Source organism: Lygodium microphyllum, chromosome 21, assembly GCF_053477565.2.
Source record: "Lygodium microphyllum isolate KBCC chromosome 21, Lygodium_microphyllum_v1.1.10, whole genome shotgun sequence".
Classification (NCBI taxonomy): domain Eukaryota; kingdom Viridiplantae; phylum Streptophyta; class Polypodiopsida; order Schizaeales; family Lygodiaceae; genus Lygodium; species Lygodium microphyllum.
In genome coordinates, this window is record NC_141155.1 from 114476002 (window position 1) to 114620180 (window position 144179).

At 41.6% G+C, this 144179-nt stretch overlaps 2 protein-coding genes across 2 annotated transcripts; both read right to left on the reverse strand.

Annotated features, from left to right (window-relative positions):
* Positions 1 to 36910: 36910 nt before the first annotated feature.
* LOC148018456 (GRF1-interacting factor 2-like) lies at positions 36911 to 79798 on the reverse strand. The gene is made up of 4 exons (XM_087662057.1): positions 79716 to 79798; positions 79479 to 79555; positions 38270 to 38354; positions 36911 to 38186 (listed from the first exon to the last, which is right to left on the reverse strand). Exons 1-4 carry the CDS (start codon positions 79761 to 79763, stop codon positions 37815 to 37817), a joined length of 582 nt encoding a protein of 193 aa, XP_087518183.1. The 5' UTR covers positions 79764 to 79798; the 3' UTR covers positions 36911 to 37814.
* Positions 79799 to 115862: 36064 nt separating this feature from the next.
* LOC148018457 (uncharacterized) lies at positions 115863 to 118824 on the reverse strand. The gene is made up of 3 exons (XM_087662173.1): positions 117171 to 118824; positions 116825 to 116979; positions 115863 to 116617 (listed from the first exon to the last, which is right to left on the reverse strand). The coding sequence occupies exons 1-3, from the start codon at positions 118165 to 118167 to the stop codon at positions 116249 to 116251; spliced, it is 1521 nt and encodes a 506-aa protein (XP_087518299.1). The 5' UTR covers positions 118168 to 118824; the 3' UTR covers positions 115863 to 116248.
* Between the last annotated feature and the right edge of the window lie 25355 nt (positions 118825 to 144179).

Here is a 144179-nt window from a genome sequence, read left to right on the forward strand (position 1 = left end):
CGACGTGCTATCAAAACAACAGAGTATGACCCCACCTACGTTGCGCCGACATCTTATGGAGTATTAACCATGTTGTGAGGCTGTCCTATAGAAGACCACATCAAGGGATACCCCTACCTCAGCCGCCTGTTGACTGAAGAAGAGTTACACATCGCTAGCTGAGTCAACTCGAGCAACTTCCTAACTGATGTTCTCACATACATCACTCAAGTGGGGATTAAACCCTCCGACCTGGACCGCGAAGTCCATCTCGAATACAACCCCAATTTCTATACCTGGCTCCTTCACAAGTAGCCGACCATTCCAAAATACCTACACCTTCTAACCCTCATCCTAGGAAGGATTCTTCTCATACTAAAAGGGAAAGGGTAAGGTGAATCAGATCAGAAGTAATAAAGCAAATCAAATCCATGAAGTATGTAGACATGCATTGGGAAAAACAGAGGGGGTAGGAAAGAGGACACAAAAACTTTGGATTAAAAGGCAAAAAGTCAAAATCTCAAAAGCAAACCTACACTAGACTTTAATAAGTTCATTCAGAAGCATAAAGTTTTTTCTATTTTAGCGATTACTATATCGTAAGCACTAAAGAAAATTACGGTTATGATAGGAACAAAAGATGTCACGCAAGACCGAGCCCACCGACTCCCCTTCACAGAGGAAGAAAGAACGCGGTACAACATCAACCTGGAGAACCGCACCTATAATCAGCTGAAATTCTAGGCTATCCACAATTTGGAAGAATTAGTGGCCAAAGAAGAAGCGGCCAGGAGCATTGTGGAAAGTTGCAACCTTAAAAAGTACCTGGAAAGCTTCTCACGAGAACCTAATCACACGAGCTGCATGGAATTCCTCAGGACCTACAATCCCGATGGAGAGAGCGGCACTGTCACAGTGGGGAGGGGACAAAATGCTAAGCAGGTGCTGGTCCATCTAACCCCGGCCTTGGTGGAGAAGGCACTGGGACTGGAACCGAAGGTGGAGAAGAAGTAAAAGAGGGACGTGTATGCCATGCTGGGGATGAGGAAGGAGGAGGTATTGACGAACGATGGCATCAGCATCCAGGACATCCCCAACACAAAGACCAGACTACAAGCGAAGCTCGTACACGCGCTCTTCTCCAGCCAGGGCTATAATGCGCTGATGCACAGGATCAGCGTACCAATCCTGGAAAACGTAGCGGCCTAGACCCTGCACGAAGTCGACTGGAACAGCTATGTGTGCAAGACTATCGATCAGGTAGCCCAAGCTCTGGTATTAGGAAGCCTGCCAGCAGGAGGAGAATCACGAATGTCGAAGGCTGCAGAAAGAAAAAGGGCTTCCTCCAAAGCATCATTCTTTGCATATGGGGACATTTTAACGCCCCTTATCCAAGAGGCCGTAAAGGAAGTAGAAGAGGGGGAGGGAGAAACACCCGACTGATGCCCCATCAACACCAGGACAGGTCTAGCGATAGGACACAGACAGAGGAAGAAGGGGAAGAACAAATAAGCAAAAAGAAGGGTAGGGAGACTAAGAAGAGATCAGTGCAGAAGAACAAGAAACAGGATGGAGGCCGTAGAAAGGAGAGGGAGGACCTGGAGAAAGCGAAATGACAATCCCTCAAGGAGGTTGAGGAGAGAGAAAGGAAGAAGAAGCAGGAAGAAGAAGAGACAACGGAACAAGTAAGGCAGGCTAAAAAGGTGTCTAAGCGGGAAGACGAAAGGAAAAGAAAAGAAGAGCAGAAGGAAAAATACAAACTAGAGGAAGAATGCAAAAAGGCCGAGGAGGAAAGAAAAAGAAGAGTCGTGGAGGAGGACGAGGAGTTATGAAGAAAGGAGGAGGAGGACCTGGAAGAAGCTACCCGCCGGTCAATCGAGCAGCAGTGCAAGGCAAATGACCCCGAAGCTTGGAATTAGCCTAGGGAAGAGAGGCCTAACTCCAGCATGCAGGCCCCAGAACCCACGCCCCCTGCAGCTTCAAAAGGCAAAGGCAAAGCACCCCTGCATCCCATCCCCACCCTCATGGCGCCTCCTGCTAAAACTGCTACGCCCACCCCTAGCATCCCCACCAGCTTGGAAGTGTCCAACCTGGTGGCCTGGATGCAATACTTCATCAGCAAGGAATGGCCCAGGGGAAAAGCACGAAGACGATGACCATGGGACCAAAAAGGCCAGCTGCAGATGTTGAATCAAGGCACGATCAAAAGCGCCCGCGCATGGAGGCCTCAACCACCCCCACCCACACAACAATGACACCACCAGCCAGTTACGACGAATACGTTGCTGAGCTGCTCTCCCAACTGGAGAGGGCCAAGGAGGAGAAAAGAATGGCTGTGGGGCTGAGTTGATGGCCAAATCTTTGAACTCAAGCAAGAGCTGAAGGCCAAAGAAAATAAGGAAGAGAGTTACAAGCAGCAGCTGGAGGACGAGAACCAGGAACTCGTACAGATGCAGTGGGAGTATAAACTCCTGCTGATGCAATACAAGGAACTAGAGTCGAAGTATAAGGAACTGGAGTCAAAGACTGCTACCATTGAGCAGATGATGGGAGAGCTGAACGCCAAGGAAGAGGAGAGGAGCCAAGAGAGGGAGTAGCAACAAAAGAAGATCAAGTCTATCTCCGATCAGCTACGTCTCGAGAAGACAGCACAAGACAACATGTGCAGAGAGCTCAAGGCCCAGGAGCAGAAGCTCGTAACCCTAGCTCAGAAGCAGGGGGAGAGCATGGAATGCATAAGCAAAAGGGCCGAGGAATGGGCTGCACAGAACGAGGCGCGGATGAAGGCTCTGGTGTGGCGCCTCACCTTAGTGGAGAAGGAAAAAATCTTGGCAAAAAGCAAAGCAGGCGCCATCCAGACAGCCTTCACCGCCCAACAACAAGCCTTCCTCAATACACTACTGGATACAACTCAACCAGAGGAAGCGGAGCCATTGGAGGTGGTAAATAAGAAATTAAGCATCGCACGCAAAGCTCTTCACGCGGGGCTGCAGATGCCACCCCAACCTGCGGAGGTAAGGCTGGGCCTAGAGGAGCAGCGAAAGTATCTACTACTGGCCGGCCTCACCCCCTAGGAGGCAGACGCCCTCGGCTTTGAGGAAAGAACACTACCAAAAAACCGGCAGGGGGAGGAAGTCGAATTCAGAATTAACATGAACAAGTTCAGCGAAGATGTAATCCCGCAACCCCCCTCGCCACACGAACAAGATCAACAACAACCCAGACAGACAGGCCATCCTTAAAGAGCGGCGGAAGAAGCTCGTGGAAGAGGCCAGAAAACGGCTGAAGGCCAAGCCCGTCATGCAGCCATCCACTCCCTTCCCACCATGCCCCGAAGACCTACCTATGCAATTCCATGCCGAACTGGTGGTTTGGGAATGGGAAGAACTGGAAAAGGACCCCTTCTCCTTCAGTTTCCTTATGCCTGATAGTTTGAGAAGGGTCCTGTTGATCAAGGTGATGGAGGAGGTGATAGCGGCTAGCAGTCGACTAGGCCAAAGATGGTTGGAGGACAAAGCAAAAACCCCCACCTTGTGGGGCACGAAAGAGACCGAGTTCTGGCAAGATAAGATATACGAGGTACCACACACCGTGAGGGGCTACGAATGCCAAGCCCTCTGGAGGAGGCGAATATGTAATACCAACATGTTCGCTTGGATGGCTTTTTGTAACACCCTACCCCACAAGCGGAACGACCCCACGTTTATCACATATCCCCGTAGGGTAGGTGTGGATTTTGTCACCACCCTCCATGGGAGGCACAACTTCCCCGTTATCTACAATGCCAACACCACTTCCTTTGAAAACGCTCTACTCTTTGACCTAGGAAGCCTACCTGCCTCCATGACACGTTTTCTTGTGGAGTTCTCCTCCTGTCCAGATCCCGCATTCATAACCACTTGTAATTACCTTAGGCTCCTTAAACTCTTACTTAAACAAGACTCGGCACCGCAAGAAAGCGGCTTGCCTCCTCTCTTTTTTAATCCTAACGCTATCGATAGTTGCGCCATGACCCGTTTAATGATGCGGGCTAGCCTTCTACCTTCATTTTGCCTAGTGCTCCTAGAGGATATGAGCGACAGCCAATTCACTAGGTGCAGCCATCCCTTCCTATCCACCACCTCTCTCCATGTCTGCATGAACCTGAAAGGGTACATGCAGAGCCATCAATTTTTACGCAAATCTATCCGCCCACCCTCCCCTCCTCATTCTGACGACAAAAGCTAGCCTTGACTATCCTGCTCCTCATGTAATACTATCCCGCAATGTGGCAAAAAAAAAAAAAACTGTACCTAGGGATCCTTAAGTTAGGCGTGTCCAGTGACCTTGGTCAACTAGCTCCACTCCTAACCCCCTAGCCCTTTTGATTCCCCCACGTCACGCTTAGGGCCCATCAACGGCACGACACACCTAGGGAAGTAACACTTCCTTATGGTTCGACCTGTCACCCTAAGCCACTAGCACCACTGTCCCTTGGCATAAATGGGGTCCTCGAGTGTGGGACATCACCCGACTTCCCCATTTCACTAGCACGAGCACACCGCACCAACCCACTGACGACAGCCACCCCTCTAAGTAGAGCACTACCCCTTCTTCTTCAAGTACAACACTCCCGCCCAACTACCAACTTCGGAGGCCCTCGTTCACCCATGCAGTCCACTGCGCGGCTTTGACGACCATCGTACATGAGTTGTGACAAATCCCTGAGTCTCCATGCTACCCTTAACCTTACACCCATGCCAAAAGTGCCATGGGACTGGCACCCGTCTAGGAGGGGGGTAATGTTAACCCCAAGTCAAGATGGCGAAGCCAAGATGGCAAAAAATGGAGAAAGAAGATGAAGAAAAAGAGCGAAGACATGCAAGCGGCCCCTAAAGATGGACTGGGGCAAAAAGAGCAACCATAAAAGAAAAGGCACCTCAAAAACTCGAAAAATATTTGTAAAAGAGCGCCAAGCTCCCTCCTGTGCCCATTGTAAAATATCAGATGGGTGTAGGCTAGAGGCACATGGCTAAAAGAGGAAAATGGAAAAAGGACCTTGCCACAATGGTCGGTCATGTAAAAAAGGGCTTGGTGCCCATGGGATTTTAGGGTTTGTATATATAAAGTTCAAAAAGTGAATAAGAGATCATTCTTTGGTGTGTGGCAAAAGGAGTCTTCTTCCTCTTCTCTCCTTCTCACCTTCTTGCTTGAGTGTGCTCTTGAGAGAGGGAGTGTGAGAGTGTGAGGGAGTGAGTGTGTGTGAGAGTGAGGGATCAAGAGGGTGAAGCTCTTCACCATCTCCTCTTCTTCTTCTCCTCCTCCCTTCTCTCTTCTTGCGTGCACAGCTATGGAGGATGGAGCTTGGAGGTGGAGGAGGCTTGAGGATGCTTGAGCTAGCATCTAGGATCGTGGAGCTACCGGTGTGTAAAAGAGAGGGAAAACTCACATCAGCACTAAGGTAAGCTCACTATACTCATAGGATCGACGGCGCGTTGGCTAGGTGAGAGATAGCCATTAGAGCTCGCTTGGAATGCTTGAAACAATAAGTGGTCCGTGGGTCTTGGCAGTTGAGCAAAAGCTCCCACAATGCATATGTGTTTTGCCTCAGTCAAGACCGTGCAATCCTAGATCTCTATACTTCCCATCAATACAACCCTGACTTCTTCAACTGGTTTCATCCAAGCCTATATGAGAGGGACCCTAAACCGTCTCCTGGTTCTACACAAGAGTCACCCGAACCTCCAGAGCAAGAGAAAAATATCTCTAAACACAATACCCTCTCTGATAAGAAGTAATGGAGGCATGTTCCAATGGGTAAGGGCAAGAGCCTAGAGAAAACGCCCCCTAACCAAGAGCAACTACCAATGCAATCGGATGAGGGGCTAAACGAAAGAGAATTGGCCAGCCTATACACAAAGAGAGGCACTTGTACCCTCACAACCTAGCAAGGCTGTTCAGTAGGCCACACCTATGTCCCATGAGGACACACTAGAAAAAGAGAATGTTGAGGCCCAACCAAACACATCAACAGTTGACCTAGTTCACGGTCCCGAGTCTTCAAAGGATACACCTCCATTGCCCAAGAAGAAGAGGAGAAAACAATGAAAACAAAGGCATTACAAGTGGTTGTAGATGCCAAGAAAATTTAGACCAAGAGTGCTGAAGAGCGAAGGAATAAAGCATCGAGTCCATCAACGAATGAACCCATTGCCATCTCTCCTAACAAGGGTGAAACCTCATACACATCCATGTGTTCCGATAAGTCAAAGTAGCAACTACCATCAATGGTTTCTTGCAACACTCAATCCACTGACAATAGAACTTGCATTGACCAATAGAGAGTGGATACAACACTGTCACCACAGGTTGACAAAACCATACCATTCACATCCGAGGAGAACCATGACACAATAACGGAAAGCCTCACCAGAAACATGAAAACCTTGAGGACATAAGCAACCCTAGCATTGACCAATCTTGCTCATCTAGGCCTGAGCCCCCAGCTATGCTAAAGCCTATGGAAACTCCTATATGAGATAGCAACCGAGCAAGCATTCATGGAACATAGAAGGTTCACACATAGTGCTTGACTGAGTTGGATGCTAAACTCAAATTATTCGTATGTGTCTAGTCCTTGCAAACATGGGCACATACCCTAGGGAGCAGCTTGAGGAATACTTGCCATATCTACTATCCTGGGAAGAGCAAGAATATCTTAAGGAGCACTATGACAAGCTTATACATGAACGCATGCAACTCAACTCTGACGAGGAGGCCCATGAACTATGCTTAATTGTGACATTCAACGATTTGCTTTGCCAACCAGATCTCTTAGAGATAGAGCAGCTAAAGCAACAATCAAAGGGTCAAGTCAATTTGAAAAATGTTGGTTTGAAAATCGTGCTACAATGGCTAAACTTGGAGCCCAGATTGTAATATCTCAAAGAAGCGATTGGCCAAATGGGAATCTCAAAGAGACCCAACCTATGTGGCGCCAACATCCTTTCAAGTAGTATTGATTGTTGTTCAGGATAAGGACTTAGCCAGAACTAGCCAAGAAAACTCTTTGATTGATAAAAATCTCACTGAGGAGGAGCTACATGTTGCAAGTAGACTCGGTCAAGGTACCATGCTACTCGATGTTGCAAAATATATATTGTTATTGAGTAGGCTACCATGAGTATTGGATGTGTGTGACACACTCCAGCACAATCCTGAGTTCTACAATTGGTTTTTATCCTCACGAAGTGACATGGATTCATAAATGTATACATAAATAAACAATGAGTTTTGTGATTGTGTATAGATAATACCAAAAAAGTCAGCACACACATAAGCAATGATAATCAAGCGCAGGAAGAAAATTTTGGGCTTGACAAACTAAGCTCCTCAGGTCCTCCTCTCACCACTCGTCTAGAAGTCGCGTGACCATTTCCCGCCACCTCAGGGCAGCAACTAACCATTTCTGCCTCTAGGTGGAGGGCATGCAGCCCTTATTGCCGCCATTGGAAGCCCTAGCCAACACCTCTAAGGGTGTGCATGTGGGGCACTATCCCCTCCTACAGGCTTTCTCCCTTTTCGATCTATTCCTCTGGGGGGATGAGACCTGCTCCATTCAATCACAGCCAATCCACACAACTTGGCATGAGCAAAGATCTACTACCGACTGGCATCCATCCCACACTTAAGGCAAGACGGGTATCATCGCAAGGGTCGTCCCCTCTACAACAAATACTCCATGCCTCGCCTCACCCCTCCTCGTCATATGTGCATGTTAACCCGCTATTTCATCTCTCTCATGCAGGTAGCTCTGTTTTACCTCAAGGTCTAACCTTTGGTTCACATTTTGCAGGTTCCTCAACAGTGGCCAGTCATGGAGTACCCCATGCCACTGGAGTGCAAGAAAGCTCTCCTCCGCAGAAGGGAGCACGTGGCACAAGCTCTACCACTGGAATGCTATGTGCCCACCCTGAAGAAGTATTTGCCAAGATGAGGCCCAAAGCGGAAACGCCCAGGATGTAAGCCGAATGTAAGAACTCCTCCCCAAACCAAGAAGAGGAAGGTTCACAGGAATGCCTAGAGGGTAGCGATCCATGATGTGCGGACCTTCCACAGATGCTCAAGAACCAGATGATCGAAACAAGAAAAAGAAGCAAAAATCAAATATGAAATTGCTAAACAGTTCAAGAGCATTCTTAATATACTGCAACAGCTAGGGACTACACCATTTGATTCCAACCGACGATAGAAGCCCACCACCAACAATAACTCAAGGAAACCCCTCCAGAAGGGTTAACATAATGGGTCAACTAGATAGCAACCCTCATGGCATCATCTCCAATAGCTCTCAGGATAACCCGAATCAAGATGCGTAGCTCTCCCCAACTACTTCACTCTAGTTCCTCGCATGATGGATCAGGATGATGGTTCGCATGCAATACCTCAATCATCTGGTCACCCGAACTCACCCCGCCTCATACAAGTGGAATAGCCTCAATTTTGTATAAGATACTTACCAAGTGGCTATCTTACCTCAATCATTTGGTCACCCGAACTCACCCCACCTCATACAAGTGGAATAGCCCCAATTTTGTATAAGATGCTTACCAAGTGGCTATCTTGCCATGACTTTTAGTCTTTAGGTGGTTAAAAGGGGTAGGTTCCCCAAATGTACAAACTTTTCTTACCTACTTCTAATACATTTCACGTATTTAACGAAAAAGATAATCAAGCGCAGATGCTATGCATCGAAGTCACCACCATGGGATTCAAATAAGTGATGTCTCTTTGAGTTGCACATGTTCATTATAGTTGAAGCATATGACTTGCATGCACTCTCATGAGTTGTCAAGTGGATACTAGAGGTCTCTGTACGAAAGCGTTCAATGTCCATGTTACCACAAGACCACCAACCCCACCAAGAGCCATTACAGAAAGAGCAACAAAAATACCAAGAACAAAGAGCCATAATGGAAGCCCCACAACTAGAAGAGAAAATTACCCCTACAAAAAGCATACATTGCATTTGAGAACGGCCCAAAGCATAGTCATTGGCTACTCTCCCTTTCTTAGCCAGACTCTACATTCGGCTTGCTACAGTTGCTATCTCAATTGTTTCGATGTCTCACAAGTTACAAAGAGCCTTTGGATCTCGACATTTCTTAGTCCAAATGAAAGGTTGATAGCCTCAATGTGTTGCATTGGTTGTATTCATTTTATCCCACCAAAAAAAAAAAGATAAAAAAGAAAAAAAGAGAAATCAACAAATGAGAAAACAAAAAGAAAAGAAAAGAAATGAATGAATGAATGAAAAAAAAAAAACACTCACGATCATGGCACACCACCTAGGGGCCCTCCAATTAGGTACATCCAAGGACCTTGGTCGGTCCTTAGTTCCCTAGCCCTTTACACATCCCCCACAATGGTTCAAGGCACATCAAGGGTAGGACATACCTAGGAAGCTTGTCTCACCTATGGTTAGACTTGTCACCCTGAACTATTTGCACAATTCTTTTTTTCACTCCATCTCAATAGTACCATTGCAATCAATAATGGTAAGAAAGGCTCGAAAGACCATGGAAAGTACACCGTACTCTTCAAACAATACAAGTAGCCACCAGCTCTATGAATAGCTCAAGCATCAATGAGCTCAATTATGCTACATCGTGTTGTCAAAATCACAAATGATGTCTCAAGAAGCCTTCGTGTGTACTTCTCCTCAACATCGACAATTTTTTCCATCCATCGAACCCTTGCTTCCTCCATACATTGCTACGAGGAACCAAACCAACAGTCTTCTAACTACGTAATATCTACATATGCACGTGTACTCACATAGTATCTGCACCACCATCTATACACATTTTGGGTCCTCAAGTGCAGGATATTACTCTCGGCTTGTTGCCTAGAGTTCATCAACCTATCTCCCAAACTAAAACTATGTCTTGTGCATAATAAGAAGACTAGGAGGTTTTTCAATTGGAGGTATTGAAGACTCCAACTACAATACCATTAGCTCTTCATCAAAACTCAACTCTGAACTCTTGTCCTTTATCATCATGCAAGCCCACCGTTGCCCGCAAAATCCCTAGAACATCAACACCTGTGCCAACCCATGAGTGCAACTCCCAACAAAAACCAGCCCTATCACCAACTTCAACAACCATATCACCAACCAAGTGTCACCACTCACCTTCATCCACACCACCACCAAAACTTCTCCAAGGCAAACCACAACAGTCCCTTCCGCCCACGTCTTCGATGCATGCCCAAGCCTACTACCTACGATAGTGAGTGCCATGGGACTGGCACTCATTTAGCAGGGGAATAATATTAATCCTCAGACAAACAAGGTGGAAAATCCAGAAAATCTAAAGCAGAAGATAAGACCAAGGCAAAAGTGAAATGGAAAACGAAGGCGCACCAAGAAGAATCTAGAAACACAAGAAGTGTAGAAAATTCCTAAATCAAGGAAAAATGTGCACAAGAAAAGGCACAGGTCAACACTTTTGTAAAAAAAGTGCAAGGCGCACCATGATTTATTTTAAGAGCATCAAGCTCTCACTCGTGCAATTTGTAAAGGTAGATGGGCAGTAGGAAGGAAGTTAGGAAGTTAGAAGGACAATAGGAAAAAGGGGATAAGGGAATGACCGCCCAAAAGGGATTTAGGGTTTTGTATATAAAGTTAAAAAGTGAATGAGAAGCTCATTCTTGTGTGTGGCCAAAAGTAGCTTTCTTCTTCTTATTCTTCTTCTTCTTACTTTCTTGAGCTTGTACTTGAGAGAGGGAGTATGTGTGAGGGTAAGGGACCATGGTGGAGAAGCTCTCCATCTTCTCCTCTCTATTTCTCTTCTCTTCTCTTGTCTTGCTCACGATAATGAAGCTTGGAGCATGGAGCTTGAGGATAGAGCTTGCTTGAAGCTTGCACTTGGATCGTGGAGTTACCGGAGTCCTCGGGGAGAGAAGGCAACTTGATTAGGCATGGAGGTAAGCTCACTACACTCGTAGAGATGGATAGCGCATTGACTATGTGAGAGATAGCCATTAGTGCTCAGCTTGGAATGCTTGAAACAATAAGCAATTTGTGGATCTTGATGGTTGATCGCCCTTACACCCATGCATGCTCAAAATAGGCTCAACAAAGCCTTGTTATCTATTAGTTACTTAGGGCTACATGTCCATGTAACAACCATTGGGGATTGAAAGATTAGAGGTACTCCTATGATAGTTGGTTTAAAACTTACCTAGAGGAATAGTTTCCTAGTTTCTAGTGGCTTGAGGAGGATTTGACCCATGAGTTCCCTCTAACAAAGCCTTGTTATCTATTAGTTACTTGGGGCTATATGTCCATAAAACAACCATTGGGGATTGAAAAAATAGAGGTACTCCTATGATAGTTGGTTTGAAACCTGCCTCAAGGAATACTTGGCCAGTTTCTAGTGGCTTGAGGAGGATTTGACCCACGAATGCTCAAAATAGGCTCATTAGCTCTAAAAAAAAGTCTTCCCAATCTCATAAGTGCTATGTGGTATCCCTTTCTTTCCAATAATACATGACCAAGGATTATTGTTTGATGGCTCAAAAGACTGTTTGTCTCTACTCTCTTTATCTACCATTTGTGTTACCATCTGTGGGAGCTTTCACTCAACCGCCGAGACCCTTGGATCTCTTATTCTTTCAAGCGTTTCAAGCAAGCTCCAATGGCTATCTCTCACCTAGGCGACGCGTCGTCGATTCTCCGAGTGTAGTGAGCTTACCTTGATGCTCGATCGAGTGCCCTCCTCCCTCTTGCACTCCGGTAGCTCCACGATCCTAAATGCTAGCTCAAGCATCCTCAAGCCTCCTCCATCTCCAAGCTCCATCCTCCATAGCCGCGCGCGCAAGAGAAGAGAAGAGGAAGGAGGAGAAGAAGGGGAGAGGAGAGGGTGAAGAGCTTCACCCTCTTGATCCCTCACTCTCTCACACATACTCACTCCCTCACACTCTCACACTCCCTCTCTCAAGAGCACACACAAGCAAGAAGAAGAGAAGAAGAGAGGAAGAAGAAGACTTCCTTTGCCACACACCAAAGAATGAGCTTCTCATTTACTTTTCAACTTTATATACAAAACCCTAAATCCCCTTTTGGGCGGTCATTCCTTTTTCCCCTTTTTACATGGCCGGCCATAGCCTAGGCCCTTTTTCCCATTGTCCTTCTATCTTTCTAGCTTCCTTTTTACCGCCCATCTACATTTACAAATTGCACGGGTGAGAGACCGGCGCTCTTTTACAAGATTTTAGGGTACGCCTTTTTATTTAAAAATGCGCCTTTCCCCTTTTGTATTTGCCTTGGACTTTTAAGGTTGTCCTTTTCTCATTTTCTTTCTTCAGTCGGACTACCTTTTTTCCTCCTTTGCCCTGCGCCTTTTCCACTTCCTTTTGCTTTCTTCGTGTTGGGGTTAACATTACCCCCTCCTAGACAAGTGCCAGTCCCATGGCACTCATTGTCGTAGGTGGCAAGTGGTAGCATGCACCGAAGACGTGGGTGACAAGGACGCTTGTGGTGTTCGTGGGGTCTGCATTGGTGGCTGGCACACATGTTGGTTTGTTGGGGATTCCGCACATGACTATTCTTTCCGGGTTTGTTGGATAGTGAGGGGTAAGCAGTCAGAGTTGGGTGTTGATGAAGAACGAATGACACTTCCGTTGTGGTCTTCAATACCTACAATTGAAAACCTCTCAGGTGGTCTCTCCCTAAGGGTAGTGCTAGTCTTCTCGATTGTGCACAATACATATTTGATTAGTTTGGGAGGAAGGTCGAACTCTAAGCAAGCTGAGAGTATTGTCCTGCACTTGAGGACCCAAACTGTGAATATACTTCAGTGCAGGCATTATGTGAGTGGTTGTGCATACTTAGATATTATTTAGTTAGAAGACTCTCGGCCTGGTTCCTTGTATAGTGAGGGGTCGGTGAAGCAAGGGGCTAAGTTGATGGAAAAATGTGTCAATGAAAACGGGGAGTACACTTGAAGATTGCTGGAGACGTCATTATGGTCTTTCCATTGTCTTTCAAACCTTGCTTACCATGGTGGGTTGTAATGGCATTGAGATGAGTGCAAAAGACTATCATGGGCGAGGCGAGCTCCCTAGGTATGTCCTGCCCTTAATGTACCCTCGATAATTGCGGGGGATGTATGAAAGGGCTAGGGGATTAGGGACGGAGCCAGCCGACCAAGGTTGCTAGACGTACCTAATTTGAGGACCCCTAGGTGCGGTGTTGTGATTGTGTGTGCTTTTTCTTTCTTTCGTTCTTTCTTTCTTTTTTTGTAGCATGAGGGGGCGTATACATGAAGGCAATGGTAGAAGGTCATGACAGGAGTTTACTCCTCGTCATCTGAATAGTGGGTAGGGGTTGGTGGAGAGTGGGGGGCCTTGTTAAGGAATTTTCGACTCAAGAAGTAGCCTTTGATGTGGAGGCAGGTTTTAAGGGTGATGGTAGAAAGAAAGGGGTGGTTGCACTGGGTGAATTTGCTGTCGTTCATGTATTCAAGTAGTGCACCACAGAAAGAGGGCAAAAGAGAAGCACGCATCATGAGGCGAGTCATGGTGTTGCTGTCTATGGCGTTGGGGTCAAAATAGAGGGGTGGGAGGTGGCGTTCTTGGGGTGCGGGCTCTTGGTGGACTAGGATCCTAATTAACCTAAGATAATTACAAGTGGTGATGAATGTGGGGTCGGGGCAAGAGGTGAATTCGCTAAGAAATTTGTCTATAGAGCTATACAAGTCGGGGAGGGTGAAAAGGAGGGCGTTTCTATGGGAGGTGCTATTGGTATTATAGATGACGGGGAAATCGAACCTGCCATGGATGGACGGATTGAAGTCCACTCCTACCCTTCGAGAATACGGCATGAAAGTGGGGTCGTTTCTCTCTGAAAGGAGGGTGTTGCAAAATGCCATCCACGCTTCCAGGTTGACGTCAAAAATGCGTCTCCTCCAGGTGGGTTGGCAATTATAGCCTTCCACTGATTTAGGCACCTGGAGGACTTTATCTTGCCAAAACTCGCGGTCCTAGGCTCCCCAAGCAGTTGGGTGAGCCTCACACTCCGCTAACCATTTGGCTTTGAGCCTGGCCCCCATGGCAATGACATCATCCACCAGCTGAATGGGCAGTACCCTATTCAAGGCAGTGGAAAACTCAAAGTGTATGTCGAAGGGGTCACGGTTATACTCATGTTGTTCCCAGATAATCAATTCGGCATGGAATTCAGCAGGGGAATCTTGGGTGCGCAGTAGGAGAGGGGCAGGCTGTCTCTGGACAGGTCTGGCATTCAGCTTTCTTCTTGCCTTCTCCACCATCTCTTTCCTACGGTTGGTTTGGGCCGCTCTTCGCTCGGCAGATGTTTCAAGGGACTGTACTTCGGCTTGTTGTGGTTGAGGGGGTGGTGGGACATATTCCTCCTCCTGAGGTCCCAGATCGAGCTCCGGTTGGTGCCCTTCTTGTCAAGATTGTGGGAGAGAAGGAAGGAGTCTCACTTGAAGCTTTCTTGCTTGCACAATGGGGGAATACACACAAGGGTGGAGGCTGAAAACAGTTTTCCTCTTCTTAGTTGTGTAAGCCAAAAAAAACTCACATACAAAGAAATAGAAGAACCCTATATATGGGTCTCAAACCAAACTCAACTAACTAAGGTGGCATACTAACTGAGCCACGAACTAGAGTAGATAAGGATAGCTATCATGTAGCTATTATTCATGGGCGGTGTACCAACCGCGTCTGCAACTAACAAGTCGGTGACATAAATACACAACGGTCACCCTGGCGTATCACGAGTGGAGCTCGATATCTCAACACTTCTGCTTGCTCATCTTCTTGTGTTTTCTCCTCTGTGAAACCGAGGTCGTCTATCTCCTGTGCCGTCAGGCCTACCTGTGCAAGATATCTTCTCTGCTCTTCTAGGCTCTGCGGCGGGCCTCCTAACTGCAGCGGCACATGCAGGCCTGCTGTCAGAGCTCTGCGCGCAATGGTTAGTTTCCTTTGCAGCTGATCATTGGCTTCATCTCCTTCTGGTCTGGTGGCGTGGAGCAGCGTATTGAGAAAGGTGTGCTGTTGAGCTATCATGGAGAGCTGGGCTGCTTCTATCTGATTCTCAGCCAGCACCTTGTCTCCTTCAGCCTTGGCTAGCCGGCATGCTAAGTCCCGTACTCTATGCTCGTTATGATCGGACCATTCTTTTGCCATTCTCTCCATATCTTCAAGGCTCTCCTCCTGATGGAGGATCATTGCCATGAGTTGTTGCTGATGGGCCCCGAGCTCACGGTGCAAGTGGGACTGCTCCCGGCGTTCCTTGCGATTTGCGCATTGAGCTGGTCCAGCTTCACCTGCATCCTTCGCACCAGTTTTGCCCTTAATTGATCCAGCTCTGCAGCCTCCTGTCTGATTTTGACAAGCTGGCTTTACGCTTCCAGGTTGGTTGCAGATAACTGATCATTCTTGTGTCGAAGGTGGGCATTCGTTTCCCTCTCCCTGTTGAGACACTCCATCAGGATTTTCCTTCTTCCCTCCCAGGCAACGTCGCGTTCCTTCAAGGCTCTTAGTTCTTCTACCTCCTTAGTGCTGGCTTCCTCCCTGAGCACAGCGATTTCCTTTTGATATTCTATTATCTGCTTCACTCTGTCCAGCTAGAGGGCGGCTTGTGATTCTCGTTCCATTGCCAGCTCCTCCACGGCTATCTTCATTTCCTGTCTAGCTCTTTGCAACTGTGCAAGCAGCTCCTTCACATACTCGTCGTAGTGGCCTACTGGAGGTGGGGAGTGGGGCATGGTTGTAGTGGTGGCAACCTCTTCTAATTTTTGCCTTTTCAATTCCGACCCTGACTCCAGTTCGATCGTGGCTGCCCTTTTGGCTCCTGAAGCTGGGGTGGCCACGGCCGCTTCCCTTGCCAGCTCCCTTTCCACCAAAAACTGCAACCAGGTGACCACGTTGCTCTCATCGACCTTTGGGGTGTGCCCCCGGGTGGCGATGGCAGGGGGTGTCACCATGATAGGGGTGGCTTGCATGGGTGGCGTGAGGAGAGGGGAGGCTGGCCTGATTGGGTCCTTTCCTTTTCCTTCTGCAGGAGGCAGGTGTACAATTTCCGACACACCAGTGCTGGGACCGGGTGCCTCAGGTTGGTGCGGACCCCCTGCTCCTTCCACGTCTCTTCTTCGATGTTCCTCAATGGAGTGACGGGTCGCCAGCTCCAAATCTTCCTCTTCCCTCTTTCTCAGCTCCTCCTCGGCCCTCTTTTTTCTTTCCACCTCTTCCCTTACCGACTCCCTTTGGGCCCATTCGAGCTCTTCCTTCTCTTTCCTCCTTCGCTCCTCCTCTCTTTTTCCGTGTAGGGCCTTAGTCCGTTGTTCCGCCTTCCTTTTTGGTGTAGCCTGGGGTTCTCCCTCCTCGTCAGTGTCCATTTCCGTTTCATCAGACTACTCTTCCGCATGAGGCTGGGACTGCGATGGCGATTCGCCACTTTTCTCGCCACCTTCATGTTTGTCTTCTCCTGCTGGTCCCTGCCCTATCGCTTCGTGGATGATTGCGGTAAGGGCACCTCCAAACCCTATGGTGGAGGCCTTGGAGGATGAGGCTTTGCGGATCGATCGGGGTGAACGGGATTCTCCTTCCATGGCTCTTCCTCCTGTCGCCAGGGCCTTTGCCGAAGCCTCAACTGTCTTCCTTACGAACCCATTGAGGTTCACCTCGTCTAGCGATTGCACAGCGATGCTTTCGAGCAGAGATACATTCATTCTGGACATAATGCTGTTGTATCGTTGGCTCGAGAATAGGGCATGCATCATCTTCGCCTGCAGCTGAATCTCTTGATTGGGGATGTCTGCCAGGCTAATTCCGTCATTGGTGTGGACCTTCACTTTATCCATCCCCAACATGGCATAGACGTCTCTTTTTGGTTTCCTCTCCACCTTGTTTGGCAGCCCTAGTGTCCTTTCTACCAGCTCGGGGGTTAGCTGGCAACCTGCACTTGTCTGGTGGCTTCCCTGTCCCGCACCGTGACGGTGCCCCTATTTCTGTTAAAGGTACGCAAGAACTCAGCGCACAGGGTGTAGTTTATCCTCTGGCCCACTGCGTACAGGTACCTCTGTAGGTGGCACTGCTCTATAATTTGACGTACCACCGGTTCTTCGATGACTACGTCTTCTAGGTTGGATATGTGGCCGAACTTCAGCTGGTTGAACGCTCTTGTTTCCATGGTGAGGCCGTACTTCACTTGTTCTTCCTCTGAGAAGGGGAGCTTGCCTGCTTTGTCTTGGCTTGCCATGGTCGCCACCTGCACATTTAGCCAATTCCCTTTTTAGTATTTTGTGGCAACTAATTTGCTGGACGACCAAAAGTATAACAAATTTTATTGCTTATAGCCCTAACTTTTCCTTTCAGACTTCTATCACCTCCTTTTATATTTCAACTTTGAGCCCTTCACACTTGGTTTCCTTTTTAGATTTAACTTCGTTTATCACCTTACTTTTTAGATTTAACTTCGTTTATCCCCTTACTGCCCCTTCCCCCTTTGAAAGAAGAATCCGTCCCAGGATTGGGGGTTGTGAGGCCAAGGCGTTCATGTTTATTTGTGTAGGAGCCAAACATAGAAGTTGGGGTTATATTCCAGGTGTGCAGCGTAGTCCAGGTCACAGGGTCGAATGCCTACATGTGTGATGTACGTGAGGACAACTGTGAGCAAATCACCGGAGTCGACTCGACTTGCGATGTGGAGCTCTTCCTCTGTTAAGAGGCGGTCGAGATAGGGGTGCCCTGAGATATGATCGTCCATGGACCAACCTCGAAGAGTGGTTAACACTCTATACGAGGTAGGCGCGACGTAGGTGGGATCATACTCGGCCGTTTTGATGGCTCGGCGTTGGTCATTATGCGGCATCCATCGACTTCCCATTTCAACCTAAGAGCATACCACTACTTCAAGAAGGTTGATCCCGTATCCGCCAAGTGGGATAACCTTGCGCTCTCTTGGTCAGTGATGGCAGACGTTGTCCGTGGGTCAAATGATGTGATGAGGCGTTGCTTAACGGCTTGCTCTCTAGAGACCTCGCTAGCAAGCAACTCAGTGGCAGAGCGAGAAGCCTGTGCAAAGGCGAATTCAAAAGTCTCCCAAGAGCAAGGCATATTGCGCACGTCTGTTGCAAAGGGTTCTGCTAATAGTCCCAAGTCCAGGCGATCATAACTGAGGGCCAGTGCAACAAAGGTGGCATCGAGCTGTTTGATGCAGTCCACCACATCAATTCCAATGTCCTCTGCAAGGTTGGCGGCCAGCGTTAGAAATGACTTTCGTTCGTAGGAGGGCTTAAGGCTGGCGGGTGGTTGGGGTTTGCTGGAGCTAGAGGTTCTGACAGTGCAGAGCTGCGGCGGCTGGGGGTCCGTTTGAGTCGGCAACTTGGGTGTTGGCAAGGTGGATGGGTCGGGTTTGATCTCAGGGGCTATGCTGCTACAGTCAGCTAGGCTGCGGAGCGGCGGGTTGAGTTGGTTGGATGATGCCACTTGTGGTGATGGCCGTTGTTTGGGCTGATAGGCGTGTGCGGCACTCTTGGGTTGACGCGTAGAGGGGTCGGATGAGTGGGGTGAGCCCTGCGATTCATGGTCTTGAGGCATCAGGGGACAAGGACTGATTAGACTTGAGGTCGACGTAAAACTAGTGCGTTTGACAGTTGGGATTTTAGGGATCCACAACGAGGCATTCCCCTCATAGTAGCCTTGTGCATGCAGGAGGGTTTTAGGGACCCATATTTGTTTAATCATGCGGCACTTGCGATGATGGCGTCTTGGTTTCCTAGGTTTAGATTTGTAGGTCTTCTGTAGGCATTTGCGTCTAGTTCTAGGCGGTTCTCAAGGCTGCTTAGGTACCCATTGAAAGTGAGGCTGTTGGGGTTTTGCTTTGGGTGCTACGGGTTGCAGTTTATGGGGATTTGGGTGTGGTAGATATGCATGGCCCCCCTCCTTAGTCCTAGCTACGGCTATTTCTATCGGTGGCCCTGTGAGCGGTGATAGGGTTACGAGGCCCTTGCTCAAAGTCGTGACAATACGCATGTTGCCGATCGTTAAGTGGATGCGTTGCGACTCATAATCAACATTGCAGTGGGTCTGCATTTTAAAGGTTCGCTCGAGCAATGACTCTGTGCTTGCATCCATGGTACTTGGCAACACGTAAAACAGCATGGGGATAGTTTCAGACTCGATAGAAACGGCGACTCGGCATGTGCCGAGGATCGGGTAGGATTGAGCCCCGTATGGGCTTAATTTGGCTGTTGTGGGATGAAGTATTGGCGTACCAAGTTGGATCCAATGCTCTGCGTTAAAACGTTAAAATCCATCCCCTCATCAATCAGGGCGTCGAAGGAGCACGTTTGCTTGGCAGTGACCATGACACGGAGGTAGGCGGGTTCTACAGGTTCCTCCTCATTCTCGCAGATTTCCGTAATTGTGGCTACTCATATTTTGACGGGTGGTTCTACCATTGGTGGCTCATGCAAGGGATGAGTGGGCGGATAGTACTTCTTGACCCGGCTACCATTGAAGAAGCTCATCCCTTCACCATCCAGTGTTTCCAACTCGACATTACCAGTTCGGCTGATTGCCCGGACCTTGAAGGGTCCGAGACCTCTGAATTTCATCTTTCGCTTATGTCCTTTAACTGAGTAGAGGAGCACTAGGTCACCCTACTTGAACTCCCGTTGTTTGACATGTTTGTCAAACCAGCTTTTGCATCAGGCTTTCTCGCAGATAAGTGCATGGGTGGCTAGAAGACGGACCTCTAACGTTCTAGCTCAACCAAGCGTTGCGTCCATGCTTCCTTCCCTTCCCATCGTTCTTGGAGCGCTATCCTCAGGCTAGGGACGAAGAATTCTAATGGGAGAATGGCTTCAGTCCCATAGGTTAGCCTAAAAGGTATTTGATCGACGGCCGTTTTATAAGCTGTTCGATAGGCCCACAAGGCTACCATCAACTTGTTATCCCAGTCGCTTCGCAAGGCTGAGACCACTTTAGTTAGGACATTGATGAGAATTTTGTTGGTTGATTCCACCTGGCCATTAGCCTGAGGGTAGTATGGTGAGGATTTGGGATGGATGATGAGAAAGGTGGACAGGAGATGGGCTATCACTTCGTTGATGAAGTGCGTCCCCTGGTCGCTAACTAGTTCGATAGGGCAACCAAAATGCGAGATTACTTGCTCCCATAAGAACTTGGCAGTCGTCCTAGCATCGTTTCTCCGCGTGGCTCTCGTCTCCGCCCACTTGGTGAGGTAATCCGTGGCCACCACGATGTACCTGGCTTGTGAGTATTGTGCCGCGGGGCTGATGGGTCCTATGAAGTCAATCCCCCATTTTTTGAAGGGTTGGCGAGCAATAACAGGGGTTAACTCCATCTGATCTTTACGAACCGGGACTTTTGTCCGTTGGCACTCGTCACAATGCTTGACGAATTGTGTAGCATCACGGAAAAGTGTGGACCACCATAGCTAGGACTGCAGCACCTTCCGTGCTGTCGTGTCTCCGCTAAAGTGTCCTCCTGCAATACCGTTGTGCGCCTCTGAGAGCACATCGTGCATTTGCTCACATACGCACCTACGTAGCAACCCATCTTGCCCCAACCTATAGAGTTGGTCTGCAACAATCAGCTAGTAGGGCTGGATTTTCAAGATTAAGCGCCTAAGCCGTGCCTGTTCTATTGGTCATTCGGGCAGCCCATGCTCGAGCACTTGGACTATGTCGTCTGCCCAGTATGGTGTCAGATCGACCCTGAATAGGTCTCCCTTGCTGGACAGATGGAATAAGTGGCTATCCGGTAACTCGTCCATGATGCCTTGTCCAGCAGCTTCTCCTGTGGGTATACGGGACAAATGATCATCCATGTAATGTTGTTTTCCCTTCCGCACCACCACGGAGAAGTCGAACTCTAGGAGCATGAGAAGCCATCGAGCTATACGTCCTATAGCACAAGGTTTGTTCACTAAATAGAGCAGGGCTTAATGGTCTACGAAGAAGGTGAAGGGGGTGGCCATTAGGTAATGCCGGAACTTCTTCACGACGAACACCATGGCTAATCCCTCCCTTTCCGTTGTCGAATAATTCATCTCCATCTCAATGAGTTGCCTGCTAGCAAAACTCACTGGGTAATCTAGGTTATGCTCACCAGGTTGGCACAACACTGCCCCCACGGCAAACTTAGAGGCCTCAATGTGTACGTGGAAAGTAATGGTCCAGTCTGGGGCTCGTAGAATAGGTGCCGTTGTTAGAGCCTTTTTCAATTCTTCGTACGCCCGTTGGCATGCTTCAGTCCACTCGAAGACAATTAGCAGTTTGTACAATGGCCTAGCAATCATCGCGTAGTTCAGTACAAACCGTCGATAGTATCCTGTGTGACCTAAGAAGCATTGAACTCCCTTGTAATTACCTGGGGGTGGAAGGTCCACAATAACTTTGACCTTCAAGAAGTCCGTGGCAATGCCATTCTTTGACACCACGTGTCCTAAGATACATCTGTACTTCACCCAAAACTGACATTTCAAGGGGTTCAGGGAGAGACGGTATAAGCGACACCGTTCAAAAACCGCACGGAGTTTGTCTAGATGGTCGATCCAGGTCGAAAAGACCGCACGGAGTTTGTCTAGATGGTCGATCCAGGTCGAATGGACACATAGGTCATCGACAAAGACCTCTAACTCCTTGCGAAGCATGTCCTTGAATATGGTGCACATGAGGTGTTGAAAGGTGGCAAGGGCATTGGTTAACCCGAAGGGCATGACTGCGTACGCAAAGATGCCCCACTCAGTGGCGAAGGCGGTCTTGTGCCTATCTGCAGGATGTACTTGCACCTGATTGTACCCCGAGAAGCCATCCAGGAAACTGTAGGCTTCCTTGCCTGCCACTCTCTCAAGCATGTGCTCAGTGTACGGTAAGGGGTAGTTGTCTCTCTTTAAAGCGGCGTTCACCTTCTTGTAATTGACGCACACTCGAATCTTGCCGTTTTTCTTCATCACAATGACTATGGGTGACACCCAATTTGTGTGCTCAATTTCATAAATGAATCCAGCTCTCATCAGCTTGTCGATTTCCTCCTTGACAACATGAGCGTGCTTTCGATTCATGGGGTACGGTCGCTGCTTGGCCGGCGTTGCTTCCGTTGTCATGGGTATGTTGTGAGTCACAACACTCAGATCTACCCCTCGTAGCTCATCTAAGGACCAAGCAAATACGTCCATGTACTCCCGCAAAAGAGTGACAAGACTGGACTCTTCTTCAGTGGTCAAGTCCTCAACAATGAACACTGGTCGGGGTACTTCCCCTTCCAGGGCTAGGTTTATCTCCTTGACCTTGGCTGGCCCTTCGATTGGTTCGCTGGTTTGCCCTTGGCGCTTGGCACTTAGCAGAACCACTACCCTGTCCCCTCTTTTGAATTTAGAAAAGCGTTTAGGGAGGTCTTGCGGCTTCCTTTGTTCCTCTGATCGTGCATCCTTGGGACGCTTAGCCTCATCCTGCCACAACCGTCTGCGCCTCAGGTGGATAGGTAAGTCCCCTTTGGTGCGTCTGGTCATGGGTGGCCTAGGTATTTCTGGGTCACTATCTGAAGTAACTTCCAACTCAGAGTTAAACCCCCCATTTTCACTAGAGGAGGTGGTCTCCCCTGGCGGCCGCAGTTCAGATGGCGATTCGGTTCTAAGCAGTGCTGTCGTTCCTGGTTGGGCTAGGCCGGCTTGCTCAAGGTCTACTGCTCCCATCCGTTCCAACCAAGCACGATCACATTTCGTACACATAACTCCTTGGTCCACTCTAAGGGCATGTCTCTTCTGTGGCTTAGCATCTGCCAGAATTTGCTCGATTTCTCGCCCTTTGGTGTCATATTCTATGGTATCTACCTCACCCTCACTTTCATCATCGAAGGATTGGCAATCTTCGTATTCATCACAGGAATCTTTATCGCTCGACTGCTCATCGTCCCCCAAGGCCTGCTCTGCCTCATCTTGTTGGTCGGGAACCAAAGCCCAGTTATACCTGAGGTTTAGTTCATGTACCCTGGTCCACTTCCACTCGGACTCTTCCAAGAGGTCCTGGAGTGGCTTGAGATTGGCGGCTGCGTTGCCCACAGTCGGTCCGTTAAGTGCTCCAGTATTCCCTGGAGTTCCCTCTTGTTGGTGGGCACTTGGAAGATGACAGGCTTAGGCCCTTCATGGAGGCTTGTTGCCATCATGTAGACAGGTGTAGGGAGTGTTTCTTTTGGCTTGCCAATGGTTTTGACCGCCTGCTCGTACGCCTCATGGTCTGAAAATGGCAGGTCAAGTGTAGCGAGATCGTGCATCCAATCCCGCTCGTCCTCTGGGCATGGGATATACTTAGTTAAGGACCCATAGGGTTCCTTGTTCTGAGTGTTCCCCTTGAGCATAGTAGAGATGGCGTCTAGGTCGACTAGCGAGGTCTTCCAAGTGTCCATCTCTATTCTCACAGCGTCAGTTCGGTTGCCAAGGAAGATCAGGCTGTTACCCCAATCTTCGATAACTCTAGCATTGCGCATCCAGGGTCGACCCAATAGGATATCATAGTCCACTCCCTTCATGACTATAAAGTTGGCAAAGAACTGGACTCCTGCAATCTTTACTGGCCAATTTTTCAAGACCCCGAATGGCTTCACTCGCATACCGTTTGCTAGCGTGACATTCAACCGCGCAACTTCGACAGGCGGGTTTCCCCATGTCTGCAGCACTGCGTGGCTAAGCACACTAACCCCAACTCCTATGTCCACAATTCCCTTCCTCGTTGCGTCTCCCAGGGCTAGGACCAGCAGGACTGCGTGCATCTCCGAGCCCTCCCAGAAGGCGTTGATGTGCAAGGATTTAGGCCCGAAGTGTAGCGTCAGACTCGGCAATTGTGTTTCCGCATCCTGGTCTTGAGGATCTGCCAGGGCCAGCTCTTGAGGTCCCTCGACCCACTGCTTGAGGTCTTGCCATAGGGTAGGGTGATGCTTAAGCAGATCTCCCAGGCCAAACGTCACCAGGGTGGTCACTAGCGTGGTCAGGAGATTGCTAAACACTCGTCCTTCCTTTAGTCTAGATTGTCCAGGCCAATGGCCATGGCTGATCTGCGGCTCTGTTGCGTCTAGGCTTGGCCTCAATGGCATTGCCTGTGGCATAGTAGCCTCGGCCGTCTTAGGTTGAGGCGGTGATATTGGCGTGCTTATGCTGGAGAGATCATCGATCTCGTCCTCCGTGATGGGTTCAATATCCTTGAGGTGCTGTTGAGCCTCCCTCACGCATTCCTTCACCTTCTCTATGGCCTCTAATTGCCGCTTGGGGTGTGAGTATTCCCCTACCTTAACACTTCCCCTTTGGGCTGTTTTAGGGGCTAAAGTCTCTGCCTCCGCGTCTGAGACTTTCTTCCCATGAGGTAAGGTCGTCATACTGTCGGTTTTTAGTGCGACCTTAGCCTCCGGTCTCTTCTTCTTCCGCCTATGGCTTTTCTTTCCTACTGAGGTTGCGTCAAGATTGCTAGGTCCTGGCAGAGAGATGCTCGCCTGCTTCGTTTGTGCTCGGGTCATAACTCGCAAGGGAATAGGTGTGGCCTCCTCATCAGGGTTTTCAACACCGAACAGCTCTAATGGGACCGATGGCAAATTAGCTGAACTAGAGGGCGACTTTCGTTTTGGGCAGTCTATGAAAAGATGGGTGATTCCGCACTCTGCACACCTTTGGTCAGCTTTGTCCCTATTTTGATGCTCTCTTTCAAGGCAGCACAATGAGACATGGCCGGGATGTCCACAAGTCCAACAAGTGACCGGATCCTGTGGCTGCCCTAATGCCATCACCGGCACAGGTCGGTAATCCATGAGGACCGCATTGCCCTCGTCGTCATGCGAGATGTAAGGGTATAGGTAGGTTTCTTTGTCACTGGGCTCCTCCACGTAGTGTACGGGAGCATCGCTCGGTGGGTGGGTCACATAGGGACCAGGTGGCCTCGGAATGCCAGTGGGATTTATGTCCAACCTAGGGACAGCTGGTTTCATATCGTTAGGCGCAGGTAGGGCTAGCGGGGCTCCCCATCCGAAGAATGGCTACGGCCTATTAGCCGGATAAGGTTGGTCGTAAGGTTGCGCGTATGGTAGTCTACAGTGTGCGGCATCATGGCCGAACCTACCGCAGTTAGCGCAGGGTCTTGACACTCTGCCTAGTAAGTGGTTTCCTCCACAGTACACGCACTGGACGTGCGGACGCGTCGGTCGCCTCAACATGTCTTGTATTTTGGCCAATTCCGTCTTAACCTCAGCTAAGCCGTGGTCCGTCTCGGTGGCCTTTCCCTTATCTTGGGATGATGGGTTTGATCACTCGCTAGAGGTTGACGTTCGCTCTAAAGTCCGTGAGTTGGTTTCTTCTAGGTTTGAGCTCCTGGAGCTCCGCTCTTCGGTCATCGACCCTGATGGCTTCCTCAAAAACCCTAGCCACCACGTCTCATTGCAAGCTTGAGTTGCTTGCCAGTGCCTTGTACAATTCCTCATCTCGAATCCTGCTGATGAATACGATCGATATTGCCCTGTCAGTCTGTCTCTCGCCTAAGGGGATTCTTTTAAGGAGGCTTCTCACGTGGGTCACATAGTCGCGGATGCCCTCCTTCTCCTTCTGCTTGATGTTCATCAGGCATACTACCAGGTTGTCAAAGTATCCGGGTTTGGCAAACCTCTTGACAAAAAGGTCCTTGAGGTTATTGAAGTTGGCTCGTTCTATGGCGTCCAGGCTTGTATACCACGTCCTACCCTTATCGCTTAAGCAAAGTCCGAATGCTTGCGAACGTTGAGCCTGGTCGTTGAGGCAATTGGCCTCGCAGACTTGCTCAAACTGCTCGACAAAGCTGTACGGGTCGTCAGGTGGCTGGTACTTGTCGAGTTGCTTGGTGACAATAGGTATTTTGGCTTGGCTCTTTGAGCCCTGGTTTGCCCCCAGCCCTGCAAGTAGCGATGTTGCTAACGCAGTGGCACTCTGTTCTACCGCGGTGTTATCGAGCAGCTATTTCATGAGGAGCTCGCCCAACGTCAGGTCTTCCTCTAGTGCTCTTTCCTTGTCTGTCCGGTTCCGACCAGCCAAGTTCAGCACTCGCTGCACCTCATGCAGCTCCATGCTTTGCCTTAGGCTCCTGGCTTGTTGGTCCCTATTATACTCAGCTATGCCCTACAATACCTTGCGGGCTAGCATTCTCTCCTTCTCTAGGTCCGCAATGATTGCATCTGCCGTCCTGCCATGGTACTCGTACCAGGCATGCGCATCATAACTGCTCACCATCTGCTGTATAGCGTCTAGGAATGCGCTCACATTGAGCTCCCCTGTAAACCGATGTCTAAGCCTCCCTCTGTCATGGTTGAATTCTTGCACCCGGTCGTGAGTCAGATCCTTGTCATTGACGCTTCTTGCTTGATCCTACCCTGCGCTTCGCGCGTTTTCCTATACCTTGGGTCTTCTCCTAATGATGGATTTTTTTGAGCGATTTATCTGAGTGAGTTCCTTTAATTTTTGAATGCAGTGCTCAACTTATGGTCACTCGTGAGTGCGTGTTGTTCCTTGTGCACTTGTGCTCAATCAGGCTTTCAGCTTTCCTAAGTGTACTTCAAGTGTGGAAATTCAACATGAGTGCTGCGAGCGATTCCCCGATGTCTCACTCACTCTCGCTCGTTTCAGGCCTGATAGGCTTGCTATTCCAGTCCTAGCCGTTCTAACGGGTTCTAGGGTCTTGTGCTGCTTCCTTTTTTTCTCGCGGGGGTGGGTCACTGGGGAGTGCCCCAGTGTGTCCCTGGATGGGTCAGATTTTGTTTTGGTTTGACTCTGGGAATCGGACATCCGATTTACCAGTGGTCCGATTTTGGGAATCGGACCAGGTGTATCAGGGCTGAGTGGCAGTCTTAAGGTCCGAGTGTCCGATTCTCAAAAATCGGATAGGCAAGTGTTCGATGAATCGAACAAGGGGGGTCCGATTCTGGGCTAGTCCGATTCGTCCGAAGGGTCCGATCGGACAAGGTGGTCCGATTTCTAGAATCGGGCAGACTAGTCCGAGTGTCCGATCCTAGTGGTCCGATTGTGGGCGTGTTCGATTCTGGGGATCGGACCAGGCAGGTGGTCCGATTGGTGACGTGTATTAATTCGTCCGATCGGACAGGGTGGGTCCGAGTCAAAGCATCTGAGTCGGACGGGTTGGTCCGATTTCTAGTAGTCGGACAGGTTGGTCCGAGCGTCCGATTCTGGGAATCGGACACTAGGTCAGACGTCCGAGTCCGTTGGTCCGATGGCTTGCGCACACGGATTCGCCCAAATATCTCCAAATGTCTATTACTATTGACCACGAAATTCACCAGCGATGGAGTTGGAGTGGTGAGGGGGAGATCGGTTACCTCGGGATCGCCGAACGCAGTGTCCTCCATGCCCTAGTCGGTCGGATGGTTGCCAAACTCGCTCTCTCTCTTTCTCTCTCTCTCTCACTCTCCGTTGGTTGAAAATGGGGGTTCTCTTGCTCTCAGAATTTATACCCTGCTGGTTCTTCCCTAAACACTACAGATCCCTTTCCTGGCGTTTCCTACGCAGTCACCTTTGCATTTACTCTATTTTCCCCCTGTTTTCTACGATTTTCTCCCTGTTTCACAGCATCAACCCTTCTGCCTCTTCGTGTGTGGTTTCCTACTGTTAATCTACCCTAAACACAACATAAATCGAAAGCAAAACACTGAACTAGTTTCTCCATGTTTTCCAATCATCAACAACCAGAATATACAAAAATACTTACATGTTCTGAAGATCGAAAACACCCAACCTCCTACCTATCTCAAGCTCCGTTTCGGGGATGAATACCCTACTTCGATGCTCGATATGAGGCGCGCAGGTGCTCAAGCTTGAATCCGTTGGTCCTGGCAACGGAACCAAAATGTGGAAGCTTTCACAAAACCGCTGAGACCCTCGGACCGCTTATTCTTTCAAGCGTTTCAAGCAAGCTCCAATGGCTATCTCTCACCTAGGCGACGCGCCGTCGATTCTACGAGTGTAGTGAGCTTACCTTGATGCTCGATCGAGTACCCTCCTCCCTCTTGCACTCCGGTAGCTCCACGATCCTAAATGCTAGCTCAAGCATCCTCAAGCCTCCTCCATCTCCAAGCTCCATCCTCCATAGCCGCACGCGCAAGAGAAGAGAAGAGGAAGGAGGAGAAGAAGGGGAGAGGAGAGGGTGAAGAGCTTCACCCTCTTGATCCCTCACTCTCTCACACACACTCACTCCCTCACACTCTCACACTCCCTCTCTCAAGAGCACACACAAGCAAGAAGAAGAGAAGAAGAGAGGAAAAAGAAGACTTCCTTTGCCACACACCAAAGAATGAGCTTCTCATTTACTTTTCAACTTTATATACAAAACCCTAAATCCCCTTTTGGGCGGTCATTCCCTTTTCCCCTTTTTACATGGCCGCCATAGCCTAGGCCCTTTTCCCCATTGTCCTTCTATCTTTCTAGCTTCCTTTTTACCGCCCATCTACATTTACAAATTGCACAGGTGAGAGCCCGGCGCTCTTTTACAAGATTTTAGGGTGCGCCTTTTTATTTAAAAATGCGCCTTTCCCCTTTTGTATTTGCCTTGGACTTTTAAGGTTGCCCTTTTCTCCTTTTCTTTCTTCAGTCAAGCTACCTTTTTTCCTCCTTTGCCTTGCGTCTTTTCCACTTCCTTTTGCTTTCTTTGTGTTGGGGTTAACACCATCAGTATAGAAAACTTAGAGCTAAGTTTGTCCAAAGAATCCTTAGTAGAAGAGGCAAACTTGTCCAAACAATCCTTAGTATATTGATCCATATGCTCCATGACTTCCTTGGTCTACATGTTTGATCGAACCAACTATTCAACCACCTGATCCAATTTAGATACCAATGCCATGTGTGTGGCAATGCCTAGTCTCATGGCTACAAAGAGTGATATTAAGAGTATTATAAGCAATATATTATTGTGAATCTTCCTCATCTTGATGTGCCTCAAGTATTGCCTCATGTACTTCTCTAATGTGTTGCTAAACATCATCATTATTAGGCTTGTTCTTTCCCTTGTTTTCCAACCATTTCTTCTCACTAGTATAGTACAGTAGTCCTAGTAAACCCCCTGTTATAAATATGGATATAAATTTTGATCTCATATTAGAATCAAGAACTTTTTAATGGAAATCAAAGCCCACAAATAGCTCTTCAAGATGAGATATAGTACTCAAATTTAGAATCAAAATAGAATATTCTTAAAATATTTTTTTACTATCCAAAGCAGTCCTGCACCCTATATAAACATTGTTTTAGTGTATCCATCTCTTCCCAAGTCAAAGATAAGGTCTTCCAACCCTACAATACCCTGTATATGACTTGTAGGAGCTAAATGCACCCTACAATACCTTGTAGAGGTCCTACACTTGTAACCAAGTAAAAGTCTTTCAAAAGTGATCCCAAATCACTATTTGAGTGTATTGCCATGTGTAAAAAAAGTAATTAACGTGAAATGACTTGTAACACCTTTGCATGATTGAAATTTTAGCCAAATGAAGGCCCAAATTCCTAGCCTCCAATGAATGTCCCTTGCTCTAGGGAGTAGAATGGCTAAAATTCCTCATGTACCAAACCTATAATAACCTGTATAATCCTTGTGGCTGATCAATGGAGTCCCAAACAATGTTATCCAGTTGAGATCTTTGTCTTCAAGAACTCCACTCATGGTACCTGTGGTAAGGGATATAACGACATGACAGGCTCCCTACACGGACTCTGAATCACCAAGAGGTTGGCAAAGTTCCCCCCATGTCTGTTGATTGCACCCCTTTGGGATCTTTAATAATGGGGAAGGGCCGCCTCTCTATTATCCCACTATCTCCCCTCGCATCCACCTTTTTTCTCGGTGAGAATATTAGCATGGCAGTAGCATTCTAATTAATTAGTTAAGGATGAAATGCATAACTGAAATTTTCTTTCAACCTTCCATGATATACATGATTGATCAATGAAAGAATGGAATGAAGAAATGAGTGTTGGTTGAGGGTCTTACCAATGCAATTCAATGACTCATTAATTGCTAGTACTTACTCTTTACAATATTTCAATCTTGGGTAAAGAAAATCAAACAATCAAATTAGGATTATGCACCAAGACATTATAGATGATACCTATGATGAAATAAGATTGAAATGCATGTTGAAATTCAATGTAATAGGATATGATCAATGAGAAGAGTGCTAATCTTTGATCTATTAATCAATTGAGAGAATTAATTGACTAAAAATCTCCCATCAACAAGTGGAAAAAGCTTAAAGCAAGTGGATATTGGGAGAGTTTAGAGATTAAGTGAAATACCTTGATCAAGCTTGAAGAAGATGATTGATGGAAGCTTCACTCCAATTATTGGAAGAATCTTTCATAATCCACCATTAATCCATCATGAAGCTCCAAGATCCATAAAGCAGCCCATACATGCTTGAATAAGATTGAATTCGTAAAGAATCGATACTTCGAGCTTGCTTGAATACTTGAATGTTGAAGATTCAAGCTTCTTGAAGAAAATCCCCAAAATAATACTTCAATACGAGCTTCAAGAGACTCATTATGTTGACATTTCTTCAATTCTTCAATCTTCCACCCCAATGCTTGTTGGAGTAATGTCCTTTGGCCTAAATGAAAGCTTTCTCGAGTAATCTTAAGAGATCAAAATATTTTTAGTAGTAACTTACTATCCATAGCCATTACAAGGTAAGGAAGAGACAAAGGAATGAGTCAATCTTGCTACCATTTATGCTCCATAACCAAATAGAAGGCCTTAGTAGGAAGAAGATGCATAATCTTGTGGGATTTGTCAAGATTTTTGACCAATGAAGCTACTACCTTGTTTTGACATAGCTAGGCCCACATACTAATGTACACAAGCTTGATGGGACACCAACATCAACCTCACAAAATAGATGTCTTATTCAATTAATCCATGATAAGCACATCTTTTGTCATCTTTGAGCTACCACCATCCAAAGTCCCCAAAGATGTTTCCTATTTCTTTGGCCATACTGGTTACGATAGATGCTTTGTTGAACTATGCAACCATAATGAGACCTTTGTATAGGCTCTTAGAATGAACATAAGAATGCCAAAAAGCATACAAACCCCTCAAGAAGGTTCTAATTACTATACTTATCCTACACGACTAAGTTTAGAAAGGGATATTCCATGTGCATATTAATGCATAAAAGTTTGTAATCGAAGTGGTACTTTCCTAGCTTGGTAAGCACAACATTGATTTTTCATTGAGTTTTGATAGCAAGGAAACTCATGGAAACCAAGATGAATTATTCAGCAACATGATAAGAAGGGCTAAATATAGTGTATGCCATAATGTAATTTTCATATTTTTTGCTCTCTACCCCCTTCATCTTCTTCATAAACCATCAAGCCCCCTGTTGCACTTTGTGAACAAACCTTATGCCACTAGCTAGATAGCAAGATGGCTACTTCTATCATTGGAATTCAAATTCAATGTGGCAATGACCAAGGAAAAGCAACATTACAATATTGACCATATGTCCTGTGTAATAAGTGGAGAAAAGACAATTGGAATCAATGATTACCTTCTCTATTCCAACTTATTCATGGTGCATAAGAGGCCCAACATTTTAAGGCCGATTTGACAACCTATTGTGTAGATGACATCATGCAAATGCTTGAACATGGAATGGTTGAATGCCCAATAGAAATCTAGATTCACAGGCCTCACTCTCAAGGTTGGGCCCTACTAATTGCTTGTGCAAGTTAATAATGTAAATTGGGATAATATGGTTTATTGAGGAGATGCATCTGTGATCTTGAATTTGAAGATGTGCTACAAGATGCACATGAATGCATAGTGGGGGACCATTTCAATGCCAATACCATGGCTCCAAAAGTGCTACAATCTCAACCATGGTGGCCAACCCTCTTCAAATATATCTTTCATTTTATCAAGCATTGCAACAAATGCAAATGTATCAAAGTGCCTACAAGGAAATACAAAATGGAGCTCGCAACTATATTGGCTTGTCAACCGTTTAAAAAATGAAATATTGACTTCATGGATCCAATCAGCTCTATATGCAAATATTCCTCCTAGGCCTAGTACATTACATATATAGCAAACTACATAATTAAAGGGGCCGGAGTGAGAGCTATGTGCCAAAACAATGCTAGAATCCCATTGAAATCATCAATGACTAAGGGACCCATTTTATGAAATAAATAAAGTTGTAGAACACTTACTTTTCACCTTTATGGTTATCAACTCCTTATTACTCACAAGCTAACAATCGAGCTCAATTGATTAAAAAAGTCTAATTATCATCTTAACAAAGATAAATTGTAGACCACCGATAAACTAGTATACTAACATGTGGTTGCACTCTAGGCATACAAAAGAGCATATCGATTGGCCATGTGTCAAACACCATTTAGGTTAACCTATGTCAATGATGCCATAATGCCCATTGAGTTTTTGATCCCTTGTCTATGCATAGCACTGTAAAGTGGTGCAAAGGAAATAAATCCTAGATCAATTACTTCAACGAATTTAAAGTTTATCTAAATAATTACAACCTGGCAACATGCCTCAAGGATTAAAAAAAGTAAATGAGTGATCACATTTGCTTCACATTTCTTATCACATATTTAAAAAATGAATTCATATTTACTCATATAAGACTAATTATGTGGAATAAAAGTGTAGATACTCTAGTAACGACAAAGAACTCTTATGAAAATACCAAATCCTAAATTATGTAAGCTTGCTAATTTTAAAAGAGAGCTCCACAAAATGCACATCAATCTTTATATAATCTAAGAACTATAATTCCTTTATCTCTATAATATACCAAACATGTATTGCTCTTATATCCATCTAACAGTAATAAAATTGCAAGCAAAGCTATATATAAGAAATCTTAACAATAAAATCTCTCTTTTTAAAGTGTATCTAAATAATTGCAAACTCACAACATGCCTTAGGATACAAAATAAAATGACTACATTTGTTTTGCATTTATTAAAATGTACTCAAAAGAGTTAACTTGATCTACATGGGTAAATATGAATTTATCTCTACTCATACAAAACTAATCACAAAATAAAAACATGAACTCTCTAGTAAAGAAAAAGTACTCAATAAGGATACCAAATGAACAAGTATGTAAACTTGTTAATTTTAAAAGAGAGGTCCATGAAATGCACATAAATGTTTATGGTATCTAAGATGTATATTTTATCTCTGTAATACACTAGACATGTCTTACTCTTGTGTTCCTATGGATAATGAAATTATCAACAAATCTCTATACAAGGAATCCACACATACTTGCACTGCACATTGTTCAAAAGATCCATTTAAATAGAAAATAATAAATAGAGCATGGATTCTCTACAACTACCCTAAAGGGTGTATAAAACTTCTACACACATAATTAGTTAGTATGGATATCAGAGAATCAACTAAAAGTGAAAATCATCCACGTTTATGCTAACATATGTAATCTCCCAAAAAGGATAAGCATCCCCGTCAACTTTTCACTCAAGGGAAAACTATTTGGCCATCAACCCTACAAGCATACCTCGATATCCAGGGATAACCGTCTAAGACCATTATTCCCTTGACGATACCTATAAAAGAGAACCATTTAAGGTCATCATTCCCTTGTGTAGGTGCCTACTAGCAAACAATTTGCCCATAGGGTGGTATAGAAAATATCCATAACTACCATACTAGATATATAGATAGAAAATACAAAATAAGAGCTAAGAATTAACAAATTCAAAGTTTAGATATTGATATGGGAGGGATGGAGAAAAATACATTGTGAGAAAATATATAAAGAGGAAGAAACTTTGAAAATTTTGAAAGAAAATAAATATTAAACTAACAATGCATATAAGAATACAATTAGATTATGAATACATGGAAGGTTAAAAGTCTTTGACAATGTAGAATGCCTAGATAGTGAGTAGGAAATGTATTCACAAATGTGCAAATAAAATAATTTGCATTGTCAACAAGGGTAAACCACAAAAGGTTGAACATATTACAAATGGCATATATGAAAGATAAGAGAGCCTATGACTCAAGCAAATTAATATGTTCAAGTATATATAGTTTTTCATGGCTAGAAAATGCATGCTCAACAAAGCATTAAATGCCCTATGATGACTAAATTAATGTTCATAATCTATTATGAACCACAAACTCATAAATTAATATAGATTAAGATTGAACAAAAGAAAAAATAGATATAAATGCAATAAGAATAACACCATGCAAATTAGAAGGAAGCTTTTCCCCATGCATTGAGAAGACTCTTCCCAATGCACGTTTTTTAATATTTTTATTGATCTTGTGCCCAAAATAGCATATTGCATCCATACTTTATTCTCTTTTATGAATAGCTCCCATTTCCGTAACATTTAGAAAATATCCAAAAATCATATAATATCTTGGACTCAAAATTAATAATAATACCTAACCTTATGAGCTTGCAATGAAAATGTCTAATGCTTCAAGTGTACAAATGTATTATTATACCAAGACTAATTATTCGCACTCCATCCAAAGATTTTAAATTCCATAACCTTCCTCAATTTCTAAATCTAAATATTTATCTACTAACATCACAAAACACATTAATCTTCATGAAGTCCACCTTACACAATGTGACCAGTGCTACATGTCTACACTTACAACAAGTCAAGATTGTGCGACAAATCAACAAAAAACAAAATCCATGTAAACTATAAAAATACACTCACTTTAATTCAATAATTAGTTAATCAAATTAATATGCACAACATAGTAGAGAAGATAAAAAGCAACCCTCAATTGACAAGTTAAAGAAACAAGGATGATCAACCAGATACAAGTGCTATCTCATGTGACAAATTGGTACTAAGTCAACCAAAAACTAACAAAGAAATAAATCCTAATAATTTAGTGATACTGATAATGAAAGCATGCACTATTAGGTAATGAATCAACAAAAGTAAAAGTTACCATATTATAAGCATTGCCTCATCCAATGTATAGATATTTGATTAAAAACTTCAACATATTTATGAGTAATAAACAAAAAACAAATAATCATAAGTGAAAAAAATGATATTTTAAGAATGATTCCTAGATTTGATTAAACAATGTTGATACTCATGACCAATACATATAATAGTTCTATTATGGTCAAGAATGATTTCATAGATTAATATCTTAGTATCTTCCTCAAGCAATGGTGTCAAATCATCAATCACCATAGTAATAGGTGGATTACCTTTAAATAGTATTAATAAACTAATATTTAAAATTTATGGATTTACCAATGAGGTGGATTTCTTATTTGAAAAGCATTATCTTTAATCTTATGAATAATTCTAGAAGGCCCACAATATCTCAAAACAAGTTTAAATTTGGGATTCGCCTTAATAGATTTTATTTTATTTTTCTAAATTTAAAGCCATACCAAATAATTTCCTTTAAATATCATAGCTTTACAATGTTGATTTGCTTGAGCAATATATCATAGTTGTGATTTGCACATGTTATCAATGACTTCATCAAAGATGTTCATGTGACCATTGACTATTGAGTCAACTATAGATGCATCAATGGTGGATATAATGACCATGGATGTAAGCAATTTCTTGTCATATACAACCTCAAAAGATGCATGACTAATAACTAAATGAGACATTCTTATAAGCAAGTTGAAGGACAAGGTATTAATCCCAATTAGTAAGACAATCAATAGTGTAAAACCTAAGAAGATCAAGGATCATGCTATTGGTTGCTTCAACTTGGATGTCGCTGTCAAGGTGGAAAGCATTGTGAAACTAATGCTAAATAAAACTCACCCATAAACTAACTAATAAAACTAGCTAAAAACCAACTAAATAAAACTAATACTAAAAGCGAGCTAAAAGGATAAAACCAATTCTAAATTAAACTATCCTAAAAAATAATACTAGTGTAAAACTAACACTAACAATGAAACCAATGTTAAAAACCTAAAAATCAAGCATAAAGAGATTGATATTGTACTAATAAATATCACTTACATCCAATTAATCAAGATCCTAGCTAATTTAACGACAAAGACATTCTTGCCACGCCCCTTTTATCAACCTTCTCCATCATACATATTCCAATACCACCAAGCTCTTTACACTATGTTACTCCATTTTACTTCCTACTTGACCCTTTAGAATAAGAGATTGTCCTAGCCTCCCATACCTCTTTAAGTACCAAGATTCTAAGAGTGAAATCTCATCAATCTAAGCTTTCCACGAACCATACATTCATTTAAAAAAACAAGACTTTGTACTTTTTGAATTGACTTGCCGGTACATCAAGATCTTTTGTATCAGCATATCGTAAATCCCATAGATAATACCAATGTTGAATTTCTTTTTGATACAAACCATACATCTGAGCTTCCTACAAATCATACTATCTAGCCAAATCCCTTTTATCAAGCTTTTCAATCATACATGCCATACTCCAATACCACCAAGCTCTTTGTTCTATTTTACTCCGCTCTACTTCCTACTTGATCCCTTCAAATAAGACCTTGTTCCTATCCTTCCATATCTCTTTCAATACCAAAATTCTAAGGGTTGGAACCCCATCAATCTAAGCTCCCCATGAACCATACTTTCATCAAAAAAACAAGAATGCATACTTTTCGGATTGACTTCCTAGCACATCACGATCCTTCATTTTAGAACATACCCTAAATTTTAAAGATCATGCCAATGTTGAATTCCCTTTTGATCAAAGCATATGGCATCTTTGGGTTTACTTTGATTGGGATAAGACCTTTCATGTAAGCAACACCCTACAACCAAAGGACTTTCAATGAAGAGTCATCAATAAGTGCCACCTCAAAAGCCTTTAATTGTACCTTCATTCCTTGACAAAAGAAAACATGGTAAGAAACACCATTGATAGGGGTCAGACTTTCGACACTCTTTGGCACCAAATTAATAACACCTTGATTGACATGTTTCAAGATAACCACCCTAGTTTCTCTTACTTTGTTGGCATATATGCAACAAAGATCACTTCGACCATAAGACTAGAATTTAGTATGAAATTCAAGGCAAAACCCATCAAGGCCTACAACTTTACCTATTTTCATGAAGTACCTTTCATTTAGGTGGGTGGAGTCTCAAATCAGATACCACCACCATTCTCCACAAGCACTGTGGACTTGACCAACCCTCGCGGTCCCTGCAATTCTGGGGTTGTGGACACTTCCGGAGACGATAATGCCGAGTTGGGCAATCTCCGAGTTCGAAAACCATTAAGCGAGAGAGTGAACAGGCCAATAGCTGTTTAACGAGGTTTGATAAAAAACCCTTCACGCGTGTTTCACTAACAGTAGTAGTATGACGACTAGCAACACATAAATAAGCGGTTCTTTCAACACAGGGCAGTGCTTCGAAGAAACTAGTATTTTACTTCCATTTTTGTCTGTGCGCACTGGAGCTGTAGTGGGTGAGTGATCTAGAACACAAAACGAAAAAGGCGGGGGAGGGGGAGGACAAGACACCCATCCATCCCAACTGCATAACTCCATAAACGTCTGTGACTATGAAAAATCGCGCCTTCCAAGATCGACGACGACCAGCGGAGTCGGAGGGCAAGAAGTGCATATAAAAGGCCAAGCGTGCAAGCAACGATTGGGCAGGCTATATGTTTAAACAAACTGTCACAAAACAACCAACCCACCCGAAGAAAGAGCAGCGCAGCTACAGCAAGCAGGCTGCCGAAGCTTGCTGAGAATGGGAGGTCACAACTTCAGTTTCCTTCATCTTCAGAGGCCTTCAGATAAGAAGGTTCGGGCTCATCAGCTGACTGAGAACCATGCATTGCATCACTGCCTGCCAACTTGTTTCCACGTAAATCCTCCCCTGTGTTTCCCATCCTACTCAAGTCAGGGAACCCGCCCATGCCTCCCGGTCCAGATGGAATGCCAGGCAGGTTGCTGTTTCCAACTGAATGCATTCCATGCTGCATTGACATGGCCTGGTATTGCTGCTGTTGTGATGATTGTTGTGAAAACTGAAAAGGATTTCTCGCAGCCATGAGTGACTGTTGCACCATCTGTTGCTGAACTTGTTGTTGAGCCATGTAGTGATAGGCCATTGGTGAGACTGTGGCTGGAGGAGCCTGCAGCAGTACACAAAGGATGGTCCATGCTGTCAAGTCACAGCCACATAGCAGCAGGTGCAAATAAGTCATAAGACGCATACCTGTGGTATGTTAGGAGAAAGTTGAGGCTGGGAATCCGCAATCGCTGCCAAGTACATTAGATTAGCCTGCAACCTTGCCTGGTATCTGTGTCAAAGGAAAAGATGAGCATGAGTGTATGATGTGATGTTTGACTGTTTGATTATTTTAATTAAACCAAGCCCTGAGGGCACACGCAAGGTGCTGGGTTGGTACTCTCATACGAAGTGAACCTTTCAACCATTTGACTGGCCATTCTTATCTGCCATGTGTTTGGCTGCTTGGGATCCCCAATCAACCAAGCTAAATACATCGATTTTTCATCCTGGTCTCTAGAACTTTCATGCTCCAGCACCTCCTATAAGGCTTCTAAGCTTAAAAACTTTGCCCGCTCCTCAAAATCATGTTGCCACCACCTCTAGCTCTACAATGGTTACATGGCTTGAAACACTCGATATGCCCCCTCTGTCTATTTTGCATTTGAGACTTCCACTTGAGGCTTAGTCGGACCGTTCCCATGAGTAAGGATTTGAACTCTGAAGAAAGACCAACATAGCTTACATAATTACTGGCTAATTACTGGCTAGATATTACAGAGAGTACACCTGGGGTTTTACACAATTAGGTTTTAGAACTGCTGTATGGGTCAAGCATCTTCCCACGGCCTTGCCTCCTGTGCTCTCTCCGACCTCATTCATCATCACTTCCTCTCATCATTGCCCTCTTGTCCTTTCATGCTCTCCAACTGCTGCTCGATTCATTCCTTCCCTGCTTCCTATGCTTTATTTTAACTCATTCGTCATTTTTGTAGGCTCCTCTCGTCATCGTTCCCACCCGTGTGGCATAAAAGTAAGGAGCTTGCTCAAATCGTCATGGCATTCCTAATCGAGAGGCTATCTAATGTCAAAAAATTCCTTACCTTCTTCTCTAGTGGGTCTTTCAACATCTAACTTTCAGCTAAACATAGTTTCCTCATCATGTTGATTACCAAAGTGGTCATCTTGTTCTTACATGCTCACCAGCAGCTCCTCGATGCAATCCGTATAATCTTCAAAACAGGTTCTATCCTTACAAACCTCCTGAACATGTTAAGCAATACTGGCACATATTCCATTATCATCTAAGCCTAGCGAAGGTTCCAGTGACAGATTTAATTTTTCCTAAGCTTCTGAATATCCTCCTCTACCATCCTTGAAGAATGATATGTAATGATGAGAGCAATCACGATCAACAAGATGAAGCATATGCCCCCACGTTCTTTTTCTCTAGAAAACAATCTCTGTCAAAATGAAACATGGACACTAAGCTTGCCCGTCTCAACTATTTCTCTGATAATTCATACCTCAAGTAAGAAAATACCTCAAATCTGACGCATAATGTTCAACAACAAAATTCCCCCTAGCCAATGATGCTTTCAAACAGTAAGGATATGAATCATTGATTCCCAAACTTTTTCAGTTGGTTGTAGCTTCCAGCTGTCAAAAGCCACAACATGTCCTCAATTCAAAATTGCATCTGTTGGTTATAACTTCCAGCTCTCGAAAGCCACCACATGTCCTTCATTCAAAATTGCATCTATCCAATCACTAGAAGTGTCACAAAGAACTTCGAAGGATTTCTGAAGATCTGATGTGATCAAAATTAATAGTGGCAAGTCATTTCATATCCACTGAAGATAATGTCTCCTTTTCAGTCCACTTAAAATTGCGCATTCTCTTTGTGGAGCCATGCACTCCTTACAGAGTTCCAGGTGATCCAATTAAACTCTGAGTATCATGCATGCAATAAACCAGACCGCTGTACCATTTGCCTTGACTTATCAAGATCTATCTGAAAAATGTACCTATAAAACTTTCAATCTTCTTTCATTTTACCCATTCTTAAACAACATTTTAACTGCCTCATCATCCATGTTGTAATAAGCAATGATGTCATTGAAAAATGTACTTGCATGCTTCTGATGTGGTCAAAAAAACTGATTCACCATCCTTCTGAGAGTAAACATTTGGGAGACCAAATGCATCACAACACTCGATACAAAAGCAAATGTTGTCCAAAAGGCTATCTTGCATATTACTTCCAGACCTTACAAATTGCTGAAAACACGTGCCTCCTGTAGGCAATCTAACAAATAATGGAGATTAATTGTTGTCATTGTATTTTTATGAACTGCTTGGAATCCAACCAGTATTGTATGATATTTTGGCCTTTCAAAAGGTTATTTTGCTAGAAGTACATCTGTAGGTTAATCAACAAAGTTCTTCAAAAAGCTCATCTATGCTCATCAAGAGAACTTCTGGTTCTGTGGGCACATGCTAATTAGTTCCATCCTGACCTTTTCTTTAAAAAAGACCAAGTGCAAACAAAAGATTCATTCATTGCTTCTTAAATGTTTACATGACTTACATCCAAGATGGAATTATTACACATCAAATGCTATCTTCCTGCCCTTACAAGTCAAAATCAACTGATCCTTAGCATAATCTGGTAGCACTTCAGCTGCTTCAATCCCCAAAGGATAAAAAAGGTCATGGAATGCTATCTAATAATTCTATCACAATGAACAGTACCTGTGGTGACAAATTCCAAATAATCTAGATAATCTCCAAGATCTATCCAACTGATAAGCCTACAGGGAACACCCTGTTAAGCCACTCCAAATTAACCTCAAACTTAAACTCGTTTTATTGGCTAAATTCCTTCGGCTCTCATACAGCCCCAAAATAAATTCCTGAATTGAAATAAATAAAAACGAGCTACTATTTTGATATGACAACCTCAGAAAGTTCTGGAGAATGAACCCGTAGACATTGCTACTTTCCTCCCCCATTATTTGACTTCTCCTCGAATCACCATACATCCCTTACTGACTACAATCCTTCAGCTCTCATACAGCCCCAAAATAAATTCCAAATTAAATCAAATCTAGAGCTTTGGTAGGACAATGGGCTCAGTAAGTTCTATAGAATGGACTGATGGGCATTGCCAATTTCATCCCCCCTTATTTGACTTCTTCTCGAATTACCATTTTCCCTTATTTGTTGGCTAAATTATTTGGCCTCTCGTACAGCCCAATGTATTCCAAAATCAAATAAAAATAGAACAAATCTAGACTTTTGGTAGGACAATTGGCTCAAAAGTTGAGATGCACTTGGCTATGGAGGGGAGAGAAACGAGAGAAAGTGAACAATAGATAAGTGTGAGGTCAAGAGAGTGTATGAGCTCAAGATTGCATGACAAAGAATGAAAGTACAAAATACAACTAAGGCCTAAGGTTGACCTTACCAAACTCCCACGCCCTAACTAGAGTTGGATTAACTTTAACTCTAGAGCCTAGTGTCACCAAGTCCTAGACACACCACACTTTGACACTTTAATAAGTGTCCACACCACAAAAATTACAATGGGCAATACCTAGAATTAACAAATTCTAACACCCCCCTATGGTGCCAATGTGGTGAAGTACAAGGAACAATCACCAAAGGGTGATAAGATCAAGGACTTGCAAAAAGCCTCTCCTTGGCCTCTGGCTTCTTCTTCTTCCCTCTACCTATACTTGCAATAAATGCCTTGGTTTAGCCAAAACTACAGGCCCAAACCTATCACTTGTCGTGCTCCAAGACAAGCAGTGAAAGCTCCTCCCATAAGAGTGTCTCGTGGATCCTCGATGTGATAAGGCTAGTATAGAAGACATCAAACCCGAGGAGATGGCAATAGAGTCAAAAGGATCATAGCCATGTCTTCAAAAGATATAATCTGACCAAGAGAGACAAGCTCACCTCTCATGTCCTCCATCTTTATGATGTGCTCCTTCATGAAGGAGGAATCATCAAGATTGAGCATCCGCAACTTCTTCTCCAAGGAAATCTTGTGGGCAAATGTCTTATGCTAATACAAAGACGCAAGCTTCTTCCACACTTCCACCATGGTCTTCAACCTACGTGTTGAAAAATGATAGCCACCTATAGAGGAGAGAAAAAAAAATGACAATGTGAGTGTGCTAAAGCAAAAGAGTAGAGTGTACTTGCTAAACTAAAAAAATGAGAATGAAAGGTACAAGATAAGTCTAAGATAGACCTAGCTCTAACTTAACTAGACTTAACTAACTCTAACTCTAACTCTACGAGTGGTGACACAACTTATAACTTTAGTTGTGCTCACACTAAAAACTAAAAAAGAACTAAAGACTAAAACACTAGGCACTACCGTAGAATTGGAAAATTCTAACACCCCCTTGCAATGCCAATGTGGTAAAGTACAGGAATGATCAATCACCAAAGGGTGGCAAGTTCAAGGACTTGCGAAAAGCCTCAAACTTCTCACATTTCATACTGTATTGCATCCTCCACTACATGTGGCAAACCGTCATCAATACCATGTTGTTCATGTGCATATGGTGCACCAACTTGTTGTATTTTACAACATGCACGGACTCCAAAGAAGGTGGCAAGAGATCCTCAAAGACATCACCAATGTCATGGGTGGCTAGCATTTGAAACCGATCATGTGAAAATGCAACATTTTCAGCAAATATGACATCCCTACTGACAAAAACTTTATTTGTGCATGGGTCATACAAGCGATAGCCCTTGCTTTCCGAACTATAGCCAATGAATATGAATTTTACAACCTTGTCATCAAGCGTCTCATGAAGCTCTTTCGGAACATGTGCATAGGCTATGTAACCAAATACCCGAAAGTAATCAACCTTGGGTTTCTTGCCATGCCAAGCTTCAAACGTGGTGATCGTCTTTAGTGCCTTAGTGGATGCACAATTCAACACCTAATTTGCATACTTAAGACTTTCTAACCAGAATTTATGAGGTAAACCCTTGCTTTTAAGCATACAACGAGTCATCTCCATAAGAGTGCGATTCTTCCTTTTAGCAACACCATTCTGCTGAGGAGTCGTTCTAACAATGGCTTGATACGTAATGCCATGACATCTATATAGCCCCCTCACCTCTCACCCCAAAAAAGATGATAATCTCCCCCCCTCACTCTTCACTCAAATTCACTCACCTTTTCCACTCTAATATTTGGTGGGAGGCTCCAAGCCGCTTAACCATGCCCAAGCGTGACGCATAATAGCCCCTTGCCGCAATGCACCTTGGAGAGCCAAGCCTTGAGTACGGTACCTCCTATATACCCTATCCCTCTACAAAACACTCAAAGCTCACTTCGAGTTGCGGAACTAAGATAATGATATTTACAAGGCTATGTCAAAAGATGACATACCAGCAAGACAGTAGAGTTTGCGGGGAGGAACATGGAGTGAACTTGACAAACATGGAGAAGAGAAGAGAAGAGAGAAGAAACTCAGATGAATGGAATTATAAAGTTCCGAATCATGGAGTAAATGTGATACAAGGAACCAAGGGTGCCATAGCACAAGGAAGATGATGAAGACAGCCACGAACCACGAACCGCAATGTCCTCCTGAAGGGGTGTGAGGGTAGTGGAGAGGCTGGAGAGAAGAGGTGACGGATTGAATGAATCGATCGTGAAATGAATAAGAGAGTGGCCTATAAATAGCATAGTCAATCTAGGATGGCACCCCTTTTTAGGGCTGCAAGCCCTAAACGCAAACCCTAAACACAAAACGCAAAAACCCAAAAACGCAAACTGCAAGTGAAGGGTGAAGGGTTTCTCAACACCCCCTCTCAGTCCCAAAAAGGAAAACAAGAGAAGAATGAGGTGAAAATGCAATGCTTATGCAACAGGTGCCACTTGGACAATGTCCCTCATGGGAAAATTGTTCACTTGCCCAAGCGCCCTAGTACAAAGATGATGAAAACATGCAATGCATAGGAGGAATATTGGACTTTGTGTGGTGCCGAGAACCATAAGGATATGCCCATACTCGATCTCGGGAGGTGGCTCCAGGCTGACCAAGTGACCAAGGCAAGAAGAAGAAGAGGAGAAAGAAGATGTAGAGGATATCTAAGATCCAAGATTTCCACCGGAAAGGGAACCTGCAGTAAAGAACAGTAGATAGAGTGAACTGGAGAAACCGAAACTCAACCTCAGAAGAGAAGCCACTAGCTCTATACATCCATGCTGGAAGGAATACGAAGGCCTCGTCACCAAGTCGCAGCTGAACCTTCGAGGTCCCGATCTAGGTGGTACCTGAAGATCTTGGGTAACAGTAGAAGAGATGATTGATTGAAGACAACCACTGAAGAACTTCATGTGGAGTAGATACCCCCTCTGAGATGGGAGGTGAAGGTGTCCCCCGCTGAAGTCGAAGAAGAAGTAGATGCCCCCTTTGAGGGCAAAGAAATAACATCCCCCTCTGAAGTAGATAGCGAATCCAAAAACTCATGGATCGCGGACTTCGAAATGTCTAATGACGAAGAAAGTGTCGTCGATCGTGCTGAAGAAGGTATCTGGGGTGCCAAAGAGCTCCTAGAGGCAACCTCTTGAACCTGAGTAGTCGAGGATGGGAAAGGGTGGGGCTCAGAATGACCAAGAGGTAGGTAACAGTCATTGTCTCTTAGTGGAGCAGACTGGGTAGCCGAAGAAGAGCAAGGAGTCGAGCAGCCGCCGCTGTCTCTTGACGGGGCAGACTAACGAGGAGACAATATCAAACAATCACTGTCTCTCAATGGAGTGGACTGCAGATCCGTATGTCATGGAAGCCATTGTAGTCGTTGTCTCTTAGTAGAGCAAACTGGGTAGCCGAAGAAGAGGAAGGAGTCGAGCAGCCGCTGTCTCTCGACAAGGCAGATTGACAAGGAGACAATATCAAACAATCACTATCTCTCAATGGAGCAAACTGCAAATCCGTAGGTCGTGGAAGCCATTGTACCTGAAAATAGGTGGGAGAAGACTGGCGCTGGCATTGCGACGATCTCCAGGAGATCGTAGCGCCCATCGATCCTCCATGTGCTGGAAAGGACTTAGTACGCATCGAATGCGTCTTATTGCCTTGAGCATAGTACTCTGATAGCCAATGCAGAACAATCTCTGTGGCCCAAAAAGGAGAGGTGGCACAAGGAGTGCCTGGTGGAAAACGCATGTACTCCGGAGGGATGGGGAGCAAAGGTCGATGTCGACAATCTTCAATGGGATGACCATTCGTGCCACAGTAAGAACACCTTGTAGACTGGTCATCTATTGGTAAAGAAGCCATGGATATCAGTGTGCCTTGTTGAAGAAGGAAGAGATGGAAGAGATCAACCACCATGAACCACGAACCGCAATGTCCGCCTCAAGGGGTGTGAGGGCAGTGTGAAGCACGAACCGCAATGTCCGCCTCAAGGGATGGAAGGATAGTGGAAGGGCTGAAAGTGAGCTGCCAATGGAAGGAGGATATGACCAGCAGTAAGAGTTTGCAACCAATAGAAAAACGCAAGTGAGGAGAGAGAAAAACTAAAAACGCAGACAACAGATGAGAGAAAGACTAAAAACACATGCAAAACAGTCTGCAGGAGAGAGAAAGACTAAAAACGCAAGCAGCAGGACTATGATGACGCGGTAGGCTGTATGCCAGCAGGTCTGCACAGGAATAGCAGTCGCCTGGCTGGAATCAACTCCAAACTGTGCGAAGAGGGTTGGAAATCAGGCGCCAATTGATGGAGACAGCAACGGACAGCTTCAGCTCAGATGTCCTCCACGAAAGGCGTGTGGGCAGCAAGTTGAAACACTTAAAATTTGCAAAAACGAGATGTTGATGCAACGGAAGAAGAAAAGAAGTGGATGCCGAACCCGCCACCGATCTTTGCCTTCACTAGAGTGGAGGATCTTCGCTGCTAGGTAAGCAGATCTAGCTTTGATACTATGTCAAAAGATGACGTATCAGCGAGACAGTAGGGTTTGCGGGAAGGAACATGGAGTGAACTCGACAAACATGGAGAGGAGAAGAGAAGAGAGAAGAAACACTGATGAATGAAATAATGAAGTTCCGAATCATGGAGTGAATGTGATACAAGAGACCAAGGGTGCCATAGCACAAGGAAGATGATGAAAACAGCCATCCACGAACCGCAATGTCCTCCTGAAGGGATGTGAGGGTGGTGGAGAGGCAAGAGAGAAGAGGTGACGGACTGAATGAATCAGCCGTGAGGAATGAATGAGAGAGTGGCTTATAAATAGGCATAGTCAATCTAGGATGGCGCCCCTTTTTGGGACTGCAAAACTAAACGCAAACCCTAAACGCAAAACGCAAAAACGCAAAAACATAAACTACAGGTGAAGGGTAAAGGGTTTCTCAACAGGCTAACCCCAATACTCGTAGTGTGATTCAAAAAGTTGACTATACATGTAAAGGTGCCCCTACTTAGATATGCTCTCAAAAGGGCTATGTACATTTTGTACAAGTAGCCCAAGGAGTGCGCCTTTAGTCCCTCTTGAAACAGGGTCCCAAATGACTTGAGTGCATAATCCATCTCCCTGTCTCTGACAATGCATTTGTCATCCTCAAAGATGACCTAAAAGCCATGCTTATTAAAAGTAGAGATAGACAACAAGTTCTTTGTAATGCAAGCACAAACAAGACATCTAAAAACATGAAGTTAAAACCATCTACAACAATAATAGTGACTATCCCAATGCCACAAACATCATAACTACTGCTGTTCACACATGTAACACCCTTCTCAGCAAGGGTTGAATGCAAAGAGAAAAAACAAACAACTTCCTAAAAGTGATGTGCTTTGAAGCTCCACTATCAAAGTACCATGTTTGCTGCATTTCAACAACATTAAATGCTGAATCAACTATCGAAGAATCATAACTGCAACTCTGAAATGCATAGTCCTCCTCCACAAAGTTGGCTGAAGCATCACCATCAGTAGATTTGTTGGCTGATGTCTCTTGGACAACCAAACCAGAATTCTTTTAATTCTCTTTGGCTAATCTCTCATGGCATTCGTCAATATACTGACCTAGTTTCTTGCAATAATGACATTTCCCCTTGTTTTCAAACTTTTCTATGTCTTGGACACCCCTTATTTGATGGCTGTCCTGTTAGAGAATCATTTCCTGGACAGCACAAGAGTGCCACATCAACAGGCAATACAGTACAGACAGTGCAAAGTGCCACGTTAGTAAGCAGTAGAGTCAGAAAAGTGCCACGTCAGCACAGTCAGATAGGGGCAAGAGCAATCGGACTGTTTTATGCAACTGACCTGTTTTTAATCATTTTTGTGGCATTTTTCCACTGCTATTTATAGCAGTTTCAATCCAGCATTTTGATCACATTCTAATCTGACATCTAACAGAGACGGCCTGCTGAGACTGACAGCGTGCAGGCTGACAGAGATTGAGGTTCTCAAGGCGAAGACACACGCAGATATTTTCTCTGCACCCGTGTGTATTTCTGCACTCCTATACACCATACTACACTACAGATTTTTTGAGTTTCACTATCTCCTCTCTCTCTCTCTCTTCTCTCTATGTTCACTCTCTCTGTCTTTGTCCTACGCTTCCACATCGCTGCACTCTGACATGGTATCAAAGTGGTGAAATCGGACTGACTGATTGAAGAACTTACCTAAAGAGGAGATTTCAACGTGACACAAGGCTGTGTTTTCAGCATTCGAGGGCAAGCGGAAGGGCTGCGCATCGGAACAAGGCTAAAGCGAGTGTGGGCGTGTGGGAAAGGAGTCCAGTTGGCGAATTTGCTGCAAGTTATTGCTATTCGAAGGCAAGGAAGGCTGTGTTTTAGCCCTTCCACTGCAGATTTTACCTTTTCATCGCCTCCGACGGCTGGAGAAGGTTAAAGAAGCAAAGGAGATAGACCTAAGAGGCTAGGTTTACACAATCAAAGAAGGCTGCTTTTGCGTTTGTGCAAGCATTGCAGGTGAACATGTCTATAGAGACTAATTTGGAGTTCCAAGCGATCATGGACAGGAAGGTGCCTGTCCTACCGGCTCTTCCATCCGATCAAAAGCTTGATGATGACAATTATTGCATCTGGCGGGTGATGATGTTGGCCATTCTGGAGTCTTATGATTTGGAGAAGCTTGTGATGGAGGAGATTACTAGGCCCTCAATGAGAGATGAGTCCAAACTCTTCCAATGCTCGTGCGGAGTTGACCAAGGCCTAGTCTCATTGGGACAAACTGAATGCCAAGATTCATTCTTTTCTTTTTCTTGTCTTATACTACAGTCGTGATAATTCATATCGACCACTTGACGATGGCTCGAGAGATATGGCTACAGCTCAACCAAATGTATAACCGGATGACCTTGATGAAGAGGGTTTCTTTGGAGATGCAAATGTGGACCTTGTCCGAGAATAAGTCTTTTTCGCTTCGAAAACACATTAACAAGCTTCGACAAGTTCAGATGCAAGTTCAAAATGTGGGGAAGCCTATTTCCTCCGAAGATATGGCAATCACTTTGTTGCCCCAGTTACCGCCACAATTCAGTACCTTTTATTCCGCTCTTATTGCCTCAAGGCGGGAGTGGACTCTTCGATGGGAAGAGTTGGTTCCTATGGTTTTGGACCAGGAGGAACAGTTGAAGGGACAAAATGCTTCCAAATCGGAGGCTTAGGTTGGTCAAGCCTCTCAAAAGAAGGAAAAGGACCAAAAGAACAACAACAACAACAACAAATCCAAGAAGGACAAGGAGAAGGAATTGACTTGCCACATTTGTGGTACGACCGGTCATTGGAAAAAGAATTGCCTTGACAAAGACAAAAAGGACACCAAGAAGAGGACACAAAGGATTCTGGAGCGGTGGCTGCACCCTCATCAGCTACTTCTCTACACTTAGCAATCATTGAGGACTCTTCACCGAAGAATTCTGATCATAGTAACATGGAACGAGGAAAGGGAACGGGGACGGGGATGAGGTCGAGGACCGCTAAAAGCAAGGAATGGGGACAAGGGGTGGGACGCGGGAGGGAATGGCATACATAAATAGCATTTGAAACTGTATGCATATGATGTGGTGGATGGATGTGTAGGCATAGTAATAAGGGATGCCCATTTTGTAGCTTCCCGTCCCAGTCCCATCCCCATGTTAGAGCCCCTCTCATGGTAATAGGGGATGGCAATTTATTATTCTTGTCCCTGTGGGCCCGTCCCTATTTCCATCCCTATTCTCAAAACCGGTCCCATATTACTGTGTGTGTGGGTGAATGTATACTACCAAAGAACATGCAAAAAAACCACCCCCTAAAAGACACCTACTCCAAAAAAAACAAAACTTTTAAAAACGTCCCCTAATAGGACACATGACAAGGGGACGGCCAGGATAGGGGAAAGGGACAGGGAACATCCCCATCCCATTTTGGCGTCCCTATTCGTCCCATCTGTTCGGGATGGCGTTCTTGCGTTCCGAGGCCTCAAGACAATCGTTCCCTGTTACTATGCTTTTGATGCTATGATGACAGCTCCCCAAGCTTGAGAGTGGATCGTGGACAATGGTGCCTCACGGCACATGACTCTTTCTCCCGTTGGTATTGCCCATTTGCGACCTTTGCGTAGGCACATTCTCATTGGAGACATCTCTTCTGTCTATTGCTGCATGGCTCAAGAGATTGAAGGCTCAAGGGACTAAAATCAGCAGCTGATAATTGAAGGTTATCAAGGGATTTCAGGAGCCAGTCCATCCCGAATTGATTTAGGGCAGCATTTGCTAGCCAAGGGTCAAATTGGAGAAGAAGTCCTGGGTGAAACAAGGGGCAAATGACCTAAAAGGCTTGCTGGACATTTATGACAGCAAGAGCAATTGGTTAGCAGGAGGAGATTGAAGAATCTCAAGTTTTACTCCTTCCAATTGAATGAAAGTTGTACTCCTTCCAATTGGTTAGCAGGAGGAGATTGAAGAATCTCAAGTTGTACTCCTTCCAATTGAATGAAAGAGGCGCCAATTTTGGGGCCACCAGGGTGTCTATTATCCAAGAATGTTATGATAAAGTGTGTATTTCATTTTATGTGCATTTATTTATTGCTGTAATTAACTCTTAAATCAGGTTATCACCACCCATTCCAAGAAGGAAGGCTGGTTTCAGTGCTCCTCACACACCTCTGTGGCCGGAACTTCCATGAACCGTACATCTTGGCTCATGTAGATATTCCGCTTGACAGGATAAAACAGACGACAACCTTGGGACTGGGAACTGTAGCCAACAAAAACTTGCTGTCGAGAAGCCGTCTCGAACTTGTCACGCTACGTCTTCGGGATGTGCTTAGTCCCAAAGTAAGCCTCAAAAGATGTCATCCTATCAACGGTCGAAGTGGGTGATCAATTGAGGATGTGAGCTGCAAAAGTCACGGCCTCGACCCGCAGAAACTGGGGTGTCTATCGGTGCTCCATCATGGTGCGCACCATATCAATGACACTTCTGTTCTTCCACTCCAAAATGCCATTCTCTTGAGTGTTGGTGTTAGCAAACTCTTGGTGAATGCCCCTATCTGCACAAAAACAAGCAAACTCATTAGACATAAATTCACCGTCCTTGTTTGAACGCAAGGTCTTTAGTGGCCGGCCAAATCGCTTCTTCTCAAAGAGAAGCCAATTCTTGAAGTGAAAGAAAGCCTTCAACTTCAATGTCAAGAAATAGGCCCATGCATCCTACCGTAGTCATCTATGATCAACATGAAGTCTTCCTCTACGTGCCCTTGCTGTCCTTCTTCGGAGCATTCAAAAATCGGGTGAACTAAGGATCCTTTGCAAATTCAGCAAAGAGATTTACTGCTGTCCTCATCCGATTCTTGAATTGGTCATCAAATTCCTCTTCACTTTGTTGGTCATCTACCTCATGACAGCTTGAAGGCCCTGCATCTTGCCCACCAGCAACATTTTCAACTTGTTGTCCATCATGAGAGCCTTGTCTAAGATTAGGCATTGCATTTTCTTCATTCCCACGAGAATGTCCATACTGAGAGGCATCATCACTGCTTGATTCCATCTCACTGTATGAAGACATGTTGCTGTAATTTCTCAGCTGAGAACAAAAATTAGCACTAGCACAAAGCTTTGGCTTGCAATCAGGTGCCTCGGGCCCACCAAATCAAGAGATTTGATGTATCCCGGCAATGAAACCATGAAACCAGCCTTCCTTCTTGGAATGGGTGGTGATAACCTGATTTAAGAGTTAATTACAGCAATAAATAAATGCACGTAAAATGAAATACACACTTTACCATAACATTCTTGGACAGTAGACACCCTGTTGGCCCCAAAATTGGTGCCCCTTGCGGTATTTCTTTAGCTTTCATTCAATTGGAAGTACAACTTGAGATTCTTCAATCTCCTCCTACTAACCAATTGCTCTTGCTGTCATAAATGTCCAGCAAGCCTTTTAGGTCATTTGCCCCTTGTTTCACCCAGGACTTCTTCTCCAATTTGACCCTTGGCTGGCCAAATGCTGCCCCAAATCAATTCGAGATGGGCTGGCTTCTGAAACCCCTTGATAACATTCAATTATCAGCTGCTGATTTTAGTCCCTTGAGCCTTCAATCTCTGGCACAGATCCCAAGGTGGCTACTAAACCCTAATTTCTGCTATGAATTAGGGTTTACTACAAAAATTACAAATCAGCCCACCAAAAATGGCTGAGATCTCCTCCGAATGGCTGAGAATTGCTGAGAATGGCTGAGCATAGGCTGAAGGATATGAGAGAATGCTGTAGAGAGAGAAAATTTTGAGATTTAACGCGAACTGATCAAAATCAGCTGATGCCCTGCTGTACCAGCCCCAAACGGATACACCAACAACAATAGGAGCATCAAAGACTGTGATCTTCAAGAGAAAGTGCATCAGCAGCAATTGTCAGCTTCCCAAGGTCAAGAATATGCAATCTCCATCATCAAAATGGTCTCCAATGGCTGGGAATTGGCCCCAAAAGCTAGCAGCAACAGTCCAACACCTCTTTCCAACAGCTCCAAAATGAAAAAACGAGATTTCCCTCTCCCTTTAGCCCTATTTAGCCTTTCCCCCACTTGCATGGAAAAGTTTTGCCAAGTGGCAGCTTTCTTAATCCATTTTCAACAATTTCCAGCCATTTAATTTTCAGAATTAATTAATTCAGCCCTTAATCCATGCCCAGAAAATTGACCTTGCCCATCCAAAAATTAATTGGCTATGCCATTTGCAACCCAAAGTGGTCCCATGCATTAATTGACCTTGGACAAGCATTAATCCATTAATTAATGCCTAGTCCCTAGTATCAACACTGACATTTAATGGCCAATTAATGATCTTAGGGGCAAACTGACACCAAAATTCACCTAAAATCTAACAAGTGTAACTTGTTATAACTTTTACCTTTGGCACTCATCTTTTTCACAGGATCCTTCTGTCTTCAACTGTGAGAAAGTAGCTTGCACCTTACATGTGCAACACAAGTGCATCTTTTAATTGCACATTTAATTAATCCTTTAATCAAATGTCAATTAAACATAAGCAAAGCATCAAATTTTCACGTCCTCATGACAAGCACCCTATCCTTGGAGATCTAGGGGAGAGTTGGGCTCCCGAGACAGTTGCTTTGAAGCCAGAGCCTCTTGATGAAGATTCTTCTTCTGATTCAGAGTCTTCCCTTCCACCAGCCACCCTAGTGGAGCTTTCGCCGGTGGATGTTCCCGAGTCTTTAGCGAATGGAGAGCGATAGGGAAAGGTCTGGCCTCCTCCTCGTTGGGCCCGTGACACACTCCGAGTTTGAAGGATCGAGGGGATCCCTAAGGAGTGGGAACCACAGGATGGACCGCAAAGGTCACGAAGGAATCAGGCACATTCTACGAAGCTTGTTTGCTCTAACTATTGTTTGATGACTCAAGACCCCACTTCCGTAAAAGAGGCTTTGCAATCTGATCATTAGCGAAAAGCTATGAAAGCCGAGTTGGAGGCTATTGAGAGGAATGCACTTGGTCCCTTGTGCCTCGTTCCTCTCACAAGAAGGTGATTGGCGTCAAGTGGGTCTTCAAGACCAAGTACCTTGGTGATGGTTCTTTAGACAAGCACAAGGCTCGCCTTGTTGCTAAAGGTTTTGCTCAACGCCCAAGCATTGACTTCCACGATACTTTTGCCCCCACTACTCGTATGGCAACTATTCAAGTTGTTCTTGCCTTGGCTGGCCATAGGAGATGGCTTGTCTATCAATTGGATGTGAAGTCGGCCTTTCTCAATGGTGACTTGCAAGAGGAGATCTATGTTGAGCAGCCTCTTGGCTTTGGATCCTCGGATGGGAAAGTTTACAGGTTGAAGAAGGCCTTGTATGGCCTCAAGCAAGCATCACATGCACGGAATGAGAAGATTAACTCGTTTCTTCAGTCAAAGTTGGGATATCAGCGCTCCAAGGCTGATTCGAAGCTTTATGTGCACACTTCCGCGGCTCGTCGTGTGTTGTTTGTGTTGTATCTTGATGATTTGATTCTGATAGGCGATCATGCACAAAAGGTCCAAGAGACCAAGACAGCTTTACATCAGATGTTCAAGATGATGGATTTGGAGCTTCTTTATTTCTTTTTGGGTCACTAGATTTATCAATCTCAGAGGGGGATTTTCATCTCTCAGTAGAGATACATTCAGAAGCTCTTGGTGACTTTTGAGATGGAGACTTATCGGACCATTTCTACTCCTATGGATCCGAGCTGGAAGGTCACTTCACACTTTGATTCTCCCTTGACAAATGCTTTCGACTACCGTCAGTTGATTGGATCCTTGATTTGGCTACTCAACACTCGTGTTGATCTTTGTTTTGCTATGGGTCTTTTAGCAGGGTTTATGAGTGAACCCAAATAGGTGCATTGACAGGTTGCCCTGAGGATTCTTCGGTATTTGAGGGGGACCTCAGACTTAGGGATTTCGTATCCCATAAATACAGATACTTCCGATCTTGTTCTTGCAGGTTGGAGCGACTTGGATTGGGCTGGCGATGTGGACCACCGTAGGTCTACTATAGGCTATTGTTTTACCTTGGATCCAGGTGTTATCTCTTGGAGTAGCAAGAAGCAGCCCATGGAAGTCCTTTCTTCTACTGAGGCATAGTATCCAGCCACATCTTCCACCACATGTGAGATTGTGTGGCTTCGGAGATTATTGGAGAAGCTTGGCTGCCCCCAAACTTGTCCTACTCTTCTACAGTGCAACAATGAGAGTTGCATTGCCTTGGTACAGAATCCTGTATTCCATGCGCCGACGAAGCACATTGAGATCCAGTATCACTTCATTTGGGAGAAGCTTCTAGATGAGACCATTGATGTGAAGTATTGCAACATGGAGGATAATCTTGCAAATTTGTTCACGAAAGCGTTTTCCCACGCTCTTCTTCGGAGACATGCCAGATCCCTTAATCATTTGACGTGTCCAAGCTCTGAGAGGGGGTGTTAGAGAGTCATTTCTTGGATAGCCCAGAGTGCCATATCAACAAGCAGTACAATACTACGAACAGCGCAGAGTGCCACGTCAATAGACAGTACAGTCAGACAGGTGCCGTGTCAATAGAGTCAGACAAGGGCAATAGCAATCAGACTCTTTTATGCAACCGATCTGCTTTTAATCATTTTCGTGGCATTTTTTCATTGCTATTTATAGCAGTTTCAGTCCAATATTTTGATCACATTCTAATTTGACATCTGACAAAGATGGCCTACTAAGACTGACAGCGTGCAAACTGACGAAGATCGAGGTTCTCAAGGGGGAGACACACACAAATATTTTCTATGCACCCATGTATATTTCTACACTCCTAGTACAACATACTACATTGCAGATTTTCTGTGTTTCATTGTCTCCTCTCTGTGTTCACTCTCTCTCAATCTTTGTCCATCGATGCACTTTGACATGTCCCACATCACCCTTTTGCTGATTTTTTGTATTTTTCTTGACTTTTCCTTTGCTTTTGAACTTGGAGAGCATAGCCACATCTCCTGAACGCAATGCAACATTCTTTCAAGTCTATTCCTCTTGCAACAAGACGCCTTCAACTCCACAAATGTAAGGGGTTGTTGCCCCCCTTTAAAGACAACATCAAAGAGGTATGGAAACCAAGCTACGACTCTAAAAAAGAGTTCAATATAATATTTGCCAATTCAACATCCTAAATGATTTCTGTAATATTTTCACACAATTAAAAATTAATTGGTCGGTTCGAAAGTTAGTCAATTAATAAGTTAGTAAGATTACTAACTAACGACTAACTAAAGTAAAAACTAACATTAATAAATAACGATGTTTATTTAATTAAAAATATATGTTTTTAAAAAACCGAGAGTCATAATCCAATATTTTTCTTAGATTGATAAGGATCATAGCCATCCTTCACGGAAGTTACAACGTGAACGAGAGTTATGAGCCATATTAATCACTAATATTAATATGTATAGTATGGATGGTCCAAAAATATTAGATTTTTTGGTAAAACTAACATATCTTAGATATTTTAGATATTGTCCTAAAAAGATATAGAGATTTCTAAAACTGGATATCATTTAAAAAAAAAGACAAGTGATGTTTTAGTTGTTTTTTGAGATTTTATAAAAAAAAAAAAAAAAGATTAGCAAAATCGCCTACGCCGCAATCGCAATTTGCAAGCAATAGACAACACTTCGAATAGGGAGAAAAATCAGTGATTTGAAAGATTTCTAGTTAAGTGTCTTGGAGTTTTACCCCCCTTTCGGAGCCAATGAAACCATCCGATTTATGATTTGAGTATTAGATTACTAATTTTTCCAAGATCCCCTCCACAAAGAGCTCTTCTCTCAATCACAATCCTTCTTCTTCTATTTAGCTATAAATATGAGACATGGAAGACACAAGAAAACACAAGGGGACCTCGAGAGGCTGTGAGAGAGAGATAGAAGGATATCTCTCCAAGAGATCTCGAGAAGGAGCTTGAGAGAGAGAGAGAGAGGAAGAGAGAGGAGTTACCCCGAGAGGCTGCAAGGGAGAGAGTTAACTCAATTCTCTCTATCTCGCGATCTTCAACTAAGCCATCTTTTCTTACGCTCTTTCATCTCAAAATCCATTTCTTCCTTATCTCTCGAATCTACTTACGGACGATGGCCTCCAAGCGAAGAATGCCGCATGTGGATGGCAATCCTACAGCCAGCAACGAAGCTGTGAGCAAAGACATCATTGTCAATCCAACTGTGGTACCGATCGTAAGCAATGTATTTTCAAATTGATAGATGTTTACTTTGAGTCTCGTATGAGATACGTTAGGCCTCATACTATGATGTATGAGTATAGGTTATCAAAAAGGATAACTTTTATCTCACATATTTGAAAGATGAAGCTTGCAAAGTGCATGTATCAAGGGAAGTTAATTGTGCCTAGTTGCATATGGCTTATTCATTGATAGAGCAATTACAAGGAAGAATCGATCAAGGGTTATGCATGGCATAATCGTAAAAAGAATGACATTAGAAATTGTGCATACAAGTGTTAAGTAAATTTTACATAGAATCGCTCTTTGATCCCAAGGATGAGAGCCAATAAACCATAGAATTGTTATCGCGTCTATTCTTGTATTGTTTGGAAAAAATACAATTGATTTTTGTGGGTTGATCGAACAACTCCCTAAATGCTTGTACATATTGTTGGATTGTGGTTTGGAATGATTACTCCAAGTACTTGTGATTGATGGTAAATTCATGGCAGAGAGATCTGTGATGACAAATTGCCATGGGAAATAAATGAATGTTTTCTGGGAAGATGATATTAGGTTGATTGCCTTGATTATGCTTGCTTCTTAATTGGATTAATTAAGAAAGGTTATTTGCACAGGTGGATCATCTCCAAGGTCACGCCGCGGTTCAACTCGAGAGGGCACTGTTGAATTCATGGACCAAAGGTTGAGTGGTGAAAAGGCCAACCACGCAAATGTGTCTCACTCTTAGATCACTCGGGATCAGTGGAGTTGTGGACACCCCTTGCCCAGTCGAGGAGAGAGTTATAGACTGCTATGAGCCCAACGTCCGAGACATTGGAAGATCTTATTCTAGATAATGGATGGAAATTATGATGCCATGTGATTTGGACCGAGTACTTCTGTTGTACAGAAGGAATATATAATTTCTCCTATATGGGCAAGAGGCAAAGATTAACTTGAAGATAAATTAAGGAACTTGTTTGTCAAATTGCTATGTATTCATTTCAGTGCCATAAATTACACAAATGAACCACGTCTCCTAAAAGGCCTAATTAAGAAAGCTCATTTTAAATGTCACACATAAATGTGATATGACCTAATTACATAACTAAAGAACGCCTATTGAGAAAAGCGAGTGGACGGAACCCCCAATGGGTCTGTCCTATGACAAGGTGGTCCCAGAGAACTGGGAGGCTTTTTACAAGGTTTTACCAACATTCGACCTTTAGGTATGGTTAGGTTAGAATCCCAATTCATGCAATTTTAGGAGACCGAAATGGGACTATGCCCTACACAGAGAGAGGTTGAGTGGCACATCCCTCTCGTTTTTCATTCTCTTTGAACCAAGTGCGGCATGGATCTCCTTCAGCTTAGATATCTCTACATAAAGTAGGATATCCAAGACCTAACGCTAGAAGGCTGTCATGAGACCTTGTCCACTAGAAACCCAAATTTCAAGTCGATCCTAGTGGGTTCAATCAAGAACGTTCCGTTGTGAGGCGAACTCGGGACACCCTAGGCGACAAAACCCGTAACATTCCATAGGAGTGCCAAGTGGCAAGGCTTAGATTCGTCTCTCGATGAACCGCTAAAAACGTGCCTGGACAATCGATAGACGAACACATTACAGTTGGTATCAGAGCGAAACTTCGTAATGATATGGAATTGACTTATGTATGGTTTGTAGATATATCCTAAACAAAATAACCTAAGTGGTATGACTTGACTATCAAGCACCTTTTGCATACATGAATGCTAACATACAAGAGAAAAAATTCATTCTCAAGCAAATTAAGTCACCCGAGTTTGATGAAGAAAGGATAGACGTTGCAACCGAGAAGGAGATATGGATTGAGTTGATGGATGATTATTTCTCTGCCGCGAAAACCGCCTCTACCAATCAAGCAATAATAGCCAAACTTAAGTTAGTTGGTTAGGCTCGAATATGGTGAAAGCAATGGTGCAAAGATCAAGGTGTTTCTGAAGCCGCTGTGACTTGGGCTCAACTGAAAGATATTGTACACGGACAATACCTTCCACCAACCTACTAGACTTTGAGGATTAATGAATTCTTCAAGCTCAAGCAGCTGGAATTAACCTTGGAAGCCTACTACTCAAAGTTTATAACCCTACTAAAATATGCATCATCTATGGATATTGCGCAACAAGTATCCAAGTTTTGCCATTGCCTAAACACTCCTCTGAACCACCATCTTGAAGCAATGCGTCCCACAAACTTGCAAGATGCATTACTTCGAGCAAAGCCAATCGTTCAAGAACTTAAACCAGGCCATTGTAACAAAGATGATCCTCGAGATCAGGGCAAGAGACGCTATATGTGCGGAGAGATAGGGCACATCCGTAGGAGATGTTTCTACCGCGAATGCTTCCTTAGAGTACCAAAAATCCCCTCGGGATTAAACAACAAGTACCAAACAGTCACACAAATGCCAAGATGTATCAAATTTGACCCAGATCAACACTCAACTAAGAAATAACAATAATGCACTATTATACCATACCTACCTCATAATGCATACCCTTTAAAGTACAAATTATAGCAACTTAATACCAATTCTTACTAAAATTTACTGAATTTCTTAAAAAATTTCTGCTCAATCTAATTATAACAACAATTAAATATTATTGTATCACTTGTTTTATTTCTTCCTAAAATATCAAAGAAATTAAAGAAATTAAAGAAATTTATATCTTACAGCTTGAATTTCTACAATAATGTCACCTCGGGGTGCATGCCAACAACAAACAGCAACTAGAATCTATCTCGTGATACGTGTCTCTAGGACAATAAGCCCCAAATTTCTTGCACAAATGTCGATGAAATTGTGCAATGTCAACGCTTCCAATGAAGATTCGTACGTGGGATTGCAAATGGAGCAAAGTCCCAAAACCTTTGATAGGAATGTAAAAGAAATTGTAAAATTTCTTCAAATTGATTGTCAACTTGAACTCTGAGAGCGAAAATTGACAAAAACCCCCAATTTTGGACAGCATGAGCTAAGATTCGAAAAGAGATAGCAAAAATGGATGGGAATGTTTAAAATTTTTGAAAAAATCCCTTTAAAAAGTTAAAAAAAAAATTAAAACCCAAATCATTTTTAAAAAAATTTAAAATCCCACATCTAAAAATTTTATTAAAAAACCCCAAATCTAAAAATTAGGGCTTCTACACTTTTTAAGATTTGCACTAAATTGCATGCAAGGCTGAGAATATGGCAGGCAGAGGTAAGGAAATAAGAAACAGAGCTAAAAACAACAACAACTCCTTCAAAACAATAGCTTGCATACGGGTCTACACATAGGACTGTACATAGACTGAAAACAGTAACAACTCATCATTCTCTTCCTCGAGCAGAGAGCTTGCTGATAGCAACAAGACCTTAGACGGGGCAGCACCAATTGACAGTGACTGAATTGAATCCGCGCATAGAACCTACTTTGATACCAAATGTTGGAAAATGACAACCAACTATGGAGGAGAAAAAAAAGAGACAATGAGAGTGTGCTAAAGCAAAAGAGTAGAGTGTACTTGCTAAACTGAAAAAATGAGAATGAAAGGTACAAGATAGGTCTAAGATAGACCTAGCTCTAACTCAACTAGAGTGAATTGACTCTAAGTCTAACTTTAAGAGTGGTGACACAACTTATAACTTTAGTTATATTCATACTAAGAACTGAAAAAGAACTAAAGACTAAAATATTCGACACGCAAATTCTAACACTGCAAACATATACAAGGATAAAATCTTACAAACTCGTAAAGAGAAAGGACCACGCTTGGGAGTTGAGTCAATCCCACGAGGCTACACGGTCCATAGAAGTTAGATCTACAAGATCCTTCTTAAGACAAGGGATGGAATTTGGAACAAGAGTCCAAAGATCGAAGGTGTCGAGTATACACTTCACCTTACACGACCACAACAAATAGTTTGAACCATGGAGTTTGTCTTCTTTGGGTAATGAAGGTAAGACAAGCATAGGTACTGAAGGTATCAAGAATGACATCTTCACTCATGACGGAGCTTTTTGTGAAAGATTAATAGAAGGGGGACGAGTGTGAACAAGAGACTCCTCATGCCGACTATAATCGTGATAATCATGTCTCCACTTACAACAATGCCTAGAAAGAAGCTCCTCCTCTTAGTCATCAAAGCTTGTGAACTAGTAAGACATCTTCAAATCTATAATCACCAAAAAGTTGTGTTGGATAAAAAAAACAATTGTTGCCTACCACCAAGAGGCTGAGACTTGCCCAAAAACTATTGCCCACAACAAAAAGCCATCGCCGAGGTAAAGGAAGTTGCCACCTACAAAAATATATTGACACCTACAACAAGGAGTGAACACCAATAAAAACACAAATTTGTATTTTGGTCAAAATGCAAAATTTGATACCGCCTAATGCAAAAAAGTTGCCTCCTAATCCCTAGAGATTGTCGCCTAGTTGCTTGGGGGTGAAAATAGATAATGGACCACTTGTTTGGGCTATAAACAAAGGCTAAAAATCTACATTTTGGAAATATGGGCTGCTCCTCCGTGATGAAAACCTACTCTTCTGCAAGAAATCTCCAAACTGTCCCCTCACTTAGGCAATGATACCATGTGAGAGTGTACAATGGAAGAGAAACACAAACGGAAAGAGAAGCACACATGCACACACACAGACACACACAGAGGAAGTAGAAGATGAGAGACGAATATTGCACTGACTAAAGAAAAAACTGACACAAATGGTGATAGCCTAATTAATCCCTGTACGTAGCCCCAAGCATTAGTGAGGACACCAAATCAAGCTAATGATGATAGCAACATCAAGCACCGAGAGTCGGAGTGTGCACGTGCAAAGGGAAGACTAAAGACTAAAGAGTATGTGTGTCTACAAAATGGGGGTGCAGCTATAAATAGTAGAAGCACCAAAAAACAGGCCAACCTGATCCAAGAAAGGACATAAATGCTGGCTCACATAGAAAGAAATGCCAAAAGAAAATAGGAAACACCCTAGAAAAATCCTTGATGGCAATGACAATGTCTGGCAAGTGTAGGCAGCATAGAAACAAGAAACGGCCGAAACGATCCCCTCAGCACACGGAATCGCCGTCCCCGGCACGAAGCCATCATGGAACGCATTGCTAATCGATGGAACGTTCCCTGTCTAAAACAGGACAAAGAGCACCACATGGCACCTAGTTACCTTCGGCCGACCACTGCTCCCGCTTGATAGTCTGCAAACTGTGACTGCGCATTTCCGCTTACTTCGTTTGCCCGTTCCTGCCCCCAGTGACCAGTCCGCCAAGCTTCAGCTACCAATCCCCCCGATGACCAGTCCGCCAGTTGCCAATCCCCCCGTCTCCTCCCACCTCTTTCTTCTTCCTTCTTTCTTCTCTTCACTTCTCCCTTCTCTTCTTCCTTCTTCCTTGGACCTTCTCCCTTGAATCTTCTTAAGTTCTCTTCCTTCTTCTCCTCTTCTCTTATTCCTTCTCTCTTCTCTCATTTTCCCTTCTCTCTTGACTCTTGACTCTTGAGCCTTCTAAGTTCTCCCTTCTCTGGAGACTCGAGTTCTCACTTCTCTCGAGACATTTTTATTTCAATTTTCAGCCTGAAATGGCTTCATCTTCTCGCCCCGCTCGTCAAGTTGGTGATTGAGGAAGAAGGTCCGATGATTGAGTCATGGATGAAAAAAGTAAATATTGACCGCCCATTGAGTGGTGGAGGATCTTGACAATGGACTTGTAAGCTTTGCCCATACAAGCGAACTAGTGGAGCAAACAAGGTAATCCATTGAGCCAAGCATTTGTATTTCGAATTTTTATGAAATACCAATTGCCACTTGTTCCATTTTATGCATAATCAAGTCCAAGCTCATCTCCTACATGAGCCAAAATCAAAGGTACAGTTTTGTCTGAATGTGACCTTGGAGAAGCAAAGGGAGCTTCGTGACCGTGTAGCAAATCAACAAGCTTATCTTGCATCTAGACCACGACGTGTTGAAGTTAACCCCACAACTTTTGTGACACCATCCCCATCACATGTGTCTAGAGTAGGGTCAATATCAGAAAGTGCTACCTCCACACCTACTGCAAGCATTGCATCGGCCATGGTATCAACAGCGCCACATGTTGCACGTAGACAGAGCACATTCGATGCTAGTTGGGATCCCAAGAAGAAGGAAAAGGTGGATACATCAGTGGCACGTTTTTTTTATCATGACTACATTCAATTTCGTGCAACCAGATCAGAGTATTTTAAATTGATGTGCAAGAAGATTGGTGAGTATGGCCCTTCGTATGTACCTCCATTATCAGAGACCTTACGCACCACTTTGCTCGATAAGAAAAAATGCCTTATGGAGCAAGCAACAGTGACTAGAAATAGCCTGTGGGCTAAAAATGGAGTTTCCTTAATTGCTAATGGTTAGAGTGATATACGCAAGCGATCCATTCATGGTATGGTTGCTTATTCTCATGGGAAAATGTGTTTCATATCTTCACATGATCCATCGAGGACAGGAAAGTCAACTGATGTACTTGAAGCAGAGTGGGTTACAGGTATTGAGCTTATTGGCCCTATGCATGTTGTGGGATTTGTTGCAAATGGAGGACCCGCAAATAGGACAGCAGGTACTATTATCCAAGGATATTATCCACATATCACAGTTTCATATTGTATGGCTCATTGCTTGAACAACCTACTAAAGGATATTAGCAACCTATCATGGATTGCACTTATCATAGAGCAAGAAGCTCAAATGGTTAGCTTTGTTTTAAACCACCAGTTTCTTTGCCATCACTTCTCTTTGCGGTCAAAGAAGACACTTTTAAAATACTTTGATACCAAATTTGCCTTTAACTTCCTGATGCTAGGCAAATTAAGAGAATGCAATGGTGCCTTGAGGCAGTTATTTCTTGGTGATGAGAGTTCACCTCATCAACATTGGCACATACTCCTACAAGTATCTTATCCTTGGAGAAAGCAAATAACTCAACTTTTTGGGATGATGTAAAGCGGATAGATGTTATGGTATCACCTATTGTGCATTTATTGAGGGTTATGGATACTATGCAACCTTGCATTGGCAAGGTATATGAGGCTATGGATAGGCTGAATAAAAAGTTATAGAAGTTGGCACCAAATGATGAGGCATATGAGAAGATACGTCATTTAGTTGTGACGAGGTGAAACTCCTATAGCTCACCCATGCATGCAGCTACATTTGTTGTGGATCCTAAGTTCCAAGGCAAGGATCAAGAGAATGACACTAAGGTTATGGATGCATGGAGACTAATATAGTCTCGTCTAGTGCTTGATCATGGCAATAGACAAAAGATCAAAGATCAGCTTTCATGTTATAGGACCGTTCTAGGTTCTTTTGGTTGTGGGGATGCACAGGAGGATCATTGTAAGATTGGGGCAGCTTTGTGGTGGGAGAACTATGGTTCAGATGGTCTTGAGTTGCAGCAACTAGCCATCTAAACTTTGAGTCAGTCAGTTAGCTCCTCTTGTTTGGAGCAATTGTGGAATACATACGCTCACATTGCTTCAAAGAAGAGGAATCGTCTTGATATGGAGAGGGCAAATGATCTAGTATTCGTCGCTGCTAATTTGAGGATGTTATGTAACAATATGACAACAAAGCCCGATCCATTCATAGAGTGGAAGATGCAGCAAAAAGAAGAGACACATGCTAATGTTGAGGGAGATGCAACAATTCATGGTACACATGATGATGAGGCTGGCACTTCAAGAGTAGCTAATGGCATGCCAAAATAGCCCAAAGGACAACTGCAAGACTGCAAGTACAAATATAATATCGGCATGGCACAATAGCCCAAGTGTCACAACTCACACTATCATCAATGATCATAATATCATATACAATGTACATGTGTCATGTATCATGAGACTCCCTATGTTCTATAGCTGCAAACTGGTTCTCAAAACCTTGTACATTATCTTAATAATATTTCTCTCAGCTAGTATATTAACATTCTCAAGTATCTCAGAATGTAACCGTGCTGAGGGGCTATTGTAGGGAGAGTTTTTAAGGCATAGATCATTTAAAACTTATGCTAATGTTCATGCACCCCTTTAATGATAGAGCTAGTTTTGACGACGGTTGAATGGCCTTCAGAATTGGTTTTGGAACATTTGAAGATTTGCCGTGCTTCTCTTGATCCGGTCCTTTTCTTTTTGCTCATCATTCAATCTAGAGATTAGACTTTATATTTGTAGTCTTTTTTGGAGCAATGAGCATGACTAAGATACGTGAGCACTCATGCTATTTCCGATCCTCCGTGTGAACTTGGCCGTGGGGACACCCGAACAATGTTGGCCCTCTCGTTGCAAGCTGGTGAAGAGACTAGATGCAAGCCTACCATACTAAACTCTTCATGCATTGAACCCTAGAGCCATCAACCACTCCAATTGCTCCAATCATTCGTTCTATACGATGCCCAATGTCAACAATCTCCTTTCAAAGTTGGTAGACCATCAAATGGGAAGAAGTTATCCGAGTTTGAATAATAGTGACTCTTGGCTAAGTGATACCACCTTTAAGCCTATCGCCTTAACCATTGTTCGAGCTGCCGCCACTTGCATCACAAGGTCTTTGTATAAAGCGTCTTCATACAAAGCATCCATGATCAAAAAAAGGAAATCCCTGCAACTTGCTACAAAGAAGAAACAATTTGAAATTCTACAATCTAATTGCTACTCGCCTATCATCCAAAGCTAGCTCTGATACCAACTATAAGCTTCATAGTCCTGATGCACAACTCAACGGAAGATGAGAGAACACAAGAAAGGCAAAAGAGATCCTCAATCTTTACTATTTTAGTATAGTAGAGATTTGTCCAAGTATCGGCTTGGAGAGCCCCAACATAAACAAGCACTTCAAATCCATGATGTCGCCTAGTTGTCCTATCTAGGACATCTCTTCACTACCTCTCGATTTGCCTCGAAGAGTTTTCACCTTGATCAAGCCATGAATACTCAAGCTTGCCTCAATCCCGAGTTCTCTTCAACATGCAATAGACTCACTCTCTGTTACTTCTTATAACTCAACACAAACAAAAGAAGAAGATATATTCATTGAACCTCGATTCACCCTAAGCCTCCAACAATCACTGACAATCCATTTTATCCGCCTTGGTAAAGCGTGCAACCAATTAGTTCATAAGTCACAACCACAACTAGCCGATGTTTTTTTTTTGCTCGCTAATTTTAATAAGTTAAAACAAACCAACTTAATGAAACACCATGTCAACAACATTATCTAATGTTCATTTTAGAGGAAAACATTGTTTCCACCCAAGCAGATCAAACACAATTTACTTCCCATGATCCTATAAAAGTGTACAACAAAAAGAAAAGCAAACACAAAGAGGAGACTAGAGAAATATAAGTGAGAGAAGGAACAAAATGGCCAATTGGTTGAAAGATACAAGGTTGCAATGGTTAGCCCCAATACACAACACTGAGCATCAATGTAAGCACCACATAGTAACTGTCACAAGGACGTGAAATTTCGATAATTTGCTTAGCATTTGATTAAGTGTTGATAAGATGTGCAAAATGTTAGGCACACATGTGATGTGTAAGTAATTTCATAATGGCGAGCCAAGAACCCTCAAAAGTCAATGGGTGCCAAAGGCAAAAGTTGTAATAAGTTATACTTGATAGGTAAAAGGTGGTACCTAGTAATAGATTTTGGCCAAGATCGATTTATTAGCCATTAATATCTATGGTGACATTAATAACTAGGCATTAATTACTTAAATAATGAAAGTTCAAGGGCTAATAAATGCTTAGGAATACTTGAATCACAATGGTTGAAACGGCTAACATTGTAATACTTGAATCACCATAATTTACATCAAAAATTAGGGTTTGATAGACACCTCAAGAGGCGTACTCAAAATTTGAAGCCTAGTACTTGGAACTCGCCAACTGAAATTTGGGGACTTCAAAGAATTTCAATAGGCCAACTAGCCAACATAAAGTTTGGTGCAGAATTTGTCTTCTAAGGGGCGAATTGGTTTGAAGGCTTGCTAGTCATTTATAACAACAATAGGCATTGGAGATCGAAAGAGGTTGAAGTAATCTCAGAATACTTCATCCCATTGCAATAAAAGATAAAGAAATACCGCAAGGGGTGACAATTTTCGGGCCAACCAAGTGTCTATTGTCTAAGATTAAGGGTAACATTTGTATTACGGTTTATGTGTATCTAATGCTTGCTGTGATTTGAGTTAAACTAGGTTTATACCACTCTTTCCAAGAAGGAGGTCTAGTTTCAATGGTAGGGAATGAGAGAAAAATGAGGAGGGATGGCTAAATCATCGCACTGGATGAATGAGTGAGATAGACAAACGGCCTATAAATAGGTAAAATGGGACGACAGCTAGTGTACAAGTGGCCAAGCCCAAAATGTTGGTGTTCGAGACAGCCCACCCAACTGACCAAAAAGCTCACGTTGCCCAAAATAAATCCGTTGATGTACCCTCCATCTAAAGTGCCTGAAAGACATAAAATGACAAATAAGCACAATATCAAAGCTCCTAATTTCCTTGTCTGACTCATACTAAGGCTTACAAGCAAGAGATGATTGTACAAGTCGCACATGACTGCTATCACTCCTCAAATCCTAGATGTAGTAAAAGGCCAAAGAGGACGGAACAAATCCAAGAGCAACAAGAAGAGTGCCATTGCTCCGGATGAAAGCCCAATCCAATGGGAGGCCACAATACGCCAATGGGAGTGAAGAGGCCTCAAATGAATCACTCTAGAAAACTCCAATCGAGAATGGATGAGTCAAGCCTCTGACCAATTTGTGAGCAATGTTGAGGAGTTATCGAACACGTCGTAACTTGCCAAAGGAAGACAACAAGGACCAAGGGCGAAGTGCCAAGGAAATTGGAATGATGACTTGATGACAAATGAAAGAGGCCGACACATGAAATAAAGGCCCAAAGAATATTGGAATCCTTGTAGAAGCACCTAAAGATCCTGACAACAAGGACCAAGGACCAAGTAGTAGGAAAATTGGAATGGTGGCTTGATGACGAAGGAAAGACGCTGACACATGAAATAAAGACCCAAAGAATTTTGTAATCCTTGAAGAAGCACCTCAAGAGCCTAGGAATCCCCCTCAGAAAACACAAAGGGCCACAAAATCCTTAGCCACATCACTGATATTGTTCCCCTTTGAAAGGGATGGGAGATAAGGGAACCACTAGAGGATGTAGTGGGGAATGGGGTAGAACCTGTAGGACGGGTAATGCATAATCGATAGCAAGCATAACAATAGAAATCCACCTCAAAGAGCCTTACACAATGAAAGCAAAATGGAGCATGTATAGCCCCTTCTCTTACCAACCAGTCACATGAATGGCCTGTATAGAAGAATCCTCAACAGACAACCTGCTCATTGCTTAGTAGAGACAACCTGGGTACCAAGCCTAGTAACACCATGAACTCACAAGGGATGGATGTCCAAGTCCAGAACATGTAGGACTTTCGAAACGGAGCTTCATGGACATTCAAGCAATAGTAATAAGGTGCCAGTATCAAAAATAGTTACTAATGAAATATCACCAACAATGATTGTAGCCTCAAATGAATGGAAATACTAGAGCCAATCTCCTCGAGCAGTCCTATAAGACAAAAGAGCCAAAGAAGGCTTCTCCATCTCATGCATGTGAAGGAACACAGACTCGTAAGTAATAGTTGGCGTAAACTAAGAAGAAGAGGTAGAGGGAGGCTCCAATGATATAGCTCCATCCTTCACTCCTAGTCAAAGATGAGGGTATTTCTTCTACCACTTCTCCTTAGGGTGTGTGGTCTTCCCACAATGAGCACACAAGGGATATCAGAGTCTAAAGATGACTCTGATTTCTTAGACTTCTTTATCCCTTTCTTTTGCTTGGCTTGGTGGCTATGTGCATCGGTTTTGCTAGATTCTATCTCCCTATGACACACATCCTACTAAAGCACCATCGGGACTAGCTCCTCCCAAGTGAATGTCCCTCATACAAGAGGTAAGGAGATTGGTGTACCATCATATCTCAATGATGGAAGATGTGATAATCATACACATTGGTTATAGATGTCCTTCAAGAATACCAAGAAGAAAACAAAAGAAAATGTGTTGCTGGGTGTGCTCACATGTTCAAGGTCTATCGGAGTGCTGGTCAGCAAAACAGGTCCTCAGCCTGTAAACACAGCCAAACAGGGGCTGGTACATGAACACATGTGCCTGCAACTCCAATGGCCTGCTAAAAACACACAAAGTACAGGTCCAAGAATGAAGATGTCAGCACCTGCACATGATCACCCAGCAAGAGTTGCCCTGGTTGAGCATGAAATGCAGGGTACATGGAGCTGCCTGCACAAAAATGCAGGCCTGTCCCTGCCATGCTTATAGCCATCCAGCACTGCTGATGTGCCACCCAACTGAACCCCGGGAAAACGCAGCACACGAATGAGATGCTTGCACTGAAGTGCAGGCAGAAAAGGAACCTGACCCGACAAAAAAGAAGGCACCAGGCAGAGATTGATACCGCCCAGCAAAGAGGAAGAGTCCTCAGGCTGAAACACAGGATGCAGAGGTGGAGTGCAGCTCCAAATGCAGCTTGGATGAGCAGAAATCAGGTCACCCTGCCCTTTAGCATAGTAAATGCAAGACCTTCACTCCTGTGGATGATGTCCAGCTGGTTAGAATGGTGGTGGACAGATTGCTCCTCTTCAAAGACTTCGGCTCCCAACTAAGCAAATGATACCATGTAAGAGTCCACGGCAGAAAGGAAAGTGAACGTGGAGAGGAGACTAAAAGAAATGCAGATGAGAGAAGGAACAAACTAACTAATGGCTGAAAGATACAAGGCTGCAATGGTCACCCCCAACACATTGCACCGAGTGTTAGGACAGGTGCTAGACAGTAGTAGGGGGATGAGAGAAGAATGAGGGCTGCCTGAATGATCACAATGGATGATTAAGGGGGGCAAGCTACCTATAAATAGGCAAAATGGGGACACAACTGGTATACAAGTGGCTAGGTCCAAAATGTGGGTGCCCAAGACAACTCAACCAACTGTCCAAAAAAGTCACAGTGCTCAAAATGAAATGCACTGATGTATCCTCCATCTAAAGTATCTCAAAGACATAAAATGACAAACACAATGTCAGAGCTCCTAATAGTAAATATCCTCACTTGACTCAAATTGAGGCTCAAAGCAAGAGAGGACTGCACAAGACACACAACTGCTAAGAGATCTGCTGCCCATGATCATTTAGACCATGACCTACCATCACCTTTTTTTTCCACATGGTTGTTCTACCACATCATCTGCACCTATCCCATCATCTGCCTAGCATATGAGTGTGTGTATGTGGGCAGTGCCCAACCAAGTGCATTGCACACTCTACCCACGAGCTCCTATGTTGGGAATCCCCCTCATGCACACTACACCTCATTCGATTGCTCAAATGCAAGCAATGAATCAGCAGCAAGTGAATCAATATTTCATTTTGCAATGGGATTAGCAAGAAAGAGTTCCAATAGGAGTCCTCATCTCTAACAAAACCTTAAGTGGTTCCTCCAATCATCATGGTTTGATTCTCGCATCAAAATAGGGAAGGACATTGAATTTTGCAAATCTATTCAAAAACAAAGAATAATGGATCAATTGATTGAACTCCTTATACCATTCAACTTAAAAGTTTTGAAAAATATCATATCTGCAAATAATGAATATTTACATCTCAAAAAGGTGTACTTCCAAGTGGCAATAATGGAAATAAAAATACTGCTTGTTTGAGTCCATTCAAAAAGGTTCTCCCTCCCTTGCTCATGATACACCAACCTCAATGAAGGGAAATAGGAGTGGTGAGGACATAAAAGAACCTTCCTTGGCCATGCATGCCTAAGAAGAATAAGTTTTGCACTTACTATCAAACATTCGATCACCTTGATAACAATTGTCATTAAAAGACCAAAAGAGCACTTTACCCAACTCTAAGACTTGCTATTCCCACCCAATTTAAACCACATTCAACAATGAAAGTGCTACTCCATGGCAATTGAGAGAGGTACTCCACAAAGTGGTAGCATAGTTTCTCCATCTCCTAGTACCTAAGTTCATCAGTGGCTATCATTGGCGTTGTGGATTGTGGCCCACCCCCTTGATCAATGCCTTGTGGCTTGTCTAATTGATTTGTGTCACAAGGTTGTGAAATTCTATTGCTTTGCTTAGCATTTGATTAAAAGTTAATCAAATGTGCTAATGTGACTTGCACATGTAAGAAGCAAGTTAACTATTTCACAGTGTGGGACCCAAGATCCCAAGATATTAGTTAGTGCCAAAGGCAAAAGTTGTAATAAGTTATCCCTGACACCTACTAGGTGGTACCCAGTGTCAGATTAGGACCTAGACCAATTTATTGGCCATTAATGTCAATGTGACATTAGAGACTAGGTATTAATTAATTGACTAATGCTAATCTAAGGGTCAACGATTGCTCAAGGATACTTGAAGAACAAATTGGCCTAGCCAATTTAATTATTGGCTAGTTGAATTATTTTTCTGAGCACTAGAATGATTATTAAATTCATTTCAAAATTAATCTTTTAAAAACTAATTTAGTAAATTGGATAATGCTAGAAAAAAGAATTAGAATGTTGCCACTTGGTAAAACTTGCCCATGCAAGTGGAAAAAACGTTTCAAGGATTAGTGGAAGTCTATTTCAACCATTGTGAGAAAATGAGATTATTAGAGAGCAAGGACAAGCTACTGATGTGATTTACAACCACTAGGGATCAGTCATACAACATATAACAGCAATTTGGAGCCCTCCAAGAGCACATGACAACAGCCTAAGATTCTTCTAGTGCAATTGACAGCATACATGAGGGGGCAACAATCTTTCTAGTGGTCCTAAGCTATACATGACAACTTCCATGGCTGTTTGAGCAAAAAAATAACACTTTTTCAACATTTCTTGCAATGAAACTCTAAAAATTCTCTCTCTACAACATTCTCTCTCATCCCCAACCATCTCTCAAGTTATCTCAACAAAATCCTATTGTTTGTGTCATCAAAGGTGGAGATATTGGAAAATCTCTCTTGTAAACCCTAATTTACAATAGAAATTAGGGTTTGACAGCCACCTTGGGATACATGCTCAAAATTGAGGACCCAAGACTTGAATTCCAATAGCTAAAATTGAAGAATTTCAAAGAAATTCAAGAGGCCAATGAACCAATATTAGATTTGGGGCTGAATTTATCTTTCAAGGAGCAAGGTGAAGGCAAATCCCCGAGCAAACCAAGGGGCAAAATAGTTTGGAGACTCACTTGTCATTTACGACAACAAGAGGCATTTGGATTAACCAAGGAGGTCAAAGGATCTCAATTGTACTCCATCCATTTGCAATAAAAGTTTAAAATATACTGCGAGGGACACTAGTTTTGGGACCAACAAGCTGTCCAATGTCCAAGATTAAGTGGTAACATTTGCATTTTCAGTTTATGTAAATTTTATGATTGCTGTAATTAGTGCTAAATCAAGTTATTTACCACCCTTTTTTAGGAGAAAGACTAGTCTCACCTCAGACCTCCCTCTTCAACCTAAATTATTAGGATTCCTTAGCTAAACTTGGATTCCTTTGCTAAACTTAGAATCCTTATGCTAATCAAGCTTGGCTAAGTTGGGCTAGTCCTCTAGGGTATCTAGCTAGATTTTAAGACTAATCTTCTTTTTAGGTCTCTTTTAGGCTAATTTAGGTTAGTCAAGCTAGGCCATTTTGTGGCTCCTTACGACAAGTCATCCTTTAGGATCTCCTTTTCCTCTCTAACTGACACTCACATTGCTTACCACCAAAGCACCTCATATGAAGCACACACTCTTATGTAGATTCTAGGCTCTCCTTTTGCATTTAAATGCCAGGCTTGTATTTCAGATCAAGACCAACACTTAAAGAATCTATTGGTCCTTACTTGACTAGAGACATGGATTTTTGGCCTTGCCTTTGTGGTTCAACCCCACCTTTTGACAAACATGGAGATAGAGGTAGTACTTGTTGAGCAACCAAAGCCACTTAGTGCATTAACAAATGATTGCACAACATTAATTCCTATTTTCAGTCTCCATTTATAGCCCCAAAAAGGCTTATTTGTATTTATTTGGCATACATTGTGCATGACAGGACAAATGCCCAATTTTTCCCTATAAATAGGGTTGAGCATTGTCACCCATAGATGCTTTTAGTCATCCATTCATTCTCACTCAGTTTTCTTCTTCTCCAACTTAGTGGATGCTACCTTGCGAAAGTGGCCATTATGCTGCCTTCTAGAGCTGATCTACTGCCGCCCATCTCAGCTGGAGCTGCCCCCTTGATTCAACTTGCTGCTGCCCAACCTGCCACCCTGTTTGAGGAGCCGCCCAACCTGCATTTTCAGTTTGCAGACCAAGGCTACCTGATTATTGCCTGGTGCCCTACATTTTGTGCAGCCACAGCTGTCCCTCACATCATTATCATCACCAACTTAGCATTTTTCTGTTGTACGGTCTCCTACAGCCTGGCAACATCTACGACTGCTAGCAATTTCATAGCTGATCAGCCCCTTAGAGTTTTTGCTGGTTTTGGCTGTCGCCAGCACTCCTTTATCACCAACAGTCCCCCGAGAATTGTGTTTCACTCCCTCCAAGCTCCAATATTGTCCTTCATCACCGATGTCTACTTTGAGATTCCATTACTCAGAGGACTTCGTTTTGCTCCCTCCAAGCTCCACTATTGTCCTTCATCACCAACGTCTACTTTGAGATTCCAATACTCAGAGGACTTCGTTTCGCTCCCTCCATATAGCAATTCTTATCCTTGTCATCCACACCTTTACCTGAAGGATTGCATTTTGCTCCCTTCGCAATGCAAACTCATTCCACAAGTGCCTCTTGATCAACCACGATAGTGCATCTCATCGCCAAGCTCCGCTAACCTCAATACCATCTTGGAGAAATGCAAGACTAAGGCTCACCCATTCTCAATCCATTGTACCAACATGATTTTGTGTTCATCATTCATCTTCACTCTTCTTTTATGTCTCTGAGTTCTTTGTCATAGTGTTTGTCATACACACTTTGTGTTCCTCCCCACAAACCTATCATTTCTCAATATGGTATCAAAGCAAAGGTGCTCCAAGAGCTAAAAATTCTCATTCTTTGTTGAGGTGAAGAAAGGTTGCGAAACATGATAACATTCTTAGATTCCAATTTATTCTTATTCCGCTACATTATTTGGGAGATACCATCATCTTCTTGTTACTTCCACCTCTTTACAAGTTTGAGAAACCAATGCTATGGCTTCACCAAAGGCAAAAGCATGGACTACTAGGTGCACCTACTATGGCAAGAATGATCACTCCACCAAAGGTTGTCATCGTCTACCTCTACTCTTTATGCCACTAGAGTATATGCATCTATCCCCCGTCATTTCTTGTGCCCTAGCCATTCTAGGCAATAGAGATCGTTCTACATTGGCTATCACAATTCTACGCTCAAGACAATAAGACGCATATGACGTGCACTAAGCCCTTGCAAGCAAAAAGAGGTGATAAGGTGTCCTAGAGACGATTGCAACAAGCTACAAAGGTATTTCCCCCACCTACTTTCAAATCCAATAGGTTCCCCAACCCTCGACTTCACAATCTGCCCCATCCAGAGATAGAGACCACTGATCCTTCCTTTTCAAAAGTCTATCTATCATGAGATAGAATCTATTCAATTACTTCAACTCTTTAGGCTTTACAATCCACTCCATTGAGAGACAAAGATTGTTGCCCGCTCGTGGGTGCACAAGAGCTGCATATCTCAACTCCTCCCTTGTATGACTCCATGGGGACACCAACTCTAATGAAGGTATTGAGAAGATCATCTGTGATACTCATCCCTCTTCTACTCAATTATAAGAGGCCACCTTTGGGAGTTGTATGGCCTTTGTTCAATTGCATCCTCAAATACCTTCTTCGACAACACTAACAATCTTTCCTTCATCATCAAATACATCAAAGGCTATGATTCATGAGTCATGAATATCTATATTCCCTCTCTCCTTTAGAGGGAGATTCAAAGGGGACTTTGAAGAGGGATCTTTTTCTCCAATTTCAAAGGGAGTCACTACTCATTATGTAATCCTTCGCACATCATGGCAAAAATCCTTTTCACACTTATCTACACTTGGATGGGATAGTCAACCTTGGGTTTCCCTCTCGCCTATTGCTTACCCACCGAGATCTAAAAGGTTCTACCTAGACTAGAGCTTTGAATGTTTCGACCATGACTTGATGGTTGAGTTGTTGCATTCTTACCAACATAGTAACATAGAGCTAGTGGCTTCTCTCTCAAGGTTGAGATTCAAGCACCGTAGCATCACCTTGTCAACCTTTCTTCTTTACAAGTTTCCCTTCAAGTGGAATACTTGAATTATTGATGTTTTCTTCATTGACTAACTTTCCCCTATGTAATCTTCCTTGTAGATCTTGCTATGCTTTTACTTGCCATACATTTAGAAATCGTACTAAATGGGGAATGTCTCTCCCACTACTCTTAGGATACCTTTTTGGGCTTGAAAGGGGGGGATGTTAAGCAACAAAGTCATTAAGTGCATTAATAAATGATTGTACTACATTCATTCATAAATTTGCTCTCCATTTATAGCCCCAAAAAGGCTTATTTATACTATTTGGCATTTATTGTGCATAGTAGGACAAATGCCCAACTTTTTCCTATAGGGAATATATAAGGTTGGACATTGTCACCCACAAACATTTCCAATCATTCATTCATCCTTAGTCATTCTCCGACTACTTATCACTTTTACCTCTCCAACCCTTGGTGGATGCTATTGCGAGAGTGGCCAGTTTGCTGCCTTCCGAAGCTAATTTGCTCCCACCCAACTCGGCTAGAGCTGCATTTTCAGTTTGCAAACTAAAGCAACCTGATTACTACCTGTGACCCTCCATTTTGTGCAACCACAGTTGTTACCCAATTGTCCCTCATTGTCATTATCATCACTAACTTTGTAATTTTTTGTTGAATGATCTCCTTCAGCCTAACAACACATCTACAACTATAGGCTACTTCAAAGCTTATCAGCTACTTTGCAATAACCCTCGAGGATTGTGTTTCACACCCTCCACTAATGTCCCTCATCCTTGATGTCTACTCCGACATTCCACCACCCAAAGAATTGTCTTACTCCTTCCAAAAAGAAATTCTTATCCTCATCATCAACATTTGTACTCTCGAAGGACTGAATTGCACTCCCTTTAGTGTAGATTCCTTCCATAAGTACTCCCTCCTGATCAGCCAAGGCAATGCAATCAACTCCAAATTGCACTCACCTCAATCCCGATGCTAGAGAAATGGCTGGTCTAAGGCTCACCCACCCTCACTCCATTATATCAACATGACTCAATGTTCACCATTCATCTCCACTCTCTTGCATTTCCAAAGTCCTTTGTCACTAGTGTTTGTCATACACACTGTGTGTTTCCTCTCGTAAACCCTACCGTTTCTCAACAAAGCTTCCTCTCCCAAGGCCAAGTTATAGGCAGCCTTGCTTTCCTAACTAGCGTGGAGGCAAAGATTGTGTTTCTTCTCTCAAGGTCAAGTTTCAAGGCCACCTGCAATGCTACTATGGTGGCTAATTATCCTATACAACTTCTTCTACTTCTTTTGGATCTGATTATCAACACCTTAGCTAACTTCAGCTCTTCCTTTGTTCTCCTCATTGTTGTTTTCAACACCAACATGGCTTTTATTTAGTATCGTTGCACTAATTCTTTCATTGTAAAAGGACACATGGGCAAGTGAACAATTCCCCTGTGAGTGCATTGTCCAAATAAAACCTTCTTGCATGAGCATGCCATTTGTTTTGTGACTTGGGCACTTTGATAGATGAAAACCTGCAATTGAGGGCATCTTTCTAAGCAAAATCCATGCATTAGTAACATGTTTCCCTTTTACCTCATCGAATGGAGAATCGTGGGCTTCCTTGCTCACCCCAAGATCCCAAGCAACTATCCACTCCTCACGCAATATACTCTTTACCTTATCATATCTTCATCAACCAACACCCTTGAAGGTGGTCTTGCTTGCACTATGGGTTCACTTTCATATGCCTTTATGGGCTAGGTCAACATCCACTAAGGCCAAGTTATGGGCAGCCTTGCTTTCTTGACTAGCATGGAGGCAAAGATTTTGTTTCTTCTCAAGCCAAGTTTCAAGGCAGCCTTCAATGTCACCATGGTGGTTGATTATCATACACAACTTGTCTACTAAGGTGCCTCTACTTCTAGATTCAATTCTCAACACATAATTGACTTCAGATCCTCCTCTAATGTCTTCATTGTTATCTTCAACATCAACATGCCTTATACTTTAGTATATTTGCATTGAATCTTTCATTGTAAAGGAGCATGGGGTCAAGTGAACAATTCCCCTACAAGGGCTTGGTCCAACTGAAACCTTATTGCACGAGCATGCCATTTATTGCATTCTATTTGAATAGCATTGTGTTATATGATTTGGGCACTGCTAGCCAGATGAAAACCTGCAATTGTCGGCATCCTTCTAAGTGAAAATTCATGCATTTATAGCATGTTCCCCTTTTACTTCATTGAATGGAAAATCATAGGCTTCCTTGCTCACCCCAAGATCCTAAGCAACTATCGCACTCCTTATAGCCTTTTACCTTTTTGTATTTTCACCATTGACACCCTTGACAATAGTCTTTCTTATACTATGGTTTCACTTTTATATGACTCAAAGAGCTAGGTCAACATCCACCAAATGGAAAAACTAAGACCTATAGAAGTGTTCCATCACATTCGCAATCACTACAAAACCTTGGGCATTCCTTTGTGCCATCCTTAGTCCAATGCCTTGATTTCATGTGCATGGACCTCTTGGGCAAAACAAAGTCCACAACCCTTGAGATCTTGGTACACACTTAGGCAACAACACCTTTGGCCCCATGCCTTGGTTTTTTTAGAGTGGGACCTTTCGGGCCAAGTCTACTTTTCCTTTTCCTTAGTAACCCATTGTGGGTCTAAGAGGAGGGGTTAAGCTACTTGGAAATAGCCTCAAACTTAAACTCATTTTATTGTCTAGATTCCTTCAACTCCCATATAGCCCTGAATGAATTCCTCAGTTAAATCAAATTAAAACAAGTTTCTAGAACTTTGGTAGGACAACTAGCTCAGAAAGTTCTATAAAAGGGAATCATGGGCCTTGCCACTTTCATCCCCCATTGTCCCGTCTTTAACAATTACAAAAATTCTACAATATGAATGTCTAGACCATAGGTATTGCTTTCTTGGACAGTGGGTAGATGATTAACAAAAGCAACCACCACTTGGGTATAAAACAAGAGCAAGGTTGTTTTGACCCTTTCATTGTCAATATATGGCTTGGAGTGCTTCATACTAATTCTTTGTTAGTATAAGCTCTTGTTTGTGCATGTTTAAGCATCAAACTGAACATCACTCAATCAAGTGATAGCACTCTTGATTTCAACATTGGATAAGATATTGCACGACCAACAAAGATATATCAAGAGACAAGATATTCCAAAGGGAACCCCACAAGCCTTGAGTATATATCCAAATCCCGACCTCACAAGGGCACTTCACAAAAGTTGACATCCTATGTACTTAGGATTGGTTAAGCAAGCTACAAGATTGCACCATGAAAAAGTGAAACAAAAGACAAACTCACCAGCATAGTTCTTGAGAAAAAGACAAGGGTGTGACACTTGCAAAGTACCCAATCATGTGTCTAGAAGTCAAAGATTTTGTCCATGGCTCAAGATAAGACATGCACCTAAACACCGAGTTACAGAAGATCTACAAAAAGTAGCAAGAGGCCATGGGCATTGGTCAACAATAAGAGGTCAAACAAGAATGAATGACCAGTGTATTGAACAAATTTGTGAAGTGGAACAAAATGATATCATCACTTAACATTGCCAATAAGCTAATGGTAGATGTTTTGAGAAAGCCTGTCCATCAAGATAGAGATTGAGCAATGTGAAGTTCAGGATGATGATGCACAAATGATCTATAGTTCTTACTTGTAAGCAATAGCAGGGCATTTCTGGTATAAGACACTGAAGGATAACTATGCAGCATTATAACAACCGACAGAACACTGACAGCAGTGCAAGGTTGCAATGTTGATACCACCATGTCAAATGCAGCATATAAAGTCAGCCAAGACAAATGACTTGCCAGCTACCGTTTAAGTTGGACCAGACAATTCTGCCAACACCAGATGAGCAATCACTGAAAACACATCCTCCCCCCCCCCCCCCCCAAAAGAAAAAAACAACCATATGAAGTATATTTCCATGAAATTCTGCTTTGTTATTTAAGACTCCTTGAATCAATGTATTCAGCACCTTGAAAGGTCCTTAACTTCTGCCTATTTAAATTTCTGCTAGTATTTCTAAAGTATTCCTAAGGATTTGTAAGCAGATTTCTGCTATGAAGTTTGTGGTCTATCAGGCTCTAGTGATAATGGATAGCAACATGATAGTCCTGCAATTTCCATCAAAGTCCTAACAAATATATGTACACTCTCTATCAGCAAAATGAAACTGAATTTTAGCCAAAGTTGCTTCCATGCAAAACATAATTACCAACAATTGTAAGAAGAGAAGTTGCAAAACATCCATGTGCACATTTTGGATGTGGCATGCCTGTTCTCTGCATTCGACATGCACATATTTAACAGTGGACTTTCAAATCACAAAATGAATGAAGTCGAATGCAAAATGTTCAACACTGGATAGCACGTTCCCAAATTCTCCAATAGCATGCACAGCAGAATGGAATGAGCAGCTCAAGTCTTCTTAATGCTCAACATTACCAGAGAATGAAACTGAAGTTCTGGCACCCTTTTGAGTTAGAGACAAAAGCCAATCTCTTGACTCACAACAATCGAATCTTGATGTTGTAGTTCTGAAACTGACAGATATTAGACCTATACTTCACATGAACCTTAAGAATGCCCCCACGCTTGATATGAAATGTTTCAAGCAGTAATGTACGATAGAGATGATAACCTCAATGTCCTGATGAAAAATTTCCACACATTCAACTTACGCTGCACACTCAGTTGACTTGCCCATGTTCTGATTTTCCACAATGGCCAAAATAAGCTGCTTGTTTTCATCCAGGTACTGCAGCCAAGTAAAGGAAACTATGAATTTCAACTGATGTATGGCAAGCCTGTTAACAACCATAGCCAACACACGGAAGGGCAAAAGAAACACACACACACACAATATACCCCACGTTGAACCCAGGAGAGGAATAGGCAGTGATGAGAAAATTTTTCACCTTTTGAATGACCTCTGTGGTGACATTCTGAGCCGGGTAAGATCCCATGTGCGTGTTACTTTGCAAACAATTTAAGTATACTTTATCAATTCTTAGGCGGCGTGAGGTGGGCTTTGATTATATTTCCAGAGAGACAGACACAGAGAGAGAGAGAGAGAGAGAGAGAGAGAGAGAGAGAAAGAGAGAGAGCTTGATTTTCGGCGGGAGCTTTCGTTTGGCCAAATCTAAGGCCGGTTATACACCAGGGCGGACGCCCAGCAGCAGACGCCTTGGAAAGAGAGAGCCTCAATGATTTCACACCGTTCGCATAGACAATGTAAATCCTCCAGCAATAGAAAATTTGCTGTTTGCGAGAATGCAATTGGCGGGTTGTTTAGGCCCGGTTCACACTTGCATGGTGGACAAAAGGGTGAAAAATCCCCTTTTCCACCCATCCACAAGGATTTCCCAAGAGTTGTCCACCTTCTCATTCACATTAGTGGTGGACAAGGAAAGGAGTGAAAGGAGCTTGGAGGAACAAGGAAAGGAACGAAAGGAGCGAAAGAAGATGACAGTGATCACTCTGTTACTATCCGTCGCAACTCACAGGGCCTGCGCTTGCTCCCATTGTTTTCTGCTTGCCTCCTCTTCTGTGATCATCGACATCACCCCCACATAAGCTTGAGAGTATGTCAGATGACTCTCTAAAGCCCAGCTTGTATACATGCTTGGGGGAGAACCTTTCCTTTTACCTCATTTAATGGTCTAGATGTAAGCAATGGCAGCTTGATAATGGCCAAGCAATGGCAGAAAGGATGTAGCCTGCAACTTCATAAGGTATCTTAATAATGAAAAGGGTCCACCATATTGTTACAGCTTTATTCATATACAAGAGTTTGCCATAATACATGTACACAAAAGCAATTGAATCATCCTACCATAACAGCAATTAAATCATCTAGCATGAACATGTTGTTGCATCATCTAGCAAAAACATGGAGGAACTTGGGCACAGCTTTGTTTCACCACATAGCTTGTTTGGGGCAACATAAACCTGCAACACCTCGAGTACCTCTGGTACATATGTCTCTGCAATGCTGAAACACTGGAGCAAGCAGTAAAATGTGTTACAACAAGTGCTTTGTAAGAAAATGTATAAAACAAAAGTACAACTGCATTGTACCTGGTCTTCCAATATGGGCAAAATTTTACACACAGACCCATTGATATAATCATGTGTTTCAACTTCAACTTGTACAACGAGTTTTAAGCGTAAGTAAAAACTACTTATAGGAGCAATGTACTCTACTGTGCCAACAAAGGAGTTACAAGCTGCAATAGGTTCTACCATAAACACTGGAGGCTATTGAACTTTCTATTTATTTTGTTTTCCACGCAATTTAGGAGGTATAATAAGCTGCAACAACCAAAAAATTATACTGCAAGGTTAAACCATGGGAAGTTGCTAGAACCACTAATTACTCCTGCAGGAGTAACCGTCTTCTTCTACCTTTTCATAATGCATTTGGAAGTTTTGTACAATTTCTTGAAACTCCTACCCTGACATAAGTATACACTAGTGAAAATGCATGTCTTCTCTAGCAGCTTATTCTCAACGAGACTAATAGTATCTTCTGCAGGTTTGCCAATAAGATTGCACCCTAAATGCCTAACATGGCAGGTAACAAATATTGAGAGTAGCCCTCTAGAGATGAAAATCTAAAGTTCACAATAGGTCATCATTAATTTTATTTTGAAGAAAATTGTGGAGCATGCATTTTGTGCTTTCCATAAGAGAGATGCATAAACATATGTGCATAGAAGTCCAGTTAGAGTAGATATCATACATGGATCACAAAGAAAATCAGATTGCAAAAATAAGATGACTTGCCTATGGATTAGACAATGCTAAATATGAGAGATCAAAATCCGAAAGCATTACATGTCCATCCCTCTGTAGCATAATATTTTCCAGCTTTAAGTCTCTATAGATTACCCCTGTTATTTAAAGGGCAAGATTGTTACTAGTTCAATGCAAATGAGGTGGCCAAGAATCCCAAAAAAATCAGTAGGTGTAAAACTCACATCATCAAAAATGAAAACTTAAATAAAATTCTAACGCATATAGTTCTTAAACAAAATTATGTGCACAAAATCAAGCAACGGGTTGTCATGCCCAAGCAATGAAGGTACTCCAAAGCAACTACCACCTTTGTTGCATAGAATCTGCGATGAAAAAAACCAGAATAATGAGAAATAGGTAAGATATTTTGACTATCAATAATTTAAGACAGCTTTTATAATAAGACAATGAGAAGTTGACCTCGCACATTCTTCTAGAAATACTTTCTTAGGCTGCCTTTCAAGAGCAAATACAGCTCTCCACCAGAACAGAAGTCAGTGAATGAGGCACACGTGTTCTTGTCTACAGGAAAATACTCCAAATGCTGTTAATTGAAAGCAGTGTCCCAAAAAGTTCCAAGTTCTAGACTATTGTTACTGAGTTCCTTTTTTTCTTTGCAATGGTTTACTATCATGCTTTCAAATGAGTGATATCACATTATTGCACACTACCTATTTCAGTTTTTAAGGCAAACTGCCAAACAGATTTCTTTATTGAATTCAAAAGATCCAGCATGTCTTAAGGATAATAATTCAAGCTATTAGCTTGAAATATTGACTGTAACTAGATTATCCTTTTAAATAACACGAGAATTAGGAAAACCATAAACTTAGACAAAGTACCTCAAATGAAGCATATAATGTTGGCAAAAAGGGATGATCATCAGGGCAAGAATCTCCCGTTCTGCACAAATACAATGGATATGCAATGTGGACAGATGGGTCTTAATCGCATGCGGCAATATCATTTCCACTCTCCATGTCAACCATCCTTACCATACACAAGAGGCAAACTGCCATTAGCATTCCAAACTTGTTCCGTGGCATAATGGACTTAGATCTAAGTGTAGTAGGTCATACTAACCATATACCATTCCGTGGCATAATGGACTTAGATCTAAGTGTGGTAGGTCATACTAACCATATGCCAAAACTAGTCCTTAAAACAAATTACCTATAGATACATGGTTTGTTGATCCAATCTTAAATGACAGCTCTCTAATTCTAGCTAAATCCTCATCTTTAGGTCTCCTATGCATTACTTAGCTTCAGCTTAGTTGCCATTTCAGGATGAAGCGATTTCCCTCTTTCATTTTTTATGTTGGAGACATGGGCTTCAAGGCACTTAGCCCATCCTGTGAATGCTATAGATACATGGTTTGTTAATCCAATCTCAAATGACAGCTCTCTAATTCTAGTTGAATCCTCATCTTTAGGTCTCCTATGCATTACATAGCTTCTGCTTAGTTGCTATTTCAAGATGAAGTGATTTCCCTCTTTCATTTTTTATGTTGGAGACATGGGCTTCAAGGCACTCAGCCCATCCTGTGAATGCTAGTGATCATTAATTTTTCCAACTCTGATGGTTTTTAGCACCTTAATGATCAACCCCACTTTCTCCATGAGAACAGAAATGAACATGTAACAGAGTGTATAGAAAAGCAACTTTTTAGTATAAATTTTAGAGAATATTTTTACAAATTGTTAAGTAGATTTGTACAAAGTTGAAAAGAATAACAGAGTACACAGAAAAGAACAAAATTGAACATCTAACAGAGTGTATAGAAAAGTAACTTTTTAGTGTAAATTTTAGATAATATTTTTAAAAATTGCTAAGCAGATTTGTACAAAGTTGAATCTGAATCTGTAGATTTATATTGTAGATTACTCGTCTTCACCTAGATGCTCATATTCACTAACACCAAAAACCATTCGAATGTTTCTACGACAATGCTCCTTATACATTACTTGAGCCAAATTGTCCATGTGTTCAGTACCTCTACCCATACTGTTGGTCTCTACATCATCCGCTTCAATTTGTGCTCGATTGACCGCCTTTGCTTCTAACATTGGTAGAACTACATGAACTTCAAATAAGGTGGATGATGATGTCCTTATGGTCCATGCCTCAAGGTTTACTGATTGCTTGAGGGTTGTTTCAGCATCCCTTACCCAATCCATGTCAAAGGTGTCACCATGTAGTATGCAAATATTATGCAACACAAGACATGCAATGACAATGTCTGGAACATTAAGCAGATCCATGTCTATGCATTTTAGGAGAATCCGAAACCTTTCCTTCAGCATTCCAAAAGCCCTCTCAACTGGCCATTCGTGTACTGGACTGGATGAAATTCCAATAATACTTCATCTTAGACAAGCCTTCCTTGCTTCCTTTAAAAGGAACTAGCATGTACGGTTTTGCAGTGTATACGCAATCACCTACTAAGCAATGCTTGCCAAGGTAACCTTTGTTACATCGGATCCCAAGTGCACTGTTGCCAAAGTTCACTGAGTCATGTATGGACTCGCACCAACCTACATCATAGTCCCAAGTAGTCCAATCACGTGCAACTATCAACTATAACAAAATAGAGTGAAAACCTTTTTTGTTATAGTAGTCTGTTGCATTGTCCTTAGGTGCTATGATGGGGATATGTGTTCCATCAATGGCACCAATCACAAAGGGAATGCTTTTGATAGCTTCAATTTGTTCGGAACACTTTTGCATTCGAAACGGTGTTGACCAACATATATATGTATCCTTCAATCCTGATGCTACCAATGCTGCACAAAATTGTAGCACTATGTGACATGCAGTACCTTTCCCACATCCATAGAGATCTGCAAGAACTTAGAGCAGAGTTCCACTTGCCAACCTATGCAAAGCTATGCAAATATGGGTTTGAAGTGGTATGGCTTGTCTCATGCGAGTGTTTTGCCTCCCAAACACATCTGGCAACTTGCCACAAAGATAGTGGAATGTATCCCTGCTAACACGAAGGCGTTTCTTGAACATTTGGGCTATGTATAATCCCATTAAAGTGGCTTGATAAAAATTTTGGGCACGTGGATAAGCCCAACATCGTCGAGTAAGGTGACCTCGACAATGATTTAGGGTCTTTGTCTTCATCATCTTGGCATCAACTTTTGACTCATAAAGCCATGCCTTTGCAATATCATCAACTTCCTCCGATATACAATCTAGCATGGCTAACATCATAACATATATCACCCAAGCACAATACAAAGCCATCTCTCTACTACATGTCATAGACTTTGCATATGCAAAATCTAATCAAAACTTGCTAATCCTAAAAGATAAATTTGAAGATACACATTAAAAAAACTCAAATTGAGTTGTATTTTTCATACAAAAACACAAAAATATAAAAATTGAAAATTATGATGTCCATTTAGCAAACTCAATAGATACATAACTATTGAGTTGCATTTTACTAAGAATCAAGCTTCAAATTAATAGTAATTCAAAGTTAGTATACTTTTGAAACCAACATATGCATTTTTGAAGACACATACAGAGACATTTACAATATTGAGATTGGAACACCAACATGAGATTAAAATTAATCTTCAAACTCCCATTACAATTCAACATTACTACACTAAGTAGGCTTCTTAGCTAGCTTTAGAAATGCAACCATGCTACCATGCATGGCTTAAAATATATCAAGTTTGCGGGATTCTATTGCATCCTGTCCCTCAGATTAATCTTTTAGTTGTGAGACCAACTCTCATCCAGTGTTAACCATTGTAGATAGGTAGTCATCAAAAGCGAGCTTGCAACGTGTGCGATTAGATCCCAATATGTTTTGCGCATTTTCTACACATGTACTACCTTCAACATTACTTGGGGATGCTTCTCCCTCTACATCATACCACTTACATGCTATCTTCCTATCATTGCCCGAGATTGTGTTGTGTGCTTTATCTTGCTTGTATTGTTGATACACATGGGTCCACTTCTTCCCGCAAAACTCACTATCCTTATCAAAATCAAAATACATGGAAGCCAATTGTGTGCCGATTTCGACCCAAAGATCAACACCTTGTTTTTTAGGCTTGTTGAACTGGTCATTCATACTACCACGAGCATGAACTAGCTGCTCAACCCAAAAATCCTTCCAAAAGTTGTTCTTTTTTTCTTCTCCATCCTCCTCATTGTCTATGTCATTGGTCATGGCTTTCTTTCCCTTAGTCTTTCTCTTCTTAGGGAGAGGAAGGGTAAGTGACACATTATTCGGTGCCACTACACGCTTCTTTGTTCCCTGAGAGTTTGGAGGTCATTGAGGTAATTGCACACTTGCCTCGTGATGGTCCACATTCTGACCTTGGGTAGAGAAGGGTTGAACCCCTTGCATATTGGTAGCTTGAGGTGTTGTGTAATGCAGGTGTTTAGAATAGGAGCCATCATTAAGCATAGCACTAAACCCATGTGGAGGTATTCCGAATTGCAAACCCATTTGTGGAAGATGCTGCAAATAATACGATGCATTTGGGAGCAAACATGAAGGACTTGAGATTTGGCTATCCAAAGATATTTGTGGCTGTGACTCCATGACAATGTCATCTTGAGAGTCTTGTGTGTATTGGTGGAAAGCCATTGTCGCAAGCCTACAAAATAAGACAATCATTTGATTACAATCGACAACATATATACACATATATAGAGAAAAAAAAGACAAAATTGTTCCTAACCTCCTTTTTCTGTTTTATCCTCCTCCACAAACTTTCTATCAAGAGTTTGAAGGCTGTAACAAACGGATGCAACAACAAAAATCAAGTTCTAGTTACATATGACATTCACAAATATATAGAGAAAAGAATAGCAAAATTGTACCTAACTTTGTTTTTTCTATTTTATCATGCTCCACACACTTTCTACCACGTGTGTGAAGGCTACAACAAATGAAACTTGAGTTTTGATGTGCACCAATGAATGCTACAAATTAAATAATGTATTGCTACAAAATTGCCGTGCCGTACAAGCGTTGAATTCACCCTCACATGGTAGCCAAACCAAACATCTTTCAACTTGAGAATAAGCTGCATGTCAGAAGCAGACTCTCATTGCACAAATTGGTCTATGCCTCTGGTAAACTTCTACTAAATTCTTTTCTTTTTGCAGATGATCCAAATCAACTTTTACATGCAAAAAGATAGCATGGAGTCTACTATTTCTTTTATTTTGTACATACCCGAGTGATCCCTTTGGCTAAGCAATGCTACCAAGTGAAGCGAGATGAGCAGGTGCTTTGATGTAACAAAGGCATGATAAAAGCTCTCGTGATGGCAAAATACAAAAATTAGGCCAATTTCATCACAAATCCAATGTCTAAACTTGATTTATTGATCCAATGCACCAAGAGAGTGACATACAGACACAGATACACCTAATTTTTGAGTTCAATGTAGATTGCATGCCTCTTTAGGGGGGAGAGAGAGAGATGCACTGATTCAGATAGATAATTCACCTAATTCAAAGAGAGAGAAACAAAGCAAATTCTGGTAATGCAATTTGTGCACATATTGAGACACACACACACACACACACACACACACACACACACACACACACACACACACACACACACACACACATGCACCCAACTATTACAAAAAAGAAAAGAGATGCACACGATTTTCAATAAAGATTACATGCCGCTGGGGAGAGAGGGAGAGATGCACCTGATCACTGTGCTAGAGAGAGAGAGAGAGAGAGAGAGAGAGAGAGAGAGTAAGTACCTATAGATGATTGAAGCTCAATGAGAGTTTGATGATGTGATCGAAGTAGCACGTATATATAGAGGAGAGAGAGAGCTCAAGAACTGCACTAGCAGTCTTGAAGCTTTTGCTGCAAGATACAAGGCGCCAAAGAGAAGACATGGCAGGAAGGAGAAGTATCCGTGCTGGGCAGGTCGGAAGAGAGCAGCAAAATCTTGGCCCTGACGTGTCAAAAAGGGCACCTAATTTTTTTTCCCTTCCACCATATGTGTAAACATATAGTTTTCCATGCTAAAATTTGATTGGCCATTTGTATTTGGGATGGATGTTTGTCTGCCGGGTCTGAACCCACCCTTAGATCCTTGCACACTCCACCATGCGTCAGTTGTTCAAACTGAGGGGACCCATACCCTCTGTCCAAGGGGTCTTCCTTTTTCAAGAACTCTACATGCTACATGTATGTTGGATGGCCCTATAGTTAGAACCCATCCAAACAAGTCTGAACCCCCCCCCCCCCCAAAGCTTCCCAAGTCTTAATGCGACACCCACATTAGTTGTGGGCACCCTCGAGGCACACCATGCTTATCTGGCTATGACATGAAATTAAAGTTTCAAGGACAAACAACTAGCCTATACCAGTAGAATCCAAGAATGGAAAATCAACCAAAATGTGAACTAATGTCCCCCCAAGCTGCCCAAGTCTTAAGCGACACCCACATTAGTTGTGGGCACCCTCGAGGCACACCATGCTTATCTGGCTATGACATGAAATGAAAGTTTTAAGGACAAACAACTAGCCTATACTAGTAGAATCCAAGAATGGAAAATCAACCAAAATGTGAACTAATGTCATGTGTAAGGATATCAATGAAATTGAGGTAAAATAACATGCTACATATTGTCTAATTACTTTGGTGACAATAAGGGAACCAAACAAACCAATATTCAATTTTAAAAGCACTATAATTACAAACATGAGCCTTGTTGGATAAGATATGCACAAATCCTCGTTGACAATTTGAAAGAGTCGCAATCAATAGTCTAAGAACCACCACAAGACTAATTACAAGCAAACTATGTTTATCCTCAAACTAGATTGGATTTAAGTGTCTTCAATAGATTGAGGAAAAAGATTTCACAATAAATCCCATAAACAGGGCACCATTTTGCAAGATTTATAAGGGGAGGCTTCTGGTGTCTATTCATGGTTAAGTGGTCAAATATGCTAGGAAGTTTTTCAAATCAATTTAAACCCACCTTTGATCATCTTAGGTTGTATCTTACATTAGTGCAAGATCCTACTTGAATCCTTCTCAAGAAGCCAAACCTTGCCTCCAATTCCTAATGACATTCCATTAAAATGAGCAACTTTTTATGAAGGAAAGTGGATGTAATTGAACAACCGACTCTACTAGTCTAGCTGGTCAACTTGATTGAATCGATGGATTTTGACTCCATTCGCCAACAAAGTAGATATTTGGTGATGAGACCACTCCCATTACGGGTTTTGATGACTTGATTCCCATAAACTACCTCTTGATAGTTAAAAACATAGAACCTTCTACTCTATTAACACAAGGATTTTACCATCTTGAAGCTATGCCATAGTAGACCATGCAAAAGACATTTGACATGACAAATATGGCCTTATGAAAATGAGGGAGAAGCATATAGCCAACTGATGTCTTACACAATGCATGCTTGACATGGGACTAGCCTCATAAACTACCTATTGCAACAAAATCTTATGGCTCTATATTATTGTTCTAGGATAGATTTACATAGGGATCTCACCACCAAGGGCAGCTATGTCTTGGTCACTTTAAACAATTGTTAGCAAGAGGCTCCATTTTCCTTGTTTTTAATAACATGTCAAAAAAGTGATTCGCTTCTTTCGTGAAGGAAACCCACATGTAAGTGATATGCATAGAATGAGAGGAGGAGGGACACGCAAGTTCAAGACTTGAGTCGAGCACACTGGGATGGGATCAATGCTCCTTAAAGGGGCACCCTTTAATATTGTATTCATTTTATCCTCTTGGGACATTGATGATTGGTACACAAGGTGGGCCTCATACATAGAATTATACATGGCCATGTGACAAATGTGCACAAGAGCCTTGCCCTTTTGTTACTAGCATTCTTTCCTAAAAGTACACCACTTAACTCAAGTTAAGAAAGGGTAGTTTTTCAAAGAATCACCTTGTTGTCGTACCATTGTAATAGCATATGGCCTAAACAGGTAATGCTAACAAATATCAAAAGTTAGTGACGTGATAAACCTCAAGGAGAGGATGACATGCCAATTTACTATCTATCAATGCTTAAAACCATGGTTGAAGCTTTTGTTTTTCAAAATTGCTCTAAAAGAATAATCTTGCTAGATTTGTAGTCCCTGAATTATCTAGAGATGCAAAAGCACACACACACACACACACACACTCTCTCTCTCTCTCTCTCTCTCTCTCTCTCTCTCTCTCTCTCTCTCTCTCTCTCTCTCTCTCTCTCTCTCTCTCTCTCTCTCTCATACATGCATATAGTATAGATGTGTATATATATGCATAGAAGTATGTGTGTGTGTATGCACGTCTATTATAAGATGATAGAAGATAAAGCTACCCAAGATGGTCGGCCTTATTCAACAATGAAAATATTGCAATTAAACAAGACTCTGATTGGAAAAACTTGATCTAAAAGGCATAAGAGTCCCAAATAGAGTTGAGCCTAAATATATGCTTTAGTGGAATGTTTTTGAAGTGAGAGAAGTCTTCTAACCAAGGAGCTCATGTGACAACCAAAACGTGCAATTAAAACCAAACATGTTTCAATTAAAACCAAACATGTTTCAAAGGGTGGAGTGGTGAATAAGACCCCATGCAACTGGCATGTGCAATCTCTTTGTTAATATAGCCAAAAGAATACCTTAACTCTTTTATAAGGTCTTCTATGAAATACCAAAATAGGTTTTACATAGGCTTAAGATACATGAGATGTTATCAATACCTTTAAAGTGTCTTAAATGTGCATGTACATATTGCAATGATGGTTTTCTATATATTGTGAGCCATTAAGAGGTAAATGCTCTCCTTTTGTAGTAAAGCTCCTCAAAAGATAAGTTTGATTAGACTTGTGGAAGCTCCTTTAAGAATCTCGAGATGTAAGAAGTTTTAAAAATAATTGCAAGGTTGAACGTGGAAAGTAGACTACGCATACATTACAATCTCATTTCATAACCTTGACTAGAATTGTGGAGATGAAGCTCCTTCAAGAATCTCAAGATGTGAGAAATTTTTTGAAAGATCACAAAGTTGATGGATATGGAAAGGAGACCACACATGCATTACAATTTGGATAGACCTTATTATCTTATTGTTGTAAAGGTATTTCCCTCAAAAAAAGGGTACAAGGTGTATGTGCATTTTGACACTTTCAAACTATGTTTTGATACTTGCCATAATGCATTTTCTTACTATAAAGACTCACACAAATAGGTATGTATATATCTTATTCCCCTCATTATCATAGACCATCATTTGTATCAGCTGAATGCTTGCTTCATGAGCTATTGGAAGAAGCATATTGATGATGACATTCATGTTGATTGATCATGTGTACAAATATATTATATGAGATTGCACTTCCAACATTTATCAACATAGGATAATAATGTCACAATTTTTCTTTTTGAGCAAGCGACCATTTCCTCTATTGTATAATGGAGACTCTAGCTTTGGTGCCCACTCTCCAATCTACTCTCAAACTTCCCCAAAGCTATCGAGAGTTCAAAATTTATATTTATATTGCTTGGATAGGGACATCTCCTCTTAGTCATGCTTTGAATATGGTGCTCTCTCTCTCTCTCTCTCTCTCTCTCTCTCTCTCTCTCTCTCTCTCTCTCTCTCAATGCTTTGGGGGGGGGGAGAGAGACACCTTTGAATGCTTTGGGAGAGCTCTCTCTCTCTCTCTCTCTCTGACCTTTCAATGCTTTGGGGGGGGGGAGAGAGACACCTTTGAATGCTTTGGGAGAGCTCTCTCTCTCTCTCTCTCTCTCTCTCTCTCTCTCTCTCTCTCTCTCTCTCTCTCTCTCTCTCTCTCTCTCTCTCTCTCTCTCTCTCTCCCACAAATCATTCAAAGGTCTCTCTCTCACGCCCCCCCCCCCAAAGCATTTCAAAGGTCTCTCTCTCACCCCCCAAAAGCATTTCAAAGGTCTCTCTCTCACCCCCCCCAAAGCATTCAAAGGTCTACGTGTGTGTGTGTGTGTGTGTGTGTGTGTGTGTGTGTGTGTGTGTGTGTGTGTGTGTGTGTGTGTGTGTGTGTGTGTGTGTGTGTGTGTGTGTGTGTGTGTGTGTGTGTGTGTGTGTGTGTGTGTGTGTGTGTGTGTGTGTGTGTGTGTGTGTGTGTGTGTGTGTGTGTGTGTGTGTGTGTGTGTGTGTGTGTGTGTGTGTGTGTGTGTGTGTGTGTGTGTGTGTGTGTGAGAGGTATTGAATCTACAAGGGTTCCAAATCTAGAATTGTGGGATATGCTTAAGGTGACTTGGGATTGTTCCTATCATATAAACATAGTTGTTTCACAATGGCTTGCATAACCACCTCCATAAGAAAACTAAATAAAAGAAAAAATACAAGATGATCTAAATAGAAGGGAAACCTTACACAATCGTTTCTTTTGCTTTTATGGTGGTGGAATGGTTAGTGCAAGCTCTTTCATTTTTCAAGTTTGGATCCACAAGGGTTCAAAACTTGGAATTGTGGGATATACCTTAAGGTATCATGGGATATTTTCTACCATTTAAAATCATTGTTCTATAATGGGTGTGCATGTAACCATCTCCACAAATAAACCCAAAAAAAAAAAGAATAGGAGGAGGCCATCTAATAAAAAGGAAACCTTGCACTATCATTTCACTTACCTTCATGGTGGCAAAATGGTCAATGCCGATTTTTCCAATTTTCAAAGTTTCAATCCATAAGGGTTCAAAAACCTGGAATTGTGGGATATGCCTTAAGGCATATTTGGATTGTTCCTACCACATGAAAGTCTCTCTTTTGCCTTTTACCATGGGTGTGTGTGTGACCACCTCCAGAAGAAAACTAGATAAAAGAAAAAATAGAAGGTATTTTGAATCAAAAAGAAAATTTATACTACCATTATTTCACTTACCTTTATGGTGGTAGAATGGTTAATGCAAGTGTTTCCACTTTTCAAGTTTGAATCCACAAGATTTAAAATGTGGAATTTAGACAAGTTAACACTAAAGCTCATAGATTGCTATCCTCAAGTCCATGTCTCTCTCTCTCTCTCTCTCTCTCTCTCTCTCTCTCTCTCTCTCTCTCTCTCTCTCTCTCTCTCTCTCTCTCTCTCTCTCTCTCTCTCTCTCTCTCTCTCCCCACATAGTGTTGCAAGGTGGTTGAGGGATGGCCTAGTGTGGAACTATAGCTCATGGTTGGGGTTGACAAAAGGGGCTCCAAAAGGGTGGATTATATATGTATCACACACACACACACACACACACACACACACACACACACACACACACACACACACACACACACACACACACACACACACACACACACACACACATATTGAAGATGTACAAAGCCAAATTATCAGTCATACATAGCATCATGAAGTGTAGGATCCCATTAGGAAGATGCCCATTAAGTTCACACAAAAAGCATGCCTTGGTTGCTATGATGAATGCCAATATCCTAGATAGAAATAATTGATATATACCTAGTAGTGCGTGGATTAGGTGACCAACTCAAGTACAATAGCTTTTAACCAAACTCCACACGACACTCATTTTTGAAGAAAGCACAAAAAGCTTTTCTTGTAATGTAAGATACATTTTTGGATTCTCCACATGTGTTGTGCTTCAAAGGCCTTGCTCACTAGTAAACATGGATGACATATCAACACTTATCATGATGCAAGTATACCTAGCCACAATCTAGATTTTTTATCCTTTCCCATTGGAATTAGTGTCATTAAATATGTTGTCATTTGCAAGTTGTAGAAAGCTCAAGGTAGAAAATGTATAATTGTGTATTTGATTATTAATATTAAGACCACAAAATACTTTGAATTTAATTAGTTACTAGTTGGGGGGAGAGAAGGGGAAAGAGAGAATTGGAGAGAGAGAGAGAGAGAGAGAGAGAGAGAGAGAGAGAGAGAGAGAGAGAGAGAGAGAGAGAGAGAGAGAGAGAGAGAGAGAGAGAGAGAGAGAGAGGAGATGATATATATATCATGATCACTTGAACGCACAATCCCAATTTCTATCACTAGTATTGTACAAGAGAAATACTAAGCATTTGGGCATAAACACAAGCACCCAAGGTACCTATTGAAATAAATAAAATGATGATTTTAGAATGATAAAACCCACACATACCAAGGCTTCATTAAGGAAAGAAATGAGAAAATGCTGAGTAGAATTTATACATATTAATTTGTTAAAGAAATTTTATGCTTATTATTTGTTCTAGAGATTATAAATGACAAGAACATGTTCAAGCTTGCAAGTGACTACTCAAAGACATCTAAAGGAAATGAATTAACGAACTCCTCAATTGCCCAAATCATGCTCGAAGCTAGGAGGGGCAACTTCCTGCTTGCTTTGATGCCACAATAGCTTATGCTTATTAGGATTTTATGGCTTATATCTAGATTGATATTGGTTAATGGCGCACTCCCTCTATATCCAACTTTAAGCCAAAAAACAATGCAAATGCATGAGCTATGTTTTGGTACTTTTTTTTATAGAGGAACTTTAAGAAATGTACGAAGGAGGAGAAGAACACTGTAAAGTTTGAGAAGATAGCCAAATCAACACAAAAGAGATAATCACGAGTATGAACCTTTAAATAAGAAAAATAAACTATACCCATGTGTAGATCACAAGGAAAGAGAGATATAAATTTGCAAAGTGATGGAGATTATGCTCAAAAGATTATCTAGAAAACTTTATACCTCCATTTGTTCATCCTTAATTAACCTTATTAGAGATAGACATTATTGATAATGTATTCATATGAGTTAGAGATAGATTTTCTTGAGAAAGAGAATGACTAATTGAAGCTATGGAGCAAACTGCATAGAAGGTATTACAAAACAAAGAGACTATCTTGTGGAGCTCTCGAGAGGACATCAAGGACATGGGGAAAATCTGCAAGAAAATCTATCTTCTACCCCATCAACAAGCAACTTTTTCATATTCTTATAGAATCAAACAAGGGAAAAAATAAATAAAACTTCACACAATATCATAGAATATACCTCTCACAATAACAGATTCCACAAAGCATATAGCATTCTTCATTTCCACCATCAACAAAGAAGAAGAACTCATCCACAAGATTATATAAATGGAAAATGATCACATAGTATTCAAATCATAGCTTCATTAATGTATCCATAGTCTTTTGCTCTCATAATTTCACAATCTCTCTCACATATACAATGTTTTGATATCAAATATGGATGTCTTTGTCTCAAGATCTCTCTTTCACATACTCTCCTACAAAGATACAATGGATTAATGACCAATAATCCTCTCTTGGTCATGGAGCCACCATCCAAAGGATATGTTTGATATGAAGACCCACCAAACCTACTACAATGATCCTTCACAACGAGCTATGACACTATCACTCTGTCTTCCACTCCAATCTTCAACTACTACTTTTTTCCCTTGAACTAGCTAAAAAGTGTTAGGGGTTAAAGGCTGCCTATGCTTTGCCACCCACATTTACTTTGTACTTAGTGCCTGCACACTTGTACACTACAAATGATGGTCTCCCATCACTGTCACTTTTTTTTTAAATTCTCACTATGACAATAGAATAAGGGAAGGCAAGTCACATGTTGTGACTATTAGAGTTCCCACATGCTCCCTAAGTCTTGGGATACTTTCCATACTACCATAATTACTAATGCTCTTGCAGATGGTTTTAAGCTCAAGGATGTAGTGGATGTCTTGCTTACTATTGAGGAAGTAAATAGAAAAAATATTGATACAAACCCCCATGCCTCTCATACACTCACTATTAGAGACAAATATGATAATGATTGTGAGAGCAAAGATGCACAATAGGGAAGGTTCAAGTCTAGACCTTGTAAGTAGGGTCGCAGTAAATCCTATGGCTCTAAGTTACCTCATATATGTCATTATGGAAGGAGTAGGGCCATAGTTAGCCACAATAGTGTCATAAAATGTGCTAGGATAGGCAAGTAAAGGCAAGGAAGAAGTGCATGATAATGCTAAGACATTGGATGATCGTAGCATCATAAAGTCCACTGTCAAGATTGAGGAGACAAATGTATCGGAGTACAGTTCTAATGAGTACATTCCAGCCACTTCTTCACCTAATGTCTAGTTGACTAATACTCGGTCACCTTTCTCTCAATGTTAGTTGCTTGATTTAGGGGCTTCCTTGCATGTGACCCTATATTGTGATTGCTTATCTATCTATTGTCCTACGACAGGTTCTTTGAGGCCAGGGAGACGATCATGTTTGTGATATTATTAGCATTAGTAATATTCATTTGCAGTTTGCTATTGGTACTTCATTTGTGTTGCATGATATACAACATGTGTGAGCTTTGACCAAAAGCATTATCTCTATAAGACAATTGCATGATGGTGGATATCATGTTTCTTTTGGTGATTCTACATGGAAAATTACTCGTAGAAACCTTATTTTGGCTAGAGGTGACAAGACTAGGAGCCTTTATCCCTTGCTTGTACTATTTATGTTTTGGTTGTGACTTTGACCTTCCACAAGTATCTATTTGGCATCGTTGTCTTCGGCATATGTCTCTTACTAGTACTACTAATTACATTTTGGCTACGACTGACCTTCCACATGTATCTCTTTGGCATTGCCATCTTGGGCGTATATCCCTAAAAGAAATGAAAGTCTTGACTCATTTGTAGCATCTCCTACCCTTGGAATTTTCATATTTTGATTTATATGATCATTATCTATATGGCATGCAAACTCATAACACACATAAAAGGTCTAGCACCATGCATATGAGTGTGCCTTTGGCTCTTATTCATTTGAATGTATGTGGTCTCGTGGCTTGTTTTAGTCCTTGAGTGGTGCTAAGTATTTCGTTACATTCATTGATGATCATTTGCATTAAAGTCTAGGTCTGTCCCATAAAGCATAAGTTAGAAGTTTTACCTGCCTTTCAATGCTTTCTTGCTATGGTTTAGAACTAGTCTGTCCATAGGCTAAAATGCCTAAGATATGATAATGGGGGTTGAATATGTCTCACGTGCTTTCAAATAGTATTGTGATGAGAGGCGTATTAAGCATCAATTAACTACCCCTTACATCCCATCCCCTAGAATGGTATTGTAGAGTGCATGAATAGGACTATTTAAAGAGTCTACAATATACTTAGTTTGACAAGCTTGCCACATATATTTTGGACTAAGGTAGTTACTATTGTTGTTTACTTGATTAATAGGTTCCCATGCACTGCTCTTGATGGTAGAGTTGTAGAGCTAGTATAGCCTAGTAAACCTCCCTCATATGTTCATTTGTGTGTATTATACCATATTCCCAAAGACAAATGCAACAAGCTAGATCTGAAGTCCATCAAATACATCTTTCTTGGATATGGTGATGCAAGTAAGATGGGTTGTCACCTTTGCGATTTGCAAGCTTGAAAGGTCATCCATAGCCATGATATTGTGTTTCATGAGAGCAAGATGCATAAGCAGCCTGAGCCTGTGATTGGGGTGTGCATGGTAATCTTTTAGGAGGAGCCTCATGTTATTGTACATCCATCCCCAGCTAGATAGTTTATTATTGATGATGTAGTGGCCCAAGATTCGTTGTTGTGTAGCATGATCATGATATTGGATAGAGAGGATGCATTGTATAGGCACATTAGCCAGTGTTGAGACACTCTACTAGAGCCTTGCATCCTCTTAATCGTTATGAGCTCTCTATGCATTATATCACGGTGATAGATTTTGGTGAACCCCTTATGAGGAGGCTATGTGCATAGGTGATAGTCACTCCTGGGAGAGGGCCATACACTCTTGACTTTGATTCACTATAGAAGAATCATACGAAATGGAAAACTTGCATTGCCATGCAAAGTGGGTATATAAGTTGAAGAGCATCCCTAGTTGCCCCAAGCTAATCTATAAAGCGCATTTGGTTACTAATAATTCCAAATAGGAAAAGGGAGTTGATTTTGATGAGATATTCTTCCATATGGTTAAGATGACTACCCTTTGCTTGATTATTGGCCTTATTTACACATATGGATATAGACTTGTACTACCAGATGGATGTGAAAACGACTTTCTTACATAAAGACTTGCATGAGGGCATCTATATGCAACAAACTAAGGAGTTTGAGAAAAAAGGTAGGAAACACCTAGTGTGTAAGTAGGCACGTAGGGAATGGTATCACAAGTTTAATACTCTCATACATTCACAATCATATTTTCACATTGATATGGATTCGTGTCTTTATGCAAAGAAGGCATGTGATGATATTCTTTTATATATATGTTGATGATATCTTGATTGCTTGAAGTGCTCATGATGAGTTTAATGCTTTAAAGAGAGCTTTGAGACGAAGGATATGTGGATATGTGGATATGCTTCTCATGTACTTGATATGTTCATTGCATACAATCGCTTTGATTCTTCTACTTATTAGAGGAGTATATTCATAAATTACTTGATCGATTCCATGTGTAGGGTGGTAACTTAATTAACACCCCACCTTCTCGTGTGAAGGTGAGTTAGGCAGATTGTTTCCACTTAAATAATGAGAGGACTAAGATGGCCAAGATCCTGTATGCATATGTAGTAGATAGCTAGATGTATTTTGTGATAGCCACTAGACCTAACATAGTATTTGCAGTGGAAGTTGTGGCTCATTATATGGCAATTCTTGGCAAGCAACATTAGGGTACTATGAAGGGTATCATGAGACACCTTAAGGGCACTACAGATTTGTGCCTTTGCTATGGCAACCAAGACACTAAAGTCATGGGTTACACTGACTTAGATTATGTGGGACATGCAAATAGTAGGAAGTCCACCTCTACCTACATCATCATCTTTGGTAGAGGTGTTGTTTCTTGGATGTTTAGTGTGTGGAAATGCATTGCCTTGTTTACTATACCGAGGTTGAGTACATTGCAATTCCACTAAGGTTTGCAAGTAGGCCCTATGGTTAGGTTGCTTGGTTGCAAACCTTGGTTTCATAAATATGACTCGTACATTGTATTCTAGCTCTATGAGTGCCATCTAATTGGCACATAATTTGGTTTTTCATGTGAAGACCAAGAATATTGAGGTATGTTACCACTTTATTAGAGAGGTAGTTGAGGATGAGTAGATAGATCTTGTCAAGGTATCTATAGATATGAATCTTATTGATCTGCTCACTAAAAGTCTCCTAGTGGAACATTATAGCTTCCTTAGGAAGATGATGGGCATAGGATGAGGTGGCATATATTCCTCATCTAGTTGTACTTGCACGTACATGTTGTACATTGTCACTTTTTTCTTGTTCTCTCCTCACTTAGGCACATTCGCCTTTAAGTAGGAGGTCATTGGGGGTTAAAGGCTACCTATGCCTAGCCACCCACATTTGCTCTGCACTTAACTTGCACACGTATATTATAGCTAGTTGCCACCTAGCATTGCCACTTTATTCTTTGAGTCTTACTATGACAATAAGTAAGGAAAGGTAGGCCACACATTATGGCTGTTGGAGTTCCCACGTACGGTCTCTCTCTCTCTTCTTGCTCCAATATCCTTAGCTCTTACTTCCTTCCTTTGCTTATGCTCTCATTCTTGTTCAGTCTTTCCAACTTTCAAAAAGAGCTTATATTCTCCTCTTTCCAAATTAGGAAAATGTTTTCAAGCTATCCATCAAACATAACACACATAAACACATACAAAAGGTTACATAAGCATACATAAGTTATAGAAGGTTAAATAGAAGGCAATAAAACCATCTAGTCCAAAAAAAACCATGCTAACCTATCAAAATAAATCTAAAAGGTGTTTAATCATATCCACACAACCATGAAGCCTCAAATAGAAGGAAAATAGAGCTCAACAGTGACAAATAACATATATCAAAACCGAACTATCACTTAAGAGAACTCATAATGACATAGAAAACCAAACCAAAATCTTAACAAGCTATAAAAGATATTGAGTCCAAACCATTAAAAAAGAATAAAATACCGTAAAAACATGCAAAAAATAAGTAATTTAGCTCTAAATAAAAAAAAAGAAGAGCAAAAAATCTAATCAATTTAGCACTCAATATATCACTACACTTAGCTAGGGAGCATCCTTGTGACCTCTAAGAGATGGAAGAATTAAAAGAACTCTTATAGCTAGTTATCCTTCTATGCTGACATCAACAAAACATCAAAGCAAACTCCACCAAAGATATGACCCCAACCATATCTTGAAAATACCACATGTCTAACAATGAAATAAAAGGAAAACAAACTTGTCTAGTAACCATTAAATTATAAAAACATAGCAATACAAACTTGTAAAGGATATAAGAGATTGCTATGCACACATTCATCTTCAATAGAGCAGATACATATTCTCTTCAACTCTCAAACCACAAAAATCAACTTGGTCAGCAACAATTGAATCTTCAATTGTCACGATCCTCCAGAATATCAGTATGTGCAAAGAGGATAACATACACATATAATAGAGAATACATCCACATAGACACAAAGAAACACATACGAGACATAGTAGTTTGAATGGCAAAACCCCCAAAAAGGGAGGGTACATTAAACTGTTGTGAGAACTAAGATATATTAGCATGCTTGCCACTAGGATGCACCTTAAATTGCATGCTTAACTTCAATATCTTTCTAGCTCTATTCTCATTAACAAAAGGAAGGAGGGCATTCTGGAGGAATTGTAAACAACATATCCTCCCTAGCAAAATGATACATTGGGTTGGAAATGCCAATGCAAAGTAATAAAGTACATCCTCTCTAGCAAAATGATTAAGCGGGCCAAAAATGCTAATGCAAATTAATAAAGTACGTACATCTAAGCAAGACACATCCTCATTATGATTGATAATCAATGATGGAACGAACTTGCAAGTATTGGTATGCGACTAATAGTGCATAAAAGCCAAGTACCAATAGAAGTGAGATATCAATCTCATAGAGGCATCCCTTGACTAGACTTGCAAGTATCGCAAGAGCCGGAGATGATAGGCCAATTAAAAACTGGTCTTACTTAATCCTATAAGGTCCACTCCCCTAATGAAGGTTATCACTATTGAAGATAGGTGTATGAAGAATCATCTGTGAAGGAATATTAATATACTCTTATGGTTGAGGAAGGGGAATAAGGGAGGAAGGCTGGAGAGGCAGAGAAGATAAATCATAGATGATCAAAAGGATGATAAGAAGGAACAAATGTATTTTGTTGAAAAGGTAGAATGAACAAGGGGTTTGATTGGAGGGGGATTGGGAAGGGTAGGAGAAAAGGTAGGCTTGGTGATAAAGGGACATGAAGTGAAGATAGGAATTTGGGGGATATTGGCAAGGGTAAAAGATAAAAGAGAAATAGAATCAGGACATGAAGTAAGTAGGGTGATATAAAGAGGAAGACGATGAGCCATTTGTTTATGAGTAAAATCCATGGAAGAATTTGTTTTGTAAAGAGAATGATAGTAATGAAAAGCTTGGAAAAGTTATCAATGAAAGAAGGTTTGGAAGTAATATGGGTAAGCATAGAAGCTTGCAAAGATAGGATATATGTTCTAGTCTAGCACCATTGACAATGCTAGACTAAAACAAAATCATAGAGAGGAAGATGCCAATGGCATTCATGACACCATGCAATACTTTGCACATACTTATGATGATCTTCAAACAAAGCCAACTCCATAGAGTCCACAATACAAAGAAGCTTGCAAATGGCATCCCCCACATACAAATTTATATCCTTCTCACCTAGAATCTATAGATTACCACAAATATACATAAAAGAAAGAAAATGTGCCTCATGAATGATAATATTGTCTATTGCTTTATCAAAAATAGATTTCATGTCAACCATCAGTGTAGGGTGCTCTAGATCAACAGTGGTAAGAGACATGTAAAGAGCATATCACCACACTTGATATTTGATTCATAAGGAGGGTGAAGGAGCAAACATAACAAAGGAAACCCTCTTAGAAGATATTCATGCATTGCTATGACCTCTTCAACTTATCAGAAAAAGCAATAAATACAAAGCCTTAACCATTGTTGAAGATAGGTAATATCACCCATGTATGGCACCTTAGAAACCACCCTAAGGGAAGGGCAAGGAACAAAGAGCTCAGTCACATGACTTCGTAAGTCTTGGATAGTCTTTTGTTGTGACTTAACAAGAGCATGTGTCTAATGTAACTCACCCTCAGAAGTACTAAGTTTTGTAGCTAAACCATCTCTAAAAAGGAATGATCTTGCTCCGTAGCAAGGGAAGCACCACTGGCTTGAGACTTTACTAAATTTCCTTCCAATTCTTGAATACAAGCTTTTTGTGAATCCATGAGAATAGTAGCCATATATTTATGGATAATCAATAAGGATAGCCCTCTTTGAAGCCAAATTCTCCAAAGCCTTGTTGAGCTAATATGTCAAGGAACAACCTTGTCCTACATATACATATATACTCCTATGTACATTGACCGAAGACACAAAGTAATAACTATCTCCAAGATAGCTTGGACATTAGAAACAATTGTGGAAGCATCAGGCTAGCTATCATTGCTTGTAAATATTGATGAGTTTGAGGATCAAGTTGCCCAACTTGTTGTGTGGCAAATATATTTGTGCAGGAGAGGAATATGGGAAGGGAGCTAGTAGAGACAACAAGAGCAAGAGCCTGTGCAAGATAAGAAATAGAATCAGGGTTATCCCTTGCATCACATGAGGAGAATGAAGAGAAGATGGTTGTGACAAAAGAGGAGCAAGAGATGGAATGGGAACTCCACCAAGAGGAGGTGCAAATGTAATTACTCTTTGAAGAACAATGCCATAAGACACATTACTAACCTACTCTTTTGTGGACCTTTTGGAAGTGCTAATCCATCTTGGTCGATAGGAATGAGGCCTAGTTAAATTGAATGCCATCTAGAATCTTGATAGAAGTGATGAAAAGCTCCTTAAACATGCATTTAGGTAGTGCCATCTAGAATCTTGACAGAAGCAGTGAAAAACTCCTTAAATCTATATTGAAGGAATTGACATAATTGCTTCCAGAGTGGTTTAGAGACAACATCTACTAATACTCTAAAATAACTAAGAACTCGACTGGGCATCAAAGGAGTAGATGTTTCCTTTTGCTATATGGCGATAATATACTCCACTAAATATAAAAATATATAATATTTATAGGGGAACAAGAACAACTGACAAAGAGTAGCATCAGTAGTAGGTAGAAATGCGAGGACCACAAACTCACAGAGACCCACATGACGAATACAAATTTGGCTCCAATAGCAAAGAATAATCATGGACTGCTATTGTTGGTGCCATTTAGATGACATAAGAATCCCCCCCCCCCCCCCCCCACCCAAGGAAACAAAAGGGGAAACCTCCTACAAAACAAAAAAATCACGATCGAGAAGGAATAACAAAAAAGATTGACGATAGACATGACTTAACAAAATATCCCCAAGCAGGGTCCACAGTCCTATGGACATGACCTATGCACATATGTGACCAAAAGCTTTGTGATATCCAAACACACATGTACACCCCCCCCCCCCCCCCCCCCCACAAAAGAAAAAATAAAGCCAAGCACATAGTCCCCCAAACACAGAACAAACCGCACAGAACATGATTGACTCATACAAGGATAGATGGTTTGGAAAATAGGGAGGATAGGAAGGGAAATAATAGATAAGACCAAACTTGACAGTTGAACCCCATCCCTATTTACATAGTTTGGTGTTGTCAAGGTGTGGTGCAGTGAGTGCAATGAGCTAATGGATTCCTTTTATTAATTGATAATTAAATGATTAGTTTATTATTATATTAACTAGTTATTGTAAGGTGAATCACAATTAAATGCATCCCAACCCCACTCAAACATGATGGGCTCAATGACTCTCTAGAATACAGTTCCTTGTAAGAAAATGAGATGTTATTTAGCTCAAACATGTATGCTTGACAACCGAGGTTAATTTTAATTATAAATTAATGTGTTTGTTACACGTGTGTGCATGCACATGTAAACATTAGGGTTCATTTTACTTTAAAAGTGAAGTATGTTATAGTACAAGGTGCACATGCAACAGTAGGGGTTTAATGGTTGATTGATTTTAAATAAAATTTATTAGGTGTGGTGTATTAAAATTGTGGTATCATTATGGGTTGATTTTATTACAAATCAAATGTATATTAAGATGCCCTATGAAGGAGGGAAAAGAAATGAACCTAGTGGTGTGTAGGGACACTCGCAAGGTTTGACGACACGAAGTGAAGGTGGATGCAAGGCACAAACCCATAGTTCCACAAATGCATGATGACGAAAACAACAAGTTGATTAATAGGTAGGCAACCATATGTTCATAACCCAAGAAAAATATAACTAAAACAAATTTACAAAAAATAGGAGGTGATAAATGTGGACATCTTATGATGTGTCGATGTGATGATACTTTTGTATGTGTTGTTTATGCGTTGTTTTTGTGTTTGGTATGTTTAAAGAAAAAACATTAATGGAAGAAAAATTGTTGGGGGAGGGAGTGAAGTGGTGCTACTATTATAGGTGGATATTTATCTATTTATTTATTTATTTAGGTTTGATTTTTTCTATAATTAAAGGGTTCATTGGTGGGATTGAGGTGGAGGTGCACGGTTTGTGGGGTTTTTTATTTTTGCTCTTTTTGTTTATTTGATTGTTTTATTTTGTTCTTTTTCGTTTTGGGTTTTTAAGTGTTGTTTTGCAGTTTATTTTTAAATTTTAAAAATGTGTTTTCTTTTTTGGAGTTAGTTATACTCTTTCTTGTATTGTTTGTTTTTCTTGGTTTTGTTTTTTGTTGTAAAAATGCATGGAGCCAATTAAAAAATGGACATGGGAATTAATGATAAGAAAAAAGACATCTACTTAGTAGAGTTGATGCACGAACTTAGCTATCTCAACATGTGAATCAACCACATGCATCCCTTGCATGAACAATAGCCATGAGTCCATGAGAATAGTTAAAAAATGAAAGGGTAAGCGAACAATAGCTCTACAAATGGCTCACAAACATAATCGCAAACACATTTCACATGAACCATGACTTGGCAACTACATAGGAACTTTCCAAGGAACTCCTATGTGTGAATAGCATTAAAAAGTCCACACAAATGGCCATGAAGTCAATTGGCATGTGAATGACATCTCTCAAAGCATGGGCACCAATTCCACATGCAAATAGAGAAGAAAAAAAACTATGAACAACAAAAGGGCAGCACTGAGTGTAAACAAGAGCCAATAGGAGGAGCAAGGACACACCCTAAGGGGGGGTTATAACTTTTTGGGTTGATGAGGAGAAAGGGGCTTTAGTTGGGGGAAAGGGGAGGGAAATGAGGAGGAACACAGGATAGGGTAGGAAGGTGGTGGGGGAGGTGGAAAAGGGAGGTTAAGAAGGTAGAGGGCATGGATGAGGGGAAGAGGAGGAAGTGGGAGGAGAATTGGTGGTTGGTGGTGTAGCACATATGCAATGGCCAAGATGGGTTGTGGGCAACACCAAGAGTGCTAGTGGCTAGCAAGGTAGCAACTGCAATGGCTAAGGTGGGTTGTGGACTAGTGCAGGAAGTGCTAACGGTGTCCAAGACAAAGGTGAGGGCATTGTTAGTAGGGCGAAGGTGGCTACAAGAAGGTAGGGTGTCATCAGTAGGGCAGCCCTAGGCGATGCAAGGTGGTGCTTTGTGGTAGCATTACAGTTGGAGGGTGGCGGTGTGAGGAGGATGGTAGGGGCAAAAGAAGAGGAGGAGGAGCAGGAAGAGGAAGGAGGAGAAGAAGCAGAGGTAGGAGGAGAGAAACAAGAAAGAAGGAGGAAGGAGAAGAAGGGAGGAGGACTTTGTGGGAAAAGAGGAAAAGTCCTTTTAGTCCCCCCCTCAGACTGCTAGGTCAAGGTTTTTGAGTGCAAAAAGCTCTATGGTTTCACCTACTAGTCGAGACTTCACCTTGGCTGTTGTTGATCAGCTATAGCAATCGGCCCTAATAGGTCCCAAAGTAGGTAAAAATCAGTCAAGAAAAGGGTTCTAGAAAACTGAGTTTTTTAAAAACAACCTTCCCCCTCCCTAGCTATCCTCCCCCTCTCTTTCCTCTTCTCTCTCCTCTCTCTTTTTATTTTTCTTCTCTCACCTCCTGCCTCTCTCTCTCTCTCTCCCCAACTCCTCTATGTAACTTCCTCTTTCTCTCTCCTCACCTTCTCCTTGCGTACTTGCCCCCTCATCCTCTCCCCCGTTTTCTTTGAAAAAGATATTGTTTGGTTTTTTAAAAGAAAAAAAATTATTGTTTGGTTGGTTGTGTGTGTGCATGTGTGATCGTATGTGCAGGTGTGTGTATTTTCATCTCTCTTAAAGTAATAAAAGGGGAATGCCCCTCCCCCCATCAAACAACGGGCATGGAATCTGCTTAGCGGGAATGGCTCCTCCCCTTGGGAAAGGGCAAGGGATCTGTTTGGGGGAAACGCCCCCTCCCCCAGGAAATGGGCAAGGAATTCACTTTGGGGGTTGAGGGGGAGGGGATTTCAATGAAATTTTTTTTGGGGGTTGTTTTTTAAATAAATAAAAGAAAACAAAGTAGAGTAAAAAAAATATTGTGGTAGGATCGAAAGAGGATCTAGCAATGAAAATAGCACGGTGGCGTCATGTTGGATTGCTCATATAAAAATTAATTTTGGAAAAGATGAAAAATCGAGCATTCACATGGAAAAATACATTGCAAATCTTAAAAACACATGTATCCGGCTATGGAAATTAATTTCTTAAGATTCGTAACTTAGATCATGATGCAATAAAAAGATAAAGTGAGCAATTGAGAGGGACAAATAGGCCCATCATAATAGAACCCAATTCCAATATCAAAGAAGCTTGTTCGCATAGAAATATGTAAAAATCCTTGGAAAAACACATAGAAATATGCGAAAATCCTTGGAAAAACACATAATATCTTTTGCAAATTAATACAAAAAATCCATAAGTTAGAATGACAAACTACAAATCTAATCATCCCCACACTTAAGACATCAAATACACACAAATCGGGTAGGGTTAGAAACACTTGGCTCAACTAAATGTGTCGATGAAGAGTGAAGAGTTGTAGAAGCCATTGAAATAGTCCAAATGTTTCAGTGAATTGAAATGGCAAAAGTAATATGCATGGTAGGGACCATGTAGTAGCATTTAGTAGAGGTAATAGTTATTGGAGATGATAGTGTTGATGTTGATGATGTGCACATCTCTCAATCTTGCCAATCACTTGATGTGAATTGATATAGCATGTACTCATCACACTTGCTTGCAACACTTAAATGATATTGAATAGAACCCATTCGCACACTTAGTTAAGAAAACAACAATGTCGAAGGTATAGGAGGAGTATGCCATCATGCACATTTGATGGTGCGGTAGTGTAACCCAACCTTGGCATAGGTGTGAGATTGAAGGCTAGGGAGCATTGTAGTACAATGCATAGAATAGATGTGCTGTGTTGTGCATGGAATGTACATAGGGAAACGATAACATACATGTTGCCATTTGTCATAATGTCCCTCAATTCTCACCTCTCAATTGATTGAATAGAGGATTGGTTGCACTCAACCCCTTGAAGGCATACAAATATTGCAATCCTCACCTTCAACAATCACTGTCCTTGAACAACAATAGCAACCATCACTTCTCCACTAAATCTTACCACTATATCAATGGTACACACTATTGCAAGTTGTCTTTGGTAGGGAAAAGTAGTGTTCCCAATATAGCAATGTCTACAAACTACCCAAGGCCGCTCGAGTCAGTGAGGCAAATGTTGAATTTCTTTTGTTGTTATTAGTTAAACGTAGTAAATATGAGCAATATCCTTAATTGAAGCTCTATATTTCATGGCAATGTTGATTTTTGTATTAGCGATGATGATGTGTATTTAATTTGTTTCAGAGCAAGACAACTTAATTATTTTACTCATAAACCAATGTCTTAAGCCACTTAGCCATATCTTTAGTAAGCTTATATTTAATGAACTAGCATAGTGATTAAGCTTGCACTTTTGTGCACGGTGTTATATTAGCAATTGCTCCAACATGATTGCATAAAGGCAAAAAGTGGAAAATGTGCAATGACTACTCTAAGTGGGTATTTGTGTTACTCGCTCCAAATTGAGTAGATGGTAGAGTGGTAGAGCTTGCACTTTGTCTTGTCAATGTGGTATTGTAGTAGTAATCTACTATTGCTCTAACATGATTTCATATAAAAGTGGTTCTAGAAGATGGTGGGATTGTCATGATATGCTCCTTAATCCTTTCGCTTTGAGCTAAGGATCGTATTAAATAGAACATGGGTGGAAGCTTCTCCATGGGTGATGGTGATAGCACCTCAAGGCACTGGCTTGGCCTGTAAAGATGATTCTTACTCAATATCCATAATTGTTGATCGACCATAATCTTAACGGAACCATGAAAAAATTGAATGGATAGCATTCACATTGGTGAATGGGAAAAGCAACCCTTTTCTTTATAAGATTTGGAGAGAACTGTGCCAACTCTCTACCATACATTCATGTTTTAATCTTACGGCCCAATCTCTTCATGGATTGTCTTGGCTTGTAAATGGTGATATGAGCCACACATATGCACATTGACATTCTTTGACATTGTTCTTTTGAGCGTTCTAAGCATCCATTCTTCTTTATAGGGACCTTGTTTCAAAAGTCATTTATATAGACTCACGTAAGGCAAACTCATATAAGTGTTGTATGTGTAACATATTGACCTTCTTCTTTGTTTCCCCTCCAATTTAAAAGAAGATGGCCTTACCATATGCTAAGCCAAGGTAGCTTTTAAGTCACTTGATCTCCCAAATATTCTTTAACTTTTTAAAAATTTCTTTGACCTAGTGCAATGTAAGTTACCAAACTAAGATTACATAATTTATTTTAAGTGATTAGGCCAAGTTTTCATAGCTCAATGCACTCAATCTGACTTATGTTCTATTGTTATATAGGTCTAAGAAAATAGTGTAGCTAGTTTTGGGAAGTTACAATATGGGTTTCCTAGGGTGAGATTCCTTGGAGAAACCTAATTGAACATTGCTCTGACTCTAGAGTGTAGCTCTGTCTCACAAAACAAATTTAGGTTTCCGTTGCATTGTTTAGTCTTCAAGGAAGCCAAGTCATGGATGGATTGTTGGACATGTTCATGGTGAGGCTACAAGATTGCATTATTCAGTCTTCAAGAAAGCCAAGTCATGGGTGGATTGTTGGCCATGTTCATACGAGTCCATTTTCTACAAGTTTGCATTGTTCAGTTTTCAAGGAAGCCAAGTCATGGGTGGATTGTTGGCCATGTTCATGGTGAGGCTAAGCTATAGATTTAGTGCCACCACTATAAGTCATGTCAATTTACTTTGTTTGGGTTATGCATTATAGCCTGTGATTATTGGTCTTTTCTTGGGATGGGAGGATGATTGTGCCATGCATGTGTGGACATCATGTATTATTTGATTCGACATATTCTAGTCATAGTCATACTCTATGCCCATTAAGATACTCACTTGGTAGTTGGCGTGTGGAAGCATGCCACTATCATCACTAGTGATCTCAAACGACCGGGTGACATATATTCAAAGTAGTGAGATATCCCCAAAGTGATGGAATCAATAGCTTGGGAATCATGCGTGTCGGCATGTTTTTATTATCCATGTCTCAAAGAGGGTAACTTGTGCAAGTGATAGCCTAATGAGACACATGAGCACGAAGCTATATCCTAGTGAACAGGTTGAGAGATCCCCAAAGTAATGGGATCAATGGCTTGGGAAAACACATGCCTTTCAAAGGCATGTATTCATCATCCACGTGTCAAAGTGAGTAACTTGTGATCGTAGTCATAGTTTGTGCCTATTAAACTAGTCATTTGGTAGTTGATGTGAAAGCCGTGCCATTTTCATTACTATGATCTTAGATGGGAGAGAGATGCCCAAAGTAATGGGATGAATGGCTCGAGAACACACATGCCTTTCAAAGGCATGTGAGTAACTTGTGATCATACTCATAGTTTGTGCCTATTAAACTAGTCATTTGGTAGTTGATGTGGAAGCCATGCCATTTCCATTACTATGATCTTAGATGGGAGAGAGATGCCCAAAGTAATGGGATGGATGGTTCGAGAACACACATGCCTTTCAAAGGCATGTATTCAAATCAAAATCCACATGTCAAAGAGAGTAACGTGGTGATCATAGTCACAGTTTATGCCATTTTCATCATTAATGATCTTAGACAAGAGAGATAATGCCCAAAGTGATGGAATCAACAACTTGGGAATCATGCATATTGGCATGTTTTCATTGTCCACATGTCAAAGATTGTGCAAGCGATATCCCATGATGCCACACATGAGCTTTAAACCATATCTAGGTGGATATCTTAAGAGATCCTCAAAGCGACAGGATCAATGACTTAGGGGGCAGACATGCTAGACATGCCTTTTGGAGGCATGTAATATGTATTTGCTATCCATGTGTCAAAGGGAGTATAATACTTGTGCAAGTGATAACTATAAGATTTAAAAAAGGGGTTATAGATTTCAAGAAAACCATAGCTCAATGGATATGTAATTAATGTGTGAATGAAGTGGTTGTGTTGTGGGTTCAAACCTTCGATATGTTATGCATGTGTTACTTGGGTCACATAGCATAGGTTATTGCTTTTTTGTGCACCACTCTTGATGCATACATCATTATTACACTTGTGTGGGTATTGAGGAGGAGATGAGGGAGGGATAGTGAGTAATGTTATGCATGTGTTACTTGGGTCACATAGCATAAGTTATTGCTATTTTGTGCACCACTCTTGATGCGTACATCATTATTACACTTTGTGTGGGTAGTGAGGAGGGGATGAGGGAGGGATAGTGAGTAATGTTTACTAACAAAAACCTTCATTAATAGTGTCGTAGTTGCACAAAACAATAAACACTACAAAAGTTATGATGGTTACACATTCCCCTAGATTGCAAAAGTTAGGTTGGTGACAAATACCCCAGTAGTGGCAAAAGAATAGGAGCATAGGTTGACATGTTTAGAATTTGACTAGATTCTCACTTTTAAGACTCATGGACATATTTGGGCATTGCAAAACTTAGGCTAGTTACACCTCGACAATGGCAAAAGAATAGAAGTGTAGACTGATGTGTTTAGAATTTGACTAGATTCACACCTTTAAGACTCATGGACAGATTTGGGCATTGCAAAACTTAGGCTGGTTACACATTTGATTGGATCTGCACTTTTAAGACTATATATGTTTGAAGTATGAGTTTTAAGGTTTGAAGAACTACTTATTGGTGGGCCATTTTTCAACGTAAATTTTTTGGCAATGATATCTTGGCAATCACATTCTAGTGGCTTGGGTTTACATGTTTAGCTAGGTTTAATTATTGGGGTCCTTTTTTTGCAAGTGCAGCTATGTGACGTTTTGTAATGATCTTTTTTGTTATTTTTTGGGTTAAAGAAGAAGATCGTGCACCAAAAATTGAATTAAAAAAGAAAAGAAAAGCTTAAACATTTGAAAGCTTTTAGGCTTTTCAAGTTTGTAAACTATAAATGCTTTAAAAAGCTGAAAGGAAAGCTTTGAATGTTGGGAGCCTTAAGGTGATATAAAAGGGGAAGAGTCCATTCTCTTCATTATGAAATTCTCTCTTATTTGAGGAGAGAGGAAGGTCATACACAAGTGTGTGGAGACACTTAAGTCAATTCCTTGGTTATCGTGTTTGTAAGCTAAAAGGTTGGATTCAAATCTTTGTCATTCGTTCTCTTTAGGATTTGTAAATAGTAGTGAAACGAAAATGATCTTTTAAATGTATGGCAAAAACGAAAGCGTAACGAACTTTTGAACGTACTGAAAAAAATGAAAACGTAAAACTTCAACAAATTGGATATTTTGAATGGACGAGGGAATGGCACCTTCTCCCATAATTATTTAATTACGAAGAGATTTGTGCCAAGCATGTTTTCTCATTTCATATCCGTAATCTTTTTCGTTTATTAAGGTTAGATTCAAATCTTTGTCATTCATTCCTATTAGGATTAGTAAGTAGTAGTGAAACGAAAATGAAAGAGAACAATCTTTTGAACGTATGGCAAAAGCGAAAGCGTAACGAATTTTCGAATGTACTGAAAAAGACGAAAACATAAAACTTCAACAAATCAGATATTTTGAATGGACCGAAAGAATGGCACCTTCTTCCATAATTATTTAATTTCGAAGACATTTGTGCCAACTCTTCGGCATGCTACATAGCATGTTTTCTCATTTTATTTGATTTTTAAAAGTTTTTGAAGCAGGTTACTATTTATTGATTGATTGATTTATTTTATTAGAATTACTATTAAGAAAAAAAATCATCATCCTTGCACGTCGAAAAAAAAATATATTAAAAAAAATACGAAGTATAGCATGCTTTTTCATGATGTACTGCATTTTCATGATAAAAACATATTGTTTTCATCAGCATCAATGGATTCTATGAAGAAACAAAGTCACAAGGCATCCTCAGAACTTTTAGAAATATGAAAACTATGGCTTCTAGAAAAACATCACTAAAACTATTTGCTACAACTTGGTACGACATAGAAAAATTCAAATCATCGTGGGCGACATAATGTGAAAGCATCATTGAAAGACTAATAATGTGTGCATCCTACGGTATAGTCACAATGCAACATCATGTTGTCAACTCACAAAAGAACGATCCATCTCTACAGAAGAAATACAAGTTACAATGGCTTTGTCAAGCACTATTCTCATCCTTGCATGCCAACAACACAGGGTCAACATGTTAATAACTAAATGCCAACCATATCTTGCAAAGAAAGAAAGAAACAAATACGTTGTGGCACTTTTACCAGACTACACAAAACGAATTCTCAATGCAAAGTTGCTTCAACTTCAACTATTGAGCATCATTGATACATCCATCTTGGTTTGCGAAATGACAAGAGCGATTGCGAACGGAACCTTGGACCATCAATCTACTCTCAATAACCCTCTAGTCTATCTCTTAGAATAATGGATAATACAAGTTACAATGGCTTTGTCAAGCACTATTCTCATCCTTGCATGCCAACAACACAGGGTCAACATGATAATAACTAAATGCCAACCATATCTTGCAAGGAAAGAAAGAAACAAATACGTTGTGGCACTCTTACCAGACTACACAAAAAGAATTCTCAATGCAAAGTTGCTTCAACTTCAACTATTGAGCATCATTGATACATCCATCTTGATCTGCGAAATGACAAGAGCGATTGCGAACGGAACCTTGGACCGTCAATCTATTCTCGATAACCCTCTAATCTATCTCTTAGAATAATGGATCGCTTTCACAACCATCTATTAGAATTGACTTGACTACATCCGATATTGCGGATGTGTTTTGCTTTCAACATGCTACATAATCCATTAATCTAGAAGTACATGGCTATAGCAGAACATCCACATCCAAGGATAGGGCTTTGCATCCTCAACATATAATCCATCCAAGGATAGGGCTTTGCTTCAACTTCAACTATTGAGCATCATTGATACATCCATCTTGGTCTATGAAATGACAAGAGTGATTGCGAACGGAACCTTGGACCGCCAATCTATTCTCGATAACCCTCTAATCTATCTCTTAGAATAATGGATCGCTTTCACAACCATTTATTAGAATTGACTTGACTACATCCGATATTGCGGATGTGTTTGCTTTCAACATGCTACATAATCCATTAATCTAGAAGTACATGGCTATAGCAGAACATCCACATCCAAGGATAGGGCTTTGCATCCTCAACATATAATCCATCCAAGGATAGGGCTTTGCTTCAACTTCAACTATTGAGCATCATTGATACATCCATCTTGGTCTATGAAATGACAAGAGTGATTGCGAACGGAACCTTGGACCGCCAATCTATTCTCGATAACCCTCTAATCTATCTCTTAGAATAATGGATCGCTTTCACAACCATCTATTAGAATTGACTTGACTACATCTGATATTGCGGATGTGTTTGCTTTCAACATGCTACATAATCCATTAATCTAGAAGTACATGGCTATAGCAGAACATCCACATCCAAGGATAGGGCTTTGCATCCTCAACATATAATCCATCTAAAGGATTATAGAGCTCCATCATGAAAGCTCTCCATTCGACCCAATGCTCAAAGCAAATCACGGGAATAAAAGAGTTATAGTTTGCTCGGAAATATAGTTGAGCCAAGCCAATGACATGCATTCTAAAGAGCCGATTAGTACGAGTTTGCATGCATCATAATGGATCGCTTTCACAACCATCTATTAGAATTGACTTGACTACATCCGATATTGCGGATGTGTTTGCTTTCAACATGCTACATAATCCATTAATCTAGAAGCACATGGCTATAGCAGAACATCCACATCTAAGGATAGGGCTTTGCATCCTCAACATATAATCCATCCAAGGATAGGGCTTTGCTTCAACTTCAACTATTGAGCATCATTGATACATCCATCTTGGTCTACGAAATGACAAGAGTGATTGCGAACGGAACCTTGGACCGTCAATCTATTCTCAATAACCCTCTAATCTATCTCTTAGAATAATGGATCACTTTCACAACCATCTATTAGAATTGACTTGACTACATCCGATATTGCGGCAACTATTGAGCATCATTGATACATCCATCTTGGTCTACGAAATGACAAGAGTGATTGCGAACGGAACCTTGGACCGCCAATCTATTCTCGATAACCCTCTAATCTATCTCTTAGAATAATGGATCGCTTTCACAACCATCTATTAGAATTGACTTGACTACATCCGATATTGCGGATGTGTTTGCTTTCAACATGCTACATAATCCATTAATCTAGAAGTACATGGCTATGCTATAGCGGAACATCCACATCCAATGATAGGGCTTTGCATCCTCAACATATAATCCATCGAAAGGATTAGAGCTCCATCATGAAAGCTCTCCATTCGACCCAATGCTCAAAGCAAATCACGGGAATAAAAGAGTTATAGTTTGCTCGGAAATATAGTTGAGCCAAGCCAATGACATGCATTCTAAAGAGCCGATCAGTACGAGTTTGCATGCATCATATTACAAAATATTAACCGTCTTGTTGAAAGAACAATGACATGTAAGATAGAAGGCTTGCTTGCAAGAACCTCACCCTACTTGGAAATCACCTTGGAAGATATAGTGTTTACATTCTTATTTCCAACCGTCTTACAAAATATTAACCGTCTTGTTGAAAGAACAATGACATGTAAGATAGACGGCTTGCTTGCAAGAACCTCACCCTACTTGGAAATCACCTTGGAAGATATAGTGTTTACATTCTTATTTCCAACCGTCTCATTGAAAGAACAATGACATGTAAAACAGACGGCTTGCCTGTAAGAACCTCACCCTACCTGGATATCACCTTGGAAGATATAGTGTTTACATTCTTATTTCCACTTGGCCATGGTGCCTATGACCAAAAGAAATGTGAACGTTTAAAATCATGATCTGTGGCTTGAACTATATATGCATACATATTCTCCTTTCGACATGCTCTATGTATTTAAACATCCTACCTAGAATAAAAGAGTTATAGTTTGCTCGAAAATATAATCGAGCCAACTGATGACATGCATTCAAAGGAGCCAATTAGCACGAGTTTGCATGCATCATATTACGATCTCGTTGAAAGAACAATGACGTTCAAGATAGACGGCTTGCCAGGAAGAACCTCACCCTACCTAGATATTACCTTGGTAAATGCAATGTATCCGTTCTTATTCCCACTTGGGCCATGGTGCCTATGACCAAAAGAAATGTGAACATTTAAAATCATGATCAATGACTTGAGCTACACATGCATACATATTCCCCTTTTAACATCCGCCTGATATTTAAACAATGTAAAAACTTGTCTACAAATGTCCTTTGCCTCGAGACACAATGCATGTCTAAACACCATCAGTAAAATTGGTACATAACAAACCTGCAAGAATTGCATACATATAGAACTCTAGACTCCTTTAGTGAGCTACACATGTCAACCTAGTTTAAAAAAATGTAATGATCACGATCACTTGGTTTTTTTCACGTGTGATTAGGACTATAGATCCTAACTCTCTAGGGTCTTTAAGTGATGATTTTGGGTGCGGTTGCGATGTAAACGTTTGGGCGGAAGACTTGTGCCACTGCCTCGGCGTAAGGCAGCGTGTATATGAGGTACTTTTGCCAAACGTGAATCGCGTGGCGAATTATATGTGGGTTTGTGCATTTCCTACTTCAAGGGACGAGCGAGCCTCGGTCTTGTTCAAGTCGCAAACTATTACTACAAGCTCGTGGGTTTATCATTCTCAACGAAATCCTCAACGCTCATGAACCAGATTCAAAAAACAACAGACGTTGGTTCCTGCCATACAATAACGACTGTGGGGGTAGTATTCAGGTTCTCGCAGTCCTTCCTTGCTTGCCAACTGAGAATTCATGAAGCTGAAGCTCTAGACTGTATTTATTTCATAGAAACAGCTTTGATCTCGCATATTGCTTATAGGAAGGTGCCATATTGCCGTTGCAGCTGGCACGGACTTACGGAGGTAATCGCAAGGTCACAGTATTAAACTGTGCAATGTGCTGCATCGCTCAGGGATGCAACTGCTGCAGGAAACCTTTCCTTTACCAAACTCCATATGGACTCGTACTCGTCATCCGACTGCTTGAGAGCGCTTATCATTCCCCTCAAACATGCATCCATCATCCTGCCATTGTCACCCTCACCACATCGCTGCAGTAAGCTCAGGTATTGATGTATCTGATGTGGGCGTAACCCCGATAGGAAAAAGGGAAACAGGCGTTTATGCATCGAGTCCATAATGCCTGTGCATTTCCCCAGTAAAGATGCTTGGTCTTTGGTTCCCAGGCCCGCTGCATTCAGGAGAGGGAGAAGATCAACTTCCTCCTCTCTGAAGTGCTCTATTGTGTGAATCTGCATCAATCAATGATGGGAAAGAAAAAACATGAATGTCTCACGAATCACGATCACGTCTGAGCAGATATTTGAAACAGGAAACTGACCAGAAAAAGAACCGGCACAGATCCCTTTGGGAATGGGGATAAAAGCGCACATACCCACCTATTGATATAACACGTCCAGAACATGAACAACTGTAGCGCATGATTAATCTCTGCGTACCTGGAGTGCCCTTAGGCGTGCTGCAACATTTTGAAGAGCTTCAGCTCTACTAGGCGTGTGTTGATCAAGAGCCAGAACTGCTTTTAAATCTTCTTTTATGCCATTCATGACTGGCAGGTCATTAGCATGGCTTTGATTTGCTGACTTGGTTATGCCTACAAAATTACATCAACGATGTTAATGACCTGAAGAACCCAATTTTTGTACGCAAGCAGGACTAATTCATCCCTTTTCAGTACGTAGGTTGTCTGCACGTGAATGCAGGAACAGATAACGCAAATTATGGACTTGTATGTGTGGGAACACTTCATGAGATGCTATATCTGGTGTGAGATGTCCTACAAACCTCTGTCAGCCTTCTCCAAGGCAGGGAAAATGACGCATTCTTCCATCTGAGCATGCTCCAGCATGAAGTCCAATAAGTAGCCATAGTTTGTGATAAGCTTTCTAATCTGCATGGAAATACTCCCTTTGACAGGATCAACAATTTTAGCATGACATTCTTTTATGGCCAATGCCAACTCATCTGCTGTGCACACAAGTTTACCAAAATGGCCAAGAATGCTCTGATGCTGGAGCGTGGTTAAGGCTACCAGCGGTGGCGGCCCTGACCTTGTAAGGGCTCGAGCAACAGATGTTTGCAGTGATTCCAAATCCATTCTGATAGGAGCATAACAAGCAAAGCTAGACATCCTTGTGCGGTAACTGACCAAATGATTATGAGCAGGGCTGATGTCAATGCCTCGGAAGTATGACAAGAGACGAGTGAGGAGCAGGAAAGGTATGAGGTATACATCCACGAAACTGAATTGATTACCAAAAAAATAAGGACCCTTGGAAGAGTACTTGGCTATGGCAGAATCGAACTTGTTATAAGCTTCATTCAGCTGCATGGTACATTCGTGCTGGGTGACTGGGTCTCCATTGTACAGGCCCGTGATCAGGACTGGGCTAAATGTGTCACGGACATATCCAACCCATTCCCTGACCTTCTGTGCTGAAGGGCCGCCAAGGAGACTGGGTTTGGGGAACCGCGCTTCGACATAGTCCAAAATCTCATCAGCAGAACCGGAGATAACTTGATCTTGGTCCTGCAGCATGGGCAATTTTCCATCGGGCATCGCGAATGCCATCCATTGCTTGCTCGTTTCCTTGTCATCGTCTGAATTAAGCCACAGGACCTCAACTGGAATTCCTTTGAATTCTAGGGCAATCCTTATTCTGGATGTAAAAGGGCAGCATTCACCTCCATACAGGCGCAGCTTTGGGTAGCGCTTCTTTACAGGGGAAACGTACGGAGCAACTGCTGAGTTGGTCTCTGGCTTTGCTAAGCAAGCTCCCATAGCTTGGACCCTTCAATATGTCTCTGAGGAACGGGTGAGGATTAAATCCTTAGACATGAAATAGCTCTCTGGCATGCATAGCTGAGCTTGTCTCCAAAATCAGAGACAGCCCTTAGCCTCTAGCTCTCTCGTCTAAGGAAGGGCTCTAGTCCTTATGGATGGAAAAACAACATCCCTGCACGGACAAAAGCGGGGCCGATAATGGGTTACTCTAGAGATGGCTAAATCTATACGAGGAACTGTGCTTTTAAATATACAGAGTAATCAGTCTCTCAGACTGGATCATGACTGAATCAAAGACGGAGGAGAGTTGGTTTGAGCGAATCATGATGGCGTTAGTGCGCCTCTCTCTCTCTCTCCACTGCTTGTGTGTGTGCGCGCGGGCGCCTCTCCCCCCCTCTTGATTGCGGAGGAGAAAGAGCAAGTCATCAACCGAATTATCGGAGCTCAATCGATTTATTATGTTCGCGGTGATGCTTAGCTATAATCAAGACGGCGAGGTGAAATGGGCGAATTGCAGTTACAGCCGGAGAGAGAGAGAGAGAGAGAGAGAGAGAGAGGCTTGCTTATCGAGCTAGCTAATGAGCTATGGTCTGCTGAAAAGAGAAGGAAGAGGCGAAGACGGATAGAGTACTAACATGATAATAAAAAGCGAGAGTGAGTGAGTGTCTGAAGACTGAGAGAGCGAGCGAGCGAGTGCGAGAGCCGTTTATGATGAGAACGGTCACAAAAAGAGGTCTCCATCCACGAGAGAGAAAGAGAGAGAGAGAGAGAGAGAGAGAGATGTTCGCAACGTTTTTACCCTCCGGCTTAGGCCCGTTACAGACATATCCGGACCGGTGAGGTATCTATCTCCCAAAAGTATGGGGCTCTTGGCTTTCACACCGTCCGGACGATATTTAGCGTAATTTTGCTAAACATACATGTTTTCCACTAATTGGTGAGATGCGAAGTGCAAGCACACCTCTCTTTGGAAATATCCTCCGTGCAACAATTTGCTGATGCACATTTCGTCTCTTCTTCATACATGGGTGGGTTGGTCAAGTCGAATGAAACAGCCCTTGCGGATAACTTTTTCTTTTCTCTTGCAAAGGACGCCTAAGCACGACGCCCCCTATAGCATTAGTTCGTATGGATGGGTGTGTAATCCCCCTTAGTTATAGAGAAAGAGAGAAAGTCAGGATGCCACATGACGCCAAAGGATACGTGGTAAAGACTTGAGAAGGCAATTCCCAGGAACATGAGACCCTCCTCGTTTTGGGCACTAGCGACTTGTAGCCTCTATAGGATAAGGGTGTCGATTTATTGATGGCCCTTGATGTTGTAGTAGGGAGGGCCATTTTGTATTTGAAAACCCCCAATTTTGTATTAGCAATATCTAATTCTATGATGCATTTGCTCCCATTCTCTTATCTTTGATTGGTCAATTTCAACCATTTTGTGAGGTATCATTCTATTATAGATTCCCCCTCCTTGCACAAAATTGTGGGCAATGTTTCCAACAAAGGAGTATAGGACCATACATCTGATTATGAAATTGACTTGGATTTGACAATGCGACAGGGAGCTTGGTAACTGTGACTAAACCAACCCCCTTACCTTATATGTGTACGAGTGGTGAGCCCAAAAAAATGTCTTACTCCCATCATACATGCTTCATCTCAATGTGGTGCCACCATTAACTCCACTTTTCAAGAGGTTAGGCAACATTCGAGTAAACATATTACTAGGTGCTTCGCATCTAGATTCTCCTCGGTGCTTCGCATTGGTATTCACCTGGTGGTTCACGTCAAGGCTCAAAGTACCAATACTAGTAAACAATTAGGACAATGTGCGTTTTATTTACCTATACACCATCACCTCCATGCACACGCGTGCGCGCGCGCGCACACACACACACACACACACACACACACACACACACACACACGCAAGCTCTCTCTATGCTTAGAACACTTGTATGAGAGAGAAGAGTGCAGTCTTATGCCACCTTTGTCATATGAAATGGGGCTGAGGGAGGGAGGTAGTAGAGTTTCAGCATCCTTATTCATTTCTATCACCTCCTTTATGAGTATGAGAGAGAGAGAGAGAGAGAGAGAGAGAGAGAGAGAGAGAGAGAGAGAGAGAGAGAGAGAGAGAGAGAGAGAGAGAGAGAGAGAGAGAGAGAGAGAGAGAGAGAGATTCTCGCATTCGTGAAGGGAGAAAATAATATAGATGCTTTCGATACCCCTGAAGGGAGTGAGCCTTGAAGTGGAAGCATGGAACATAAGCAAGAGCTATGGTGGAAGGAGCAAGAGCAAGAGAGAGAGAGATATATATAAGATGTGGAAACTCCAACAATCACAATGTATGTCCGAATGCAATGTTGCCAACTGAATAGTATTCATAGAATCCAAATGCAATGTAGGGACCACATTAGTAATGCCAAGATCTACCATGAGATAGCCTAACTAGAGAGCCTTCTTTCAAGCCTCAGTGGTTGCAATATACTATGCCGTTGTAGATAGGGCAATGCATTTCTATACCCTGGATATCCAAGAAATAGTACCTCCAACAAAGGCGAAGACATAGCCAGAGGTGGACTTCCTACTACCTGCATGTTTTGCATAATCAGAGCTACTGTACCCCACGACTTCTATATCCTAGCCACCATAATAGATGCACATAGCTATTATGCTCTTCAGGTACCTCATGATACCCTTGACGACATCCCAATGCCGTCTGCCAAGTGTAGCCATATAGCGTGGCACAACTCCCAAAATAAATGCTATGTCAGGATGAGTGGCTATCATGGCATACATCAAATTGCCCATTGCAAATGCATAAGGGATCTTGGCCATCTTGGTCTTCCTCTCATCAGATTCTGGACAATTGACTTGACTAACCTTTACATGAGAAGGTAAAGGATAGTCAATAGGCTTAACATCCTGCAGATGAAACCACTCAAGAATCTTTTGGATGTACTGCTTTTGTGACAAGTAAAGGAGCCCCTTAGAGTGATTGCACGTAATGCCGATCCCAAGAATATGTGAGGCTTGTCCCATGTCCTTCAACTCAAAGCTCTTCTTGAGTCGACCTTTCAAGGCATCCAACTCATCATTCATGAGCACTCCCAGCAATTATCATATCATCCACATAGAGTATCAAAATCATAAGGCTACCATGATGAGTCTTCTTCATGAATAAACATAGATCCATATCACTACGGAAATATTCTTGTGAATGTATAAAAGTATCAGACTTGTGGTACCATTCCCTAGGTGCCTACTTAAGGCCATAAAGACTCTTTCCTAATTGGCACACTAGATGGTCCTGCCAGGTTCTGCAAAGCCCTTAGGCTGCTCCATGTAGATCTTATCATGTAAGTCCCCATGAAGAAAAGTCGTCTTGACATCCATATGATAAAGATCCAAGTTAAGCTGAGCAACCAAAGTTAGTACTAAGCATAGGATAGTCATCTTTACAACAGGAGAAAAGACTTCATCAAACTCCACACCATGCTCCTACTTGAAAACCTTGGCAACTAGTTTGGCCTTGTATGCTGACTTGGGACATCTAGGGGTATCTTTTAGCTTGTACACCCACTTGCATGGCAAAGCATGCTTTCCACTAGGCAAAGGAACCAAATCCCATGTATGATTTTTCTCTAGTGAGTCATATTTTGATTGCATGGCTCTCTTCCAAGAGTGACTATTACCTCTGTGCATGGCCTTCTCATAAGTAAGAGACTCACCAACATTCATCACAATAACATAATCCATAGAGGGTGCAAACTGCTTAGGCTGTTATCTATCTCTAGTAGACCACCTTAAAACATGTTGTCTCGCATGTACATCCTGTGGAGCATTAGGGACCTAGGCCATTGGAGCATGAGCCGTTATTGTAGGCTGTGTAGTTGGGCTCCTCTTGAAATATCACCCTATGTACTTTAACGACATGCTCAAGCTACTTATGCATTTTCTTCTCATGGAAAACAACATCATGGTTGCGGATAGCCTTTCGAGCCTGTGAATTCCATGGGTGATAGTCATTTCACTTGCATCCCCATAACTAAGAAAAATACATTCATAGACTTGATATTTAGCTCATTGCATTTGTTTTTGGACATATGCTAGAAAGCCTCACAACTAAAGACATGTAAATGAGCATACGATGGAGGTTTGCCACACCATAACTCCTCTATAACCTGATAGTCAAGAGTAGTGCATGGGAAATGATTAATCAAGTGTATGACAATAGTAATTGTCTCAACTCAAAAATACTATGGTAAGCCTACCTGGCTAGGCATACTATGGACTCACACCTGAATTGTCCTGTTGTTCATGTGCTTAACCATATCATTCTGGGGGTGGAATGTATGGGGTAGTCAACTGATGCTTAATATCCCTCTTATCACAAAATTTCTCAAAGGCTTTAGAGACATACTCACACCCATTATCTGACCTTAGGCATTTCAGCCTATACCTAGGCTAGTTCTCAACAAGAGCAAGCCAATGCTGAAATATAGCCAAGATTTTCGATTTTTGCTTAGTAGGGTATGCCCAGACCTTATGTGTATAGTCATCAATGAAGATAACAAAATACTTTACATCGCCTAATGACTTGTAGGGCATGGACCACATATATTTGGATGAACAAGAGCCAAAGGCTCACCCATGCGTGTCATACTAGACTTTTTATGTGTAGTACATGTTTGCCTGCCATATAAACAATGATCACAAGACTCAAAGCACTTATAGTCAAGTGGCAGAAGATATTGCAAATGAGTAAGCATTTTCATTCCTTTCAAGGACATGTGCTCAAGGCGATGATACCAAAGAGATACATGTGGAACTACATCCACTACCAAAACATGGTCAATTAACCTAGATACAAGCAAGGGATAGAGAGTATTGGACTTAGCACCACGTGCAATGATAAGATTCCCACATATAATATTCCATAAGTAATCACCAAAAGAGACAACATAACCCACATCATCCAAGGTGCCAAAAGAGATAAGGCTCTTCGTGAGAGCTGATATATAATGTATGACATGAAGATTGAATATGCTACCTAAACCAAATTGTAGTTAGACATCACCAATACCAACTATCTCTAATGCTAGGTCTTTACCCAAATAGACAGATCCAGTTATATTGCGATAGAAGTGAAACTACTCTCTATGAGGGGTCACATGAAAGGAAGCCCTTGAATCTATCAACCAATTCTATGTATGTTTAGACAAGGCATTGACCAGCTATGAAGTATGTTAACCCCAGCCAAGATGGAAGAAAAAGAATTAAAATACGGATGCAATGCAAGAAGTAGGACGGAGAACAAGCAAGGCGCAAGGGTGGCCTTGAAAATCAAGTCAAAGGAAAAAAGCACATTTTTAAATGCAACATACCCTAAAAACTATTGTAAAAGAGTGCAAGGCTCCGTCCTGTGCAAAATGTAAAAGGTAGATAGGCATAGGCTAAAGAATAGGGCAAGTAGAATGGAAATGGAAAGGAGGACCTTGCCACAATGGCCAGTCATGTAAAAAAGGGATGGGTGCCCAAGGGATTTAGGGCATGTATATAAACTCCAAAAAGTGAATGAGAGCTCATTCTTTGGTGTGTGGCAAAAGTGGACTCATCTTTTTCTCTTCTCCTCTTCTCTTTGCTTACTTGTGTGTGCTTGAGAGAGGAAGTGTGAGAGTGTGAGGGTGACGGATCTTGGAGGTGAAGCTCTCCATCATCTCCTCTCTTCTTCTTCTCTTCTCTTGTCTCGCATGCGGCTATGGAAGATGGAACTTGGAGGTGGAGGCTTGAAGATGCTTAAGCTTGCATCAAGAATTGTGGAGCTGCCGGTATGCTTGAGGGAGGAGGCAACTCATTTGAGCATTGAGGTAAGCTCACTACACCCTGGTAGGATGGTTCCATTGCCGTGACCAATGGATTCAAGCTTAAACGCTTGCACGCCTCAAATCGAGCATCGAAGTAAGGGTTTCATCCCAAACCAGAGCTTGAGTTAGATAGGAGGTTTTGGGTTTTTAATCCATGCTACAAGTAACTATTTTTGGTTTTTGATGATTAATTGAGTGGGAGAAATCATTTCAGTACTTTGCTTTTGATTTTTTTTGCATTTAGAGTAGGTTAGGATATCGAGAAATTAGAGTGGAAAGCTTAGGGTTTGTTGCTACAAAATAGGCACAAACAAGGCATAAACAGGGAAAAAATGGAAAAAATGAGTACTTAGATATGTTGGAATTGCAAGGGAGTGGTCGGGAAGATTAAGGTTGTGCCCAGCAAGGGTTTAGGACCCTAGGAGACAAGGGAAATCCTTGTTTGCAATCCTAGCTTTGAGAGAGAGAGAGAGAGAGAGAGAGAGAGAGAGAGAGAGAGAGAGAGAGAGAGAGAGAGAGAGAGAGAGAGAGAGAGAGAGAGAGAGAGAGAGAGAGAGAGAGAGAGAGAGAGAGAGAGAGAGAGCTCGGAGGCCACAAGCTTACGTCGGATCAATTGAAGCATGCCAGAGTTTTTTGCAAGATTCAGGTATATAAGGCCCTTCCCCTACACCCATATTTGATTTCTGGAAAGTATTGCTAGCTATCATAGCTCGAATTGCTAGATTTTGATCAAATTGTAGTTGAAATTGCATTTTAGCCGTCGAAATTGAACAGGTTTACTAGTGTCCGATTCCCAGAATCGGATGTCCGATTTCGCACAATCAGACACTTGGACCAATTGCCTTATTCGATTTTGAAAATCGAAAGATTAGAATCGGACTTTGCCACTTTACCACTCGGATCATCCGGTCTGATTCCAAGAATCAGATAGGTGAGAATTGGACCCACTACCTGCGTCGCATTTGATCCCTGAAATCGAACATATCCAAATTGGACCAGCCACCCTGTCCAATTGTGACAATTGGACATACCTTAATCGGACCAGACCAAATTGGACCCTTTGGGAAATAAGACGTCCAATTTCCAAAGTCGGACCCTGCATAATCGAACACACCCTAACCGAATGCCTTATAGGTAGTTCTAGACCTAGAAATCATAGTCGAATGGTCGAAAACAATGCTGATGTACTTAGTAGCAAATTCAACACGCTTAGAGCTATAGGCTGACTAGTAGACCCCAAATTGACCCTGAACAAATTGAATGACATGGTGTAGACCCTACCAAGTAGCAAGAAAGGCCAAGAACTGAGCTTAGAGCCCCATCAGGCCCCATGAACACAATCGGGAGTGCAGAAGTTGAATAGTCATCTTGTCTTTGCACTCATACTTTCCAGCACTTGAAGTACACTTAAGAAAAGTTGAAAGCTTGATTGTGCACAATGCACGGAAAAGAGTACACACATATATACACACAGAGTGATTGTAAATTGAGAATTTCTTGTAACTAACAAGGAAAACTTAGACGTAATAACCTGAAGTAACCCACTAGGAGAAGGCTCTGAGACATAGCTAGGTGATTGAAACCCCAAGTGTAGGACCAAGCTGAAAACACAACAAAGAAGTAAGGTGCAACAAGGATAGACTCCATCGGAGAAGTGGATCTACCCAACCTAATTAATCTCATTGACAACTTGGTGGAGCACGAGACCGCAAATATGGCAGAGACCAGCAAATCGCAGACGCAACAAGGAGCTTGATCTAGAAGGTTTCCCAAAGAAGCTCTAGCAAATGGTGAACAAATATGACGCTCAAACTCTACTGAACCACCATGACAGACTTGTGGAGGCTGTCATAGCAGATCTCGAAGAAGAAAGAAAGTTAGCATGCAAGGCTTTGCCAGGAATAGTGGCTTATAATCAGGATCAACAGACTAGGAGCTTATGCAGAACATGGAAATGCAAGAGATCCAGCGATTGCTAGTCCTAGTGATGAGCAGAAATCGGATAGAACCAGATGCAAAGAAAGAGAGAGCATTAGAAGGAGACCTCATGCTGAATGAGCTATTGATGAAGCGATTGCCAGATAACACGACAGTAGAGCAATGTGCTAGAACACTAGCAACATCACTACTTGCAAGACTAGGAGTTAACCAGGGCTCCAAGAGCCAATTGAAAATCCCCGTTGTTGCAAAGCAGCTTAATAAATACCAACCAAATGACAACCTGTACAGATTCGTGGAGTAGTTTAAGAAAGTTTGCGAGGCCAACGGCCTCACAACCTTACTCAATGCTCGCAAGCATTCGGTTTATGCTTAGGTGATAAGGGAAGGACTTGGTACACAAGACTAGATGCTGCTGAGTGAGCTAACTTCAATAGCCTTAAAAATCTCTTCATTAAGAGATTCTCCGAGCTAGGGTACTCCGATAACCTGCTGGTGCGACTGATGAATGTTAAGCAGAGGGATAAGGAAGATATACGGGATTACGTGACCCACATGAGGAGTCTCTTCAAGAGAATCCCAACTAGCATCGACCAACTGAAAGAGCGGTGTCCATAGTATTCATTAATGGAATACAAAGCGAAGAGCTCTATAAGGCCTTGGCAGGCAACTCGAGCATATAGCAAGACACACTGGCTAGGGTATTTGAAGAGGCCATTAGAGTGGATGACCAGCTCAAGGAGAGAAGTTCCAGGAGCTCGAATTGAGAGGAGACTACCTCTAGGAATTCTGAGAGAGTTTCAATGACAAGTGAAAAATCATGCCCAAGTACTCAAGATAAAGGAAAGGGCACTGACTCAAGCCAAGAGCTAGCAGAGATGAAGATGGAGCTAGCTAGATTATAAGAGATGATGAGACGACCAACATGCCCTCATGTCCAATGCATGTATTGTGGCGAAAACCACTTGCTAGTTGAACATTAGGACCCTAGGTCCCAACCTTGCACCAATTATGGTAGGTTTAGCCATGATGCCATTCATTGCAAATTGCCGAGGAGATTCCTATACTCACAACCATACAATTATCCTTACCTAGTGAATAGGCTGCCAAACTTCTTCGGAAGGGGAACCCCATTGCTCTCCTGGCACCCAATGATGCCAAGCTAGCCATTCCTAGGATGGAGATAAACCCTATGGGCATACCTAGACCACCTAGACCCCACATGACCCATCCACTGAGTAATGCTCTAGTCCACTATGTGAAGGAGCTGAATGTCAAAGAGCCTTACGTGCACCCTTACATCTCGTATGACAAAGAGGGCAATGCAATCCTTATGGACTACTGACTAGAACCAGTGATGATGTTAGGTAGAGAAAGAGATAGATACTTAGGAGGGTAGACCCAAGACCCAATCACGTGTTGGACTTGATGTCTCTTCACACTGCCTCGAAAGGGAGCCAGCAAATCGAGACAAGGTTGATCTCAGATGCACTGAATGTGGAATCACGTATCTCTTTATTGATTGCCCTAGATGGAAGCCATCCTCTAATTCGCCAAACGAGCCATCAGTCCCATTGGGGTTGTTCGGTGTTGAGACACTCGACAGGGAGGCCACACCTATCTCATTGCATGTCATGACCCTCGCACAGACAAAGCATGCTAGCATATCATTGCCAGGGCCCAGCAACTTAGACGTAGCCTCAATCAAAAAGAAAAGCCGCAAAAGAAGAAAGAAGAAACTAGACATAAAGGTCACGCTTAAAATGGAGAGTGCTACAACGCTGCCTATTGGAAAGAAATTGATAGTCACAGAAGCATAAATGTAAGCTCCAAGGATGGCTGAGAAGGGAAGTGCAAAGGTCAAGGAGTACCCCAACCCGAAGCACCAACTTGAAGCCATTGAAAAAGTGAAGCAGTGTATGAAAGAAGCCATGAATACTTAAAAGACGCTGAGCACATATTAGAAGACGAGATCGATGATCTCTTAAGCATAAGCATGCCAATGTCGCCTCCACGACAAAAATTGAGAGATGTGATTGCACCACAAGCAGTGCCGCTTAGACAAAGCCTATGCGCTATGGGCGAGCGAATCAGTTAAGGCCATTGGCCAGGAAACATAGGGATGGGAGAGTAGCAGACAGCTAGCAACCTCCTCAAAACTCTAGTGACCACCCCAGTGACTCTAAGCCTAGGAGATTTTCTTAGGCAGCATCTGACACTGTGGCAAGAGTTGAAGCAGTGGGTTGAAGGGTCAATGGAGCAAGTTGTCATTGACTTGCACAAGAACGACACAGAAACGTAGATACCGAGTTTGATACTGCATTTAGTGTCAAAATCCTTACACGTCAATGCTTTTTAGGAGGGCATTGAAATGCATGCTGTCTTGCTAGTCTTAGCACTAGGTGATACCACAAGGAAATGAATTGTAGACACGGGAGCAGAAGTCAGTGTGCTGAGCCATGTAGTGCTCCAGACCTAGGGTAACCCATCGGTTGAGACGGCTAGGTTTAATGTCACATTGGCTAATGGGATGAAAGTGAAGCCATTTGGTGTATTAAAGAATTGGCCAGTAAAGATCGTAGGAGTCCAATTCTCGGTTGATTTTATAGTCATGAAGGGAGTGGACTATGATATCCTGCTAGACCGACCCTGGATGTGCAGTGTGAGAGTCATAAAGAAGTGGGGAAAATATCTAATCTTCCTAGCAATCAAACAGAAGCCATAAGAGTAGAGATGGACACTTGGAAGACCACACCAGAACACAAAATCTTATGGGCCATTGATACTAAGTATATCCCTTGTCCTGAGGACGAGCGAGACTTGATGCATATCCTTGCTACAATCGATATGCTATTCTCGGACAACAATGAATACGAGCAAGCTACTAAGGTAGTTGGTAGCAAGACCCGAGAAGAGCCCTAAGTGCCAATCTACATGATGTCTAGGAGCGCATAGAGAAGACCCAATCCGATCATTTTCCAAGTATCGAACGACCAGCAAGAGCTCCATGAGATCTTGGAGCACCCGACCAACAAGTTAGCTCGTAACCCATCAGCAAACCTTAAACCACTTGAAGATCCCTTGAACGAACCTAAGCGGCGATGGTCCAAAGTGCACAACTTAAACTCGATGCACAATTGGGCCTTAGTCAACACCGACGAGAAGGATGAGACATATGAAGACTTAGGAGATGATGAGCAATCGGACGAAGATAGCTCTAATGATGAATATGAGGATTGTTGTTCATTCAGGGTGACGAGAGTGAAGGGAAAATTGACATGATAGAATACAACATTGAGAGATGGGTGATAGAGCAAATACAAGAAGACTCCAAATCATGCAAGGAAAATGTCTTAAAAATCAAAAGAGGAGTCATGCGCATGAATTGCGATCACACTTGGTTGGAGCACATAGATGCAATAAACTTTGAGCAAGCACGTCTAGCCCAACTAAGTGCCACGCCATTGCTTAGGATGGATTCACCATCGAAGCTACGATCACTCGAAGAGACTCCGTCTTTTAGTGAAGACGGAGAGTTTGATTCCGAATTGGAAGTAAGCTTAGATAGTGATCTCGAAATACCTTGACCTTCAAAGATTAGACACACCAAAGGGGACTTAACCATTTACCTAAGGCACAGAATGTTAAAGGAGGAAACAACCTAGGGATGCATAGGTAGAGGAGCAAAGAAAATTGCAAGACCTACCAAAGAGATTCACTAAGTTCAAAAAAGACGATAGGGTAGTGATCTTGCTGGGAGCCAAACGCCAAGGGCAAGTAAGTGAACTAATAGAAGGAGCCACCAAGGCCAAGGAGGTCAATTTAGCCAAGGAGGGGGAGACACCCCTTATAGTTGATGACCTAACTGCGGAAGAGGAAGCAAGTATCATTGCTCTCTTGCGAGAGTATATAGACGTCTTTGCTCGGTTCTTGGAGGAACTCAAAGGGGTATATTCGAGTGTAGTGACTCATAATATACCCATGACATGTGACGCAACGCCGGTCAAGCAAGGATAGTATCCCATGAATCCAAAGCATGCTCATGTTGTTAAGGAAGAAATTGATAAGCTAATGAGAGTAGGATTCATCTACGAGATTGAGCACAGGGATTGGGTTTCACCCATAGTCATCGTACTAAAGAAGAATAGGAAGATCATAGTGTGCATCAACTAAAAAAAGGTAAATGCTACTATGAAGAGAGATAATTATCCATTGTTGTACACCGAGCACATGCTCGAGAGAGTGGCTAGAAAAGAGACCTACAGTTTCTTGGACGGCTTCTCGGGGTACAATTAGGTGCAAGTGCATCTTGGCGATAGGCACAAGACTACCTTTGCCACAGAGTGGGAAGTCTTTACCTACATAGTCATGCCCTTCAGGTTGACTAACATGCTAGCTACCTTCCAATGGCTCATGTGTGCTATATTCAAGGATATGCTTAGGAAGGAGTTAGAGGTTTTCATCGATGATTTGTGTGTTTACTGTACTTGGAAGGAGCACTTAGACAAACCCTGAACTGTCTTTGAACGGTGTCGATTAAATCATCTCTTGTTGAACCCCTTAAAGTGCCAGTTCTGGGTGAAGCATGGATGCATCCTAGGACACGTGGTGTCAAAGAACGGCATTGCCACTGACTTCTCAAAAGTTAATGTTATTGTCAATCTTCCACCCACCAACTAATTACAAGGGAGTTCAATGCTTCCTAGGCCATACAAGATATTATCGGCGATTTGTGTTGAACTATGCACTGATTGTAAGACCTCTATATAAGTTGCTGATTGTATTCGAGTGGACCGAGGAATGCCAACACGCATATGAGGAGTTGAAAAAGGCTCTAAACCACTGCACCAATTCTATGAGCCCCAGATTGGACAATCACTTTTCATGTTCACATTGATGCTTCTAAATTTCCTGGAGGAGCTGTGTTGTGCCAGCCTCTAGTGAACACAACTTAGACTATCCTGTGAGCTTTGCTAGCACACAACTTACAGATACAAAAATGAATTACTCGACAACAACGAGAGAGGGTTAGCCATGGTGTTTGCTGTAGAGAAGTTTCGACATTCTCTTTTGGCTGCGCCCTTTACCTTGTTTGTTGACCATTAAGCCTTGCTTTACCTTGTTAATAAACCGTGCGCTACAGGACGCATCTCAATGGTTACTTGTACTTTTAGGATTCGACTTCTCCGTGGTTATACATAAAGGAAAGTAGCATTATATGGCTGACCATATGTCTCACATCCCCACGGGAGAAGCCGTTGGACAAGGCATTGCAGACGAACTACCTGATGCCCATCTATTCAGCCTATCCAGCGAAAGAGATTTGTTTAGAGTTGATTTGATGCCTTATTGGGTAGATGACATAGTCCAAGTACTTGAGCATGGACTCCTTGAACGACAAATAGAAAAAGCTTGACTTAGGCAACTCATTCTCAAAATCCAACCTTATCAGTTGATAGCAGGCCAACTCTATCGGCTAGGGCAAGACAGATTGTTACACAGATGTGTGTGAGCATGATATGCACAATGTACTTGCAGAGGCACATGATGGAATAGCAGGCATTTCAGCAGAGACACAATAGCCTGCAAGGTGTTGCAGTCTCAACTATGGTGGCCTACTCTTTTCCGAGATGTAGCATGATTTGTAAAGCATTGTGATGAGTGCCAAAGGACCAAGGTACTAGTTCGCAAGGACAAAATAGAGTTGAATCTAATCATTGCAAGGCAACCATTCGAGAAATGAGGAATTGACTTCATTGGGCTAATCAGTCCTGTAGCACAATACTCACAAGTAAAATACATCGTTGTTGCCACTGACTATCTTACCAAGTGAATGGAAGCACGAGTTATGAGAAAGAATGACACTAGGACCACTGCCAATCACTCATCTCCTATCCATCTTTTTAATCATCCATCGAAAATCCTCACCATACTTTCCTCGAGGCTAATGGCCAGGCTAAGTCTACGAACAAAATTCTAGTAAACGTCAGGACTAAGGTAGTCTTTGCTTCACACAACGACTAGGATAACAAACTCATGGCATCCTTATGGGCCTATCGCACAGCTTATAAAAAATGGCTGTGGGACAGACCCCCTTCAGGTTGACTGGTTCTTCGTTCTTAGCTTGAGAATTGTTCATCATCAAGAGAGATGGGATAGAAAGGAGGCATGGACAAAGTGCCTAGTTGAGCTAGAATACCTATCAAAATCTCAACTTCTAGCCACCCACATGCTAGTATGTGAGAAGGCAAGATGCAAAAGCTAGTTTGACAAGCACGTCAAGCAACATAATTTCAAACAGGGAGACTTGGTACTGCTATACTCAGTTAAGGGACATAAGCAGAAAATGAAGTTTAGAGGGCTAGGGCCTTTCAGAGTTTGCACCATTAGTTGAATTGGCAATGTAGAACTCGAAACCCTAGAGGGTGAGGGCATAGGCTTCTTCAATGGGGCAGTCGCATAAAGAAGTACTACCCTCCCATGCACCCATTGCATGAACCATCAATGCTAGAATTCCCTGTCAATGTGGGAATGGCCACTATAACAGAGATTGACCATGAAGATGAGGAAATAGTAGAACCAGCCTACCTAAGCATAACGGTCATTGCCAAGCAAACACACACCTTCAATGCATTGATCGATGAGGGAGTTGACTTTAATGTCTTAACTCACGATCATTAGACTCACATTGGTAGACCATAATTGCAGCCCACCAATGCCAAACTCATCCCATATGGGGGCCGATCATATACACTCTTGGGAAAGTGTAAGGTTGCAGTCCCTATCGAGTCTGAAAGCATACCAATGATCTTCTATGTGTTGCCAAACACCAAAGATGTAGGTACAAAATTGCTGTTAGGATGCACATTTAAAAAGCAAGCTCATTGCAATGTCAACTATGAGTCCCAACGTATTTACCTTGCTATAGGAAATATATATATAGTCACTGCTTTCAGCAAGGGTTACGTGACTCCTTCAAAGTTCGCAAAGCCATCGGTAGAGAAACCCACTGTCAAATCTAAGGAGGGGGGTCATGGCTTGTTAGCACCCGCCAAACCTAAAGACCTGCAAACTACTGAAGCCAAAACTAAGTCCCCTAAACCAAGGCTTCAATGGATACCTAAACATCAAGGCCTGCCACCTAGGAGCAGACATCCATGACCTTGCAAGGCTAAGGACCCACACTTGAAACCTAGGAGGCCAAGACAAAACTATAGACATCGATGTACGATCAACAAGCCACGATGGGTCCCCACCTTATTGCAAGCGCAAGGCTACTATGCGGGTAAGACCTGGATCTGGGTACCTAAAGCCAAAATGGCCAAAGGCCCTACTCAAATGTCGCCCTCAAGCTTGACCACACAAAACATGAACACAGATCAGGCACTCAGAGAGACCAGAAGAGGCTTAGGCTGCTAAATCCATAGAATCTTTGAAGTCTAGGCCCGCAGAATCTAAAACAATTTATAGGCCAAAACCACAGCCTGCTACTAACAAATTGTCTCAACTTGGGCCTACTAGTGCCCCTCAGGCCTTAAAAGCACCATTACTAGCCGCAGCCCAGCCTATGGAACAAGAGGCCAAGCCACAACCTCAGAAGCAACTCAAATTGCAACAATTAGTTGCTGAACTCTCTAGTTCAGTCAAACCCCAACCACCTGTAGGCCTTAGACCCCCTTATGAGTGGAGATCAAGCTACAGACTTTGCCGAGAACATGGGGGATGACTTGGTTGCTTGCCTTAGATACTTAGATGCCACCTTCATGTCACTTGCTGAAAGCTATGATCGCTTGGACTTAGACCTTTTAGAAGAGCCTTTAGCAAATAGAGGTGCCTACTCTACCTTGCTCATGGGAAGAATCCAAATTTGTATTCATTAAGGTTGCTGAAGCAACTAAGGGGTTAATCGCCACACCAAGATTTCATGTGAGCAAGCACAGAAACAACGCCTCTCACATCATATGACAAGCACACAACCTATGCCACTCCGACCAAGAAATCGAAGAGTTGAAGCAATTTGTTGACAATGACTCTTCTTTCTTGAGGAAATGGTATGCTCTCCGACTTCAATGGGAAGTTGAAGGCTATCAAATCATGACTAATGTTGAACAGAGACGTGCTATCAAAACCTCGGAGTATGACCCTACTTATGTAGCTCTAATCTCCTATAGAATTTTGACAACAATTTGTAATAGACCCTAAAAGAGCACCTCCTAACCCATTCGTATTTAGATCGTATTCTAATTGGGGAGGAGTTACACATTGCTAGGCGAATTGATTTGGGTGACTTCTTAATGGATGTTCTTACCTACATCACTCACACAGGTATTTGACCTATCAACGTGGACTAGTACGCTAAAATGGAATACAATCCAAACTTCTATGCTTGGCTCATGTGGACGTGAAGCATCGTGCACAGGCACTGAATGCCCTTAACTCTTAAACCTCTAATCCTAGGAAGGATCCTTCTCATTCTCAAGGGAGGAGGGGGTAAGGCGAAATCAAATAGATAATGTGAATAAAACGTGCAAGGAAAACTAAAAAGTCTCAATCAATGTTCAAAATAGATGAAAAATTAAATTGTGAATTGAGGAAAAATGTCATAAAATTTGGGAATGAATGGACTGCTTGAGGGAAAAGTCTACTACTGTGCTTAAGCATGTCAAGTTAGCAAGCATGTAGTCTTTCCTTCCACAATGAGTACTTCTTTTTCATAACAAGCACCCATCATGACCGGCCAAGAAAAGGGGAAGTTGCCTTTCTCAGAAGAATAACAAGCAAAATATGGCCTCTCGGTGGAGATGAGGGCCTTCAATTAGTTTCAATTTTGGTATGTTTTCAGCCTAGAAAATATAGCCATAGAAGAACGGGCCGTGAGGTAGATTGTTGAGCAGTGCAATCTGCAGAAATACATGGAAGCAATATGAATTATGTGTAAACTGATGTTAATAACAACACACGAAACCCTTTGCATTATGTGTAACTTGATGTTCAAGATGATTCGTGGATTATGCACAATGGGCAAGGTTATGTGAAATTCGTTCAAGATCATGTATGGATTATGCATAAAAGATGTTAATAAGAACAATAGAAACCCTATTTTGAATGCTAAAACTCGCCCCATTGTCATAAGTTTCAACTTAATTTCTTGAGTCCCAAACATCTTTTGAAACATTGTTTAATTATCATGCGTAAGTTGGAGTTGAATGGTGTCATAAGAAAGAAGTCCTATAAAAGAGTTTCAACAATTCATGTCTCAGATGAGCCAGGATGCAATGTACAATAATGACTTGATGTATTTTCTTGTAGCGCCTCAGCCTCCACACATTCCAAACCACTTTCCTATTAGTCCATTTTTGAGCCACCCTCCATTGATCACTCCTCGACCTCCTCAATTTTTGCATCATTCCAACAACCAAGATAATTGGGTGTAGAGGCAACTATTGTAAACCCAATACCCCATAGTTCTTAGCATAGCCCCTTGCGAGTATAACACACACACCTCCACAAGGAGGACTGCAAGCAATGAGTTCTTATGATCAAACCCAAGACACATGTGATGAGGCTGATGTGATTCAGGCCCAATGATCCATGTGGAAGTACTCAAGAAGACATTGTCTCCAACGAGCCTCCAATGGCTAGGCTAGGTAAAGCAATCACCCTAGGAGGATGCCAAAAGAAAAGTAGAAAGATAGAGGAGTCTTTCTTTGACATGGCTAGCATTGCTCCGTCAATGTTAGCCAACCAAAAGGAAAACTCAGAGGAAAAGAAAGCATTTGAGGAGCATGCATGTTATCATAGATGCACTTGGCTCCTCTATATTTGGTCTATTAAATGTAATCAAAAGTCTCAAAAAAGATTGATTGAAGAGTTTCTTCAATTTTTTTTGTCTATTTTTAAAAGATTATTTGTGTAATTATATATCTCTCCTCAATTTGTCTAATAATATTTAATTCTTCATTTTATAGGTGAATGGACGACGAAAGTCTATGAATAATTTGTGTCATTGGGATTGTAATTGCTATCATGGTGATGTTTGAGTTACTATTAAGTGATATGGATTATGTTGATGGGCACACTATGAAGTTGCATATTTTGATGGAGTGCATGGCCCGAGGTTACGCTGCTCGTCGAGCTAGGATACACTGAAGACATGCATGTTGATCATGTTGGGCTTATCAAAGACAGTTATGAGGCACGGGCTTTTGGGAGTTATTCAAATAGAATGTTTAAAAGCAGGTTATGAGCTAGCAGGAGCATATTTGAATGTCTTGTTGTGAAGCTAGCACCACAAATGTGACGTAAGAACAAGAATTATCGAAGAGCAATACTTGTTGAGAAGTGAGTTTGTGTGGTCCTACATTGGCTTGCAAGCAACTCAAATTTAGGACTCATAGTAGATTTATACATTGTCTCGATATCATTTACACAAATGATTGTTTTGGACTTTTGTGATGTATTGGTCACATCTAAATCTCATGGTATATACATAAAGTTGCCAATAGCACAAAAAATGCAAAAAATTGTATACACATTTCAATGTATTCAAGGTATACCATTTGTTGTTGGTGCAGTAGATGGTAGATCATTGCCCCAAGAGAAAACCATGAAGATTATTTCAATAGGAAGGGTTTTCACTATATGATTCTTCAAATCACTACGGCAACCGATTGTGTTGTTTGGGACTACGACATTGGTTAGGCGGGTTCTATGCATGATTGGAATGCCTTTCAACTGTCAAATTTAGTAAAATGATGCGCAAACAAAGCTTTACGTCAATATTGTCTACTAGGTGATTGTGCTTATCCTGTATGCTTTTGGATACTACCTCCTTTCAAGGGTAGCAAGGATGGACTATCACTAAAATGTTATTTGAGTTTAAAACCAAGGTATTCAATTGTTCTTTCTTAATCTAAGTAGTAAATTCACATCCCAAAATTAAGCTCTTAATTCATTTTAAAGTGGTAACCAATTAAAAACTTAATGGATGCACACTAAGAAATTTGCAAGTCCCATATGGTAGTTTTAGCATCACATTCATAACCAATGCATTCAATACTTGATGTAAGCAGTAAGTTCAAACCCAAATAAGTTCTTAGCTACACTTTTAAATACATGAAGTCACACTATTAGCAAAGTGCAACAAATTCCTTATATGCTAGCAAGTTCACTTTTCAAACCGAAATCTTATTGTACACATTCTATGGCATAAAGTTTTATTATATCACACCAATAACTTTACAATTGAAGCCATGTTATTTATTATGTAGCTACCAATTAGGCATACAAAATTCTTGTAAGGGATTCATAATAAAATGTTATTTTTAAAGGCATATTTTGGATAGAGATGGCTTGCACAACAATTAACAATCATCATTCCTTAGATGTGTATATGGCCACTTGAACTTCTTAAAATAACATAGTCACTAGACAAGTTTGTACACATGTAAATAGCTATTATCTTGTAGAAATTATGTACAATGTGAGTGCAAAGGCTTAATCTTTCTTAAGTATAAAGGAATCTCATTGTCAAAGCATAGTAGGTACAAACAATCTCCTCACACTAGGTGAATAGGCATGTGCGAGAATTTTATGCCAACATGCAATGTTTTTCTTATAGGTGAAGTTTCACTATTCATGCTAAAATAAGGGCATCATATAATATGTCAAAAAATAGCATTAGTTCTAAGCCTTATAAAATCACAAGCATAGCCTAATGTTGGATTCCGTGGTAGAAAATTTAGATTTTGATGCCCCAATCTTGCTATTCTATATAGAAGAAGACACGAACATCTATAGACAATTTTGAAGAGAAATATATTAAAGTATGTGCTAAGTTACCTTTCAAGTTGAGGAGTTTGTAGACAATATATGAGATAAAATTTTCAAGGGTGGTGCTTGAAAAATTTAAAAAGAGCCTTTATGCAAGGTAGAAAAAGCTATGCTACACTGCATTGAAGCTCTTTTTATTTTAATAAAAAAAGCAAGCAATTGGCATGCTTGTGCAAACCTATACCTAATAGCATGATGTGTTTTCTAGTAATGGGACTAGATATTGCTTTTACATTATGAGATTCATCATGTTCAAGCAAGAAGGAAGATTTAGAAATATACAACATATCATAAGTAATAGTTGCTACACCCAAACCCAAAGGTTGTCAATGGGTATGTAATTTATTATGGGTTCAAGTGTTTGCTAATTATTCAAATTAACCTAGAGTCCATGGATCCAAGTGTTTGCTATGATGTACATTAAAGTAGGGATCTTCAAAACTATGTTTTAGACTAAAATATGGACATTATTATAGATCCATGTCTTTGCTATGATTTACATTAAAGTAGGGCTCTTCAAGCTACTAACAACGTTGCTTATATTTTGAGCATAGTTCACATTCGATGTTAAGAAATTTTGGAAAAGCCTACATTTGAGTGAAGAAGTCACAAGTTGCCATGATTAGCATAAGAATACCAAGCTAAAGATTCATTATAAGTGTCATTCCAATCATAAGTCTTGATGACTCTAAGATAAGTGATTGCTAAGGAAAGTGAAAATAGCTTCATAATAAACACATGCAATGATAAAAAGTTTACTAAAGTTGATTGTTGAGTTAGTTACAAGGATGTCAAATATATTAGGAAAGCAATATTCTGTGCCATACTAGAGCTCATTATCATTGTCATTATTTTGTATAAAATAAATACGGGCATATGGTTACAAATCTAAATTGAGAGAAAAGAATGCAAATTTATATTGATTATTCAAGTCATTCTAATTTAATATCTTAAATTACAAATCATTCACATTATGATAATATATAAGGACTACTAACTTGAGACTTGACCTTTTGTTAAGGAAAGAAAATGACAATTTAGATTAGCTTAGATCTTAAAATCATAGTTACCAAAAATGTTGCATACATATAGCTAACTAATGATATGATCACATTTTACTTTGATTAATCAAAATATCTAAGATCATTTAAATATTGAAAGTTTTTTTAAATTTTTTTAGCATATGCAGTTGCACACTTATTCGTGATTTTGTGTGTTATTAGGTGTGCAAACTATAATAGTACTATAAATCTAAGTATGTGTGTTTCTTGATACTCCTAGTAATTTTTGTGTAAATCTAGTCACAACTCACAAAATCATCTACACTAATAAGGTTAATCAACACACCAGTTTTATAAAAATGTGTCTATGCATGCATGCACATGTGTATGTATATGTACGCACGTGTGTGCGTGTGTGTGTGCGCGCGCGCGTGTGTGTTGGAGAAAGAAAAATAGACACATGCACGTGCGCGTGCGTGCGCACGCGCACACGCACGCGCGCGCGCGCACACCCACACACACACACAACCTTCTAGTTAAAACAAAAAATCACTTTGAACCAATGAGAGTAGGGCAAAGGATTTATTTGGAAATTTGAAAAAGAAAGTAGAACAAAAGTAGAAAATTAATAGCATTTTTAAGAGTAGAAAAACAAGCAATAAAGTGGGTTATTTAGATCAAGAGTGTTTTTTCTAAAAAAGGAGAAAGCTTTTTTTCTCTTCCATTTTTCATGCTCATAATAGCCCATTGTATTCTCAAAACTTCTCCCTCAACTTTTTTCTCTAAGCTCCCAATGGCCATTGCAAATAATAGTTGTGCTTGTGCAAAATGTTATATGCTAGACAATGCAAAGGATGAAGAAAGTGAAGTAGGCCACTTACCTCACCGAGAGGAGAATAAAAGACTCTAGAACTCCCAAAAGTAAAGGACCCATTTGGTAAATCTTGGTTCAACATATTTACCACTCAAAGAGCTTGTATTGTAGAGTTACCCCCCCTACATTCCATACCCTAGCCCAAATTTCAAGTGTTGGCTTCAACTCTTCATGATAATTCTTAACCTATTATGGGTCTTTCTAGTGTGACTTTTACTTTTGCTAGATAGCTACCACCATCATCATATGAGCAATGGTAACTATAAAGAGGTGGGACATGACGCCATCTGTAGCTCTCGGCCTAAGGATATGCCTGTGCAACCCAATGTGACCAGATCAACTCATGCGCAATCTACACAGATGAAGGGCAACAGAGGATGCGACCACTTCTGATCGTCCTAAGGACCTGACATTGCAATCCACCAAGGGTAGCCAGCCCAGTAAACTAGCTGCTACTACTTCCAATCAGGGATCACAGTAGTCACATCCCTTGGCCGTGACAATGCCCCTTGTGGAACATGTCCTTAGAAGTTTACATGTGGAGGAGGTGTCACAACCAACTTCCTCGACAACTCCAGCACTTTCAAAGTGCCTAAAGCCTAGGCTGGAGGAGTTACACACAAGGGAGTTTGCTAAAGAGCTAGACTCTCCAAAAAGGGAGGCAGTTGTGCTCTCACAACCTAGCGAGGCGATTCAGTAGGCCACGGCCATAGCCCATAAGGACACACTAGAGAAAGAGAATGTTGAGGCCCAACCAAGCACATCAATGGTTGACCTAGTCCAGGGTCCTGAGTCGTTGAGTGATGCACCTTCACTGACCAAGAAAAAGAGGAGAAAACATCGAAGACAACAGCAATCACAAGTGGTTGTGGACCCCAAGAGCATTGAGACCAAGAGCGATGGAGTGCTAGGGAAAAAAGCATCAAGTCCATCCACCAATGAACCCATCGATGTCTCTCTTAATAGCGGTGAAACCTCAATCACATCCGTGTGCTCTAAAAAATCAAAGCAGCCATTGCCATCAATAGTTGCTTTCAACACTCAACCCACCGACAATAGAACTCACATCGACCAATCAAGAGTGGATACAACGTCGTCACAACAAGGTGACAAATCTATACCAGTCACATCCGAGAAGAACCATGACAAAATAGGAGCAAAAACTCAGGAGAAACGTGAGAACCCCAAGAGCATAAGAAATCCTAACGTTGAAAAATCTTGCTCATCTAGGCCTAAGCCCCCAGCTATGCTAAAGCCTAAGGAAACTCTTAGAACTTTGCATGAGATAGCAACCGAGCAGGCCCTCGTTGAACATAGAAGTGTCACAGAATGCTTAGCTGAGTCAGATGCTAAGCTCAAAGTGTTCGCACGTGTCTATGTCCTTGCGGACGTGGGCACAATCCCCAAGGAGCAGCTTGGAGATTACTTGCCATTCCCCTTATCTTGGGAAGAGCAACTTGCATGTCCAGTAGTTTCTTGTGGACCTCTTCATTAGTATCATGTTAATGTATGCAAGAAAATATTGACCTAACATACCACACGAGAAAGCAGTAATATTGGCTTAGACTAAGGATGGAAAAGAAAACTATCCAATGATGTTTGTTGTGAGGTTGTAGGAAGCTTAGTTTGGATTGAATATATGATAGCTTTCCATGATTTTATGTTTCTTTATGATAAGCATAGCACAATGATCTACATGGTTCCATTAGACCAAGGCGTTGGTTCCCTTGGCCCTAAAAATGAGTCCTTGGAAATCAAGGTTTATGAGGATGACTTTTTATTCATTATCATAGCATTGCACTAACATCACAAACTTAAACAACTTTGACATGGCATTCACATGGTAACTTAGGGAAGCATTTTAAAAACCTTGTATTCTCAATAGTATAAACCATGCTATCTAATACAAGATGTTAATTTAAAATTCTCATCACAAAAAGTAGACTCTTTTACAATTGGTGGATGTATATCTCAAATTCTAACATTGTCATAGGGGCCTACCTCTTTTCTAGCGAACTATACATTTTACATAGTGAATTATGTCCTTTATCTAGAGTTTTCTTATATACTCCCAAATTGTTTATTATGGCTATTAAAATCCTCCAAACTACTAGTTAAAAAAATTAAAATTACTTTGACAAATACCGGATTCACTTTCAAATGTGGAAAACACAAGCACAAATTTTGCGTGAAGGATAGACTATTTTATGTTTGAATGGCATGTACAATGTGAACCTATGTGGTTATTTCATTTTGAGGCATATCGAGAGAACCATTACTACACCATGATGTTTCACAAGAAGAAGTGCCAACCATACAATATTGTGATGCATGATGTAATAAATGTCAAGAGACATCATCTCCAAATTAGTAGCAAATCTAGATGAGATTGCTTAACTTAGTGCTCCAAATTGCTTGAAAGGCAAGCATGTTAGGAAAAGAAAGTGTCCAAAGTGAAACCCTAAACATGATACTATTCACATCAAAGGTGTTGTTGTGTATATAAATAATAATAAAAGTTTCAAATGGCTAAATTTAAAAGATGACAACTAGTTGTTATCACAACAAGCAAATTTACATCGATAATGTGTTATGGAAGAGGCTAAATTGCAAGGATTTGTGATTCATTCAATATGCATATATTGTAAATCAAGCTTGATGACACTTAATGGTTGTTATGGAACTAGAAGCTCACTAAAAGGCTATTAATGCATATTATATGTAGGGATTTTTCTCTCACTCATTAGTTCACTAAAGTGAAGGCTACTTGTAGGGTTGCTTTTCCTTACCACAAGTGGCTCTAAAGACATTCGAGGTGTACGTTCTTCATCCATTCACTTTGAATGATTGTACCTAAATATTAACCATAGCATAAATAGATTCGTTGGGACTCACGTGGAGAGCCTTGAGGAGTAGACTGTGCTTGTGAAGGCTCGTATGAGGTAGGCCTTGTTATGGAGGCTCTTGAGATGTACATTGTGATTTTTAAGGCTCCTCTAATATATGCTCTTACTCTCTTGATTCCTTAACTATGGGCTTCTTTAGTATGGACTGGTGTTGTTGTTATAGAGGCTACTCACAGTAGAGGCTTCCTCATATGTGACCTAGTACTTTAGAGGTTGGTCATGTGGATTTTTCTATCCAACATTTTATTCATGTAGGTCTCACGTATTTCCTCCTCACATCCTATTCCTCTACAATTGCAACTTCTTTTGTACTCTCATCTTTCTCTAACATAATATCTAATGGTATTCATATCCCCTTCATTTTTGACCTATTGCTTCATGTTCCTCCCTTGAAGCTTTCTTTGTTGGCATTGTAGTTATGAAGCTTGTCTATTATATTTTCCTACATCATACCCACCTTGGCTAGGTCAAAGGAGGCAACATTTAGTGCTCACTTAGACAACTCTCTACAAGCAACATCATTTAGACATACAAGATCAAATGAGCTAGTTGGGTAGTCTTTACCTTGCAATGAAATATCAAGGTCTCAAACCAAAGGATCGACCTAAAGTAAGGTCTCCCTACAAATAGTAATCTAATGCCCATCTAAGATGGTCACTTTGCAACTAATCATATATGAGAGTAGCTAACATTACACTTGATTCATAAAGAGTCATAACTACTTCTCTCGCCTCAAGGATCAATATTGTATTGTTTTGACTACTTGACTAGATGGGTCCTCATGTCTATATTTAGCACATCAGTGGTCATCATGAACATCACACAGCCATTGATTCATCACTTATTGTATTTGGTTAGTTACATCTACTTATAATTACATAGTTATTATGCTAGTGTACACTATAGACAATCATGTATTATTTGACTTATTGGGCCAGTTTCCTTATGTTATACCCTATCTACACCTATTATACATTGTACTTCATGGAAAAAGAAGAAAAACAACCAAAAAAGTAATTTTCTCTCTATCTCTCTTTTGATGTGTTTGAGTGAGCTTTCCTTTTATCCATTATGTGTGTATGTGTGTGTTCCTTGTAGTGGGATCTTGTCTTTGCTTCCCAAAAAACACCTCAACACTTACAGATTTGAACCCTAGTGGAAACACTTCATGAATGTAGTAGGGCCCAAATACTATTGTCTACAATCTTGCAAAGCTAAATCACGGCCTAGAATGGCTTGAGATGATCTCAATGTGGGATTGTCACTATGCTTTGCTTTCAATACCTCCAAAAAACTATCCAAAGAAAATAATGAGAAATGGAAGAGCTTCTTACAAATTTCTTGCTTCCTTTCCATGGTAGCAATGTACAAAGTGTATGTGTTGTTGAGCGATTAATGAGAAAGGTTATTTGATTTGTTATTGTGCCCTTCATGTACAAGGTTGTAGAAGACTTATTCTTGTTTAATACTAAAATTTGGTAGGATTTTTTAAAACAAAATCCCATCATTGAGATGTTGGATGAGAACACTATCTTCCTTTAGGGTTCGGTGTGACAAATTTTCTCATTGGAAAAGGTTTGTATGAGTTATTA

Coding starts and splice junctions, on each gene's coding strand:
- LOC148018457 (XM_087662173.1), bottom strand. CDS start 118,167: ATGGGAGCTTGCTTAGCAAAGCCAGAGACCAACTCAGCAGTTGCTCCG. Junction 116,980..117,170: donor CTTGGAGAAGGCTGACAGAG/GTTTGTAGGACA, acceptor GTAATTTTGTAG/GCATAACCAAGTCAGCAAAT. Junction 116,618..116,824: donor CACGCCTAAGGGCACTCCAG/GTACGCAGAGAT, acceptor TGATTGATGCAG/ATTCACACAATAGAGCACTT.
- LOC148018456 (XM_087662057.1), bottom strand. CDS start 79,763: ATGGGATCTTACCCGGCTCAGAATGTCACCACAGAGGTCATTCAAAAG. Junction 79,556..79,715: donor CCACAGAGGTCATTCAAAAG/GTGAAAAATTTT, acceptor ACTTGGCTGCAG/TACCTGGATGAAAACAAGCA. Junction 38,355..79,478: donor AAGTCAACTGAGTGTGCAGC/GTAAGTTGAATG, acceptor CCTTTGACACAG/ATACCAGGCAAGGTTGCAGG.